The 117,730-nt window shown below is 41.8% G+C and overlaps 5 protein-coding genes across 5 annotated transcripts; 2 read left to right on the forward strand and 3 right to left on the reverse strand.

The window, feature by feature from the left end:
* Positions 1–9,578: 9,578 nt before the first annotated feature.
* LOC138615771 (beta-1,3-galactosyltransferase 5-like) lies at positions 9,579–12,694 on the reverse strand. The gene is made up of 2 exons (XM_069689580.1): positions 12,031–12,694; positions 9,579–11,159 (listed from the first exon to the last, which is right to left on the reverse strand). Exon 2 carries the CDS (start codon positions 11,152–11,154, stop codon positions 10,120–10,122), a length of 1,035 nt encoding a protein of 344 aa, XP_069545681.1. The 5' UTR covers positions 11,155–11,159; positions 12,031–12,694; the 3' UTR covers positions 9,579–10,119.
* A 1,976-nt stretch (positions 12,695–14,670) lies between these two features.
* On the reverse strand, positions 14,671–20,379 carry LOC138615772 (beta-1,3-galactosyltransferase 2-like). The gene is made up of 2 exons (XM_069689582.1): positions 20,110–20,379; positions 14,671–16,619 (listed from the first exon to the last, which is right to left on the reverse strand). The coding sequence occupies exons 1-2, from the start codon at positions 20,151–20,153 to the stop codon at positions 15,512–15,514; spliced, it is 1,152 nt and encodes a 383-aa protein (XP_069545683.1). The 5' UTR covers positions 20,154–20,379; the 3' UTR covers positions 14,671–15,511.
* Positions 20,380–31,912: 11,533 nt separating this feature from the next.
* Positions 31,913–62,676, reverse strand: LOC138615789 (zinc finger protein GLIS2-like). The gene is made up of 7 exons (XM_069689615.1): positions 62,226–62,676; positions 43,619–43,807; positions 42,000–42,193; positions 39,990–40,163; positions 37,737–37,870; positions 36,125–36,243; positions 31,913–34,106 (listed from the first exon to the last, which is right to left on the reverse strand). Exons 2-7 carry the CDS (start codon positions 43,782–43,784, stop codon positions 33,427–33,429), a joined length of 1,467 nt encoding a protein of 488 aa, XP_069545716.1. The 5' UTR covers positions 43,785–43,807; positions 62,226–62,676; the 3' UTR covers positions 31,913–33,426.
* Positions 62,677–72,815: 10,139 nt separating this feature from the next.
* Positions 72,816–86,218, forward strand: akap8l (A kinase (PRKA) anchor protein 8-like). The gene is made up of 13 exons (XM_069689605.1): positions 72,816–72,927; positions 73,821–73,859; positions 75,288–75,564; positions 78,232–78,832; positions 79,405–79,519; positions 79,618–79,667; positions 80,500–80,530; positions 80,646–80,751; positions 82,152–82,293; positions 82,681–82,786; positions 82,887–83,017; positions 83,585–83,680; positions 84,465–86,218. Exons 1-13 carry the CDS (start codon positions 72,903–72,905, stop codon positions 84,951–84,953), a joined length of 2,208 nt encoding a protein of 735 aa, XP_069545706.1. The 5' UTR covers positions 72,816–72,902; the 3' UTR covers positions 84,954–86,218.
* A 1,309-nt stretch (positions 86,219–87,527) lies between these two features.
* Positions 87,528–111,472, forward strand: LOC138615774 (bromodomain-containing protein 4-like). The gene is given in 23 exon segments (XM_069689589.1): positions 87,528–87,592; positions 90,518–90,622; positions 93,002–93,242; positions 93,340–93,432; positions 94,400–94,537; positions 94,622–94,754; positions 95,156–95,697; positions 95,779–96,150; positions 98,965–99,093; positions 100,256–100,477; positions 100,739–100,962; positions 101,052–101,152; positions 101,245–101,502; positions 102,028–102,126; positions 102,365–102,514; positions 102,517–102,756; positions 104,288–104,935; positions 106,589–106,689; positions 107,307–107,427; positions 107,791–107,921; positions 108,049–108,239; positions 109,131–109,380; positions 109,472–111,472. Coding segments are annotated over 21 exon segments (4,341 nt in total). The 5' UTR covers positions 87,528–87,592; positions 90,518–90,622; positions 93,002–93,113; the 3' UTR covers positions 109,541–111,472.
* Positions 111,473–117,730: the final 6,258 nt, after the last annotated feature.

Below are 117,730 nucleotides of genomic sequence, written 5' to 3' on the forward strand. Positions count from 1 at the left end.
CCTGGAATTTACATCTTAAGGACCATAATTAAAAGCACTGAAGTTACAAATAGGGAATGATCTTGGTTTCAGTTAGATGTTAATGTAATAATATGTTTGTCAAAACACTGTTAAGGTTTTTCAGTATAGTGTAAGTACTTTGAGTTACCTTTTTTTAAAGCATTCAAAGGACAAGACAGAAGTCTGCACAGTATTGTTTTAAGATTTTAAAGTATCTTTCTTGTTTTTGTTTTTACCTTAAATTATATAAAACAAGGTCCAAGTCGTATTGTCAATAAAGAGGCTCAATTAAAAAAAACCATTAAGATGTATCACTATTTGAGAGTGCTGCAGCTTTAAAGCTGGCACCCATTTCCATGACAGTGGTCATTACTGGAGAGCCTCTAGGGTCTCTATTCCTCTTTGTCTTTTCTCCGGGGAGGCCAGGTTTCACACTTAATTACAGATGAAACACATGTTGTGCAGGTGGTAGGAATTTAGTGCTTGTGGGCACTTTAGCAGGACATGCTTTCTGATGTGGAAGGTCTGAAGACTTCTTCCTTATTGCAGCACCCGGCTGCTGGTGTAACTTTATTCTAATCAAAACAGGAGTGCTGCTTTGAGAGGAGAAAGAGGCAGAGGGAGGGAGAATGTGAGGAAGAGGAGATAGAGAGAGGAGATAGAAATGGAGGCAAGAGTGATCTAAAAGTGACGGTCGAGAAAACAGAGGAAGAGAAGAAGGTAAAGAGGAAGACAGAGTGAGACTCAGTGATGGACAGTGAGAGGGTAGAAGGGAGGAGAACATACAACGGGGGAGGATGGGGGGGGCGGGGGGGGTACAGTCATGGGAACCCGTTTTTGGTCGCCTCTCCAGACTCTGCAGTTGTTAGTCTTGTCAGTGTTGTTGTTTTGTTTTCACATGGCCCTCAACCTCGCTGCTTCGGGCCACAAACAGATGTTAATGACGTTTCTCCCGGCCGTTACTACTCAGAGTAATCAGCTGGTAATGGACTGTGGTGGGACGGTTTGTGAGGACGGACGCCATTGTAGAAGAAACAAAACTGAAACACAAAAACATTCAGGAAAAATGATCCACAGATGATTCACTTTCAAACTGACCAACAGATTAAATAAATCAGTGTGTATTACAGCAAAGATTGAATAGTATGTCAATATTTACGTCTGAACACCAGTTCCAGTCCACCACCCATATAAAAGTCAGAGCTGAGAGTCTGTTTGGTAACAGGGGGAGTTCAGTTCCATTCATCCTGCTTATGGTCACAATCATCATACAAAACATAATATTCAACAGTTCTTAAATAGTCTCGTGCATTATAATAATAGATGGGTGAAATATTAAAGACAAGCCAGATACATCTGTCTCAGTGAGGTGTTGGGTTATCACCACGAGATACGACAGCTTCACTGCTCCTTAGCTTTGATTCCCTTAAAGGATGATTCCGGTTTATTTCAACCTGGCGTTTATTATTAATGGTTGTATTTTCAGTCTGACCTGATATTAAAGGGGAAAGTTACCGTGACCCGTAGTGCCACATTCATGGGAAATATGACAGGTTGAAATGAGCTGTGATTATCATTTTATTCTGCAAGTATGTGGAAGTTCACTGCTGTAGAGTGGAGGGCAGGAGCACTTTCTTAAAGATGGTCCTTTATTTGGTGTTTAGATGATGGAGGTGGAGAGCACAGTCTAATATGTCACTCCAGGTTTTCCCATAGGTGACATAAGATCTGTGACTGTGAAGTGATTATGATTTTCCTCTCTTTTTATCCAATTCTTCCCTTTTGTATAAAACCAAAATTGTTACCAAAAGAAAAAAAAATAACACAAGCAGGAAAAAACCGATATCGTTATTAACGATAAGAACTAATGAAAAGTGAATACAATAAATCTGGCTTGGAGTTAAAGAGCAGACATGAAGGTATCACTTGTCAGATCCAATGATGTATAGGTGACATGTCTGTTCTGACAGCACAGATTTTGGTTTATGTGAGAAATCAGTCTAATCCCAAATTGTTTCCGATGGTGGACGAGCACCCAGTATGGCCGCTCTGCTGCTATTGGTGTGTGAGTGTATGAATAGATGGAATAAATTGTAAAGCAGATTGCAGACTGCTAAAGTAAAAAGGCACATTATAAAGGCAGATCATTCATCATTTAGTCTTGTGTTAGGTGTTATGGCTGAGCAGCAGAGCCACCGGACATACTGAAGCTGCTGCACATAAGCTCAAGCTTTAAGGACCCCCTGAAAACGGCATGCATAAAGACACCAGGTGGAGACTGTTGACAGTAAAAACACATAAGAAAGTTAGAGAAATACTTTACTCTCCTTTTCCTTGATACCATTTTACAGCTCTGCTCACAATGTCCTGTTCATAACTGCCTGACAACAGACAAGGCAAATGTTTCCATGGTGAAAATACAGTCAGCTGTGAATCAACTGGAGGCACTAATGGTGGGAACGCACAAGCATAAATCCACCTTTATCTGCTCGTACTACCACTGCAACTAATGCTATTCCTAATAACTCTTCTGATGTAACTTTTTCTCTGTTGATGCTGTAAAGAATATCACAATTATTGTTTTTCCGGTGCATATTTACCCATTATTTTAGAAAGATATGCCTTTGGCAGTCTGCTCGAGTGATGCCCTGGAACAATCAAAGCCTCAGGTTCACAACATTTGAATGAATGAACACAACTGGAACAAATAAAACAGGTTTTGCGATTGAAGGGGGAGGTTGGGGAGGTGGAGGAGATGTAGGAGTATAGGAGCAATGTGGTGAGCACAGAGCATGCAATGAATGAATGAACCCTGCCTCCATTATGAAGTGTGGGACAGAAAGGGCCTCGTGACTCTAACTGACTCTGTGCATGCTGCGAAGCTCCAGCTACTAAAGTCACTACCATTATATTGCGAGTGCTAATTGTCAGTCATTGCAGTAGCTACTATCATTGTGAGGTTATCACTCCCGCAACATCTGCAGCGGAGCAGCCCGAACAGCTGTTTGCTGTTTGTAAAACGAGAGAATGCTGGAGAAAACATCAGGACGTCGGGCCATGTGTGCCGTTATGCAAGCTTGTTTGATTCGGTGTACATACAACATATACGTCCACTTGTGACATGTCTGTGTGTGTTTTTGTTTGTGTCTGCATGCGTTGCGTCAGGGGAGCGGGCCGCGGCGGGAGGCCTCCGGCAGCCGGTGGTTCTCACAGCCCACAGAGTGACTCTTTGACAGGGATCGTGAGAACCTGAGTGGCAGGGGTCCTCGTGGTGAGGAGGGATTTGGCAAAATGTAAAGAGCAGAAAAACAGCAGTGTTCATCAAAGTCGACAGCATGATGTAATGCGAGGGAGGTATTTGATCAGGCAGCTCAAATCTGAACACATTTTTATGACTCCTTCCTATCAGACTCACTGCCAGTTGGGCATCTTCAGTTTTTTTCAGGATTATTTCTCCGTACATAAAGTACAGTCTTCTCACTGCAGCAATGAAGATGTCAAATATCCACTTTGATTTGACGGCCCCAAAATTAGCTAATCAACAAAATGACAATAAATAATCAACAATAATTTTCCATCATTTAGATACATTACATTGTTTTGCCAGCAAAAATGTTCAACTTTTGCAGGAACTTTTCCGAAATGTGAGTTTGAGCTGCTGTTGTATCATTTTTCCAATATGAGCATCATTGAGTAGAGCTGTTGGTCTGATAAAACGAGCTGTTTGAGCTCTTGGTGTGCATTTATTATCTCATATTTTAGAGATGACATAATTCATTTGCAATCAAAGACAGCAACAAATTGATTGATAGTGATGCTAAACTTAGTCATAGTCAGCTAATCACTGCTGGACAGATTTACGTTCTCCTTGAGTTTTCTAAACAACATGTGAACCGTCTTGTTGCTCCGGGTCCCTCCTCTCTTCTTGACCCACGACTGGAACCAGCTGAATTTCTCTACGTTCCCACACCTGTCGTCTTTCTCTTCGCTGCTCTTGTTTGTATCTCTCTGGTCATCAAAAGACACTAACTCCTCACTGTCTCGTCCCCTCTGTCCTTCATCTCAAACTGGCAAGTCCCTCATGTCAGTCTGTGAGATTATTTATGGGCTGGTGAATGGAGAGAGATAGTACGAGACCCAGAGCTTGGCCTTTACCCTCCCACTGTCTGCTAGCACTAAATCACTACAAAGTCTGGCTTACTTTGTGTGTGTGTGTGTGTGTGTGTGTGTGTGTGTGTGTGTGTGTGTGTGTGTGTGTGTGTGTGTGTGTGTGTGTGTGTGTGTGTGTGTGTGTGTGTGTGTGTGTGTGTGTGTGTGTGTGTGTGTGTGTGTGTGTGTGTGTGTGTGTGTGTGTGTGTGTGTGTGTGTGTGTGTGTGTGTGCATTTGTGTGTGTGTGCTTGCGTTTGAGGGAGTGAACAAAGAACAAAGCATTGTGTATTTCTTATGTTTCGACTTCAGATGTGCTTTGCTGGTGTTATAGTACCTGCACAAGTAGCTACATCAAATGATAGATTGTAACCCAATTCAGACACTAAACTTGATAATATTTCATTATAAGAATGTATGTGAACTTAAGACCTGTGTCATCAAGTTTGCCGGCATTGCCCACTGATGGTTTGTCAGTGGTACACCTGTACCTGGTAGCTATCTTGATTCTAAACTTTGTGATTGAAACTACCTGAAATGTTTATACAAATAAATATATTACTTTTAGATCAGTAGAAATACTACTATGTTTTTTTTTGGGCCACTTAGAGGCATTGGAATAAACTGTAAACACAACATTACGTCAGCCGATAAAATTGTTGTAGTGATACGTGAACATTTACCAACTGTATTTATACATCCAGCGGACACGCAGCAACATTAGCATTCGTTAGGAGTTTTGTTTATGGCCTCCTGACAAATGATAAGGCCAGTATTCTCTCTACTGTTAACTCTGTTTTTAACCTGGTATCAAAAAGCCAAAGCATGTAATACACCCATCAGTCCACTAGGGGGTGCTGTGTCAGTGTTGTGTTTCACCTGAAAAGTTATGTGCCTTTAGGTTTAGATACCAAAAACCATCTGGTTACGTTTGGAGAACGATCATGATTTGAGTTAGAATACGGGATTTTACGTAAGTAGCGTTACATATGACGTATGTAAGTGACTTAATGTACGTTTAGGAAGTTAAATATGTCACTTTAAGTAAAAGAAACCCACTTTTACTTTTGATTTCTTCACAGATTCATTCACTGGTCGAGGTGTTTGTTCCATCTAATGCCCCCCAGTCTATTCCCCACTTGGACGTGTCACCCTTTGTACTTCATCACTTGACCTTTTCTTCAACTCTGGTCATACATGTTACTTTTCATGCCTAAGCGAAGCAGATCGTAACACTGACGCGGTCTCCCCTCGTGGACAAATGACTGTATTACATTTTTGTCAGGCTGCTGTTTTAAGACTCCATGCCATGATGGAGTTGAGAGTGAACAGTGAGCTACGTCAGCAGCAGATTCAGATTTTTATTCTGTCACATTTTTTTCACATTGTCATCTCACATCTTTATTTTGAAACTATCTCACATAACAGCTTTAAAGTTGTGTAGCCAAACAAATGTGCTTTACTTCGCTTGACCACTGCGACTGTTTTTGATCATGAAGTAGCGTGAAGCACTTTTAAGATTGTCAATCTGCATTTCACCAATGATGAAGATGCACTTGTTGTTAAGCTGTTCTCGTGTTTAATTCTCATAGAAACCTGCATCCTTTTGGGCCTCGACGCAATGGTGGTGTCCGCGCCTTCAGGGCACATATAGGGATGGATGTGTGTGTGTGTGTGTGTGTGTGTGTGTGTGTGTGTGTGTGTGTGTGTGTGTGTGTGTGTGTGTGTGTGTGTGTGTGTGTGTGTGTGTGTGTGTGTGTGTGTGTGTGTGTGTGTGTGTGTGTGTGGATAAACCAGGACCAGCTGAAGTTTACGACCCTGCAGTGCAGCCTGTTTGTTCAGGGTGACAGAGAGGACAGCCGGTCTGCAGGGGGCAGCGGAGGGGAGGGGTTACATTACAGCAGCACCTGGTCTGTGAACAAAACTGGAGAGTATTTGTATACGTGTTGCGCTTTAAATTGTTTGTGAGCTGGTGTGACAATTAACCTGTGTGTAACGCTGACTGGGGCAGAAGTTTAAATTAAAATGCACATCGGGGCCACGATTGTCATCTTTGAGTTTGACTTTCTACCAACCTAAACCTTTAAATCTGCTAAGAAATGTTTTCACTTTATGAAAAACCATACAAGTCTTTCTTTTAAGACAGGGAAAGGAACATAACATCCCCTCCTTTACTGGCTGCACAGACACAGACATGCGCGCACACACATACACGTATATTCCATACAATAAATAATACAGGAATCCATCAACTCCATCCTCTGTGACAGCATCAAAGGAAGGGAAGAAGATAAGCAATTTCCTCTGCTGGGTGTGTGTACAAATTGGAAAGTCTGGGTAGTCTCCGTGAGGGTTTGTGTTTATACCTGAAACAGCGAGACAATAAATGGGCCTGGTAACACACTTGCAGCAGACGCACACCCAAACAAAATGTCTAGTGGGTAGAGACAGGAAGTAGATGAAGAAATATATACGTCTGTAAAAAGAAAGAAAGAACGACCTGCTGGTTGAGCAAGGGGCAACTCTTTAGAAGTGTGGGCTCAACACAGTCCGAAGTGCTTCACTATAAAAGGGTACGAAAGCAACATGCTAAACTCCAGACTGTCCATGAAATACACACTGAACTGCATTAACGGCATTCATACAAGATATTTATTTACCAGGTTTAAAATGTTTCTTTTGTACAATAGATCGAGCCAACAGTGATTTTGCCACAAAGCCAACCACTGAGCTGGAATTTAGCCGTTAGATGAAACCAATAAATCATCTGTATGGTACCCAGGGCTTGAGTTTTCAGCCTTGTGATTTTGGCAGATCAAGGCCAGCAGGGCCTTGACAGAGAGAAAAGTTCAAGGAGTGGCAGTGGTGAAAGAAATATTCAGATCCTGTACTCCATTATAGGGGAAATTTCTGAGTGGAAGAGTGGTCCTGTTCTCCTGAGCGCCATGTTGCACCGTAATGTTTGTACAGTTGCTCAAAACTGACGAAACAGAAACTGACTTTAGAGAGGGTACTTTGCATTTTTTTTTTACTTTTGTGGCTACTGTAGATTCTCCGCATGCTTGGAAAGGAAGGGTGAAAGGGGAGGTGTTTAGGTTGTTGTAATCTGAAACCCCATCTTATGCCACTAAATCCTACACACTGCTCCTTTAAGTAAAAGTGAGCAGCAAAAGGTTGTGGAAGTAATGTAGTAAAAGTACCAGTTTGGTCCCTCTGACTGATATAGTCGACTGCTTCAAACCTGGCACAAACTTTCACTTTGACTCAAGGATAACTGATTTGAATTTAGTTGAAGGTCAAAGGTCACTGTGACCTCACAAAACACACTTGTGGCCACAATTAAAGAATTCATATGCTGGTTATCCCAAAATTTCCCACAAATTTCTAATAGAATAAAGTGAATGAGGGATGACTTTTTATATCCAGCAAAGGTCAAAGGTCAGCTTCAGTCTTCATGAAATATAAGAGTCTTGACAGACATGGGTGTAAACTGCAACTTGACTGGTTGGTGGGACATACAAACACAAGTGGGTAATTCTACTTCTTTTTGACATTTCATGCAGTGTGCACTCAGAGGTGTGGACTCACAGTCAGTCAAGAACCGTCACCTCAGTCATTCTGTATAACATTATTTCATGCTGGATTTTGCCAGTGTGGGCAAAAGGTGCTCATTTTTTTTTTTCCCCTCACAACCCTGTTTTCCTTTACTGCCTCTACTGAGCTGTGCTAAATCTGACTATGATGGTTGTAAAACTACTGAATAAGTACAGTTAATAGAAGAAAACATTTAGGATTTTTTTCAAAGCAAGTTTTCTCAGCTAAAATTGTAAAAACTGAAATACAGAGTAAATATGTTAAAGTATCTGTGCCAGTGTGATGAACATTATTCATACAACATGACTAAATGCTCTTCAAAAGTGTTTCACCATACTGCAAACAGAAAATTATTATTTCCTAATTTCGCTGAAATTAGTCGTTGCTGGTGGGAGCTGCATCAGCAGCTTGTAAATGTTCTCTATGTTAGCCTGCCCTCTTCTGGAAGCACGGCAAACTACAACTGTACAGAAACTTGATTTCAGCATAAAAGAGCTTAATTTTACAAATTAAAAGCACTTACTTGCGATCCCGGCCAATGAATTTATATCTTGATGCTGTCAATGATACTACAGTACTCTCCATAGAACATTTTGAAAATATATTTAGTTATATTACAGTCCATCACAGCTTACATTTACAATCATAATTACATAACCGGACTCAAAGTAAACCCAGTTCTAACTTTAAAACCGGGTGTCAACCTTCCAACAGTTCTTTAAAGTAGTTCTGCCGATCGTCTCAGCAGTGAGGCGGATAGCTTCAGAGGTCAGTCTTCCTCATTTCAGAGAAATGATGGCGGAGGTCAGAGAAGAATGGCCCAACTGGTTCAAGCTGACCGAAAGGCGACAGGAACTCAAATACAGACTGGTTACATCCAAGGTATTTTTTTTTTTTTTATTGTACTCTATTAATCCCCGAGGGGAAATTCTTTTGCTACAGCAGCATCCCGAGGGGGAGCTGCTGCAACAGGCTGCCACGACCGCGGCGCCAACTAACCTGAGGTGCATGTTTTTGGGTGATGGGAGGAAGCCGGAGAACCCGGAGAGAACCCACGCAAGCACAGGGAAAACATGCAAGCTCCGCACAGAAAGGCCCAGGACCGGATTCAAACCCGGAACCTTTTTGCTGTGAGGCGACAATGCTAACCACTGCACCACCGTGCCGCCCCTGCAGAAGATGCATCTCTGAATGGACAACACGTCAACCCTAAAAGCAGACGGGCTACAGCAGCAGAAGATTACACCAAGTGACACTCTAGTCAGCTAAGAAGAGGAAAGTAAGTCTGCGACGGGTTCGGGCCCAGGAAACTTTTACAATGGAAGATTGGAACAATGTCGCCTTGACTGATGAGTCTGGATTTCTGCTGTGACATTCGATGGTAAGGTCAGAGTTTGGCCTAAACAAGACAAAATCGTGGATCCATCCTGCCCTGTATCAACAACACAGGCTCCTGGTGGTGTAACAATATGGAGGATGCTTTCTTGGCACACTTGGGCCCCTTGGCACCATCATTTAAACACCTGATTCTACCTGAACATTGCTGCTGACGACGTCCGTTCCTCTACGTCCACAGTGCCCCCATCCTCTAATGGCTACTTTCAACAGGATAACATGTCATGTCCCAAAGTTCAGCTACTTCCACAGTCACCAGATCTCAATCCGATGGAGCACCTTTAGAATGTGGTTCAACAGGAAGTTGCCTCCAAATCTGCAGCAACTATCGTGTCAGTGTGGACCAAAATCTCAGAGGAATGTTTCCAGCACCTTGTTGAGTCTCTGCCACGAAGAATTAAAGCAGTTCTGAAGGAATAAGGGGGTTCAACCAGGGGGGAGAAATAGTGTACCTAATACAGTGGCCAGTGAGAATACATTCACATATTCCTTTATTCATTAAAGCAGTACAATAAACAGTCCAAACTTGTTTTACCTTGTTCTATTAAGTGTACAGTAAATCCGCTGGATTGTTTTACCCGTGATAAAAAGTGTAACAGTCTTTTGAAAACTTGTTTGTTATTCATTTTGACTTCCAAATATGTTTCGGACTCTCATGCAAAACTGACATTTGAACCTAAATATTCCAGCATGCAGAATACGATTATGTTCAACATGTGTTGGTGCAGACTAGCGGCCTTCAGAAGAGCAGGTGCATGCAGACTGGTGTTGACAGGAAGTGGTACAACTTCCTGCTCTTATTTTGACAACTTGTAACATTCTTTATCCAACCAGATGCTTACATTTTGCCGGCAAACAAATACAAAATATGTTCAAATTTACATTGTTTTCACTATTTGTCAGATTCAGTTTCGCTTCCACGATCCAAATATAAATAAAAGGTTCATCCCAACACCAAAAAGTCTGAATGCCGTCTTGGTAGTTCAGCACTGAGCTCCCTGTCTGATCGTCTCCCAGTAACTCGTCATCTGCGAGATGCCCGTTGTCATCACGGCGATCCCTTTTGAAAGGCTGCAGCTGCTCAGAGGATGTGCGGGGGTGACAATAAACATGGTTGTCTCAGGAGGATCAGTGGGAGAAATGCCCAGGCGTTTCAGACACATGCCCAGGTAGGCGTCTTCGATGTTGATGGGTTTGATCTGAGGCGAGACTCCCAAGATCTTCCCAGGGAGGTCCAGAGACATGACGTAGGCCATGCCCAGAGGATATGGAGGGTACTCTGGCTCAGCGATCACGTCTCTCGGCATGTAGAACTTGATAAAAGGGTTTCTTAGAACCGGGCTGTGCCACCAAACCAAACCGGTCATATAGTTTTGTTTTGCTGTGCTCGGATCCGCTAATAGTTTTACCAAATTCTGGACATGGAGCAAGACATCCGAGTCAATCTTCATGACAAAGGAAGCCTTGACACAGTGCTCTGCCAGCCACTCCAGCATGACCATGGTCTTGATGGTCAGATTGTGGTAGCTGTCCTGAAAGTTACTCTGAATCAGGTCGTGGTGCTGCTGATTCTCCCGTTTGAGCTTCTCCTGCTGCTGCTCAGCATCAGCTCCTCCAGGTAGTCCCACTATAAAGATGGTCTCTACCAGTTTACCCAGAACCAGTTTCTCATTTCCCCACGTCTTCCTGATGGCGTCCCGAGTTGCGGTGTCACTGGGTGCAATAGGAACCATCAGGATCAGGAAAGGAGTCGTGCTCTTACACGTTGGCGTGTCATCCATGATGAATTTGTAGTTTCGTGGGTAGGCCACATGGTACGGTCCAGGATCCTCCCAATGTGGTTCTGCTAATGGTGATAATGATGATGTTTGGGATTTTGGGTTAACTACAGCATCCCTTTCAACACCGAGGTAGATGTTGAAGACATCTACATCAACACCGAGGTAGATGAGTAAGACTGTCGCAGCTGCCAGGATGCAGATAAAGATGTGTTTCAGGTGTTTCCTCCTGGTGTCCATTAAAACTGCACAAAAAAGAAACTCATGTCATCTCATAATAGGAGAACATTCTCAGCCCATATAATTATTATAAAAACAGCAACTCACAATTCAACAAAAATTGTAGAAGCATTGTAACCAGGGGTGCAGCGCTATTTGTTGAAGTATCGGAGAGCGGCTGAGACGCACGCACAAGTCTACACGCAGGCGTGTGGTCGGTGGCTTAAGTTGTGGCTTGTTTCTAAGGATGTGGAACCAGTGTGGAGGAAAACTTACATACAAGGCTACAATAAAGTAGCCTAAAATCAAAAGTGTAATCCTGCTTCTTTAAACAGTTGTTCTGGACTACTCATCTGAAGTGTGATTGTCTGATTTCACTCACAGCAGGTTCCTGTAAATGTTTCACAATAAAAGCAGAGGAAGAAATAAAGGGGTTCTGTCTCGTGAAACTAAATAGGGCTTTTAATTTGATAAGATATACAGGAAGTACCGGGTTTGTATTTACGTGTAACGCCATCATGTTAAGAGGGCAGATGGCAGCGGATCAAAACAGGGCATTGAGTTGTGAATCAATCAACAAACCATAACTGTCAATATGATGTCTTTGACCATTCCATATGTTTTATTGGCACTTTTGCCTGATAGGGATGATTCGATTTGCAAGCACTTAAAAAAATGATATCAAATTCAACTGAATCAAGAGTACTGTAAACATTTCATTTCCTCATTTGGAGATCAAAAGGAGGCGGGACGTCATTCCAGCTCGTGCCAGCAGCAGACACCTATAGTTGTAGTAAAAGCTTCCCTGCTCCATATTGGCATTTCCATTGATTACTTGTACCGGTACAAACGTGTGTTAAACTGCGTACTGTGCATATATACATAAGCAATACATACCTGTAAATATGGATGACAGTGTAGCTTATGTTACTCCAGCCAGCAAAAATCATGCGAATAAACGTCTGAATCCAAAAACAAAAAATAACAAGACAAAAAAGACAGTGAACCGGCCACCAAAAGAAGAAAATTCGTTGTCATCAAAAAAAAAAAAAAGAAGATGAATCCGTGCCCACGGTGTTGTCGATTTTCAAATATCTAAAACATATTATCTCCATCATTTCTAGCAGCCGAGGTTACTCTGTCGTGAAACTTCCGTGTAAGTCCAATAGGAAAGTCTGTATCAACAGACGCGATCCGCTTGCAAGAACAGCTTCTTCCACAGTCTACGGAAGTTATTCAAGTGTTTGTTTCTTCGCATTCAACCTTGTGTTGTGAAAAAAAAAAAAAAAAAAAAGTCAAACTTGTGTGATCAAGTTTGGTCTCTTCGCCCCGGTGTTTGCTAAATGAAGAGCGATTCACGGAGCGTCGGTGGGACGGAGCTCTGACCTCCGCACGGGGAAACAGACACTCACCCACAATCGGCTTGTTCACGTCGATCTTTTAAAAACGTTTCTTTTCTCCGTTGTCTTTTCTCTCATATAGATCAACTTCCGGGAGACCAGTGAGCTTATTAACAACAAGTCCGATCCACAACGGACCCTGCAGGTATCCTGCTGAGACCGTCAGCTCACCTGAGACTAAGCGCCGCCCACGAGAACCACTTCCTTGTTGCCATGCCTGTCACAGCGTCACCCGAGCACAGGTACACAAACCTGCCCACACTTCCTTCATGAAACTCTCACGACCCCTAATACAGTCACATTTGATTGACAAATGAATCAATCAATTTAATAAGAGCCAAAACAAAACGAAAATTCTGAATTTCACGCAACAAATTGAAAGAAAGAGGAATAGCTATTAGTTGCAGTGCATCCACTCATATTGAATATTAAATCTGTTAAAGTAGCTTTTGTATACAGCTACCAAACATTTTAACTGCTGATCAATCAAAGTTAGACCCTTAACTACAGAGCTCAATTGTGCAAGAAATTTGTATAAATGGCTGTAAATGTAGACATCAGAGGAATTAAAAAATATTGTCTGCTGATGTACAAATCCTGCACTTCACTAAATAGAACTAATTTAAGTATTCAGGAATGCTCAATTTTGTTAATCCCTATTGTTTCAAAGAACGTTAGTCCTATTAAAAGTTTATTGTAATTTTGTATTCCTTCCTGTAGCAATTTCCCCTTTTTCCACATGTGTACTGCTCTGAGTGAAATACCTTTGTAATTAATAATTACTTTTCATTAATGTTTGTTTGCAGTTTGTAGTTTACACACTATTAATAATTTACCAATACATACAGGCATCTGCGATGATGTGAAAAAGTAAGTCCATCACGGAAAGTGTTGATTATTTTCTAAGTATTTGTCCTCTCTGCTATTGAAGTGTGTGGTATCATCATGCCAAGACCCAAAGACCTCACTAGGTCCTTCAGAATTATTTTTTTTTGAGAATGTCTGTGTGAGTTTTTAAAACAATTATTTAAAATTATTTGAAATAAATCATTCCATTGTAAGAAAAATGCCTTTACAAGAAGCATAGATTTCAGACGACTGCCAATTTGTCCAAGACTGACTGCCTCAGCTAATTCTGTCCTCGAGCAGACTATTTGGTGCCAACAGAAGTCTAAGAACCCCAAAATTTCATTATAGGATCTGCAGGTAACTCTTGCAGCTGTTTTTGTACAAGTGCGTGTGTCAGCAATCAGGAAAACAGGGTTGGAGGGACGGGGGGGTTCTGTAAAAAAAAGAATGTTAGAGCAAAACCACAGTTTGTCAATAAGCAAAGATCGGGCCTTTTAGATTAATACACTCTGGACCGACAAATCAAAGATAAAGTTGTGTTGCCTCAGTAACATTTGAAATGTTTGGCACCGACCAAAATCCTCTTTTCAGCAGAAGAACCTCAGCTGGAGACACTTTTTCTAGGTTATATCATAATCCTCGGTGGGTCATTGAAGGGAAGCACTTGTGTTTAGGATTTGTCTTCCTTTTGGACATTAATTGCATGGAAATAAGTAAAACAAGTCACTTCAAGTCCATCAAATGATCTCCAAAAGTCTCCTAAAATTGCAGTCAATTAAGTCATTTTTACCTCACAAAATGGTTTGCTCTACCGAGGATGATGTGAGGATTCAGTGGGCTGATTTAGTCATCAATGGAGTCTATTCTAAACTAAAGTCTTAAACACAATATTCCTTCTACTTGCTCAGCTGCAGTAGAGGGATAGTCAAACAACAAAGAAAGTGCAATTTACATTGTTCTGGTGTTCATTTCACAGCCAGTATTGAAAGGATAAATCATTTCTCCAACTAATAACACTTTTGAGTGTATATCGGGACATGACTATTGTAATAAGATAGACTGAAAAAAGGACCCAACATTCCTCATGGATAGAAAACTATGGGCTGTACAGACCTGGTCTGATATACTCACATTAATGACACCTCTCACAACCTTACCTAACCTCTTGCTATGACAACATTAGAAGATTTGGTACTGGAAAAAAAAACAATACACTATAAACGTATTAAATTCAAAGGAAATGAGGTAGAAAGTTTGATTCCATAAAGGCAAGGGTTTGTGACACGTATTTAGTAGCTTAGCTTCTTTAATTTAATTTGAAAAAATGTCATTCATCTGTAACATAAACAGGTGGCGCAGTGGTGCATTGTCGCTTCACAGCAAAAGGGTTTCGGGTTTGAATCCGGGCCTGGGCCTTTCTGTGTGGAGTTTGCATGTTCTCCGTGTGCCTGCGTGGGTTCTCTCCGGGTACTCTGACTTCTTCTCACCATCCAAAAACATGTACCTCAGGTTAATTGGTGGTTCTAGAAATTGCTTTTAGGTGTGAATGGTCTTTGTTTCTGTCTGTCTCTAGGTGTTGGCCCTGTGATCTATCCAGGTGAACCCTGCCTTTGCCCAAAGTGAGCTGTGATAGCCCATGACCCCTGTTCAGGATAAAGTGGGTCTAGATAATGAATCCAAAATGAGCTAATTATATTAGTTTTTGCACATTTCTGTTAGTGATCAATGGTTTCCCTGGTTACTTAACTTCCGAATTTCTCATTCATCCTCAAATAAAGACAAACAGCAGAAACCTTTTCCTACTTCATAATAGTGGCAAAGTCTTCCTGAGTTCGTTGCATTAACTTCAAGTAGTCTACACAATAAAGGTCACCTTTAATGCCACATATTCACAAAGGCTGCACAAGTCTACACTAACAAACAATACCTTTATTATTAGTTATAAGCAAGTCCAAATATGTTTTTCTTTTTTACTATATATACAGTGCAGTCATGGTTCAACATTTTAAAACTGCTAACCACAAATAAAATTTCCAGGGAGAAAAACCCACCAGTAGAACAGAAATCTAGAAATAAGGTAAACCCCACCATCCAAATGTTTTCTCAGTGCATTGATAGTACTCATTGTGCTAACAAGGCGGTCCGGGCTTTTTCAAGTCTGTCCAGTAATTCACCAACTCTTGTGAAGAACCAAGAATGTAGGTGATAATCTTAGAGTATTCACAGCGATTGTATCTCGTGTTATAGGCCTTGAACTGGGAGGAATCCGGTGGCGATGTCGGTGCGAGTCCCAGCTTTTTCATGCACATTCCAATGTAAGCGTCCTCTATGTTAAACGGTTTGATTGATTTTGAGATCTCCACAAATTTCACTGGGAGATCATTGGAAAAGACATACCCCATGCCCAGAGTGTAGGTCGGGTATTGAGGATCAGGGTACATCTCCTCAGGGACATACCACTTCGAGTCCTTTGAACGGATGACCGGCCGGTTCCACATCAGCATCCCCGTCAGGTAGTTCATCTTGGGGATGCCGGGCTTGCATAGCATGATCACCAGATTGTCGATATTCAGGAACATGTCTGAGTCCACCTTCATGGCGTAGGCTGCAGTAGGGCAGCGCGTGGCCAGCCAGTCCATGATCACCATGGTTTTGATGGTCAAGTTGAGGTATGTGTCCATGAAGTCACTCTGGATCAGGTCGTTGTACTTAAGATTCTCCTGTTTGAGCTTCTCGGCATCATCTCCTTGAGAGAGCCCGAGTACGAACAGAGTGAGCACCACCTTATCCTGGACCACACTGTTGCCGCCCCATGTCTGCCGGATCGCAGCCCGAGCTTCCACGTTGTGTGGTGCCACTGGAACCATGAGGACAAGGAAAGGGGTCCTGTCCTTGCACACCTGTGTGTTATCCATAATGAAGCGGTAGTTGCTTGGATGGGCTTGGTGGTACATAGTACCTGCAGGTCGTGCAGCAGGAGGCTCTGGGGTTTCAGGGATTTCATTTAGTATAAATCTGTGTCTTGGATGGACACGATATGGAGGCAGGTAAGAATTAGAGGTCCGGTTGAAAAGCCACTGGTAGTGCTTACGGAGTGGAAAACTCTCCTGCCATGACAGAGCGCTGTTGGACAGGGCGTAACACAAAACAAAGATCACCAGACAAAGCACGATCAAGAACTGGAACCAGGACTGAAACAAAGGCTTCTTCTGATGACTCGGGCTCTCGACAAGTTGTCTGGAAAGACAAAACAGACAGAATAAAAAAAAACTGGTGAGTAAACCCCCCCAAAATTAGACCTTTCTACATTATTTCTACTGAGATACACAGCCGTACCGTAGATATGTTAGGCTGTAATCAATATCACAATAACAAAAATGTTTTTTGGAATACAGACATTTATTATCATATGAAACATTTATGCTACATGACATTTACATTGATTAATTAAGTGCTCCACTGTCAAGTAATTGTGTAAAAAAAAAATGAGCAGAAAATTATTTGGACAACAGAAGTTTGGATCAAAAAAATTATACCATGTTGTCATGATACAGGCAGTGCTAAAAGTAGAGCCTGACCGACACTTGAATTCTTATGCGGATGTGGATAAATAGTTGACATCTTTAAAACCAAAGTTATTTCGGTGAATATATTTTTGATGAGGATCCCTTAAATTGTTTGTTTTTAGAATTGCAACCACAATATGCAGTTACCAGGATGTCACACAAGCGTGTCAGTTATCTCTGATAACATTGCACACATTGTGTAATGGTGACGCAGTTCCAACATTTGCTCAAATACAGTCCATCTTTAAAAGACAGTTGCACATGTTGCTCAAATTGAAAGTCTTATCTGAAATGTTAGTTTGCTGTTTCGGACTTAATACACTTAATTTCTTGCTCAAAGCAAAAATTACAGGTTTTTCCTCTTTGCTCAACAACCTCCAGGCCCATCTCTCTTTAAACATGTGATTTGGTTTGTGTGCAATCTGTATAAAAAGCTGTTCAACTTGAGGTTCTGTTGTCAGAAATCTCCCAACACGATACATTGCAAGGATTTTCTGCATGTGTGCATTTTACATTACATTTCATTTTAGCTGGCGCTTTTATCCAAAGCGACTTACAATAAGTGCATTTCAACCATGAGGGTACAAAACCCAGAACAACAGGAATCAAGAAAATACAATTTCTTCAAGAAAGCCAAACTACAAAGTATTTGTATTATATTGTTGTAAACTGATCATTTTTGAGACTTTGACTGTTGAACAGAGAAAGCAAGCAATTGCCAAACATTATCTTTGGGTTTGTGTCATTCACGTCACTAAAATCAGACATATTAAAGACTTAATCGAGAAAACAGACCTGGACTCTAAATGGCAGGGTTTTTTTTACTTCTTCATGCAATGATATGGTTGATATCTACCAAAACTGAGATTTTTACAGTTTGTTTTTAGATTGTATATCAAGGTAATGTTTCCTCTGCAGCACAGTACCGTAATTTCCGGACTATTGAGCGCAACTGAATATAAGCCGCACCCACTGAATTTTAAAAAAATAATTATTTTGAACATAAATAAGCCGCACATGTCTATAAGCCGCAGGTGCCTACCGGTACATTGAAACAAATGAACTTTACACAGGCCTTTAACGAAACACGGCTTGTAACAAAAATAAAAATGTCAGCGTGACGGATGATTCGCCTTTCCTGTTGACAGTCCGAGTGAGAGGCAGGTCAAAGGTCAGAGGAACCTCATCCATATTTATGATGTCGTGCGGGCCAATGGGATGCTCCGCTATCTTTGCATCAGTGAATTTGCGTAAGTTTGAAACTTTTTCCTCGTAGTCGGGAGGGAGCTGCTGACACAGACTCGCCCGTACCCTGATGGACAGGCCTTTATAAATCTGAGACACCACGACGGTCCACCTCTAAAATCCTCCAACTTCATTGCGGTGGCGATTGTTTTGGCTTTCAGTCGGATCTGCACGGTTGAAACACCTCGGCCGTCTGCTCTCTCTGTGTTGAGTCATCTCTATTTCCTTTTCCTACTGCCAGATCTAATCGCCTTCAACTTGAAAGCTGCATCATTTGCATTTCTTGGTGTCTTTGCCATGACGAGGGTGACAAAATGACGACCGTAATCAGAATGATGGGAAGTTTGAGCGCGCTGGATTTAATCTCAACAGTAAACTAAAAAGTTATATTGTTTCACCTTAACCCGTTCGGCAACTTCATTGGTCCAATGAAAGCTTCATGCCGCCAAAAAACTGAGCACCGTCACAGAATGTGTTTTTTTTGCTCAGTTTTTTGGCGGCATGAAGCTTGTGAAAACGGGAAAAATCCATAAATTCGCCGCGTCATTGTTTAAGCCGCAAGGTTCAAAGCGTGGGAAAAAAGTAGCGGCTTATACTCCGGAAATTACGGTACATTGCCAGCAGAAAACCAAAGTGGCAAGAGAAAGGATGTGAACCCTTTGGAATGAAGATTAATAATCATAAAAGGGGATCTGATCCTCTTCAAAGTCGCAGATACAATGTGGTAAAAATTCTTATCCTCTTTGTGTTTATTGAACAGTCATTGTACACTCCCAGTGCCGGTGGAAAAAATAAAACCTTGAGTGAAATAACTGGTTAAACCTGATGAGTGGAATGTTCTATTGTTCCTAAAGGTTTCAGTTCAGCTGCTCTTCAGATGTCCGGATCCTTCAATTCTGTTATTCTGAAGCAGATTTACTTCTGTCTTTAGGATCATTGGTGGAGCTAAAATAATAGGGCCCCACAAGGAGCCCTTTTAAAGTCATCAAATACGTTTGTACTTGTAATTTTTGAAAATTAGCATGACAACACAATAGCCCTCTGAGAAAATAGTTTTATTCTTGCATCTAAAACAACAGAGTGTCTGTAGGTCCATAAACACATCTGCTGAGGGTGTCAGACATGCAGATCATTTTAGAGGTCATTGATAAGGGTTTCAAAGAAAATTTGCAGCATTAATACGAAGTAGGTATTGTTATTATTATCACTTTAAGATGCTGGCAAAACAATTTTTGTAATCACTTTTGAACACGATGAATTTGTGTAGGCTAATCACTTGCACGGATGGAAATGATGCTTCAGGAGCAGCTGAACTTTAACAACGCAGACTGAATTATTATTAAACAGAATTCATCCTCAGTCCACGGAGCTACTCAGGCTGCCAGTTTCAGATGTACGTAGATTGACCCTCTTAAGTTTTATGAGGCTGCTTCATGCAATGCACTTATTGTAAGTCGCTTTGGATCAAAGCGTCAGCTAAAGGAAATGTAACATGTAACACGTAACGTACAGCAACGCAGCAACCGAAGCTGAAATATATTTAGATACAAATGGTTGTTTTGCGCTTCTGTGCGTAAAATACGCACCTGATGTTTCCCCTTCTGACCGAATCCCCGATGTTTATGGTTGGAAGATCGATTTTTAAAAAGGTGAATTAGTTGCTAACACAGCGACTGTATCATCTAACTTCTAGCGGATATTGATACAGCCTTGTTGCCTTGAGTTTGCTCAGCTGCGATCGCAAAAGTGATCCACATGGTTTCGTAAAGTTTCGGGTTTTTTTTGTCATAAACTCGTGCAGCCTATGCGGAAATAATATGAGAACTTCAGTTTTCACAATAAACAGTTTTGCTGGCGAGTAATTTGCAGCAGATTAAAGCTGTGTGGTCGTTTGAAGGGTGTTCGGTGAGTCTTACCTTTTCAAACCATTCCCACCTGCGCCCGTGTCTTTAACCCCCATGACGCGACCTCTCCTTCCTCGTTTCCTCAATTATTCTCTTAACTGTTTCGCTTCAGCAATGAAACCCGTAATTTGATCATTTAAATGACGGACCTATAACTAAATTAGAATAGCTCCCACGAATCATCTTCCCAACGAGAAAAAAAAACAATTGAAAACGCAAACGTTTTGGTCTAAAACGGATTAAGGAAGAGAGGACGAAAGCGTGACACCAACACAAGCACGCACACACACACACACACACACACACAGGCGGAAGGGGACTGTAGGTGGAGGGAGGGCAGAAGATCGTGTCACGGAGCCTCGCACCTTCATCGTTATGGGCGAAGCTCGTTAACCTGGTTTTGCACACACACGCACAGAGGGCGTGCATATTTGTACAGCTTCCATTGTGAAGGCATTCATTGACCTAACTTATTACCAAAAGATAGCAAGATAACATCGATATAAAATTGATTTTCCATCTGAATCATCATCATGGTTGAGATTGATTAACCAAGGGAAAATAAATGTTGAATCCACATTATAATACCAATTATAATAATGTAATGTTGATGCCGGGGACCTTGAAATGACATTGATTTAGAGTTGTTCTGGCTGTATTTATTTGGGGTTGAGCAGTTTAATAAGTTGGGTTACAGGTAAATTAGTGGTCATTTTAATATTTGGGATGGTTTACTGTGAGAATATCAAGAACGATGGAGCTAAATTAGCGTGAGTCACAGAGTTCGCTTTTGCACACGCAGTAAATAAAAAGAATAAAGCGGCTCCGCTCCAGACCGGCAGCAGAAACAGCAGTAATGAAAATGGATGAAATTAAACCAAATGAAATTAATAAATATGTAGGTTTTTTTTTTTTAAATGATATAAAGTCATCCATTGTCATTTATATATTAGCTAAAGCTATCTATATTGGGCATAGACATTGATTTTGTGATATTTATCCTGGCTGTACATAAAGCAGGATTTTTTTTTTTTTTTTTTTTTTTTGAAGTATTAATAGTAATTTACTATGGTTTAATATCAGTTGAAATACCATTGAAGTACTGTTGATCTTTAGTTATGATTTCATAACATCAACACTAACCCCAACCCAAAACCTATTCTAACCTTAACCCTCAAACAGCCCTTTGAAGGGTGTTTGAAAAAGTGAGGTCCAACTAAACATGTCCTCAGTTTGTCCAAATGTCCTCAATTTGTCAAAATGTCCTCACTCTGATCGTCTAAAACGGGCACTGTATAAGTACACGCACAAATATACACACACTAAAAGAGAGAGAGAGAGAGAGGGGGGCGTGATGGTGACAAAAGCCCAGAGGGAAGAAAAAAAAAAAGAAAGTCCTGGTTTGGAATATTCTGCAAATTAAAACCAGCTCATCCTTTGACCATGTAAAATGTTTAATCTGAAAATATATTGCATGTGGTCTTATGTATGAGTGTGTATGGGTGGGAGGAGGAAGATACTTTACCACAGTAATTAAACAGGGGAGGAGGCACATTCCTGTTAAAATTGAAGCTGCAAATATTCTGTCATAACATCTTGGATGTTTAGTGCAAAATTGTACATAAGCATGTATCGGCGTGGTGGTTTCACAACAAAACTGCACTTTATACTTTGAAATAATTCCACCTTTTGCCAGGACAATGATTCTTTCATCCAAATATATTTGCTAATACAATATGTTGTCCGACTGTGCAGGAAGTTGACTCCCTCTTATCTACCAAGCACAAGCTTGCCTTGGAAGATTATCAAGAATTGAAAGTCTATCTTTGGTTGTTCCTTTGTTATGAAGGGGAATTTTACCTTGGAGCCATGCCTCTGTTTGGCCACATTAGGTAATTATAACAAAACAATGAATGCCAAGTTTGTTTCAGTTTCTGCCTGCATGACTGTAAAGTCCCTGTCTATGCATCTATTTTCTATATTACATTGTCGAGTCACAGTGACACGGTCTGCTGTTACCTGCTGGAATGATCATTTCCTTTGGGAATTTGTCACATACTACAGGATTTGCACCAGTGATTACGCTTAAATTAGCAGTTGTAAATCGTGTTCATTCTGTCCCGGGAACAAACAGGTGCTCAAGCTGCACCGAGAGGATTTTTTTCACAGAAAAGTTAAACAATTTAGTAAATATATTTGCAACATGACTGAGGCTAAGAAGACTATAAACCAGTTAAATCTCTGTAAATATGAAGCCACAACCAGTAAGTTCAGCTCCCAACAAAGCTATCAAAATTTGCCCACTGCACTCTGTCAGGATGTCTTGACTAAGTAAATAGGAAGTTATGGTCCCCGCTCACTATTATACAGTATTGTCATTGTAGTCTCACGAGCATTATGGGATACTCTGTAGTTTACCAAGGCCTAGAAATGTATTCTCATTGTGTTGTTGACATGTTGATAAATATGCAAAGAATGTGAAAATGTAATGGCTTTGTGTTTTAATACTCACAAGAGTGAAGTGAAAACTTCAGTTAAATTACTGTAATTTTGGTCCAGACTAAAACACTTCAACAACTGGATGGATTACTATGAAATTTTGTACAAATTTTTATGGTGCCAAGAAGATGAATCACAAACACTTTGGCGATCCTCTGACTTTCCATGTAGTGTCATCACCAGATACAAATTTTAGTTTGTCCAATATGCCAAAATACCTGAAAAACTGGTGTCATTCGTATCTGTCTTCGCTGTACTTTATTTTTTAATGCTAATAAGCAAATGCAAAGGCAGCAGATGTGATGGCACTCTTGAGTGACATGTGATGGCATCTGCCTTCCTGGGAAAGCCCGACTACAACATGGGACCTGAACAGTTCATCAGGCGACACTCAACAGCTCAACTCCAGTTGCTCTCATGAGATCACTCGGTTTATTGAGACCCTTGATTTTCAATAAATCTACATTGCATCGGACTCCGAAGGCTGTGTTTGATTTGGAATACTACGAGCGGTGAATGGACCAGGTCAGTTAGGCCGCGGCGAAGACTTTCTACCACACTTCATTGCTAAATGGAAGTCCCCATGTGAACATGACGGGAACAGACTCGAGAAAAAAAATGCAGCATGTGACTGTGGAGAGTTTGATTTCCTCTATTATTGTGTTTAACAAGCTGATCACACATATCAAATATTTTCAATGTCATCTCTAGTTAAAACTCATCTTCTGAAAGTATAATAAGGTGCACAGACGTCCACCAAGACCAATTGTCCACTCCTCTATTGACATATCTGCTAGTCACTTTATATGTTTGCATCCAAAATATTAAAATGACGTCAGTTCCCTAAAATCTCTGGTGGAGTTTATTGCAGACAATTCACTTTTTGATGTGAGTAAGACTGTAGGTAGTTGCATGATATGTGACAAAGAAAAAGGTTTATTATTCTGATGTGTTTCTTATTACATTGTTGTGATGTTACTATTGTAAAAGTGTTGTTTTTTCCCCCCAATGAAACGACTATCCCCGAGAGCTCCATGACGAGTGCGTTCTGTATTAAGTTTGATCAAGTACATTTGAATCCTAGAGGATTACTGTTACCCGTGACAATGGACTGTCATAAGGAGTCATCATATTTCTAGACTTGATTGTAAGATGTTTGGCATTTAGTTGGCCAAATGCTAATTGAGTTTCTCAGTCCAGCTACATAGTGCCTTCATAGTAAAGGGGCGGAGTTTTCAGCTTCTGTCCAATCACAAACATCGACAAGTATACTGGCAGCAGAGACTTCGACAATAATAATCCAAAACGGCATATATGTTTACTTACAGGGAGCATTTACTGCATAGTGGATACTTCTTAAATATACCTTGTAATTCTCAAAATTCTGACCATCTTTTGAAGAACAACATTTCATTTTATTTTCTGTACCTGAGTATTTAATATTTAAAAAAAAAAAACAATACTTTTGATACTTAACAATAAATATCACCTAACAGGCTGTCAGACTTTTGCGCAAGTAATTCCTAATAGGTGGCTTCAACTCTTACCAAGATCCTAAGATGGCACCGCGCTAGTGGCAGCCTGTTGCGGCAGCTCCCCTCCCCGAGTGTGTTGTTATTAGTATTTTTTAAGCCTTTCTCCTCTTCGGAGTTGTTGTTTTTTTTTCTTTCTCTCGTGTGTTAAGTTAACGATCCGTAATGGACCGTAATTTTTCCACGTTTCTGGCTGGGGGCTCTGTTATTGTTTACTCTTGTGATCAGCTGATCGCGCTGAGTAGCCCTCTACTGCTGCTGCCCGGAGCGAGGCCTGAGATCCCCGTTGAACTTCGGAGAAGACGGCGGGGTTGCAGAGCTGGAGCCAAGCTGAAGGCGGAAAGGAGGAAATATAAACCATCGGTACCGGAGATCTTAATGGGGAACGTGAGGTCGTTGGCCAACAAGACGGACGAGCTCGGCGCGCTGGTAAAGACCCAGAGGGAGTACCGGGAGTGCAGCATCACGTGTTTCACCGAGACGTGGCTGCACTCACATCTCCCGGACCACAGCGCGGCCGTACCCGGCTTCAGGACTGTTCGGGCGGACAGAGACGTTGTTCGGAGCGGCAAGAAGAAAGGTGGAGGGATTGCAGTCTATGTGAACGAGAGGTGGTGCAATCCCGACCACGTGTGTGTGAAGGAACGTTTCTGTAGCCCGGACATTGAACTGCTAGCCGTGGGGATGCGCCCTTACTATTTACCGAGGAAGTTCACGTCCGCCATTGTTATCGCTGTGTACGTTCCTCCATCAGCTGACGTAGAGGCAGCAGTGGACACCATCTACTCCACAGTGGCTAAACTACAGACTAAGCATTCCAGTACAACTCAGAGTCCTGCCATCTGCAGAAAAGTTCTCTGATGACTCTGCAGTGGTAGGATGTATAAGGGACGGACGGGAGGATGAGTACAGGGCAGTAGTGGAGGACTTTGTGGAGTGGGCGGGAAGAAATCACCTGCTCCTGAACGTGGCCAAGACCAAAGAGATGGTGGTCGACTTCAGGAGGAAGGCGACGGCTCCACAACCGCTGAGAGTTCTGGGAGAGGAGATGGACATGGTTGAGGAGTACAAGTACCTGGTGTCTCCATGACAACAGACTGAACTGGAAGACCAACATCAACGCTGTCTACAAGAAGGGGATGAGTCGACTCTTTTTCTTGAGGAAACTTCGATCCTTCAATGTGTGCAGCGAGATGTTGGAGATGTTCTACCAGTCTGTTGTGGCCAGTGAACTGTACTTCGCTGGGGTCTGCTGGGGGAGCAGCATTGGAGCCGGTGACACCAACAAACTCAACAAGCTGGTTAAGAAGGCCGGCTCCATCATCGGCTACAAACTAGATAGTCTGGAAACGGTGGTGGAGAGGAGGACGCTGAACAAACTATTGTCCATATTGGATAATCCTGTCCACCCTCTCAACCACCTGCTGCAGGGACAGAGGAGCACTTTCTCTAAAAGACTCCTCCAGCTCCGCTGTCACAAGGACAGATACAGGAGATCATTCCTGCCCACTGCAATTAGACTGTACAATAACTCACCTCTGGCAAAATCCATCACACAACAATAACACTGTTGTCTGTGTTTCTTGGTTTGTTTGTATATAATATATATAGATATATATACTGTACTGTATATATATATATACATATATATATATGTTGACTGTGTTTCTTGGTTTGTTTGTATATAACATATATAGATATATACTGTACTGTATATATATATATATATATATATATATATATATATATATATATGTTGACTGTGTTTCTTGGTTTGTTTGTATATAATATATATAATGTACTGTATATGCTGTGCATTTTATATTTTATATTTTTTACTGCTATTTACTGCTATTTTATTGCTTTTCTATTATTCTATTCTATTATTTTATTCTATTATTTCTATTATTATCTTATTGCTTCTGGATGCTGCTGTAGCGAAAACATTTCCCCTCGGGATTAATAAAGTAAATACCTACCTACCTACCTACCTACCTACCAAAGACATTTTCTGGTAAGATATTTGTATTTCTACTGAAGTATGGTTTTAGATGCTTCATACACCAAAAAGGGACACTGGGCAAGAGACTGCAGGCAGCGGAGAGACGAGAGGGGCGGGGGAAGAGGAGGAGGAGGAGGAGGAAATGGTTTTGAATTCAGAATTCAGCATAGTCATGCTGAACCTGTCTGCTTCCGTAACCATGCCCGGATCAGGTCATGCAGAAACACACACACACACACACACACACACACACACACACACACACACACACACACACACACATTCACATGATTGGCAGACACGGACACAGACCCAACTAGAAACAAAAGATGAGGAGAACAGTGATGTGTTAGAGATCAGTACAGTTGAAATCCTATTCACAGAATAAGATAAACCCTTTGTGACTCTACTGATAGAAGATATTGAAGTAACCTTATTGTGCAATTTAGGAGCATATTTTTCACTTATTAGGAGTGATGAGGACCCAAGATTATAGAAATTGGCACGAGAACAGATCAGGGTAAGAGCAGCAAACGGAGAAGTATATGCAGAACCACTATGCACAGAGATACGAGTCATAGACCCAGCAACAGGGAGACGGGCGAGACATCAATTTGTCTTGTCGCGGGTCTGCCCAGTCAATTTACACATGACCGGCAGAGAAAGACAGCACTGAGACACTGTAGAGGAAGAAGATATGCAAAAAATATCCCTGAGTCACTGTGGTCAACAGGACCCGCTGATGTGGGCCTGATGAAAGGAGTAGCCCCAGTTAAATCACACCCAAGAGTACATACCGACCTGACCAACAACAATACCCCATTAAAAAAGAAGCAGCAGAAGGCATTGAACCTATAATAACGGCTCTGCTCAAATCAGGCGTAATATGAGAATGTCCAGATTCACCATGTAACATACCTTTATTTACAGTTAAAAAGGTAGCGCCATCTACAGGATGGAGGATAGTGCAAGATTTGCAGGTGGTAAAAGAAGTAGTTGTACCCAGAGCACCTAAAGTGCCCGGCCCACGTGTTGTTAAATGATAGAAGCCCAGAAAGTAAATATTTCTCAGTCATAGACCTGGAAAATGCATTTTTCTTGATACCACTGCAGAGAGAAGATCAGTTTTGGGTTGCATTTCAAAATGAAAAAAAAGGGAGACTGCGAGAGCCCCACACTATTCTCCCAGCCCATGGCAGGAAATCTGGCCAAATTTGAACCTCCAGGAGGCAGCCAGATTTTACTGTACGTGGACGACATTTTACTCTGTTCAGAAACACAACGTCAGTGCAAAATAGACACACTTGCATTACTCCACTTTTTAGCAGAACGAGGCCACAAAGTTGGCAAAAATAAGTTACAGTTGTGGAGAACGATTGTAAAATATTTGGGATACAATCTATCAGCAGAAGGGAACAACCTGTTTAGTCATCAGCTCCTGTCTGCCTCGCCCCATGTGCGTCTTTTGTTAAGTTTGATAAAAAAAAAAAAAAATGTTGTTAAATCCCTGGTGTGCTTTGTCTTTGCCAATGATGGCAAAAAATAAGATGTACTTACTGTATCTACCTGTTGCTCAAGGATGTTTCCATTGTCTCATTTCCGGCGTCTCTGTGTCTTTATCTTGTGACCTACAACCGAACTCAATACTAGCTAACCAGAAATATGAGAGAAGGTGGGAGTGACTGTCAACTGTTTGTAAAACTGTGTAAAAGCTGTCCTGCGGAGGAGTGACGTTGAGCAATGCTGGACACCCTTCTTTGAGTGTACATGTATTTGCTCCTTCTTGCAAGAATAAATGTCCGAAATGTTTGATTTTGAATCCAGCCTCTGAGTAATTTTTCTAACAGCCAAGAAACCGGGCCATGACACAAAATATACAAAAATAATATATCATCTTAGTGTATCTTTAAATATTGCTGTTGCTCAGCTGTTCATCCTTCCACGATGTACAATGGCCACAAGAAGTAAACCTCTTCAGCAGAAAGTGAAAAGAGCAGAAGAACAGGTAACAGGTGCAGCACTCTGTGACCGCTAACATAGGAAGTAAAGACATGGTGCGTAGCTGGCTGGTGCTTGTTTTTCAGTTTGATTAGAAATCTTGTTACTCAAGGAAACATTAAATAGGACGTCCTCACCTCACTTCCTTCTTTTCCAACGGTAATTAACTACTTTTTATTACACTGCTTAATTCATTAAGATCTATGGATAAAAAAAAAATCCTTCCTTACTTTCCCACGGTAATTACAGTTTATTACACGTCATAAATCATTCATCAAAGTACACCTCGGGGATTAATAAAGTAAATACCATACCATACCTTACCACACCTGCCAAGATCAAAGGGGGTACCTGATTGGAGAAAGTCATAAAAGGGGGCGGGGCTTAGGGGGTCATAAATCATTCAATCAAGTCATAAAACACTTTTTGACAGACAGTGGGGCATATATCTCTCTCCAGACTAAGGAGCGGGACTTTGATGTGATGAGACTCAAGAAGAATGTTCCTGATCGGACTGAAGAACAGAACTTTGACAGTCTCACCTAAAGCCATGAACTCACCCCTCCGCCAGAAGAAACCAAATATTTCAAACTTCAACGACACCATGCCACCTGCGTCACCTTTGAGTGAGCTGCTGACAGATGCCCTGTTGATAACTATAACCTTGTATTTCCCTGTTTCAGGATGAGGGACGCTGGGTGTGAGTAATCTATGCCAAAGAATCAGTTAAAGTGGCACAACAGTCACCAAAAGTAGGCTAATAGGTGTAAAGTTCACACCTCATCCTTAGTGGTCACTACAGGACAATTATGTTGCTTAACAAAGCAACACTTAAAAAAACAAAAAACAAAAACAATAATGACTGTAAATGGTGCACTATTCAGTAGCACTATTCACTATTCGCCAGGTCAGAGTAAGTTAAGGTGCTACAAGACACTGATCAACAGAGCCACCCCAATAACCTAGGGAGTTAAATATATCTATATATTCCGCCTAATATAGCAAGCTAATAAATCCATTAGACAGGTGCTTGTTTATGTATGAGAGATTTATGTACGTCACTATTTAATATGTCAGTATAGGCCACAAAGTGTGCGTTCTTTAATCGCTTCTCTAGCTCAGTAAAGCTGATTACAAATTGTTCAATTGGAATAGTTTGGTTTCTTGGATGGAGGATGATACTGATAATTGTAACTGTCCATTCTAGCTAATGAATACACGTAAATCCTCCCAATATGTAAACAATACCAAATTCACGACTAAACCATGAATGGAAACTATCACCCACTTGGACTTAATATCACGACCATTAACATCATAGGTGATGTACAAGTGCCAAAGCAGGGTTTGACTATAGCATCTAAAAAATTCTCCTTGAAACTAATTGCTCAAATTCTAAATTGTGGTTAACAGTTGTATTGTTCTTGTACAGTTTGCATCTCGTTATTCTGGTATTTTATTATAAACCTTAAAACCTCTATTTTGATTTGATGTTTGTTTTGATTTCTATTTTGATTTCGTGAACAGTCACATCTTATGAGTACAAAGTACAATGCTTTAGAGCTCCTATCAGTCAGGAAGTGGAGAAACAGAATAAAACACCGAGCACATGGCATACAACAACAAACAGAGGTTAAAACACACGGTCAGACAGGGATCCTGACATTAGTTAAAAGATTAATTGACTTAATCTCACCCACATTCACAGATTTTACTTTACATCATGACACAGGCAACCAAATCATTCTCTTTTAATTGGCTTCAAGGTCATGTAATAAATAGGTACAGCTTTTTTTTTCTTTTATGGGTGTGTGTCTGTCTGTACAAATAACTTACTCCATGGCTATATAATAATACATTTTTGGCATGTTGTGAGTTATTCATTTTGATTTGTATCAGTGAAGATCTATAAAAACAAAGATTTTAAGGACTTATCTCTTCAGCTTCCCTGATATGCTGCTGCTCTGCTGCTGCTGCCATCCCAACCCCCAAACTGAAGAAGGAAGCAGGAAGTGTTGCATATCAAATATTACAAAACCCTGAAGGGTAATTATATTCTCTGTGCAAAGATTCTGGGTGAGGACTTCGATCAGGTTTCTTCTACTGTTCATGTTAAACATGTTTTACTTTTATTAAACTCATGTTCACCTCCATTTAACTGACATATAGGATGGTGGTATTAATCTTCTCATTTAACTCTCATGAAAGTGAATTAGCAGAAACAAAACTCCAACTGACAGTGAAGCCAGTGAGAACAAGACAAAACAAATGAGTCAAATTACAGACGAGCACATAAAAATATGACGCCCAATTGCTACAAATGTTTCTTATGCCTATTGTGATTTTTCCAGACTTCTAAAGGCAATAAAATAGAACCAAAAGTGATGAAAACTTCCCCCACACACTGACACAACAACCCAACATCACGTTATAGTGTGTCACTGACCCCCGTCAGTGTTGCGTTCCTTTTCCCAGAAAGGTGTCTTAGGTTGAAGCCCCAAAAAAACAAGTGGTTAGGTTTAGGAAAATGTCAGGGTTAAATAGGAAACAGCTGTAATTTGGTTAGATTTAGGAACCAAAACTACTCGATTAGTGTGAGGAAAATCTCATGTTTTGGGTCATTTTACTGAAGTAATCTTACATGTAAGTTAAATACCTTACATTATGTAAATAATTTACTTACGTAACCTAATAGAAATCAATGTTGACTCGACACAGATCTCGCGGGTAAAAGTTTGTTTCGGCCAACCACCCCCAACCTGCTCCCTATGTAAGCTTTTTCACTCTTTGTCCTTTATCACAACCTTCGTCACGACCTGTTTCTTTGGCACTGGTCATTCATGCGTCTACTCTTCACATCTAGCAAAGCGTGACACGAACACAGTTTTTCCTCTGGCAGACTTCCTGGTGTCTAAAAATGCTTTAATGTGATACCAGGCTGAACAAAAAGGAACACACGCTGATATGAGAGATGGAACACACAGACTTACTTTCATGTGGTTGTGTTTATTGACATAGAGTCATTGTCATAGTCATCAACACTGGTGATGTCTGTGGAAAGTGTTGCAGTGGCCCTGATGTACAAATCACATCTGTTGTCAAGTTATTGCAAATTTCTAAAGTTTTTAAAAAAAAATGTAATGAAAAGTACATTTATACACTTTACATCTGCGTAAATAGTTTTCATACACTGTGTAATATATTTCAGTGGAAACACAAGGCACTTGGACACTTTTGAAATACTGATTAGGATAAATCAATGTGCAAACAAGAATACAAGATAAATCAACACAGATACTGGCCACACGTGGCCATTGTCAAACATTTCCCCCTCACAAATACTCGAGAGAGTGCTTTTTAACTATCAGTTCTTCTTATGTACCTTCTTGCGTCTTGACATTCATCTGAAGCAAATGTGTACTCATTATGGCCTAATACACACCTTTGTCTACCTTGTGCCTACTTGAAGGTTTTCATCAGCTATTGAAAAGGCAGGGCTGATCCTGTCTAGACCATTGTCTTGGAATGATTGTTAGCGCAAGGAAAAAGCAAAGATTTACTGCAAGCAAAAGGAGTTCGCCTCAAAACTACATTCAGTTGCGTCAACACAGTTTTTCTTTTCTTTCTTTGTGTGACTTGAAAAATCACATGGTCAAGCACACGGCTCTGTGTGGTGTTGTAAGGTCTCTCCCTCGGCTCAAACAGACCGAGCCACATGAGATCACTGTTTGACTTGTAAATCTGGGAGTTAACTGCCTTGTAAATTATCATGTGGAGGCCTCGATGGGGCTAATTATTTTGTTTGCTAAAGGCTTGGAAATTAAACTGGCCAGGGTTCATCTCAGGTGCATACACAGCACAGAGCAGTTGGTGCAATAGATTAAATCCACAGAAAAGAAATCAAAGGTTTTACTTCTAAGTTTCTTTAAAACCCATTCTGTCCAGCTGGCTGTGCAAAATCTTTTTCAAACACACACAATTATCTTTTCAAAGGTGAATATTTTGTAAACACTTGCATTCAAATATCCCAAAATGGTTTTGAACATCTGCCATCATTTTATGGGAGATAGTACCAAATTTTGAAATAATTTTCAACTCTGCATTGCACAAATAGAATTACTTTGACTGAAGGGAAAAATATAGATGGGAGGTACCAAAGGGAGATGCTAGCCAAGACTTCAAAGTGTGTTTTTATGTTTATTACATTAAATTACTGTGTATAGACTGTATTTACTAATGCTCCCCATAGTCCTGCTTGCCCTCCCTCTTTGTTAAAATGTGTGAAAAGTCCGGGGCGGTGGAAGCAGTCAGTGGGGGTTGTCGAGCTTAAACCTACTGGATGGTCAGTGCACCTGCTCTTTCTTCACGACCCGGTTTGGTAAATCGAATACAGGCGATTGTCTGCTGGAAAGTGTTTGTAAAGTGGGAGATGGACGACTCCAGGCATATTAAAGGGTCAGTTCAACCAAATCACACATATATCCCATCATGTGCGGTATCTAGTCACGCACACACGTGTTTTAGTCTCCCATTTGAGTGAAATTAAATGTGTTTAAAGCTTACAACACTGCAACAAGTCTAACCCCATTGTTGGAAAACCATGCAAAACAGTGCTTTGAGCTAAATGCATCAACATCAACATGCTAACATGCTCAAAATGACAATGATAACATGTGGAGGGTTAGCAAGCACAGAGCTTTACCTCGGTAACTATTTTAATCAAGCAATGTTAGCATTGGATACTCGTAGTGTGATTCGTCCTCTGGACCTGGAACACCTGTGCAACATTTCATGGCAATCCATTTTATAGTTGCTTAGATATTTCAATCTGGATTGACCAAACAGTACTGCGATCCTTAGCGTGGCTAGAAATCGTATTTGACAATCTCATTGTGATATAGTTCAGTTACAATGTCAGCAGATAAAATTGGATCTGCATTGCTAGATACCACTTGGGGTGTTGTTGTTTTTTTCCTTTGAGATATGGGTGACTTGACCTTTTACACTTTAAGACAGCTGAAACATGCATAGAGCAAAAACCCACGACTTAAAAACTTTGTTTAGGTCTTCACAAAGGCTTTGGTAGTCAGTCTGTCTTCAGCTGTTATTGCACTGGAATGACTGAATTGTTTTTTTATGGCTCTGAAGGTGGCTTCCCCTTCCTTGTTCCCTCACACACACGCACACACACACACACACAGACACACACAGACTCTCCCTACCATCATGCATGGACAGTGTGTCACACCTGGACGCTACTGCAGACACAGAAACACTGTGTTTTGCTGAGCGCACATTCTAGCTGACGACAGCCGGTTTGAGGAGGAGCGCCCTCGAGGGAACAATCACCCAGGACAAAGGGTCACTGCGTCTGGGCCCCACACCTGCAGACAGGTTCAGCACTTCCCCCTCCTCTCCTTCCTCCTCTTCCTCCTCGTCCTCTGGCTCCTTCCCTGCCACCCGCCCCAGACCTCCAAGAGCTCCCAGTCCCAACATCGATGCGGCTGATAGCCCGAAGTGTAACAGCGGGGAGTCTGAAAGGCAGAGTGGCCCCATGCCACCGCCTCCTGCTCCGCCTATGGAGAAGAGCGGAGCCCCGTGGTGGCCCAGGGCTCTGGCATGGCAGAAAGCAGAGAGCGGCAACGAGGTCCCGAGGCCCCCAAGGAGAGCTGCAGTAGCCCCGGGGATGATGACATGAGCCCCGCCTACAGTGGGCAGTTCAGTGGCACTGTGGTGCCCCGGGAGGCCCAGCCCCATCCCCAGCCTGCCCGAACTGCCTTGCTCCTGGGCAACAAAGTGCCCGTGAGCCTTGATGTGTTTGCGTAGTGAGCTGGGATCCGTATAACGCTTGAGGCAGCCTGCCATCTTGCAGTAGTAGGGCTTGTCAACGTAGTGGGTGCGAGTGTGCTTGAAGCGGTCGCTGGAGTTGGAGTAGCGTTTGCTGCAGCCTTCATATGGGCAGATGTAGGGCTTTTCTCCTGGAGGAAGAGAGAAACAGGTGTGAGGAAGAGACAGCAGCACAAAGAAAGGAACCACTGGTCTCTAATCCATCCTTCAGAGTGGCTGAGCAAATCTTAATGCAGACAAGGTTTCCACACCGTCAGGAGAAAAATAAATAGGAATAGAAAAAATAGAAAAGATAGGATTTTTAAGTGGTCAAAATGTGGGCTTTATTCCCTGTCGGTCAAGCTCCAAAAGAGTTAGATCCTCCTACACTTCCCATAATGCAACTTTTTGGAAGACCACCTGAATAAATTCCCTACTACTTTCCAACTCCATGCCACCAGTGTGTGATGCAGGCTTTATGGATGGAAATGTGAGAGAATCATTAGGAGGTTATTTTCTCAAAGTGTGTGTCTTCTGGACTGCCCTCATTTTCTAAAGACATTACACAAGAGTTTTCGCAGGCTGAGTGATCTACCAACAAATGGGGAAATTAGAGGTCTCCTTTTTACAAAAATAGATTGGCTTTCATAAATCAATCAAAAATTACAAAACATGACAGTTACTGTTAAACACAGACAGGAACAAATGGTTGCAGAAGAAACTGACTTTCAGATCAGTCAGTAAAATAATGGTCACTGTGGTTTGGCATGTCACAAGCAGCAGATAAGAGCTGCTTTCAAAAATTCAAAGAGGCAAAACAGCAGCTCACCACCTCATTCCTTCATGGCCGTGAGACCAGATCCCGTTTCGTGTTGCAACGCTGGCCTTAATGCGAAAAATACAACTTTTCTGGTATCAGTAACGAGCTGCTCGCCTTGATAGCAATATGATACACAAACTAAAAAGTAAAAGGTAAAGAAACATGTTTCTGAGAGAACATTTTCTGTTCCTCTTTTTTTTAATTAGAGGATTCACAGTAAGGAGAGCAGAACAATGCTTATCTGAAGACGCTCGGTTACCATAAAATATGAATGATTTGTCAGTTCGGAGAAACCTGCATTTTTTTCTGCCTGCTGTAACTTTTTTTTTTTTTCACTTTTTCTATTATATAGGAATACAGACACTCTCTGCTTCCTCTTCCCCACTTCTTGCATCCTGTATGTTTACTGTTAACACACCAATGTGCATAATATATGAACGAAAGACAGAAGACGTGATTTAAAACTTTGACATTTATGACACTAGTCATATAAATAGGTTGTAGGGATAGCAACAAATCTTAATAAAGATAACAATAAAAATAATGTAAATGGTAATGGTATGATATATCACTTTAAAATCGTCAAATCTATTGCCGTCAGTCTGTGGAAAATTGTAATACTTGGATGACCTTCTCCGTGAACTGGAAGTAACAAGTTTCACGTCATTTTTACCTTTTAAAGTCAACACAGCATCATTTAATTATTCAAGTCCAGACTACAGCTCAGTTTCAGACACTTACAGTTGCCACAGCAACACAAAGACAACTCTGACTGAATGATCATTTTACTCTACAGTTGGGTGTGTAAATAAGAAACAGTTTCTCATACTAAATAGTTAATGTTATGTCCACAACGTATGTCTATTGCACCCAAGTGGCCAAAAAAAACTAATAAATACCAAGCAACACTGGAATTTGTTTTAAAAATGTTTGCCTCGTAAGCTGCTATTTGCTCCAAAAAAAGGCCCATTCAAATACCTTAAAACTACTGAGCCAATAATTTGAGCAAACCAAAGTTAGTTAGTGTATTAACTGTGGACTATTTCAGGTTGCAGATTTCTAGTCAGTGTTCACAACAGCAAAATGCTGCGGAAAAAAATGAACTACAGTGCTCATGTTCACTGTAATGAAGGAACATGTCACTGTTCATTAATGCGGCTCAGTGGTGTGTTTTTAATAGTTTTTGACAAGACTAGAGGTCCGTGGCAGAGGATGAAGTTGTATCAGGCTTTAGATACACAGACAACACTCATTGTTGGTCTTAATATTATAAATGACTGACAATGAGACAAATATAGAATATCAGCACACTTTAAGCTGCCTTGGTGTACGTTTGAACCGTGAACTCACCTGTGTGCGAGCGAGTGTGTATCTTCAGGTTCTCCAGACGTGAGAAGCTCTTGTTACAGGTGGGGCAATGGTGCGGCTTCTCATTGGTGTGTGTGCGGATGTGAATCAGCATTTTATACCTATAAAACGTAACACATCAAAGATTCACAAATTAGCGCAGCCGCTGACATAAATGTGTGTCAACATAAAGGCTACCATCCACCTGTTCGCCTTCAAGTTGGAGCCTTACTTAACTCTTACCTAATTACTGCTGTGGTTTTATAATGTAATACAGTGAAAGTCTAGGCAGCAACAGACTCTGAGGTTACGGTTTCACTGGCTCCTGTGAATAGGTGGTCTTTTGTTAAACAAATGTTTTCCGTCAGTGGGACTTTCCCTTTGCAAATTTACTGATCTTCTATTGCATTTTGAACACTTGTAAAACACAAGATCATTTTTCAATGCTCGCAACTGATGCGGCAGCAAATCATGCAGCTATACTGCAGCTACACTCAAAATAGTGAGTGTTATTAAGTAGGCTATTTGAAACACAGCGTGTTATCCTTTGGCCATCAACACCATTAACTCTGCAAAGTGATCCTTTGGATAACACTTCCATTGACCACAACCTGAATAACAGAGAATCTTCACAGACATGAGATCAGAGCCACAGACGATGACATAAACTGAGCCTGTCCACGTTTTGGTGTCATTGACTGCTTGTCTTTTGTTTACGATGTTGTTTCTTGTATACGATTAGACAAAAACAATTTTGCACCCTGACGGACCATACAGTTCTTATTCTATTATAAAAGCTGTTTTTTTGGACCTCCATATTGTGTACACTTTATAGGATTTAAACTTAACCTAAAAAAATGGACAAACTCAGTGGTGCACCTGTACAAACAGTTACACTTTATAATATGGGTACAAATTAAGAAATATTTAATTACTGATTATAAGGATTTAATGTATGACTTAGGAATTAGTTATGAATTTCTGGTTCAAAGTGGCAAAGATTGAGAAGTCATCAGCAGCTCAGAGGACTGTTTCAAAGTTAAGACAGGAGACAGGAGCTGATGACTTCTCAATCTTTGCCACTGAAGCAAAGTGAGCTTCTTCCGTAGCAGAGACGTTCTCAGCGCTGATTGACCATTACTCATAAGATGTAACCAATCAGATAAAGTTGTGGGTGGGACATTGCTCACACACCACAGAGTGGTGACTGCAGACTGAGATGCTGCTTCAGAGCCAAAGCAGCGTTTTTTTTTGGTTTTTTTTAAAAATCGCCGATTGAATAAAAAAAAATATAGATAATCGGAAAAATGCTAAATATCGGCCAGGCCGATAATCGGTCGATCCCTACGCTGCAGGCTCAACTATGTTTTCATTACGCAACAATTTCCCAAGAAAAAGATGAATAGTTCATTCAAAGGCAGCCTGAGCCAGTCAGTACTTGACTTGTGTACACAAAAGAGTCACTTCACACCTGCTCCGCCCAACAGGACATCCGCATTTGACTGCCTCATTCTCAGGATGTCTTGACATTTCATTGTGTGTGTGTGTGTGTGTGTGTGTGTGTGTGTGTGTGTGTGTGTGTGTGTGTGTGTGTGTGTGTGTGTGTGTACACTACCTGGCGTTGAAGCCCCTCCCGTTCCGAGCGCAGCCCTCCCACTGGCAGCAGTACCCAGAATCCTTCTCAGGCTTGACGTGGAAGTCGTTGATATGATCCACCAAGTCCTGCAGGGAGTCGAACAGCAGGTGGCACTGGAGGACAGAGAGAGAGAGAGAGAGAGAGAGAGAGAGAGAGAGAGAGAGAGAGAGAGAGAGAGAGAGAGCGAAACCAGTGATGATGAGGACGTACCAGTGTTATCTGTGACATACTGGCCCATTGATAATAACATAAAGGCAGCTTCAATTGTTCTACTCTAAAAGTGAGCCGGCAGCAGTCCTACATCTAAAAGTTCCTCACAACCAACATAATAATAAATATGGTATAATGCTAGTTTGCGTCATTTGGATTACGTTATTAAATTTTGCTATCAAACGGTGAGCAGAGCAGGCCTGATCACAATAATGCTGTATCAATGACAAAATGAAAAGTGTCTAAATATATCATTCTGCGAAACACATTTAGATAATACAGTGGGGGGGGGGGGGTTTGCCCCCTTACTGATTTCTAATTTTTTTTGCATGTTTGTCACATTTAAATGTCTCAGATCATCAAACAAATTTAAATATTAGTCAAAGATAACACAAGTAAACACAAAATGCAGTTTTTAAATGAAGGTTTTTATTATTAAGGGAGAAAAAAAATCAAAACCCACATGGCCCTGGCAAAAATGAGACGAGCCTTAATGTTCTTTTTGCTCAGCGGTGGTTTTTGTCTTGGAACTCTGCCATGCAGCCATTTTTTCCCAGTCTCTTTCTTATGGTGGAGTCATGAACACTGACCTTAACTGAGGCAAGTGAGGCCTGCAGTTCTTTAGATGTTGTCGTGGGGTCTTTTGTGACCTCTTGGATGAGTCGTCGTTGCGCTCTCGGGGTAATTTTGGTCGGCCGGCCTCTCCTGGGAAGGTTCACCACTGCTCCATGTTTTCTCCATTTGTGGATCATGGTTCTCACTGTGGTTCTCTGGAGTCCCAAAGCTTTAGAAATGGCTTTAGAACCTTTTCCAGACTGATAGATCTCAATTACTTTCTTTCTAATTTGTTCCTGAATTTCTTTGGATCTCTGCATGATGTCTAGCTGTTGAGGATCTTTTGGTCTACTTCACTTTGTCAGGCAGGTCCTATTGAAGTGATTTCTTGATTGAGAACAGGTGTGGCAGTAATCAGGCCTGGGTGTGGCTGGAGAAATTGAACTCAGGTGATAAACCACAGTTAAGTTATGTTTTAAAAGGAGGGGGGCAAACACTTTTTCACACAGGACCATGTGGATTTGGATTTTTTTTTCTCCCTTAATAATAAAAACCTTCATTTAAAAACTGCATTTTGTGTTTACTTGTGTTATCTTTGACTAATATTTAAATTTGTTTGACGATCTGAAACATTTAAGGATGACAGACATGCAAAAAAATTGGAAATCAGGAAGGGGTCAAACACTTTTTCACACCACTGTACATAATGTATAAAAGCAACAGAAGAGTCACGTGTCCAGAGTCACTCTTAAATTTAAGACACAGATCTTAGTTACAACTTCAGGACCTCCCAAAAGTCTGTTTGTCCTCGAAGAAGTCTTCTTCGTTCCAAAGAGGATCAAATCCGTTTTACCCAAATCCATTCAAATCTAAGGAACCTTATTGCTTAGTGTCACTATATATGCAAAGTATTGAAACTTTTCTTACATAAGGTATGTCTTATATTCTTGAGACACGTTTGATCAATTACATTTTTAGTTCTTAAATATTTTTTTAGTCAACCGACAATTTAAAACCCAAAGATAATCAGTTTACAGTGATATAAACCAGAGGAAAACAATGTTTACATGTCATGCAGAAAAAAAAGCATTTTGTTGTTGTTGTTGTTTTAGCTTGATAAATGATAACAATTATTATTTAAGAGTGAATTCTAACAATTACTGCAGAACCTTTTTCATCCTCTTCATCCTCTTTCAGCCTTCAGCTGTGTTTATATATTTGGTTCTCAGCACTACTTAGTGGTCAGAGTGAGAATTGCAATCTTTTACATTGAACAATCTGATTTTCTGGTAGCAGAAATTTATTTTATGTTATCTGACTTGTGCTGCACAGAGACTTTTTATTGATCTTTTGTGACAAATTAATGTAAAGCAAACTTTATATAGCCTGCAGCAAAGTGCAACTTTTGCTGTGATTTCATTTTGTAGAATATTAAACGAAATATAGAATATTCATCATTAAATGTACCTTCATCCACCGGCAGGCCAGCTGACCATCCAGCGAGGGCTCTGGAGAAACTGGCTTCTCTCTATTCTGTCCAATGAACATGGAGGAGGGAAAGCTGTAGCCCCTCGATGGGCTTCTGATCGGGAGATAAAACGGATAAGCTCCGCCTTCCACACATCGATGATGAGCTGCGTCCTGAAAGAGAGGAGGATGGAGAGAACAGTCACAGTAAGACACACTAATACCACCATCATTTCACATTATTGTAGAGCAACTATGAGAAACAAAGTGGGGCAAACTGTTCATATCCCCCTCTGACCTTTGATTCTGAAGCAGCAATGTCGATATCTAAAACCTGAATAGTGAGGACAGAAGAGGATCTAATACTGAGAACCTTGTAGAATCTCAGCTTTGACTTGACTGAAAAGAAAACTGACTTGTAGGAGGAAATCAGATAGAAGCAAAGTATATACTAATATAGTTGTTACTCCACTGTCTGTACTCTCAAAATATTATTAATTTGTTGTGTGTACCTTGAGGTCTATCTGAACGATAAATCGGTTTAGTATTATAAAAATAGTTGAAATGCTACAGCTTGACTCAATACTACAGTCTTTGCTAAAAAATAATAATAACTTGATCGGTATTTATTGAGCCTTTGTTCAGCCTTACAACAGAAATGTGCACTGCTGAGCTGACTAAGTTGTCATCGACAGAAGTCTTACTAAACAGTTTCAAAGGCATCTTTGAAGAACCTAATGAGGACGATATGTGATGAATGCATCTCACAGTCCACTTTTTATGTTTAGGACTACTTGAAAAAAAGGTACTTTCTGAGTTAAACGATGAATCTGGGCCAAGAGGAGAGATTTGGTGCTCCGCACAAAAGAAGCTGTGTGTTTGATGTTTTACCATTCAAGCATGGCTAGAATTTGATTTAGTCACTGGATGTCTGTGTGCTGTGCGCAGACACTGCACCGACAAATTAGATTCACTCCCAGGATCCCAATTCAATTCAGGCCTGCTGAGGAAGAGCGGAGCACATTCAGCCGCAACAATTCCCTGGTTGGATTATTCCGAGAAGACTGCGGTCGTGCCTATTCACAAGATGAGCTGATTACATTAAGATAAACACCTACACAGGACAGTGTTCCCTGAAGTGCATTTTTATGAAACGGGAGAGTTGTGTTCTTACACATCCCATTTAACTTGAGGGCAACACACAAACCGGCAGTGTCTTTGTCATGGAAACAAAACGACTGGGTCAGGTTAGTGGAGCAGTGAAGCACAAATACAAAAGGAAATATAATAAGGGGCAGTGGTATGTTCCCAAACATTGATACACATTTGATTAACATTTGTTTTCTTGCAGAGACTTAGATGAGACGATACCACTTATATTTCTGTAGATAAATAGCAATCGCCAGCAGCTAGTTATCTTTTGTAACATTCATTTGTGAGCTTTAAAGGTGCTGGTGGGGGATTTTGTTAGCATTGGATAGAACCAGTCTGCTGCTCCCCCTGTTTCCAGTCTTTGCATCTTTGCATTGAGCTAAGATAACCAGCTGTTTGCAAAAGCTTGATTACTTACTGTAAAGATATGAGAGCGCTATCAAACATCTAACTGATTGTGAGAAAGTATATACGTTCGAAAAACATTTCTTTAACTTGGGATAGCACTATTTATGCCAGTGTTGCCCCATGCTGTGTTATAGGAGCTATTTTTCAGAAATGACAAAAATAAAAAGCTTGCAGGTGTGTTTTTATTATTTAATGGTGATCATTTTGGAAAGCATAAAAGAATATGAATCTGTCAAAATTATTTATCTAGAGCTGGACCAATTGGACTATAAAACAATGTTCCTGTGTAGCATTAGTTTTACCACAGTGTATGCCTAATTATAACCATTTCTCAAATGAAGAAATGTCAGCTGCGGTATCTGAACTGATGGTAAATAATGTACACATTATTGCACATTATGTCTCCGATTGAAAAAAGTGCAGGTGTCGATGTGAAACGCCTGGACTCACCCGAGAGAAGAGATGTGGCTGAGGGCTGCTGCTGCTGTGAGGGGACTCTAAAGGTGAGGAAGGAGAGGGGGAGGATGGGGAAGAGGGAGATGGGGAAAGGGAAGTGGCATGGCGGGAGGAAGGTGACAGGCTGAGGTCCATGGCTGGAGGAGTGAAGCAGGACCCGGGTCGTTCTCGAGAGGAAGCCTGGGAGTCTGGATGGGAGATTAGAGTTAAAGTTAAGGATGAGATGTCTGAAACTGCTGTTTTTAATTACGGGGTGCCTCAAGGGTCTACGCTAGGTCCCATCGTATTATCTATCTATATGTTACAATGGGGCTTCCATCGGTTGATCATTAATCCAATATATCTTAATTTATAGATTATCCAGCTCAACTGGCATTAATACAAAAAATTAAAAAAAATCCCTTGTATTCCCAGGCTTTTCTTATACCAATGTTCTCACATTTTGTTTGTTTTTGTTTTTATCATATTTTTTGTTTTAGTCCTGTCCAGTCCTGTTTGTTAAAGCGCTACATAAGTAACTGCAGATGTACATATTTACTTTAGATTCAATGTCTTGTTATTTATGGGAAATTGTAGTTCCTTTGGTTCACAGCTTGGTTAGCTTATAACTGACTTAAAGGTCCCATATTTTATAAATCTCCATTTCTTTTTTTGACAATAAAACAGGTCTGGGTGCTGTATAAATACTGTGAAAGTGTGAAAACACTCACTTCATCAAGAAATACACACAGCCCACATCCAGCAACTATGTAATTTGCATAGGACAAGTAGTATACAAGAGGTTAGGGCAAAAGGGCATTATCAAATATGACAATATACACAGAGTAGACCATGACATATACACATTAGACATTACTGAGCACTTAGGCTAAGTCAGGTCTGGGGTTAAACAGTCCTTCCTGTCTATGACTGTCACGGGAGGCCATTCTGTGGTTTTCTTTGAGGCCACATCATGTCAATGTCACGCTCCTCTTGTTAGGAGCACCGCTGACAAATCTGGGGACAATCTATGTCTGTTTGAGGACCGAAAAGAGCTACCATTCATTGGATTCATAATATTAAGTTACTGGGAATGTGAGAACAGAGAATCAACTTATTACATGACTGCATTACCAGGGTAATAGACCTAATCTCTGTAACATGGCATCATTAACGGCATGCCATGTGTTTGTATGAGTTGACCTTGTCTTTATGTCTGTAGCAAGCAAAAATCACACCAAAGCATGTTATACACCCTCCAGTCCACTAGAGGACACTGTGTCAGGGCCACATTTTGCCATGCCAAGGCATAAAAAGTGCACCCGTGGTCAAGGCACCAAAGATCACGTGGAACAGATCACGGTTCGGGTTAAAGTAGGTTCGTAAGTAAAGTTACGTGCGTTGAATACTTGATGTTATGTACATAACTTGCTTGTATTACGTGACTTGCTTTTGCATGGCATGAACACAGGTCATTCGCATGAAAGTCCTGAGTTATGCATGAGAACTTTTATGCCTCAAGCAATACATGGCACTAACATGGCACCCTCTATCGGACTCATGGGTGTATTACCAGGTTGTATGTTGCTGAGAATATTGTATGTTGCGCTTCAGTTTTTCTGACTAACTCCTACCTGGTGAAGAGGGAGGTGATGGAAAGGTTGTACATTGTAGCCGTGGTCTTGTGGTGCTGAGGGGGGCACAGATCGAGGAAGGACAGGCCCTCTTTCCAAGTATCACTGGACCGTCTGTTCGTCCTGAAGGAAGCTTCAGGTCCAGTGGCTCGTCTAATGACAGCATGGTGGCTGCTTACAGCTGCAAATCTGAAAGAAAAAACAAAAGCGGTTAACCAACCAATTCCAATGGCTTCCCATATCCATGTTATAAGCTCTATTTGATCTTTAATTATTTTTTTTTACACAAAATGCTTTCAGCTATTTTGACATGACAATAGCTTGGAGTGATTTTTTTTTTTTTTTGAAGGCACTGATTCTGACATTGAGCTGCTATGGAATACATTTTGTGTTAATATGATTTTTATAATCTCAAATCTTAATGGTATTTTTTACCATTTTTACTGTAAAGCATAAATATATGGAGATATGTGTAAAATGCCAATGCTAAGCTAATGGGTTAACTTACCATTGGCTTTTTTTCCATTGGTTAGCTTAGCATTAGCTTAGCTAACCAAAGTAAAAAAAAAAAATACTTTTGGTTTAGGTGTAACTTATTTATTAAAATATTAAACATGAGTAGCTTAAAAAATATAATTCATTAAATGTGGGTTTTTAAGGATTTTCTAAAGCACATGAACAAAATGACTCCAGTCTTGTGACACTCCTGTGGGTGTTAACCACTACAGGAAGTCCCTTCCTCCCCCTCACGGTGGGACGAAGTCCGTATTGAAAACAACCTCCTGAACGGTCTGGTACTCTGAGATGCTGACCAATCAGGAGATGGCATTACTTTTACACCACTCTACAACTGACATCAGTGCTAAGAGCAACAGGTAGATCTGAAATGATGGCAAAGCCGTGTGATAACAAGTGTGGTGACAGCTGACGGCATTTAAATCTTCACTCTAAAATATACTTCACACTTTATCAGTCAGCCAAACAATCATTTTAGTTGTTTACTATATTACGATCCGTTTAGCACAGCTCACAGCTACAGATGGATCCTCTCCAGATTTCAATAATTAATTATTCTAATTATTGCTTATAGACAAAGTGAGCCATATGAATCCAGTGCAATTGCTGTGGTAAACGCAGCATAAATCACATAAAGTGGGTGTTTAACATCAGCTGAAAGTATATGCAGCTTCACATTTCCTTGAACCAGGGGGAACAACCTTTTGAAATGATACTGCTCTCCAGACTATACATTCAATTATGTTGACAGTACAAATGTTACTTTTATAAACCAAATTTTGTAATAGTCCTCAATCCTAATCAACACTAACAGCAAGGCAGTAAATCACTTAATTTCAGACTCCCAACGTAAATTAGTACTGCATTCATTTAAAATAATGAAATACAATTACGCAAACAAAACCAAAAAATGAATGAAAGTAAACCACACTGTGCAGAGAAGCAAAGGCTACACTTAAATGTAGTGATAAGTAATGATGCATCAGTAATAACTAGCATCAAGAGCATTTCAATAAACCGCACATGTTAAGTAATTGGCCTGCTCCTTTCAAATTTGAGTTGTCTTCATCCATGTATTCAAAGACAATTAAGCCAATTTAAAAATAGCAGGGTTCAGTCCTGTGTTGTCTACTTTAGTAGTAGCTCAGCCCCTGAGGGGAAAACCTCAGAGAGGCATTATGATATGTGGGTTTGTTACTGTGATCCTCTACATTTCTGTGGTTGGTTTCTCAGGGGCTAAACAAGATTTTACAGTAGTTTTCCACCTCGGATGGCATGACACTGCGGGTGAGCCATGAGACAAAAAGCTATCACGGTCCATGACTCAATTCGTGGGTTCTTGTTAGAACGAATGACTCAGGACCCAGATATCTGCTTCAAAGAAAAAAGTCTCATTGGAGGAACCCAGAGGGGGAAAACTGTGCAGTGAAGTGGACCAAACGTGCAGGAAAATGCTTGACAGCTGTTGGGAAAGTTAAAACAGCACACTGACGTTGTTCGCACCTGAGAGATGCCTGGCACATCCACAGTCATCTGTTTGTTTTCAGAGTCTAATAAATACCCAGTTTATCATTTCACACCATCAAAAGCCAACATTATTACCCTAACATACAGTATGTGTCAACACAGCTAATATTTTCCACCAATTTGTCCGATCTGCCAATAAGACACTGTAGTACAGAAAGGTCAAATATATGTCTGGTCATAAAAGAACAGGATTGGAATTAGCTTGTTTACTGCAAAGCACTACCCCGTTACTTTATGTGTTTTGATTACTTTATGTTTCAATAGCAGTTCCTTAAAAATGTGATATATTTTATGCTTTGAGCCAACTTTCCTGTAATGTGAGGACACAGTGTACGCTTCTACTTTGGAGGAAAAGCTCTAAGACTAACACAGCACTTAGAGGAAAAAAGTTTGACACTTACTCATTTTGTAGAAGAGATTTTGTCATGAAATCTGCATCTAACTGTTGTTCACCACGAACTGGTTTCACCATATAACTCCCAGTAAATCACAATTTATCAGTTTTACATATCTGATTGTGTCTAGAGTGAAAAGAAGCAACATTAAAGTAAAATAGATTCTGCTTAGAGGGTCGTCACAGTGAAAATTTGTCAGTTTTAGATTTTTAAACAGAGCTGTTTCCTCCTGCTTCCAGTCTTTACACTAAGTTACATTAAGACTATTCCCTCCTGGCTCCAGCTCCAGTCTTAAAGGTCCCATATTGTATAAATTCAGTTTACCATTTCTTAATTTTTTTTTTTAACTTATAAATCAGATTCAGGGGCTGTATAAATACTGTAAAAGTGTAAAAATGTTCAGTCCATGAATAAACCCGCCCAATCTGTATTCAGAATCTGTGCCATTTTGACAAGCCGTTTGGACTTCCATACGTTTGTGATGTTTAAAAAGCTGATGTTTAATGTCCGCTCTCAGCAGGCCACTGTCCAACTATTTTCTCGTAAAATAACAAACTACAAACAAACAAACTACAGGATCGAGAAAATCTGTGGTTGGCTGGAAAAGTCGACCAATCAGAAGAGAGTCATTGATATGAAATGCACCTTAAAGGCACAGACACAGAACAACCTGATGTTGGTAGACCTCTGGAGAGAAGCTTAAGAGATGTTAAACTATATTGAGACAAAAATATATTTTTATGGAAATCAATACTGCAAAACAGAAAACAGAAACGTGTCAAATATGGGACCTTTAATGTACGCAGATGGCAGTGGGTTTGATTTTCTCATCTAACTCTCAGCAAGAAGCCAAATAAAAATATTTCCCTAAACTTCTCCAAATCTTTTAATTTAACCAAAGTTTGGAAAGAAATCTTTCTTGCATACTTTTCAGTCCCACTTGAGACCTTCTGCCCACGCCACAAAAACATTTGCAGGTATCTGTTTTTCTAGACAGTAGTTATGTATTTAGTTGGTCCACTGGAGAGTGGAACTCCTAAATGGCGCCAGACGTGGGTTGCAAGTAGTTTTGTGACACAACTGCAAAGCCTCTATTGGGTGTCTTGCTATATGGCTCTTTAATGATAGCTGGCAGTAAGAGCATTCCTAATTTACTCTGACTGGCTGGATTAAAACCGGCAACTTTCCAGCTACATGTACACCTCTTTAACTTCTAAACTGGCTGTCGCCGCAAATTCTTCCACAATCACTGACACAATCCCCCGACATAATATAAGGCAGAGGCTAAACCACAATGAAGTCAGTGTTTAGGTCCTCCTGCCTGCTTGCCAGCTACCTCACCACACTGGTTTCACATTCCACTGCAACCTCACTGACTTCTCTCTCTCTCACACACAAACACACACACACACACACACACACACACACACACACACACACACACACACACACACACACACACACACACACACACACACACACACACACACACACACACATGCTGCTATTTGGAGGTATTGTGATGGCACGCACATTCAGGACCATATGTATCCAGGCGATCACGCAGATGAGGGTCACACCAGTAGACATGCACAAGACTCATAACCACACAACACATGAGCCCCCAACCTCCAGCAGCTCCTCCTCCTTTTTCCCTCAATGACCTGCGATTGGGCAGCATGCCCAGACCCTCTTATGGATCCCCTACTGCCACATACTTTGACTATTCACAGACTTGCACTCAAACATTATGTACTTGTGTGCACACATCCATGCACACACATATAGTGCATATTATTCTAAACACATAATAGGTTTTGTTTTTTCACTAAGCGACAGTAACTTGCACGTTTACCACTCATTAACAGATTGCATTACTTTAACTGCCACAGCTAAATGCCAAACTCCAGCGCTTATACCTACAATAACTAACTCTAATCTTAACTTTAAAATCAAGTGTACAGTCCTTTAAAGTAGTAAAGACAAGGCAAAATGTCCTCACAAGTGAGAAACGTCCGTATTACAATGGTTGAAATCTGAAGCTAAGTCCTCACAAAGATGGTAACACAAACACACACATATTCTGAGAACAGCAGCTTTTTACTGCACTTACACAACAGTATCTGCATGTGCACACCTGGGTTTGCAAATAAACATCAGTTCACATTCACACACATGAGCTGCTGATGTCCCCAATCTTCTGAACACTGGAGCCCTTTAGTACACTGGAAACATGCAAACACACACCAAATCCCACTTGACAGTTTCTAATGCAGTAGAAATACATAAATGTTTTTACTCGATTATATGTGAGGCAGTACAGACACACATGCAGAGTGTTGATGTCCCCCTCAGGTGTAACATACACACACACACACACACACACACACACACACACACACACACACACACACACACACACACACACACACACACACACACACACACACACACACACACACACACACACACACACACACACACACACACACACACACACACACACACACACACACACACACACACACACACCTAAGAGTCGTTCCTCCTGTCACAGGAAACGTTTGCTTCCATGGTGCCCTGATCTGGCCTCTCCCTCCCCGTTATTTTCTTCTCCCTCCTCTCTCGCTCTCACTCCTTCCTGTGGTTTTCCTCTCCCAGTCCTCCAGCACAGCACAGGCTACCTCTCCTGTTCCCTGATCCTCCCACTCCCTTTTTCTTCTCTCCCATTTTTTAAATTTTTTTTTTTTTGACTCTCTGGTGCATTTCTGAGTTGCCTCCCTTCATTTTTCTTCAATTCCTTTTCTTGCTGTTGTAGCAGAAACACATACTTGTATCACACTTTATAGAAGGCATTCCTTCGTACTTCCTGTTTTATGTACACAATCTACAACACAACTTCCTTCTCATGTAGAGAATATTTTAAAATAAGAAAAAGGGTGAAATTCACAAGATAGAATCACAAGTTTCCCAAATCTTTTGCAGGATTGGAGAATAAAAGTTTGGATTTGGGGGTTGTGGGGTTGAAGAATTCTTCAATGTCAGTGTTTTATGTGCCAGCAGAGAAACAGAGAGGGAGCATGGACACAAGACGGCATATGACTCCAGTAATGATGTCAGCTCCTATTTTTTGGGGGTTATATCCTTTGATCTTTCAATCCCACATCCTTATAAGGTATTATGCAATGCCGCTGCAACAGAGAGGATGACAGGAGGCTTTGTTTTTGTGACTTGGAGGCACAAGCTCAGAGACTGACTGAAAAGGCTGAGGTAGTTTGTGAGAAGTGGCTGGAATTGGCTGAAACTGGACACCTGTTTGAAGAGTAGTGGACAAAAGACAAAAGACAAAGTGGTTTGCATCGTGGAGAAAGAGCGATTGTAAAAACAGAGAGAGAGGTTGGAAACAAAGAGGTAACAGCAGGGGGTTTGGCTTTCCACACACACTGTGGTGAGATGGAGACAAAAGGGAAAACTGTGTTCTTGGAGGCAAAAGTTTCATTAAAAAAGGAAGACAAACAGGAGTTCGTCTTTGCTTATTGAAGTCGAAGTGTTTTGTTTCAGCAGGACTAGTAGATCATCCAAAACACTAATGACCATGTCATATCTCAAACTCAAGTCACAAACACAAAACCACCACCACTGCAGTTAGGTGTTTTTTGCTGCCACTGTGGCAAAAAGCAAATTTACTGTCAGTCTTCACGAGTTGTGAATGTTTCAAATGATGTCAGCTCTGATTTAAAGCATGCTCTTTATGTCAGCTTTCAGGGGAACAAAACCTCCCTCAGGACGAGAAAAATGGCCAAGAGTGAGTAGGTGGTGAAAACGGCATGTAGAAAACAGAAACTGTGGGAGTCAGACAAGGGCTCCCACCCTTTCCTCTCCTCACACTTTTCCCATTATTTGTCTAAGTATTGCCCTCCCTCCCTCCCTCCCTCTCTTGCGTCTCAGCAGCGCTAAGTGATGCAACTCTGCAGAGCGAGTCTGCAATAGCCACCAGTCGAGCCTGCAGTGTCTCTCACACTGACACTGGCGTCTTCACCACTTAGGAGGGGAGTGGTGGTTGCTGTTTGGGGAGGACGGGGCGAGGGGAGTAACCTCTCAAGACAGGGATTATGTCGTTTTTCACTTGAAAAATGTTTGACTCTCTGTTCATCTCTAAACTCATCTTTGAATTGCACTGAGACTTAAATGGACCTTTTATAAGGGTTGTAACAGAATATGCTTCAAAAGTTCCAACAGCAAAGTTTCACGACAAGGAGTAAGTCCACGCAACAGATGTGGATATATATTTGAAGAAAAAGAACGTAACATTAGCTGAGCAGTAGCAACAGCGGCTTCTGTGGCCAAAATGTTTAATAGCAGGATTCTGGTGCACAAACTTCTGCGTGAGGACTGTGCATGTGTGAGCGGATGACCCCCATAGCGACAGCTCTCAAGGCCACAGCTACACCAACACTTGTGTTGTGGGCTTACGTATTTAACCAGTGCTCCTTTCTACTGCCAGTAATTTAGAAATGAGACACTGAAAGATGTGTGGAAGTAGAACCGACCAGTATCACGGCAAAGTGTGTAATAAACATGCGCTTCCAATATCACGTCTAGACGTAAGAAAAACACATATGTAAAGGTCAGGTAACGGATGTCTCGTGACTGATGTCACGCATCAGTAAGTACAAAGGCCACTGAAGTCCAGGTACAGAGATATGAGAGGTGGTATAAGTCCCGGATTTTCATCCAGGAGAACAGGGTTTGAGTCTGTGACTCGACAATCCTAGCCGTAACCACGTGGCTTTTCCATTAACAAGAACCAGTGCTCATGGTTTTGTTTTCCTAAGGCACGTGACAGTGATACACATCACGGGGCAAAAACGTGATACTGATATACTTCCCTCTTGTGAACGAGGATGTGTATTACATGCTTAACCATGATACTGGGTTATGTGGACGGACCGATGGCACCAAAGCCAAAGCAAAGGCAAAGACCCACTCCTCCCATGCCGGGCTTCAGCCCCCAATAACAAAAACACCAGAACCATTTAGTGTCACCTGCAGCTGGTGAGGTCACCAAGCTGCTGCTAGCAGAAAGTGCACTTTTCGTTGGAGATGACATGTCAGGGCTTTAAACTAAACATGACTTACATAAACATTACGGTGGTGATATCAGCAACTTCAGTAATGAATGGATAAGTAAGATATGAAAAGGTGAAACTTCACTCCAAACTATAATCCAAAACCTACTCAGGCATCAAGAGTTAGATCAGCTGAGGACCCTCACCAATCATCCGATCTCCTTATGAGTCTGACAGTCCAGAAGACATTTTCATAGGACTACATGAGAGTCATAGTTGATTATTGACAGAGTCTTCCCCACTCAACAATACATCCTGCTCCTCTGTTCTTATCTGTGCATCATATGTTATCCTCATTTTGTGTAATGAGAGTTTTTTGTGTTTGTTTACTTCAGGGCATCCGACTGATGTGGTTTACAGAAATTTCACAAGTCAGAAATTATTGACACTAAAGTAGCAGGAACTCGACTTTGTGGTTTTAGTAGTGTTGTAGACCTGATACTCTGTGAGATGTCATGAAAGGTGGTGCTGTAGTTCTTCAAGTGGGCTAAAGTAACTACTGCAAATATTGCTGTTTTTATTTCTATATGATGGCAAGTCAGTTATTCTATGTGTCTTAAACTCTTACACTATCTTACTATATTAACAATAAAGGGAGGCTTCTGTGGTTGGCTCTTCTGAATCTTTGATTTCTGTACTGTGAAACACTCCAAACAGCCGGAATGCATTGCAACAATGACCCAATCTTACACTCTCATTAAGACGCTGAACTATTTTCTAGCAGAACAAGCTCAGACACAATCGGGTTGTCGAACGACATGTTGGAGAATGTTGAAACTCAAACTCGAGGACATTAGGCAGTGAATTACATGTTTTTACTGCATAAAACTGCTAACGTCTGTCATTAACTGAACATATGGAGCTAAAAATTAACTTTAAAATGTTGGAGGCAGACAGGTAGGATCCAAGAAGGAAAATGCTCATGAGTTAATTTCTGAGACAAGCAGGAGACAAATATTTGGAGCTTTACAAATGGAAAGGAGATCAGTTGAGGAGGAAAGAGATACAGCCGGGCTGTAATAATGGATAAACCCACCTCATCACAGTTTATCCCTTTGTAGCTCAAAGATGAACTTAACCATGTATAGTAAACTCCCAGATGGTACTAGTTTGATGGACCATCTTATTGCCTGGCTAAAGTGGGAGCTGCTTCCTTTATGGAGGACATTGAAGTTTATCAGTTTTAGTCATTACAGAAACATGGGAGCACACAATTATTGACATACACTCACCGGCCTCTTTATTAGGTACACCTTGCTAGTATCGGGTTGGACCCCCTATTGCCTTCAGAACTGCCTTAATTTTTTGTGGCATAGATTCAACAAGGTGCTGGAAACATTCCTCAGAGATTTTGGTCCACATTGACATGATAGCGTCACACAGTTGCTGCAGATTTGTCGGCTGCACATCCATGATGTGAATTTCCTGTTCCACCACAACGGACTGTGGAGGCCGTTGGAGTCCAGTGAACTCATTGTCATGTTCAAGAAACCAGTTTGAGATGATTTGAGCTTTGTGACATGGTGCGTTATCCTGCTGGAAGTATCCATCAGAAGATGGTCCGCTGTGGTCATAAGGGGATGGACACGGTCAGCAACAATACTCAGGTAGGCTGTGGCATTTAAACGATGCTCAATTGGTATTAAGGGGCCCAAAGTGTGCCAAGAAAATATCCCCCACACCATCACACCTCCACCACCAGCCTGAAGCGTTCATACAAGGCAGGATGGATCCACGCTTTCAGGTTGTTTACGTCAAATTCTGACCCGATCATCTGAATGTCGCAGCAGAAATTGAGATTCATCAGACCAGGAAATGTTTTTCCAATCTTCTATTGTCCAATCTTGGTGAGCCCGTGTGAATCGTAGCCTCAGTTTGCTGTTGTTAGCTGACAGGAGGCACCCGGTGGTCTTCTGCTGCTGGAGCCCATCTGCTTCAAGGACCCACATGTTGTGCATTCAGAGATGGTCTTCTGCATACCTCGGTTGTAATGAGTGGTTATTTGAGTTACTGTTGCCTTTCTATCATCTCGAACCAGTCTGGCCGTTCTCCTCTGACATCTGGCATCAACAAGGCATTTTTGCCCAGAGAACTGCCGCTCACTGGATATTTTCTCTTTTTCAGACCGTTCTCTGTAAACCCTAGAGATGGTTGTGTGTGAAAATCCCAGTAGATCAGCAGTTTCTGAAATACCAGCCCGTCTGGCACCAACAACCATGCTACGTTCAAAGTCACTTAAATCACCTTTCTTCCCCGTTCTGATGCTCGGTTTGAACTTCAGCAGGTCATCGTGACCATGTCTACATGCCTAAATGCATTGAGTTGCTGCCATGTGATTGGCTGACTTATATTTACGTTAACGGGCAGTTGAACAGGTGCACCTAATAAAGTGGACGGTGAGTGTACATAAAAACAGCACTAAGCCAAATGTTTACATTAAAAATGAATCAAATTACAGCATGAAATATAAAATGCATCACTCATAGGGACAACCCCAATTATGAACAGCAGTCCCTCTCAGCACTATGAAGCCTTGTAGCTTTTACTGTACTGGTACACTCCAACTACTCTCATAGCATTGTTTCCAGACTCACTGAGCAGCTGTTTTTTTTAACCAAAAAGTTTGTGAAACCGACTCCACTCTGTTCGTTCCAGCATCAAATGGCAGCCAGACAAAGTGTGTGACAAACTGGTGAACATAAAGTGGAGTATTTAGCTTTGACAGAGCCGGATTTTTCCCTTTAGAAGTTATAGAGTGAAACAGCTAAAAGGAGAGAGGATACTGGACTTCAGGGGACAGTCAACCTCAAATGAATGCAACTTTAACTTTAACTGAAGTTTTCCTTCTATAGTTTAAATCAAAACTTTAACTTTATTGTAATAAATCTGCAACAGATAACTATGCAAATACAAGGCTCATTTAAATCCCAAGACGTCTGTAGCCTCATAACATCCCCCACATATAGAGAGATATGCACGCTCAGACCTCACTCTTTAACACTGATGCATGGTGTTGAGTTAATGTTTAACTTTGTTAATCCAAAGTAATGAGACAAATCATGCCTGTTCTCATCTGAATCTCATTAATAGAGGGGTGGAGTGTGGAGCATGATCTAGAGTCACAATAGCCATATTAATGGCAAAAACACCAGGTTGAAATAAACCAAAAGTATCCTTTTGAAAAAAAAATTAGACTTGTGTCTCAACCATAGACTGGATATAAAAGTAGACGTAGCTTCTGGGTTTGACAAGTGAGGGAAAAGCAGAAGTCCCATAAAGTGCAATACCACCAAGTGTCGCTAGGGGTTGGCTCCAAAAAAGCTCTGGCTGCAGTGAGCGAAGATGCCATAAATCTGTTTATGTCTGCTATTAAAATGTATATTCACCTTGAATCCTTGAATTTAGAGCATTTCAATCATATTGGATTTTTGTTTGTATCTTTCTGACTGTTATTTCCTGATTTTTTTTTTTTACTTCCTTCCATATGAGTAAACTCCTCAGTCTCCTTTCATTCATCATTTATTCTTCTCTCTGTCCCTTCTCTTCGCTCACTATCCCCACCCATAATCCCTTGCAATATCTCCACTACCATCCCACCGTTTGGCAGTGGGACAAGGTCAACACAGAAACCTCTTCACTTCTGCTCTCTGCTTTCCCTCCCTGTAATTCCTCACCATCAGCGGAGCAGCAGATCCACAGATCCCCCCTCCCAGGTCCTTTCACCCACCGCCGCCCTCTGAGGGGCGAGGGAAAGAGAAAGACTAAAGATGGAGAAGAGGATGAATAAGAAGAAGTCCAGGGATGTTGTAAAAGAACAGACATTCAGGGTTGTGCTGAAAATATTCGAACAGTGAGAACGAAAAAGGGAAGGAACGTCAGGAAATGAAAGACAGAAAGGAAGGAGGGGAGTTAGTGGAGAGAGACAGAAAGACTGAGGGAGAAAAGTGTTTTTAACCCTCGTTGTCAGGAGAGCCAGACGAGGCCAAGAGTGGTCTGCCTCCCAGAAATCAATCTCTCTTTTTCTATCACTTCTTTTCCCTCTCTTTCTTTTCGTTTTGTTTCTTTTTTTCTTTCTGTCTTTCTTTCTCAGCATCCCTCTCATTCCCTCAGCTCTGTCATCCAGACCTAAAACACACAAACACATGTGCCTCACATTCCTATGTGCAGAGCAGATTCACCCAATTTGTTTCCACTGTGTGTGTGTGTGTGTGTGTGTGTGTGTGTGTGTGTGTGTGTGTGTGTGTGTGTGTGTGTGTGTGTGTGTGTGTGTGTGTGTGTGTGTGTGTGTGTGTGTGTGTGTGTGTGTGTGTGTGTGTGTGTGTGTGCCAAGCCAGTAAATAATAACCAATCCCAGCTGTACTGTAGGCCGTTCCTCTCATTCTCGGTGGGGAAACAAAGAGGGAGGGAAAGGAAAAAGGCACCATCAAATAACAGAGTAATGAGCTGGAAAAAAGTCAGCCGAGAGTTAAGCAGGAAGAATTAATAATGTTTTAATGCTAACAGACATTATGAGCCCTGTAGAAGAGGCAGTCAGTAGGCTGTAGGAGTAACATGCCATTTGAAAATTATCCAATTTGTACACATTTCAATGGGGAGTTTCAGCGTCAAACCACCTTAAAACTTTTCCATCCTGCCTGCAAGCACTTTTTAGAGGCGGGGGAGCTGCTACACAGGTAAATAAATGCCACACTTTCCTTCCAAATTCCTTAAAACAATCAATCACGGGGTTGGCTTCCCCACACTGGGGAAAAATCCACCGATTTCATCCTGATTTTCTGGATTTGTGTGAAATAGCCTCCTGAATCTAACTGGGATTGAATCTAAAACTGAAACAGAGTAGTACCTTACTTACTAGTAGTTACCTTAATGGTAAAAAAAAAAGAAAAGCAAGATGAAAGCTGTGAGATTGGGAGAAAACATCAGAAAATATATAGGGAAAGATAAACAGACATGGAGGCAAAAGGCAAAGAAAGAAGGTGACTTCAATGTGTCATTTATTCAAGATTAAATATATTGAAATGGAGATATTTTGCCCTTCGAACCCAGACCTGGTTTAAAAACAGCAACCTTTTTAACCAAATCAGTTCATTTGAACAGTTGTGCAGTGATCAGCGGATTCCTTCACAGAAGTGAGGTAACTGTGTGGAATTCCCCTCTCCGTTTTGTAGTCTTTAGTTCAGTCTGGATTTTGAGCTTCCTGTTTTATTTTGTAGTTTGGTAGTCTGTTACTTTGTAGTCACTCATCCCCTGTGTCTTGATGAATTTGTCCCTTGCAGATTAGTTTCATCTGTCCCTCGTTGTCCTCCTCTCCCTTTAGTCTGTTCTTTCTGTCCGTCTTTGTCAGTTTGTTTCAGTCACCTGTCTGTCCCTGTGGTTTTGAAAACCAGTCATTTCTTTGCACTTCCTGTGTTCCTCATGCTTGTTAAGTCTTCGGCTGTGCACTCGCAGTTTGTGTTTTTTTTTAACAACACTGCGACATTCTACAAAACATTTGCCGATTTATAATTTGAAAACAACAACCATCAGATCACTGGTAATAAAAATATGAATTAGCTGCAGTGTACAGTCATGTGAAAAAGACATAATTTTGACATAATTAAACATTTGATCCTTTTTGTAACAGTATCGTTAAAAGTGATATACTTGAACAACACCACAAAGAGTTATTTCAGGCATTTATTTAAAAAAAAGAAGTAAAATTCTTCTGTGGAAAAAGTAAGTACAACTCAAGAGCTAGCTTTGCCCTCTTTAGCAGAAATAACTTCTTGTAGGTTTTACATGTCTGTTCACCAGTCTCTGACATTGGCTTTCTGGAGGTTTTGTCCAGTCCACTATCCAAATTCCTCCAACTTCAAATCTTGGCTTTGACTTGGTCATTCCCTAACCCTCCATTTCTTCTTTTTGAGCCACTCCTTAGAGGTTTTTAGGTTCATCAACCTGTTGAAAGGTTAATTACAGGTTCAACCTCTATTGTCAGATGCCCTCACATTATCTTCAAGCACTCTTTGACATGATGCAGAATTCATTGGCGAATTCATAACTGTTAGCTTTTGAAAATATTGTGAAAAGCCAACTATTTCCAAGTGATTTTTTTTCATATGACTGTACAGTAGTGGAGCTAAGAACTTGTTGAGACTGACACCACAGCAAAATTCACCATCATCAAAGTAGCCACAAGAGAAAAATAAGCAGTCTGTCCATTGTAGTCCACATCAATGGACCACTGGAACACAGGGGAAGCCTAATTTGTGATCCTACGCCCATCTGCCATGACACTTGATGGCCCTTTACAAATAAAATTCCCAACCAAGAGAAGATATCTTTCTTTCTTTATCCTTTTTCCCTTTCTTTCTCCCCTCCCAGCTCACTCCCTCTCTCTGCCAGGCCTTTTTCATCGAGGCCCGCATTTCCTTTGCCTCCTTCCTCAAACACAGCCCAAAAAGAAAGAGAGAGAGAGAGCGAATGGGAGGGAGGGGAGAGGAGAATATGAAGGGGAGAGAGGCAGAGACGAAGGGGGGTCACGAGTTGGGGTTTTCGGAATTTGGTCTATGTTTGGTTTGGAAGCGAAGGCCCCGGCGCTGGGCTCTCAGGAGGATAATGGAAAAGAGAGAGAGAAGAAAGGGAGGTTTATGGATGTGTGTGTACCCTCACAGGTGGTCGGCACATACTGATGGTGGGGAGGGGGCTTTTGTGTGTCAAAATGTGTGTGTGCATGTGTGTTTACTGGATTGTGTCGACATGTTGGCTAGAGCAATGCTATGTGCGTTCATTTGCGTGTTTATTTGCAGATGTTGGCGCGAATGCATCTGAGCTTTTAGCATGTAAGAATCAGAGAGAGAAGACACAGAGAGGAGGTGAATAAGACATTCCTTAGATGGAGGAGGAGGTGGAGGAGGAGGGGGGATGCAGGGAGCCAGTGGTTAGTTAGTGGTTTGAAACTAAGAGGAGAAAAATGAATGTCTGGTCCAGGGCTGGGCCCAAAAACTTTACCACAACCAGCCAACGAGCCGGAGAGGAGAGGAGAGGAGAGGAGAGGAGAGGAGAGGAGAGGAGAGGAGAGGAGAGGAGAGGAGAGGAGAGGAGAGGAGAGGAGAGGAGAGGAGAGGAGAGGAGAGGAGAGGGTTATAGAGGAGAACCAGGAAGGCATCCTCCTCCTCCTCCTCCTCCTCCCCTCCTCCCGTATGAGGCCTGGTAACTCCTGCATGTGCCGCAGGGGAGAACCAGGGGGAGTGGTGCTTTTATAGCTGGGCTGAACCCACTGAACCCATCATGTACAAACAGCAGGGAAAGTATGGAGACCGGAGGGCTGAGGCCAGCAGCCACACAGCAGGCATCAGTGGGAGGTTTCAGGTTGGGGACCACAGGGCGGCTGGAGGTACAAAGAGGAGGAGAGTGATGGAGGAGCAGAGAGGCATCGCAGGTCTCCCTCTAATCTCCCTTTTCAACTATACACATCACCAGATTTGGTTGGTTCTTTCCTCACTTCACTTATTTCATTTTTTCTCCTTGTTTACCCCTCTTCCACATCTCCTTGTTCTTTCCTTCCTTCTTTCTTTTCTTTCCTGGCTACCTCACTTTGTTTTGTTTTTTACTTCTTTCCTTCTTGTTATTTTTCATTCCATCTCCTTCTTCTTTCTTTCAACCTTTTTGCATTGCTTGCTTTTCCTGCGACATTTTCTGACTTTCTTCTTGCTGCCATTGTTTGATTCCTTTACTTTTTTTTTTTCCTTTTCTGTATTTCTTCCTTTCTTTCTGTAATCCCTTCTGTCATTCCCTCTTCTCTGGCATTGTTTACTTCCTTAATATATTTTTCTTGGCTTATTCCACTTTGTTTTCTTCACTTTTATTATTACTTCTTTCAAATCTTATTAAATAATTTCTTTGCTCATGCTGGTTACCATTCCTTTCTTCCTTCATTGTTTTTAACTGTATTGTCTTCATCTTGCTTTCTTTCCTTGGCTTTCTCCCCATTATTTAACTTTTTCCCCTCTTCATTTGTCCTTCCACTTTTCCTTCACTTTCCATCATCTTTGCTTCCCTTTCTTCCTTCTGTCATTCATTTTTCTTCCATTGTTTGCCTTCTTGTTTTTGCCTTTACTTACTCCACATTAAATGTATTTTTAAGTTCACTTTTCATCCCTTCTTTTGTCATCCTTTCCCTCTTTCAGTCATTTGTCTGACTAATATTTGATTACTTTGTACTTTGTGCATACATTTTAGTCATTTTATGTCTTCACTAAAGACTTTACGGTTCCTATTGTGTAATTTTCTATTTCCATTTCTTTTTTAAATTATAAAGCAGGTCTAGCTGCTAAGTAAATACTGTGATTCCATGAAGGAAGGCCCGTCTTCGGCTCCCGTGTTTTTTTAGACGAGCTGTTTGGACTTCTTTAAGTTTGCGATGTCACAAACTCACAATCATGTCATGTCTGCCATCAGCATAGGCCCACTGTCCAACCTTTAATGCTGATGAAAACACTGAGTGATCAAGACCAAAGAAGACCTGTTGTTGGCCTGGGCGTGCATTCCAATGTGACTTAAATACACAGACACAAAACAGTCAGTTATTGGTAGGGCAGCTTAAAAGATGTAAAGCTATACTGAGAAGGGTTTCGGTACCTAAAACCTTCTTGTGAATATCAAGACTGGGAATAAAACACCAAAAAAGTGCAAAACATGGGACCTTCAAAGTCCTAAAAAGAGCTTAGCCTGCATTGATTGCTGCCATGAACGCCTAGACCAACATGGCAATATCCATCATTCCTTTGGCTTGTCTTAAATATTGCAATCTTTGTCTCATTTTCTTCCTTCCCAACTTACTTTTGCCTTCTTCACTTTCTCTGTTTCTTTGGCTACCTCCCGTTTAAGGTCCTATGTTTTATTTGTAGAATTGATCAAAAGAAGATATTCGTAACCAGGCTGTTTTGTGTCTTTAATTTGGAAGGCTGTGCAACGACAAGTTTGCTTCTTGACATCCAACAACAGCTCAGAGTTGCCTCGAAACTTTCTCTGGTCTTAAAAATGTGGTGTTTTCTTCCACATAAAAGTGTGGATGTTGGGCCGATAGATGCAATGATTGACGGTTGTGAGATCACGATGTTAAATCCAAATTATGTAACATTGATCTTTAATGATTTTACCCATTTCTTTTGTTGAAATTTTTTTTATTCCTTCCAAATTCTATTCGTATTTCTCTTTCCTGTATGAATCCCAATACTGACACACACACACACACACACACACACACACACACACACACACACACACACACACACACACACACACACACACACACACACACACACACACACACACACACACACACACACACACACACACACACACACACACACACACACACACAGGGCCCTATATGTATGAACAGCATTCCCACCCTTGTAGCAGACAGTGTGGGTTGAAGGAGTCAATAAGACCGATGCACCCAACAACAGGAAAGGAGTTTGCTTGGCTCACAGCCTTTATAAAATCCATCCATGAGCGTCTGGCCAGCCTTTCGAGAATAGCATGATGCAACGAGCCTGCAACCTGCACATCGCTGCCGTCACATGAAAACCCCACATTCTCAAAACACCCTTCGCCCTGACCACCATGTTGCATCTTAGAAAGCGTAGCAAGGAGTTTCAGTGGGGATGACGCGCCCATAGGTCACTCCTAAAATGCATCCTGCTTTCTGGGACCGTGGAGAGATTAAGTGAAAGCATGAGAATCAGTGTAGCTGAAGTTTGGACATTTTAGGGAGGATGATAAGTCTTGATTGGTGTTAAGGGGGTGGAGGACTTGTGGGATTTAATGACTTATACTGCGAGGGAAGTAAAGCTCTTGTCTCCACCCTGCCCCACTAGGTAGTTTGTACAATGGTGGTGTATGCAGGAGTTTGTGTGTGCCTATATGTGTCATTTATAGGGTTTAAACTTGTCCATTGGGTTTAACACTGAGTTAAGGCATACCAGTTGGTAGATTGGTAGCTTTGAAGACCATAAATCAGGGGTTTCCAACCTTTATTTCCTCTATTTCCTATTTTGGATCAATACAAAGCTGACATACTGTCCATTAATGCCACTGACACAATAATGTATAGACAATAAAATAGGTCACTTGTCAATGACAATTTGGATGCTTTGCTGATATGGCCCCCACGCAGATAGAATGAATGAAGAATGAAGACACACTCGCAGGAGGCAACTAAAAGCATTTGAAGGTAAAACAAACTTTGGCCTTTGAAGCAAACCTGCCAAACTCAAACATGTTGTTCACCCATCGACCTCCTAAATAAGATTTCTCCATGCAAATCATTAGTAATCTTCAACCAAAATTCTTGTCTGGGCGCACTCTTGCAGTTCGTTTGAGGCTCATCGAACCCTTACGAATGTCATGCTATTTCCTAAACTCTCACTATAATCACAGGTCATTTTGAGCCGTGCAAACAAATGAATAATGCTGACATTTTCCTCATGAACGCTACTTGTATTTATATTAAAAAAAATTGCATGGCACATGTGCTGGTTAATGGTTAACTGTAAACGATTCCCTATGGAGTGTGTCCAGACACATACTGTATATGCATTACCAGTCTAAAGCTCAATATGAGGATGAATGTAAGTACCATATGACAAATATGATGATTATCATTAAATCAGTTCATTATTTATGGTAAAGAGAGCTAAAAAAAAAAATATGTTGTTTGTTTACTGATAACATTTCTAACTCCTGACAAACTGGTTAATGATAACAATAATAGAATGCACTATTCTTCATTGCACTCTCCAATGAGTCATTACCACCAACAGATGTTAACGTCATGTTTATACTCAGACTGCAGCTTTTTGTAATATTATACCGTATATTAGGCTACGTTGTATATAAAACAATACTTTTATGGATTTGATACACATGTAGCCTACTTCATGCATCCGAGACTATTCATATAGGATACGATCTATGAAAGATCAAATTAATAGGATAGGCCCCCATAAAAAATATCTACTGGCAAGGCAGCGGTGGAGTTTTGTTAGGATTTACCTTAAACCAGCTTGTGGACCGTGAGACAGCCTCCTCTGCTCCCTGTAGTCTGCCTGGAGATGCTTTCTGGAGATAGTTTCAAACTGAGCGTACGATTCACCAAAATCAAGCGAGTTTGTCCGGTGTTTCCTGCACCATCTTCAACGGAGTTATCAGCTGACACCGGCTGGTTGCCAAGTTTAAAAAAAACAAAAACGGAATCTTTGTTTTGAAAGCAAATCCCCCCCACAGGGGATCGTTCAGGAAGAAAAGTGTTTGTTAGTCAGTTTTCAAATGTACAATTGAAAACCTTGTCCTGTAAATAGTTTTTTTTTCTATTAAAATTGCTCTAATGTAAAGAAATTGATGTCGAGGAAGAGAAACTAAATGTCACTCAAATGCGAAGCTGTATCACTGCGGTGTGAATGTCAAATCAGCTGCAAAAAGGTAAAAGCTCTCCAGGAGGCGCATCGCTCAGTTGCGACGCTGGTCAACTGAGCTTCCAGCGGCGGAGAGGAGGGAAGAGGCTGGTTGGGTGGGAGAGAGAGAGAGAGAGAGAGAGAGGGGTGGAGAGACAGGGACAGAGAGGTGGAGACATTTATTGACAGTGGAAGAGAGAGAGAAAATTGCCAGAGCTCAGATCCAGCGTCCTCCTCCAGCTGTTGACTCTGAGGAGACAACACTTTTTTATTGCATCTATCCCTCTTCCACGTCTATTCTGCAATCATTTATTTTAAATAGCCTATATTGTACGTTGACTGTTCACATAATCAGAAGGCGACATTAAAGCTATCCTCAGTGTGTTTTTTTGGGGTAATCCGTCCCTATTCTACCTGAATGAATGCACAGACACAAAGTATGATTACCTCAAGAGTGGATATCTCAATTGTATTTTAATATTTAATATTTCAACCAGAAAAAAGTGTGTATGAGCCTCCTATCTTTGTCCCTGCCGTAGTGTAAAGTGCTCATTGTCCCCTTCTAGTGGTTGGGAACCAGCAACTTGGAGCCCATTCAGTAGTGATGAGGCAGAGAGTTGTCCATCCATCCAACCATTATCTACCACATAGGGGCAAAGGTGGGGCCCACCATGGACTGGTTGCTAGTTCATAGGGCCAGCACTGAAAGACGACCAGAAGACAGGCAACCATTTACGCTTAAATTCACACCTACAGGCAATTCAAAATCAATTAATCAACAGACATGTCTTTGGATGAGTCTGGAATCTGTGTAGTGCTAACCTTACACAGGTGCAAACACTCAAAATATTTGATGACTTATGCAGATTACTTTTTGTCCTTCAGTCTAAAATTATCAAAAAACCTTTGAGCATTGCTTTCGGATTGATGCCCTTACAAGTTTTAATGACATCCTGCTCCAGTTCTTATGGAGGTTGAATTACAGTAATTGTAAGTCCAAGAGAGTCACACTGATCTTTTGGGTTGATTTACCAAAGCAGAATTAAGAAATCCATGATAACAGAGTAAAGCCTGACTTGATCTAGTTTAGTTGGTGCATCATCTATTTCACAATTGCCAAAGTTGGCTGTCAGTGTAGTTTCGATCAGGTTAGTTGCACAGAATAAATTTCCATGGTAGATGCCACTTCTTTTGTAAGAGCAAATCAAAGAATTCAGCCCGGATAAATGGAAAATTCCAGCTTATACCCTTCAGTATACCTCTGAGCAAGACAAAAGTGAAAACAAAAAAACAAGTGGTGTTAAATCAAGTCTTCATACAGGAGACTTTTGTGCTGTACTGTCAAACCACAGAGACACTCTCCCTGGTTGCTATGAATTTTAATTTGAAGGGAAAATTCAGGAAAACCTCAGTGTAATCCATCCAATAATTGTACTATGAACAAACCAGACTGCCACCTCTAGAACCGATGCATTAAAACCATCACTTTCACATGACTGAGTCATACTACCCAGTTCTGTCAATTTGTTGTACAACATTGAGCTGATAATCACCTGTAGATCATGAAAATCAAAAGCCAGCTACACTGAAATAAATGAAGTGTATTGTGTTGTATTGTAAGCTTACATGGTCAATAACCTGGAACTATTCTGGTGCAGTCAACACTTATTCAGTTTGTGTTCGTTGTCTCCCTCTTGTGGTTATAAGTGAAGGACATGAATGTCATTATAAAAACATTTTTGTTATGTGACTTTTATAAGTTATATATGACTGTAAAAACACTGTAAATGAAGTGTCAAATCCTTTGCAAATTCTATCCTTTTGAAACTGATTTGAGCAGGGAACTAATTTTGGTTCGTGTCCAGTCATTTTGGTTAATGGGAATTTGTGCAAAATTTAAGTCGGTTACTAAGTCACTAAAAAGAAGAAACTAGCAATAAACTAGTGGCGTTAACTCTTACTGTTCCCTTTAATAGTGAGGTTTTCAAAAACAAGACAATGGGGGTCACATCTTAGGGGCTTGATGTTAACGCCTGTTGCAATATAGCCTATCTTTTCTGAGAATATATTTTTACTGAAATTAACAATCTCTTTTAAAGCTATGTTTGACAGTAAAACAAGTCTTTGACTTTACATCTGAAGTTCTGTAAAAACAGAATCATAACACTAAAACCTTGAGAACTGTGATAACTTCCCAAAATACACTTGTTAAAGTGTCCTATAATGTGTTAATGCACTTCAGTGTGCCTTTTGGCAGCCATTATTTGTGGTGTTGTACATTATCGTGACAAACATAATCTTTTACCATCTTTCTGTTTTGAACATTGTCATGGTCTGAACATCTGAACTCATCAGAATATGGCCTTTGACCAAAGCTGCAAAATCTGGTTCTGACCACAGCGATGCAACCCTATCTCCCTAGAAATTAATAGAATACATATACAATGAATATGCAACAGAAATTACCTTTGGAGGAATGTCCAGATTATTATTTTTTTTAATAATGTAATAGGCCATGTAGTCGTTATATATGTCATCTACCAAATATATTGATCATAATATGCTTCCACTGATATATTTAACTTTACAGTATTCAGCTTTTTGATGACTAGGTTCAGTCACTTGGTTAAGGCTGGGTCAAGTTCTGCTTTATTTCGTACTGTATAAAGTCTTCCTACCACCTCCTTTATTTAGTATTAAATACAGTTCTAATAGGAGACTGAGTTAAGTGATGTTTGTAAGAGTGATGCAGCTCTAACATGATGGCTGATAAATTAACTTATGTAGCAACTGCAAGCAGTTACAAGGATGTGAAGCATGTCTATGTTTGACAGTTGGGGCCGTAGCGCTTGAGTTAAAGAGTCTTTTCTTGTAAATTTAGTCAGAACACAATGAATGCAAATACTTAGACATTTCAAAAAGAAAAGGTTTTGTCTGTCTTGCAATGTTTAAAAATTATTTTCTTTTAGAGCATTGGCTCTCAGCATAGTCATCATCATTTCTTATGTTTTTCCTAATTTATATTGCAGTCTGTACTCATCATTTTAACTTTAAGATTTCATGTGACTGATAAGTGAGGTTGCATGCAGCAGCTGCTTCCTCTCTTTCTTCTGCATCACAAACTGACCACTAACCGGTATCACATTGCTGTGCTCTAACATATCTTGTATTATCATGTCAGTGTAATCATTTTGCAATATGTCAAAATTTAAAAAAAAAAAAAAAACTGTGGTGAAGAATAAAAAGATAAAAGGAATAACTGCCTTCAGATGGAATCAAAATTGTGAAAGACGTGCAGTTAAACTAATCATATATCAGAGATACTTGACATAAACGAGGACGGAGGAAACGATTCGATGTCAGCGCTTCATGTGTTTCAACCACCATCGTCACACTGATCAATATTTCACTCTTTCAAAGACCAACCAGGCTTTTGGAAAACATTGCTGTCAGTTTTGAGTGGTGAGTGATATTTGATATTTGTTCTATAAATGGTCTTCCTGTAGCTGCTTTGAAAACACAGCTATAAATACTTCTGTTTCATTCGTTTTCTTATCAAGAGACTGAAGGACTCCTGCAGCCATGCTGCTGTCAGAAGCCAAATTGGTCATTATGGTTTTCACCCTTTTCATCTCCGGTAAATATGTATTGCTTATTATAGATGTGGTGTGCAATTACTAACTGTAATCTGGAAAAAAAAAAAACACAGACAAAAGTAAATAATATTTTACATACATGTAAAAGTAATTTCTTGCAATATATTGATTACAATTTGAAAGAACTGAGCACATTCTATAGAAATCGGCCTAAAGCAGAAAAACTAAATGAAAGAAAACGTTGCATATCCACTTAAAAATGTCTTTAACCTACTATGATTATTTAACTTCCAATATTTAAAAGACATGAATCTGCTTCTGTTGAAGGTGTTTGGGAAAAAGAAAGCAGCGTCTCTGTCTTGAGAGGTTCATCAGTGGATCTGCCTTGCTCGGCTGAGCATCCCACTTCAAACATGACCTGGTACACTGTCAACAAAAACGACTCTTCCTTTGACCTGAAAGAGCTCCCTGCAAATGGAAGTAAAATAAGATCCAACATGGATTCCACTCTAACAATCAAAAATGTGAGCGAGAGTCATGAAAAGTTTTACTGCTGCAGAGAAACGACTGACGACCCCAAACTCTGCTGGCACAACAGAATGGAGCTCCATGTTGCAGGTAGAGCAGCTGACAGATGTTTATTACTTTAAAATAATATAATAATGCTAGTAATAATAGTAATAATAATATGAAAAAAAATACTTTATTTGTAAAGCACCTTTTTGACAAGAAATGCTGCACAAAGTGCTTTTCAGCAAGAAAATTGCATGCAGGGTTTCATATAAAAACACATGAAAAGGAACATTGGAACATGGTAAAATGTAATTTAAAAAATTAAATGCATACAAACATGTGAAATTAAACACAAGACAACACAGTAATGAAATAAATTAGAGTTCACATAGAAAAAAGCAAAGCACATTTTAAAGGTGCAGTAGTGTAAAAGAGGGCTCCGGATGCAGCAAAAGTAATGAGATAGCGTATGTTTTCAGTTTTATTTTGGAAGTATTTACTGGGCTTAGCTGACATCTACAGATAGTGTGTTCACAGCTTTGGACTATAAATGACAAAAGCTGCATCCCTGATTTACTTTCAACTGTAGCTGGGAACCTCCAATAAGCCAGCAGCAGATGATCGTAATGCTCTAAAACTGATTGATATCAATTTAGGAATTTCTTATCTTGTTCACCATCATCACAGACCTGCAAGTAAAAGTGTTTCCCACCACCGAGGGACTAACAGTAACACTGATGTGCAGCACCAGCTGTCCTCTGACTGAAAAGCCTGCAGGCTTCATCTGGTACAAGAACAGAGAGTTTCTCTATGAGGACTGGTCTCCCTGGTACCAAGAGCTGGTCAGCGGTGAGGAGGCAGTCAGATACTCCTGTGCTATCAAAGGCTACGAGGAGCTCAGAGCCCCTGAAGTCTCCGTGGGTGAGTTGACATCACAAAAACGGCTAATTTAAAAAAACAAAAAAACATGTAACTGAAACAGACAAAAAAAACCTACCATTATTAAGTTCAATAATCCCAATGTTGGATCTCGTTTTTGTTCGTGCAGATTCTGTCACTCTGACCTGCTTTTATGTGACGTATGCTCAAGGAAGGATTTGCTCTTCTCAGCTGAAATCAATGGATGGGCCCTGCTCCATCACGTATCCCATAGGTGACGTATACACACAAACTCACCAGTCTCCCCCAAATATATCACAAGGCCTGATGGAACGTGTATTTATTGTCTTCCTACAGACATACATGTGGAACAGACTGATTTGAGTTACTTTAGTGCACTGAAGTGTACCACCAGCTGCCCTGAGGCTGACCCTCATCATGCCTATAGATGGCACTGGAACAGAAACATATACGGTGATTGTGAGAGTCAAGACTTTTCAATCAAAAGCTATGAAGAAATCTTCTCCTGTGCTGTCAAAACCAATGAATACCTGCACTCTGATGAAATCTGTAAGTATGAACCGACTTGTATCCTGTTTTAAATTAACCCTTTAAGCCCAAGAGGCCCTGAATTGGAGGCTAGAGAGAAGACTTAGCAAAACAATTATATAAAATATGGACATATATACTGATATTTACACATCTGAACAAATCTCACAAGTGTTCCCTTTATTATTAAAAATGTTTTTTTTTTTATAATTATTTTTTTTTATTGTGGTTGCAGAGATATACTCTTTTTATTATGGGTATGCAATTTTCAAGCAGAGACCTAAAAAATAGGTGTGTTTTTAAACACACTTTTTTTTATCTGCATACCTACAGGGCAATAAGAAACATTTGAATAATGGATGGAGGGTGGACAACAGAAAACTGTATGTTAGTCCAGCCTGTTGTGCCATATTATCCTTACCTCACATAAAACAGCAACTGGGGTTTGAACCTGCCAGCCAGTATAGACACTTGTAATGTTCTCTGACAATACAAAGGCCTGCATTATGGCGGGTATTTGCACCCTTGTTGTGACAGCTGACAGCAGAGGTGAAAGAGTGTGGGGATGACATGCCGCAAAAATATTGTAACTAACAACTCACATATCCCTTGGCTCATTTGTTCTGAGCCCTATACTGAAGGCTAAAAGTTAAGACAGACTAACACATATTTTTCCAAGTGAAATGAGCTGTTACTAAATGTTTTTCATTCGGATTTCAGGTGTTGGTCAAAGAAACTGCATGGATTTAAATTATGTCAAAAGGAGAATCTGTGCCTTGGAAGGTTCTTCTGTAAACGTTTCAAGTAAATACTCAAATGCTAGGCTCAATGTTATTCAATGGTACAAAAGTGGTGTGGTGGAGGACGGCGATGAGGCTGAGGTTCAGATCGCAGGCCGTGTGGAGTATCATGAAGACAAGAAAAACTACCGCACGCTGATTATTAACGACCTGGAGAAGAATGACTCAGCAAAATACACATTACATCTTGGGTTGTATTATCCAAAACAAAAGTGGTCTCATACACCTGGAGTGATGTTAGTTGTCACAGGTAATAGTTCAGTATCATATTTGTGAATAGTGATTATGTTGGTCCTTCATATTTCACAAGATAACATTTGCAATAGTACACACAAATTATCCAAAGGTGGCAACCTTCCATAAATGTCGGGGTTTCTTGTACTGCTCGTGAAAATAGTGCCTAAGACGAAATACTTTCCAAAAAGCCTTTAACCCTACAGTTTTCATGAAAAGATGTCACAGTTCTTAGTTTTCCAAAGTTTATGACATTTTATACTCAGCCCAAATGAAGTATTTAAACCTTAAAAACTGTATGGATGTACAGTTGCTTCTTGTTTTGCTGATAACAGATTGGTGTGTGACATGTTGTAAGACGTCATATTTTATAGATACTAGTACACAACACAATACATGCTGTAAATTCTAACCAAATTAATTTTACGTTTGCTGAATAGGAGCCCCACATTCTGCTTGTTTCTATTGTGTTATCAAATACTGAAATTATGTCAGGCATATTTGATAATTGCAAATCAAACTCTTTTTAATTCTGCTGTCCAATCTCCATCTTGCAGGTCTGAAAGTGATCATAACTCCTTCCGCAGAGGTGACAGAGGGTCAGAGAGTCACACTGACCTGCAGCACCAGCTGTCCTCTCACTAACAACACAAACTACATTTGGTACTTCAACAGTCGACCTATGAGCCTGCCAGAACACCAAAGCAAACATCTGGTTCTCGACCCGGTCGGTGTTCAGCACACAGGAAACTACTCGTGTGCAGTCAAAATGCACCAAAACATGAACTCACCTGAAGAGGCGCTGTCTGTCAAAGGTGAGCCGTGAAGTCAGCACTTTTACATTTGAAACAAAAGCAAATGTCTCATGCTGTTTATAATAACCAGTGAAATGAACTGCATGATTCACTTTCTTAATCTGACTTCAATGAAATGTACTGCAACTGGGTTACACTGCAAAAACAAAGCTTTCAAAGACCATCCCAGGTTGCTGATTTCAAGGATACTTCGCCAGTGTTCAAAGTACCTGAAAGCCACAATCAAGTAAAAGTACAGATATCTTACAATGGCTCGCTTAAAAGCCTCAAGGTATCTGATATTTACTGTACTTCAGTTGTAAAATATTAAACATCCTCAAGTATTAAGTTAAGTAATTATAAACGTTGACTCGCATCAGAAAAGTAAGCGATTAGAATATAAGTGTAATATAAGTGTAAATTTACCATTAATGTTATTCAGTTATCATGATATTTTCAGTGAAAATTGATAGAAACCCAGGATTTTCAGAGCACTCGCTTGCACTTGCTAACAAGTGATTTACGAATAGCTCGCAAGGATCGCCGATTCACCAGACCTGTTTCCAACCACTGCATCATCAGGCTGTCAAATCTCTTCCAATTTGTATGAATAAAACAAAGTAAAGATATCTAGGGGAAAAGTATTGGAGTAAAAGTATATATTTCATTCAGAAAATGTAGTGGAGTAAAAGTGAAAGTTAATTTACGTAAAGTACAGATACCCCCAAAAAATACTTAACAAAGTATTTTGTTACATTACACCCCTGTATGTTCTGTAATTTGTTAAAAAAAAAAAAAAAACATGTAGACTCAGTTAAAGCAGGGTAGAAACATCATCCCTGAATATTGTGGAGATTGTGATTTAACAGGACAAAAAATATATATACAAATCATACTTTTATTAATATGAAATATGTTGGACTTCTCCCATCAATCTCTTTACAGCTTCAGATAAATCTGTATTAATAGTGAATGCAGTAAAACTGAGTGTTTTACTGCTGTTCCCATCTGCTCTGTTTCTACTCTACCACAAGATACGGTATGTGCTTTCAATTCCTGTATTGGATGTTCTCTTGTTGATTTATGGAGTTTGTTTTTAACATTCATTTTCATGATTTGATCAATTAAAAAAAGCAAAAAGAAGAAAACTGTGACTGCCACCGCTAAGCCAAGTCAAGCACAAGGTGAACAGGTGAGTACAAAACCTCAAACTGTGAGGTTGCTGCTCGTGTGTGTTCCCCCTGTCACCTGTACTCTCTTCCCTGCAGATGAGCCCGCTGTACGAGAGCATCCCACTCGTGGCCATGAATCCTGCAGCAAATATTGAACCAGCAGCGGAATTACACCGGGTCTTCCCGCTGCCTTGAACATGTATACTATTTGTAAGGTGCTTTGTAGAGTGCAGATACGATCTTTGTCTTTTTCATCCAAGTTCAAGCAAGATGTAAGCTAAGCTGTGCAAACCTGTGTTCATGAACTTGGACATCATAAAAGGTTACAAACCTTTGTGATAATGTCTTTCCACTTCAGCAGCCACTGATAGCTGGATGTGACATCTTATCTGTAATTGATTCAAACATCCGTTTGTGAAGGCTGTATATCATGCTGGTTCAAGTTTGTCAGATGCTCTTGAGATTTCTTGTGAGACAAGAAGCAAATTGTCACATCTTACTGCCCCTGTTGTAAAACAAGTATACTCAGTTTTGCATCATCAACGTTTTAATGTTGTATTTTAAATGTTTCATTGGCATATTTTATTGGTAATTATTATTCTGCTTTGCTGTATCTTGATCTTGCCTAACTATGAGGTCTCGCATTGACTATTTTCAATGTGAATATTTTATAACACGTACCAGCCTCTGTAGCCTACTTGACCCACGTAGGTTACCATATGTTTTTGTTGCTGTATGCCTTTTTAACATCATTTTTATTGTGTGGATACATTAAAATGTATTAATTAATTACAACAAACTGAATTTTTTTTTTTTTTTAAAAGCTTTTCCCAAAACATTGTCAGTGAACCCTCAGGGCAGATTTCTGCTATTGAACATGAACATGTTTTACTTTTCCAGTTCCCAACTGTTTTCTTCATATTCTTGCTTTAACCATCTCGCTCCAAAATGCCGGAACCGACCGACCTATCAAACAAAGGACCTCGAGTAGGCAAAGAACCAATCAGAAGCGGCGCTGGGAGAGACGACTGCTCCTTTTCAACCGGACTGGACTCGAGCCACTCACCGTGCCCGAGGACGCTGAAGTTGGCTTCTAATTCGTAAGCATCCCTCACAGCGGGGTGTATCCGGGGCCACCGGGGGACCGGGGGGACCGGGGCCAACCCAAACCTGCACCTGAACACCGGGAACGAAATGTGAGGGGCTCCTCTGCAGGAAACATCCGCCACCACAACTTTCGTTTTGCGTGCTTACGAATTCAAATAAAGCTTCAATGAAAACGTTTTAATTGAATGGTCGAGTGACGTCGTGAGGGTGTCTATAAAGTCAAACAATGTTGATCACGTTTTAACTACTGAGGAGGGTGAATGTTGAAAGGAAGAACAGTTTCCAGGATGTAATTGAACCCACAGAACAAAACAAACAAATAAAACGTATTTTTTTTTTTTACTAAAGTTAGAATATTTTTTAGCTGCGTGGATGTTTTAGAGAAGCTGTTCAGTTATAGAGTTATTTTTTATAAACATTTGCACAGTCTTTTATTATAATAATAATAATAATAATAATAATAAAAAGGTTCCTGATAGGCTGTTGATATAATTAGTATTTTCGAGGACTACTTGATATGAACCGAGCTGCCGGTCGGAACCTAACTTCGGCGCCGCATCCTCCTGAAGACGTTTCCTCTCGGGAGACACCGCTGCTGCTCCGTCGTGTTGTCTGGACGGCGCGCATTCAGTATCATGGACGGCAGAAGCTACGGCTCCGGTAAGTACGCACATCGGTTATTTGTCTTCTTCAATACAGATATGATTTATTTATTTTGTTTTGTTCTGGTAAACACAGTTTAGAGAAACACAGCGACCGTGTGTTAGCTGTGAGCTAAGCTAATACGGATTTTGTAGGGGGTTTTTTTTATTTATTTTTTTTACGCATGGCACCGACACCGACCATCCGGCTGGAGCTGGAAACAAAGACGCGTAAAAGCCTGGCCACGGGGGTTTAGGGTTTACACTGCCCCCGGCCGCGCCGGTAACATCATGTCGAGTGGGCTCATTTCCGAGAAAACGAGAAAGTACCTGGCGGTGTCCCGAGGCCCCGTCAGCCAACACGGACGAAACGCGTGCGGGCGAGCCGCTCCGCCAGCAGGCGGGTCGAGTTGCTAACGTGCTAACCGGGCTCCGTGACCCTTTGTCGGGTTGTTGTAAGACGCGTTGAAGCTTCGCTGAAGTTAGTTGGATAATCTTTTAAAATGGAGTCAGTCAGTGTGTGTGTGTGTGTGTGTGTGGGGTGGTGGGGGTGGTGGTGGTGGTGGGGGGAGGGGGGGGAGCAGACATTTAGGCTAGTTAATAAAATGGCCGCCTCATCCCAAAATGCTTCCTAAGTATAAGTTGGTTTGTTGTTATCGTTCAATACAGTGTTCAGATCTGGAACATGTGTTGATGGACTGTTTGCATTCAGCTTGTAAAAGAAAAAGAAAGAAAGCCAGCAGACTGATTCTAATAAAGCATGAGGTAAAAAGTGCTGGCAGACATCTTTCACCTCCTCATCTGAGTGGTTGTAATGGTCGCTGATTGCTGTGGGTGTTTACATATCAGTGCCTTGTCCCCTTATATTTTGCATTATCTCTTCTTTTTTTTTTCTTTTCTTTCTTTCTCCAGGTTACTCCAGTTGGGGAGGTGGAAGCTCGGGCAGCAGAGGTGAGAAAATGAGTGAATACACCCTTGCGCTGCATAAAAGGACAATGGGACACTTATTAAACCTGAACTAGGTGATATTGTCAAATTCACGTGTCAACCATGTCTTTCAAAAAAAAATTGCAAATGGGGAAAAGAGGAAATAGTTTTAAGGTCTGGACGCATCTGGCATTTACATGCGTCCTGGGTGATCCGATCACAAGGTCAGCTAAGAGGTGCACCCAAGATGCATTGAGATCCGATCTGCTCGGACCACATGAGGGGGGGTCAAGAATGTGGTCATGTGACATGACCACAATGAAGTGCCACGCTCTGGTCTTCGTATCGGTGTCTCCTCCACTCAAACAGATCTATTACCTCAGGATCTCTGCCTGCTCTTGTAAAAAAAAATTGTCACTACTAAAAACTATCCTGTGTGATTGTGCTGAGCACAGCTGCACTGAGCAGAAAGATGGAGAGGTTTACTTGCACAGCTGGCAGTTATGAAGCTGCTCTTTACTAATTAAAAACACAACCTGCTACGTGACGATTGTTTCACCAAAGCTGCCTCTGTGTTTAGTTTGCTTCATATTTAGTTAATCTCGTCTGTGATTCCTGACACACATCACACTCAGAGCTGTGGAAGAGCCACGGTTCATTTATCCACCGCAGCACAGAGCTTGACCCTCTCAAACCCGCTGCACTGTACCACGTCCTCTGAGCCTGAACTGATCGGGTTGTGCCTGATGATTCAGGTTGTGAATTACAAACTTGAGTGTTTAGAAATTTACAAATGTGTAATGCTTCATTAAATTTGGAATAAAAATGAGTACAGTGATCAAGGATGTCTTATTTTGTTAAATGTGTGTTGCTGTAACTCGTGTCCTGCATTTCTGTGCATGTTTATGTGACACACATGTTCATTTGTATATGGAGCAGGCAACTGGGATCCGATTTCAAGTGGTCACTTGTGATGCATGTGGAGATGTATGATGAAGCCAGGTGTGAACAGCTGTAATTATTTGAGCTGTCCACTGCTGATTGGATGACCCATGACGCATAATGCAGCCTCTTCCATGGAGGAGGGGAAAAAACAAAACTTTGAGATGATCAGCAGACAAGTTGATGCGTTCACTGATCAATTCACTCAGCACACATTCACAGAATCAATGAGTAGATTAATACAAACATAACAAAGAAGTCAGCTTCTTAATTTGACCAACTAAGAAGTCCATTTGTATTTTTTCAAGAAATTACATAAACAAAAGGCAGTTTTCATTTTTACAATAGGTATTATTTTTAATTATTTACAAGGCATTTATTTATCATCATCTAAAATGTAATTTTTTTTATCAGTTGGATTTTGATTATATAATTTGAGGATTCACCACCCATGTGTTATTATAGTAAGGGACATGATAGACATGATTGTTTTGTTCCTTACTTTACTAGGTTCTGGTGGCTTTGACCTGTATGGGGGAGGTTATAAGGACTCCATGTCTGGACTTGGGGGTTACGGAGGAGGAGGGGGCGGCAGTGGCGGCGGTGGAGGAGGAGGAGGAGGAGGAGGAGGCGGCCACCACCACCACCACATGAAGAGAGGGCTCTCTGGAGCATCTCTTCTGGCATCCACAGGCAACCATGCAGATGCTGTCATTGCCAAGATTAACCAGCGCCTGGACATGCTCACTCAGTTGGAGGGGGGCTTGAAAGGGAACCGGGGTGACAGGTAATACCTTTTTCCTATTTCTTCTCCACACCAACTTCATCAGTCAGACACCACTACTGCACATCCATGCCAGGGATTGCATTACATTTCTCAGTCGGGTCTTTCATCTTTTAAAAGCAAAATAATGTAGCAGATGTTGTTAAATGGCATCTGGTTGGTTGAGAGCATTGTCTCATGTTTGGAAAAGAAGCAACCCGGTAATTATGTATTGCGTTAAGATTGATCTGAAAAGGATCTTCTGTAAATATATACACTGCTCAAAAAAATAAAGGGAACACTTCAACAACACAATGTAACTCCAAGTCAATCACACTTCTGGGAAATCAACGTGTCCAGTTAGGAAGCAACACTGATTGTGAATCAATTTCACCTGCTGTTGTGCAAATGGAACAGACAACAGATGGAAATGAGGCAATTATCAAGACAACCTCTATAAAGGAACGGTTCTGCAGGTGGTGACCACAGACCATTTCTCTGTCTTCATCCTTTCTGGCTGATTTTTGGTCACTTTTGCATTTTGCCAGTGCCCTCACCACTAGAGGTAGCATGAGGTGTCTACAACCCACAGAAGTTGCTCAGGTAGTGCAGCTCATCCAGGATGGCACATCAATGTACGCTGTGGCAAGAAGGTTTGCTGTGTCTGTCAGCACAGTGTCAAGAGCACAGAGGAGATACCAGGAGACGGGCCGGGACACCAGGAGACGTGGAGGGGGACGTAGGAGGACAACAACCCAGCAGCAGGACCGCTATCTGCTCCTTCGTGCAAGGAGGAACAGGAGGAGCACTGCATTTATTTGGAGGGCCGCACAGCCCTCCATGTGCTAGCCAGAGGTACCCTGACTGCCATTAGGTACCGGGATGAGATCCTCAGACCCATTGGAAGACCATATGCTGGTGCAGTGGGCCCTGGGTTCCTTCTGATGCATGACAATGCTCGGCCTCATGTGGCTGGAGTGTGTCAGCAGTTCCTGCACGATGAAGGCATCGATGCTACGGACCGGCCCGCCCGTTCCCCAGACCTGAATCCAATCCAGCACATCTGGGACATCGTGTCTCGTTCCATCCACCGACGCCACGTCCACCACAGACTGTCCAGGAGTGGACTGATGCTTTGATCCAGGTCTGGGAGGAGATCCCTCAGGAGAACATCCGTGGTCTCATCAGGAGCATGCCCAGGCGTTGTAGGGAGTGATACAGACACGTGGAGGCCACACACACTACTGACCCTCATTTTGACTTGTTTTGAGGAATCTCCACAGAAGTTGGATCAGCCTGTGATCTGATTTTTCCACTTTTATTTTGAGTATGATTCTGAATCCAGACCTCCATGGGATAATGGATTTTGATTTCCATTGATCATTCTTATGTTATTTTGTTCTCAACACATCCCGCTATGTCATGAATAAATATTTTCAACTGGAATATTTCATTCATTGAGATCTAGGATGTGTTGTTTAAGTGTTCCCTTTATTTTTTTTTGAGCAGTGTATTTAAAAAGATCCTTAGACCTTCTAACGCCATCAAAAGTCAAATCGGTCTTACACAGCTATGTACTGTATTTGCTGAACATTAAACAAAGACCATGTTAACGTGGATTGAGGCGGGGCCGGAGGGGGTTACTGTTTGAGAACGGTGAGTTGTTTTAGCCTGCTCAGACATTTGCTGACAGATAATGCCCAGTAGGCCAAATAAGACCTCCTCAGACACTGGGCAAAAGTTTAGCCCTTTCTGATTCCCTCCTTTTTGTGAGAATCTGTATTCCTCAATTCCTGTTTGAGATGAAAACGGCGCGAGTTGCTCACAGGCTGCTTTTGAATGCCTCAGCGTTCGTGGAAGCTTTGTTTGCCATGTTGCAGTTTGTGTGAGTGATGGGAAGAAAATGTTGCCGTGATCCGTTAACACCCAAGACATTGTGAAAGTGCATGCTCTCCTGCTGGAGGTGCAATTACAGAACAACCTTTCCATTTGTAACAGACTGACATCTTTGCACATGAAGCCAGTCCATCTTTACATAGCACTCTTTGAACATTGCTTTGTGTTTCTGTGTTCACACACTTTGTTTCTCTCATCCTCCATGTGACCTAACCCTGTGCTCTGGCTTTAGGTTACACAAGAGAGATGATCAGGTGCTGGCCTGATGTTATTTTGCCAAACTGAGATGATTATAGAAAGATATTTTCTGTACTTTAAAAACACCCTTACCCCTTGAAAAAACACCCAGTTTATACATCAGCCCCTTTCTTAAGTCTTCACTATGAATGAGCCACTTCCCAGGATATTTCACTTCTTCTCCCGTCTCAGGACGTCACTGGTCTGATGGACCATGTTCATGTCTCTTCAAAGTTTCCAGCCTATCCTTTAACAAGGAATAGGGATTAAAAGAAACTGCATTTCCCTCATCTGCAGGAGTCTCTGTAAACTTAAGGCTAAGAGAAAAGAACATTACTATATAATAAAAGACCACAAGCAGAGTGATACGTTGTTTTGGATCATCAACTCTTGATCTAAAATGGTGAACGAAATGAAACTGGGAGTGACCAGAAAACATGGAGAAAGCAAGACCATGGAGGAGAAGGATTAGCAGGTGGAGAAATCCAAACCTGGCTGCCCTCCCTACCTCCCGTGCTCTGTGCTCTTCTCTATCAACCCTCTCCCTCCCTCCTGCAGGTTTGACCAGTACGAGTCATTCGACTCGCGCAGCTCCGCTCTCACCTCCTCCCGAGATCTCTACAGATCTGGCGGCAGTAGCTATGGTTTTGGCGATGGCCGTGGGGACAACATGCTGTTGGGTCAGCGAGGAGGCTCGGGCTTCGGAGGGGGAATGGGGCTAGGGGGAGTAGGAGGCTTTGACAGCCCCTCCTCTTCCTATGGAGTCGCTAAAATGCGACAGAATATGAGGGAAACCTTCACCAGTGGCCAGGGAGGAGGTTCTGGAGGTGGAGGATGGGCTGGAGCAGGCCGACGTTCCCCCAGAAGGGGTGGAAGTGCCGGAGGTCGAGGAACTGGAGGAGGGTTTGGAAGCCGCAGGTCTGACCCCACTCCATTAGGCGGAGGTTTGCGGGGAGGTGGTAGTGGTGGCCAGTCCCACCGCGGCCACTCTCCAGGAGGTGGTAGAGGCAAGCTCCCATCCCTCCTGTCCAACCGCATGTACCCTGAGAGTGGGGGCTTCCAGGGTTCCACTCAAGGGCCTCACGACTTTCCAGGGAGGCATTTTGGAGGGGGCCCACGGGCTGGCCGCCAGCGAGGCCGCAAGAGACCCCTCAACAAAGTAAGTACCTCCAGCCAAATAAGACCTCCTCAGACACTGGGCAAAAGTTTAGCCCTTTCTGATTCCCTCCTTTTTGTATCCTCAACCAACTGGCCAGTTAGCCTAAAGTGCTAGTACCTGCTATTTGCCATGTAAAGCAGTTTGTCACAAATAATCCCCAACACACATTTGATATATCACTTGCCCTTCCAACTCCACCAAGCCTTCGATTAATGTGGTCAGAAATATCTCATGGAACTGCTCTTTTTCTACAGCAAAGACAAGTGATACTTCTTTCTGTCCAGTTCTTTGTCTTGTTTAGCTGTGGGGGTGTTGATTTCGCTTTGTGCATTATTTACGTTTTCTTCTTTTCCTTTGCCCCAGTTCTGGATAGTCTGAAAATAAGGCTAACACTATTAATGTGGAATATCTGCAAGGCTGCTAATTGGCTTTGCAAAGCATTAAACTTAGAGTCATAAGATGTTCTGATTACGAGTTCTGGTTGTATTGTCCTTGTTCATTTATTTATTTGTTTTGTCACAAAATGAAATTTAGAAAATATGTTAGTGCAAATAGATGTTTGTTTCCTGTAGCAGGTGAAGCCGCAGCGAGAGGTTCAGAAGAAGAGAAAGCAGACTCTCTCTGCCACTGATGAGCCGGAGTCAAAGATGAACAAGACGGAGTCTGCTGGCTCAGAGGCTACGCAAGGTACTTTCTACGATAAGTGAGCGGTATCCTCAAAATACTCGGCAAACAACATTTCTGTGTCTGTCTCGGTCTAATGTTTGTGTTCTTTGTTTTCATAGAGCAACCAGAGAAAAATGGCGACGACAGTAAACCAAACCCCAGCACCGCGGTGAGTAGATCAAACTTTGAGATGAATTCTGCGTCTTTATCAGCATATAGTTAAACACGCCCTTATTTTAGAGCCCAACTGACGTATCAGTTGGCTGTTTTTATCGGCAGATGTTTATCTGTCACGGCAAGTATATGTCTTGATATTTTATTTCAAAACATAATGCTGAAAAAGATGCTTGGGGTAAAATAGAAACTGTTCTAATTGGCTTTTTGTTATTTATTAATTAATTAATTTATCTTATCAGTTTTACATTCTCAGTGAATTTCATTGTTTTAATGCAAAGTGTCTCGTTAAACTGAAATATCCTGCCTCCATTACAGATCTTTGTCGCAAGTTATTGAAAACAACATTTTTGTATATCACTATCTGAATTTTTTTTTACTTTCTAATATTGGTATCGGCCACAAAAATCAAGTATCAGTCAAGCCACACTTATTTTAATTAATTAATTTAGCACTATAAAAGCACTTGTCACGATGATAGTACAATAGTAATGAGGACGAGGTAATGTTGAAGCACTGACAAAGATGGCCAAAATAAAAACATTGTTCTGTTGTTTCTTTTTTAAAGGGACCATCTGTAATTCTTTGTTCCTGATTTGAGTGGAATTGCAGCTGAGGTTAATGAGAGATTATGAACTTGATTCTATGTTTAGCTGAATTAAAAAGGTAGAGACTAGAGGCGAGACTACTTCTTAAATGATGAAGACAGACAATAAGAATTCCAACATCAACTATTTGTTTGGGAAGACTTAACTTTATTCCTAAAATGAAAGCTGTTTCAAGTTCTGTCTGTCTTTTTATGAATAATGGGGAACTTTTCCTTACAGGAAACAAAACCTTCTGAAGATGGTGAAAAAGGTCAGCTGAACTTCACAGTGGTTCCTCACTGGTTGTGTCTTTTCCTGCGGTTTTGTAAATCATCACCTCCTTCAGTGGAAAGTTTCCTAACTTCTACTCTTGTCCTCCGGATTAGCCTCAACCAAACAAGATGAGAAGAAAAGTCCGCAGGGCAAACAGACTCCGGCCCAGGCTCAGGACAAGTACCCCAAAAATAGGAAGAGGAGGGGATTCCTGGAAAGGTGAGACGACAAATCCGTTAATTTAATACCTCATCCAGCTTCCTCTCTTGTTTCTGTTGTCATCGTGGAGTGATCGGAGCACAGGGGGCCAGCTTTAAGTCGTTTTGTTTCCACCGGGCATTAGCATGCTTCTCGACTGGCCACTCGTGATCGGAACTCACTTCCCCGTTCTGTATGCAAATGACATTCCTGAAGAAGATCTACAATTAAAAAGCAAAAGAACAGCAAAGGCTATTTTCCACTGTTTCCGTGTCGGACGCGTTCCTTCTCTCCGATCGTCGTCATTAAAGTCGACGCTTCATATCCCACCGGCTGCACTGCTCCGCTGAAGGTAGGCAGGGCAGGAAATGTCTCAAGAAAACAAAATAAAATTCTGGGAAAATAAAAATAGAAAACCCATGTGCAAACTGCCAGTCATAAAAACAACTTCACTACATCACCATCTACCGCCGCGGTCTTTCAATTTGGACAAGAAATGCATTCTCCTCCTGCTACAGACGCGGTACGTGAAATAGTTCCACATGAAATGATCGAAACCGTTTCACAACGTTCACCCACGATGGAAGCACAGAAATCATAGAAACATCACCAAATCAGGAAGTAAGATAAGACAGGCAGACAAGATGCCAGAGGACGGAACAAAATCGCACACGCGACGTGACGGACGAGTCTTCAGTGGAACAGAAACGGGAGAAGAGAAGTTTAGGCAACAGGCTTTTTAACACAATGAGACATCTTTTCTTCCTGAGCCTCATTTTAAAGCTGCGTTTCAGCAATTTATGATGTGTTTCACGTTTGTAAATGTCTGAACACAGTTCAGTGAGTTTGTAGAACTTAAATGTGATTGGTTCAGATGATTTAATTGTTCCAGCACGTCTCCGCTGCTGTGGATCGATGCAGGGAGCCATGGCTCGTCCACAGCCGTGTGTCGGAAATTACACAAGATGTTATGTTAAACCCAGACGAGGCTTTGGTGAAACAAGCGTCACGTCGCAGCAGTTTTCAGTAAATCTGCTTTTCCGTACGGTTAAGCGGCGCTCGGCAGAATCACGCAGATTAAATACAAATAAAAGCAAAAGTCTTCCGGTGAAAGATTGAATGGATGAAAATGAACATCCAAAACCAACAAACCTGCTGTAACATGACGGTAGCACATGCGTGCACCTGGTCAGATATGAACACTGAACCGTGGTACCAGCTGTATTTATTTTGTAATCCTTACTCAGAGGATGTCAGCTGAGTCGGCGCTCTTCCAATGTGGCCCGATCAGATCAGATCTCAGTGTTCACACCTGTACTTTAGCTGGCCACTTGTAACCCCATCACGCCAGGTTGACTCGGAAAGCATTGATAATTCCAGGTTGAACCAGGGTCCAAGACTCAACTTCTTCTTTGTTCCAGGGTGATGTTTGCATGTTCTGTTTGCAAGTTCCGTTCGTTCTACAAGGAGGAAATGGAAACTCATCTCGAGAGTCGCTTCCACAAGGACCACTTCAAGTTCCTTTCCAGCCAGTTGTCCAAGCCCACCACAGACTTCTTGCAGGTGATTTGAGATTTGTCATACTTCACATTATCAAGTCTCATTCACAGACACTCACTCTCAAGTAGATTTATACAATGATTTCATATCCTTCATTAGTTCAAGAGCAGAGAATCGTACAATCTGCCAATTATAAGCTTTAGGGCACTTTGTGTTAAAGTGTTTTGGGTTCAGTATGAAGAAATGTGCTCATTGTAAAGGCGCCAAAATAAAACAGTGTGGTTGAATACGTATTACAAATGTGACAGTTTCAAGTTGAATGTGATTTGCTAGTTAGAGCCAACAATTCCAAGCTTCAAGCTGCAAACCTAGTTTCCATGTTTGCACAACATGACTCTTGTGAGGAATGTATGAGACGTGAACTTGAATCAAAGGTTTTTGTGTTTGTAGGAATACTTGCAGAACAAGTTCAAGAAGACTGACCAGAGAGTCAGCCAGTTGGAAAACCACAGTGCTGCAATCTGCCAGGTGTACAAAGAGCAGGACCTTACCAGGGGTAAGTAGCAGCAAGCAGCAGCAGCTCTGTGAACGTGCATGCGTGGTGTGGAGATATTAGTGATTGCTCACTGCAGATGTTTTTTTCCGAATCTGTCTAGATCTGGGCATAGAACACTTTATGAGGAAGGTGGAAGCCGCTCACTGTGCAGCATGCGACCTTTTCATTCCCATGCAGCCGCACCTGATACAGAAACACATCAAGTCTCCTGACCACAACTACAACCGCAAGGTACGACACATCGTCCACAGACGGACTCACTACATGTAAGGTTGTTCAGCTGATGTGGAGAAAATAGGAACCCTTTGAAGACCTCACAAAAAGATACAAGTCCTTGTTAGATTTTGTTTTGTTAGGACATTTTTGATAATGCCACGTACAAACTCGTATTGTTTGTTGCAACAATACATGCCTGAAAGGTATTTCGTACAAAATATTCACGCTTTAAGCTGCAGTATCTGTTCAAATATGAGCAGGCAGATATGTTCCTCAAATTATTGAGCCCTGTATTAAGAAGTGGCTCATGGGTTGTTGCTCTTTCTTTTCAAAATGAAGACATACAAAAGTGTGTAATTCAGGCTGCAGGGAGGACAAACACCACTGAATTCAGGTTAAAGAGCACTTTTTGCTCCGTCTGCTGGTCTTTTAGCAGCGAATTTACAACTTGAGAACAGGTGAGACGGATTGACCGGTCCGGCGTAAATACGATCACAAACTCAAGACCAGTGTTGGTGGTGGTGTTTGCTGTTTGGAGCCTTTACACTCTGTCCTACATGTGACCTGTTTCTCTGACTCCAGGGTATGATGGAGCAATCCAAGCGGGCCAGTCTGTCTGTCGCTCGGAGCATCCTCAACCACAAACTCATCGGCAAGAAGCTCGAGAGCTACCTCAAGGTACGTACTGTGACACGTGTGAATGAATATGTGCTAAATTGAATGGTGCTCTTTTGAATCGTTTGCTTTTCAAATGGGAATAGGAGTCCGGATTTGTAGTCGCAGTGTTATTACATGTTTTCCGCCGCAGTTCAGGTGTAACCAGTATACATCCTCCCTTTGTTTCACGGTGCCACACTTTTACTCGGCTTTAATTCTAAATCACGTCATGTTGTCACACAAACTAAGATTAAGATGATAAAATGGTAAAATGTTCAGACTACTAGAAGACTTTTCTTCTTGTTAAAGTGGAGATGTGCTGTTTAGAAGGGGGCGCTGCCTGTCATGAATTTAAATGCAAAGAGGATCATTGCACAGCAGTGAGATTTAAGTACGGCACATACCATGTTTGCAAAGATCAAACCAGGCTCATGCTTTTATCGTCTGTACTATGTGAATATTGAATTATCTTGCTGCAAGTTAAAGATGAGCTTTTGTACAAACCTCGATGCTCTTGAGATCAGATCCTTGAGTGATGATGGCACAGCAGGTTCCAGATGATTTTTATGGTGTATTCACAATATTCCGGCTGAATATTTGCTAAACTGATTTGTAATCGATTGAAATTTCAACTGTACCTTGTTAGAGAACATCGCAGGTGTGAAATCAGCAATTTGTTTTGTTGTCTGGTGAAGAAAGCATCCGACACAAGCGTACATCAAGATTCAGATCGCAGATATGAATCTTCACTGATTGTGAATGCAGCGTCTCAGAGACAAATGTACTTTCATTCTTTTCTGTTCAGGGCGAAAACCCGTTCACTGGTATCCAGGACGACCAGGATCCAGAGGACTCCATGGCGATGGACGTGTCAGAGCTGGAGTTCACCAGCGAGACAGCCGACAACCAGACAGAGGTAGCACCAATCAATGAGGAGGAGGCGGCGACGGAGGGAGAGACGGGCAACGAGGTGGTGGATGGGGGGGGAGCAGCAGCAGCAGCAGCAGATGATGAGGAGGATGATGATGATGCAGCAGCAGATGATGCAGCTGCAGCAGCAGCAGATGATGCAGCAGCAGCAGATGCAGAAGCAGAGGAGGAAAAGGAGGAGGAGGAGGAGCAGCAGGGGAATCAGGACGAAGAGGAAGGATATGAAGTTGGAGATGAGGAGAACGAGGGATACGTCATGCATGATGAGATTGGCGAAGAGGGATTACAGGATGACCTGGAAGAGGAGGAAGGAGTAGAGGCAGCAGAGGTCAAGGAGGAAGACGACAACAAAAACCCTGAATGACTTGCACCCTGTGTGTGACTTGTCGACTTGAACATCTGCCCGGACCAGACCCCCACGGTCCCTTTCAAGCCAGTTTAATTGCCAGGTGGATTAAGAACTATACATACCTGCTCCCAACGTGTTTTGCTGTTTAATGACTCTGAGCTGATGTCAGTTTATTTTTTAGTTCAAGGAATATTTCCACATTTTGGGCACCACCTGTTATTCACTTTCTTGTCAAGATTCAAAATGCCCTGTACTTTTTTTTTGTTGTTGTTTTCTTTTCTTTAATATCAGCAACAAAATGTTCACGACCCCTACCAGCTGAGAACCACTGCCCTAACTTCTTAAGGTGGCTCATATGTAACTGGACACCTTTACCATCATTCACTACAAGTAAATAAACCCCACTTCTGTCTCCGCCGCTCGCCTGCAGGTCGAGCCGGTAGCTCGATGATGTGGAAAGCCACAATGGACGGGATTGGATAATTAGGTCTGTGACGTATGAAACGTGGCTTTAGGAATTCATGTTTTAGTGGCTGTCGCTGGTTCATTAAAGTTACAAAACAGAAATTGTCAACCATAGCATTAACTGCCTCTTTTGCCCTCTTGGTTTCTTAGTATTATCAAAAACAACACATGGACGTGTTAACAAGGTGTAAAACCTGGATTTTCATAGGAGTGATCTTAAAAAAAAATCTTTCCAGTTACTAACTTCCATCTAATATGGTCCTGCATCGAGTCTTCAGAGACGTCGGTAGACTCCTTTTTGGACTTGAGAGACAGCTGGGCTCGTGGTTTCCCCTTTTCCTGTCTTAATGCTAAGCCGATCACCTTCTTACTCTCGCTTTATACTTACTGCAAACACAAGCTGTATTGAGCTTTTAATTTAAAACTGGGTGAGAAAGCAAATAAGTGTATTTCTGAATGTCGGTCTATTCCTTATATTTTTCTCGTGCCTTTTGTTAATTTTGTTCTTATCATGGTTTAAGCCGTTTTAGAATTGGTTAAGTATTGTATTGTTGAGAGATGCTATGTACTTTTTTTTTCTTCTTCAGAGTTTATGTAAAATTCTGTCTTATTTCCAATATTGATGAAGGTGATGTGAAGCTTTTCCAAACTGAGTAAAATCTAAAACCGAGTGGACTTTTTATTCTACAGACGTGGTGTCTGAGAACATGCCTGTACGATAAGCGTGGGGTATTCTGAATATCATATTCACAATGGATATCAATCATTTTACAGTTTTGTTTCGCTCTGAGTATGAAATAAACTTCTTGAATAAATCACTGTTTGCTGTTTTGTATTGACAATTTATTATGTTAAGTTTTGTTGTTTTCAAGATGAAATTGTGGTTAGAAAAGTTTAAACGGCAATGCGATTTATTGACTTGTTGTTCAGTGTGGATCAACAAACACAAGCAAAAATTTCAGCACAAGATAATAAATGTGGACACAATCTCAGTGTTACACATTATGAACTCTTGGTACCAGTCCATTCACAACATTTTAGCTTGCAGTTCAAGGTACTGGTTTGTATGTACATAATGGATGAGGGCTTTTGGGTTGGTGACTTGCTTTTCCCTGAAACCTAAAATTGTGAAAATTGATGTTAATTTTAGCAGCTAGTAATTTAACAAAAATCTGTTCTTTGTATTGCACAGCAATTTTTTTTTTTTTTTTTTTTTTTTGCAGCTCAATCCAACCAGTTCACTCCTGTTTGGATGACTCAGCTAACGTCCCTCAAATGTTTTACCAGCCTCCTTGGATTTAGTTTCAGCACCATCCCTTACCACAAGGTGGCAGACTAATTTTCTTAATTTATGACAGCTGTCACATACACCAGGATTTCCCACATTGATGGGATTTATTTTCACGTCACCATCTGCAGGAAGTTTTCTCACCAACAATCTGTGGTAGAAAGGCTGCCCGTTTCCTCACAACACCTTATTACCAGTCAGGCTCCAAAAAGAAAAAAATGCATATATTCAAATCATTTATATATTTTGCAGCACTTCCTAAACCTTTCTGTGCGTGATAATATGTTTAGACATTTCTTATCTGAGTATTTAATGACTGACTTTGCTGACATAAATAAATAACTATGTAGGTTCTTAGGTCATTAAAGAGAAAAAAAACATGTATATTATTATACATTTATTTCCTTATATATATACACCGATGTCTTTTCTGTCCCTCTCATAAAATGTTAGCAGTAACCGAAATAGCTGAAAACTGTAAGACTGAGATTATTTAGCTTTTAATATGTTAATTAAGTCATCTGCTGGTATATTATTATTATTTATGCACCATTTGGTTCTCAAGTTTGTAGGAACATTATTCAATATATTTAAGTGAGAGAAAGGAAATGACAGCTAGATACAAGTCATGTACACTTGATAAACCGAAATGAAACTATTCTAAATGAATGTCAATTTGTTTTACGCAATAGCTGAAGGACAACATTTGTATGACGGTTGAAATCATTACACGGTATTGCATGATGTGTCCCCGGGGAGGGGGAGGAGCTCGAGATGACACTCCGCCTGACGCACGCTCGGCCGGCCCCCGTGCGTCTGACGTCATCGACGTCGAACGGGACTGTTTGTTCTGGATTTGGGGCGAGGAAGGTCTGCGAGCGCTGACAACCGACCGAAGAAGGTAAAAAACAGCATTTAATGCCTTCACGTGGACGGCATTGGTATACCAAACGAGAGCACACGACCTCGGGGTTTCGGTGGAGGCTTTAAAACGGGCATCGGCGGCGTATTTCCCGCGCTGTCAGTGAGCGCTTCGGCGAGCGGAGCGTGAGCTGTCTTCGCAGGCCTCGCACCGGTTCGGGCACACGGGAGAGAAGATTTTGTGCCGTGAAAGTGCGCGCTGTTTGGCGTTACCGTGCGTATTCTGCGTTGAATCCGTCTTCTCTCCACACTTGCGTTGAGGTCATTTTTGCGGCAACGGACACTCCGCGCTGTCAGTGTTGCACGTCAGCTTTGCAGGTCGGTATCGTGCTAGCGGAGTTAGCTGCTAGGCTGTTTGTTTGTAGCCCCGCAGGCCGTATTCGTGACATAAGTTACGTCCTCTCGGCGGCGCAGTTTTACGCGCGATGGCGCAGACGCTCACGCGAACCGCGACGCGCGTCATTTCGAGAACATCGGTCCCGTCCGAGTCGTATTCCGAAACGCCGTTTACGTGCGGAGCTGTCACTTAAGATCACAGCGGACATGGCGACGTACTGACAGGGGAAGGAGGAAGGTTAGCGAGGAGGAGAGCCGGAGAGCCAAAGTTGGTTGTCGGTAAAAACCGTGTTTACGTTTGTGCTGCGTAACGTCATTCATGACATCACCGGTGGCAAAATGTCTGATATTGTTTGTTGAATAATTAAGTTGGCTTTCTTTCTGTTTGCATTTATTCTGCCTGGATTGTTTCCTCTTTTATCCAAACCAGCTGCGGTGTTATTACTGTGGTCTTCATGCGTTATGTCTCGAGAATAATCGGGTGTTTTGAATCGTTTGCTCGGGACGTGATTGGATTTTTTTATTTGGATTTTTTTAGCATCAACTTCAATCTTGCCGGTCAGTTAGAATTGATACTAATGATGAGGAAGTTTTAAAAGAGCATACAATCACTATTTTTGGACACAGTGGGTGTTGTAGGATGCAACTAACGATGATATCAGAATTATTTCCTTGATTAATTGAGTAGCTGCTTGGTCATTTAAAATGAGATATGTTTCCAGACGGGCCAAGGTTGCAGCTTAAAATGTCTTGTTTTGTCCCGATCAACCGTCCACAACATTCAGTTTGTTATCACGAAGGACTAAAGGAACAAGAACATATTAAAATTTGATAAGGTGGAATTTTAGCTTCTTTTTTTTTTCTTCATTAATCCCTCAAAATGATTCATCGATTATCAAAACAGTTGGCGATCAAATTTCTCTGGATCAACTCACTGATTAATCCACTAATTGTTGCAGCTCATGTTTCCAAGCTGTCCACTAAAGATATGTACTTAAGATTGTTAGGATTTGTCTGCAGTATTTTTGTTGCAATAATCGAATTATCTTGTCTCACTGTATTTGTTTTGTTTCCATTTAGAAATGTGAGCGTTAACATGTCAGTCCAAAAACTTACCAAAAAAACTGCAATATGAAACTGTAGCAGTATGTGCATTTGAATGATATTATTTGCCAGCATTTTATTTATTTATTTAGCACATGCAAGCTTGTATTCATTAACAAATTGAAATTGAGCAGTTATCAGGGAATGTAAGTGTGAGCTCACAACTGACTAAAGATAAGCTGTTGTGATTTAGACAGATTGCGTCACCTGAGAAATAAAAAAAAAAAAAAAAAGGACCTTTGAGCCGAATGGTGTACACTAACTATCAAGGCATCCGAGACCTGTCAGAGTTCAATGTATTCAACTGTAACGGTCCTGGCTTGGTTTAAAGTCAGTGAAATATTCTGTAAATCCACAGATAACCTGTTGCACATAAGACCTACAAAGCAGAACATTATTTAGGTGCACATGAAGAAAAGTGCAACATGGAAAAGAAAAGAAAACATAGAAAGACTGTGAATCATGTTCTTGCTACAAACTGCTCCATGTGTCGGACATTTCCTGGGCAATACAGACAATAACATACCAATTCGGTGTACATAAGTGGTCCGCAATGCGTGCATGATGTAGAAATGTTCAGCACAATCAAAAGATGCGTTAATTGTTTGCTCTACAAAGGTGTAGAAAGTTCAGACAGACTGATATGAAATCTTTATTCATCCCTATTCTGCATCTGTTATATAAACACAACTGATGACGTCTTTCAAAAGGCTGACAAGTGTGTTACATTCACTGAAGATGCTGCCAAATGCTATTATGGCAAAAGTAGTATTTGAGAATGTTTAGAACAAACATCAATGTTCCCTGACTTAGTATTATAAAGTTGTTAATTACTCTCTGATTTCTCACTCTGGCCTGGTGATAAGGAGCAAGAGATTTATAGTATATCAACTTTCCCAAGTGTCTCTTATCCAAAGAGCACGCGGTTGTTGAGTTTGGCCTTACAGTTTGTAGCTGTCAGTGGTTAAATGTGGGGATGTTTTTCAGGTGGAAACCTAAATAAAAACAAGGACTTAAGAGGTTAGGAAGTCAAAACTGGGTCAAGAGGCTATCATGGGCTCAAAATTGTGTGTAGTGGTATGTGTAAATCTGCAAAGTAATCTGCACAGTTCTTGTTTAAAAAAAAAAGGGTCATTTTATGTGGGGAAAAAAAAAAAAAAAGTAAATATTTCTCAATGGAGTCGAATTTAATCAATTAATATTTTTTTTTGAAAGAATGCAGCACTGTGCCATGACTGTTGTATGGAAAAGAAACTTGCTCTATGCCCGTGTCATGGGCTCTGATCACAGCTGCTTACAACATAGCATCACCAAACCTTTACCAAGTAATGTATCATATTGTTATTAGGAAACAACCCACATTTGATATGTTGACCTCGATGTGTAATGAGATGTCACTCATGTTTCTGTATCTCTCACAGGTGTGACCCTCTGTGTGTGTGTTGTGGTTTCCTTGCCCCCACAGCGTGTCACAGACGAATATCCCGTGTTACCTCAGGAAACTGCCGCCTCGCCACCTGAGATATGATCACGCAATTGGATTAGACCACAGCGGCACGGCAACAAACATGTAAGTCCCGAGAAAATAATTGGTCCGATTAAAATTGATGGAAGCAGATGCCAGAGTCTGATGATGAGCTTTTCTGCAAGTTAAAGAAAACCTTTTCCCCGTGGATGAAACGTAAAGAGAGGTCCAAACTAACTTTTGGTCAGTTCATCATTTCTATTATCGAGGCCTTGTTTATCATTTCCTAATGATAGAAATGTTGAACTGTAGAAAAAGTTTGTCATTATGCACTCGCATCTGCTTACACCAAAGTAAATGGTTTCTGCCGATGTCTTGGAAAATACAAGAGTTCATCTGAATAGTTCAAAGACGGATTGTTCAGGTTATGACGCAAAATGCCTGTTTTTTTTTTTGTTAAATATTTTAGACCGTTCAATATCTGATGTTTGACTAAACATTTCTTGACCCTTTCTACTAAAACAGACACAATAACTGTGGCTTGTGAAATTATAATATAATTATATTATTGAATCACTATTTAATAGATCAGCCTTATGTATATATATATAAAAAAAAAAACATCATAGAAGCTTTTTTTTTTTCTTTACTGTAATGCAGTGATAAGGATTTATATGCAGTATTGTGACCTGCACGGTTTCTCACGAGCTGTGCAACATGAGTCAACAACATTACGCTTTATTGTCATTGTGATTCTTTAGACTTTACCTGGGAGGGCTGCTCAGGTATCTTAACGGTCGCCCACGTCCGGCGATTCAGAGATTACTCTTGTCGGCTTTCATTGCACATTTATTGCACTTACAGTAACCTAACAGGTGGACTTTTGTAATGTACAGTGACAGTATCTTGACTTCAGCTGCCTCTCCTCTGCTCCACTCCATGTGCGTGTAGCAGGGGATGAGCCCCTTCACGAAACACACAGAGAGCGGAGCAGAGAAGCAAGCACAAGCCTCAGTGACCGCACAAACGCAGCAGAGACTCACTGAGCTGATACAAAACGGGTGCACGTAAATGAGGTAAATTACATGAATAAAACATTTCTGTCGTGACCACAACAGCGAGGCCGCCCCTAAAAATGCAAATGTCTGTCCCTCCCCTCTCCCTCCCTCACCCCTCCATGTGAGTGAGGGATCAATGTTACAACATTGGTTCGCTGAATGCTGTGCGAGTCTCTCGCGAAGTCACTATTGGTTGGCCGAACGCTCCCGACTTTCTGTATCCATTTCAAATTAAAAGCTCTTACTTCATATTAGAAGCAATCTTAACATTTCACACATAGTGTGTGTGTGTGTGTGTGTGTGTGTGTGTGTGTGTGTGTGTGTGTGTGTGTGTGTGTGTGTGAGAGAGAGAGTGGGTGGGTGGGGTGGGGTGGGGTGGGGGAGTATCCCTATGTAAGGGAATATGTGGCTTTCTCTTAAATTAGAACACCTCATTTCCCTCTTCTCAAACTATTTTGGCCGTTCACGCCTTGCTTGTACTGCAGTAGCTGAGCGGGGACTCTGTTCGTGCTTCTCTTGCTTCCATTTATCAAGATCCAGCATTTGAGGCTTTTAGGGAACACGGTAAACCGAAGTGTTTGCTAGTAGTCTGCATGTGCAGCGTTAAGGGAACATCTGTAAATCGAAGAAAATAACCTGCTTCTCTAACCTGCATGAGTCTTTTCATGCTCATTGATCACATGATGCTGCATCACCCAACAACACAAGTAAATTGCCAATATGTGGGAAACTGTGGTTCTTTGTTGTGTCTGTGCTTTTAGAAACAGTATTGTAGGTCTAATCTGAAACGTGTTTACATTGTCCAATTTATTTTGAACAGCAAGGTTACAAGTGAGCAGTGTACCACTATTGACTTATTGCTCAAGATCAACTACTGTTGAGTAGTTGATCTTGAGCAATAAGTCAATATTTACTCTTAAGAGATTGACAGCTAACAGTTGCATGGTTGGTGTGGTACGCATGCATTTGTTTGTGTACGTAAAAAGAGACGTTGTGTCCGCAGCACCTGATACCTGTTTTAGGGCAAACTGCAACAAGGGAGCGAATGTTGAGTACGTAAAGACAAAATCAGCTGCAGTGTTTGTCACAGCTGTCAGAGCAGTTCAAGTGTCAGAGATGAGCGGTTGTGTGTTTTTCGTCGGGAGGGGGGGGGGGGGGGTCGAGGGAGTCGACCTTTTGCTAAATTGTCTCCGTCTCTCACACAGAGGCCTTTGAAGTTCAGAGCAAAATGTAGACACCGACAGCGAGACAGAGGACGTAGAAAACGAATGGATATTGAGTGGTGATTGTGGTTTGGTTTCATATTTGCGTTGTCGCGATGAAGCTAAATATGTATTCAGAGAAAGCCGAGTCAAAGTGGTCATCTGTAACAAGCGCAGTAATGGTAATGGCAGCGGAGTTGATCTCTGGTTGATCCTACTTTCAGAGAGTTGCGTCAGGAGTGTGATGGCCTGAGGGGGGTCGCCCCGGTCCCACCTGCCCCCGCCAGGTCCAATCTGCCCAAACTGTCTGCTCGGCCACTGCAACCCACCACTGCGATGGGAGACGGACTAGAGGCGGGCAACAGCCAGAACCCTCCCTCCGCCCCACCACCTCTCGCCTTCAACGCCCCGGCCCCGGAAACATGGAACCCCTCCAGAGCCAAACGACAGACCAACCAGCTACAGGTAGCAACGTTTCTGTGTCTGTTCATACCTGGAAAATGTGTATAAACACACTTCAGTTTGAATGACTTTTTTTTTTGTATAATGTCGCTCTTTTCAGTACCTGCTTAAAGTGGTGTTGAAGACATTATGGAAACACCAATTTGCATGGCCCTTCCAAGCTCCTGTAGATGCTATCAAGCTCAATTTGCCTGTGAGTCACATTTTTGGTTTTTGTGTGTTTTCATGTACCTGTAATCAAAGTCTAAAGTCCAGAGCAGCCAAACAGAAGCCAAATTAATTTCATATGCGAAGTGTCACCTAGTGTGATGGCCTGAGGGGGGTCGCCCCGGTCCCACCTGCCCCCGCCAGGTCCAATCTGCCCAAACTGTCTGCTCGGCCACTTACTGTTACTCGGCCACACGTCCCGCAATAAAATATAACACTGTCCTTTCTGCCGAGTGCGTCTTTCAGGCTCAGCTACTCAACGGGCACATTGTGACTCGACTTCCATGCTTGATTGAAAAATTCTTCTTCCGTGTTCTTCTGGTTGTCACAGTCAACAAGGAGAAACGTAGTAGTACCTTTGATCTAAACATGTTTCTTTGTTGTCCCAGGCTTTGGCTTTTCAGAGGAATAATGCTAAAGTTAAATATGCTACTTTTTTTGATTACTTTTTTTTATTATTATTGTGGATCAGTTCGATTGGTCAATTGCTACCTATAAAACATCAGACAATTCTGGAAATAAAACTAATATGTTAGGGTTAACCACAGTGTGCGATAGGAAAATTAGCTCACCCTCACCTTTACTGGAAACCACCTAATATTTGGCATTTTTACTTGAAAAATTACTTGAATGATCGATGAATTCTCAAACTCGTTTTTCGTTAAGTTCTGTGTATTGATTGACCCATAAATAGACTTTGATCAATTGATCCCCAGAGGAACTACACAGAGCAGCACTTCTGATTTACTTTCTATATTCTATAGTATGCTTTGCAATCCCATCAACATAGCAGGCTGCAGTGCCTTAAATCTATGCTACAGGTTTATGTGAATTGTCCCCGCACTGGGGGGGTAATAGCTTTTAGACTGAGGAAAGAGGATGTGAGGTTTTTGCCTTTTTTCAGATGGACATACAAATCTAACGCTCTTTATCTGCTCTCCTTCTTCATCAAGGACTACTATAAGATCATAAAGACTCCTATGGACATGGGATCGATAAGAAGACGCCTGGAGACCAACTACTACTGGAACGCCCAGGAGTGTATCCAAGACTTCAACACAATGTTCACAAACTGCTACATCTACAACAAGGTCCGCCACAGTCGAAGTTCTAGTCACTAGACACTGTCCTGCTCAACTATTTTATTACACCCATTTGTTTGTTTGTGTGTTTAGCCCGGGGATGATATCGTCCTCATGGCGGAGGCCTTGGAAAAGCTCTTTCTCCAGAAGATTACAGAGATGCCGGAGGAGGAGACGGAGATCAGTGTGGTTTCCAAGGGACGCCGAGGGGGCAGGAGGGAGTCAGGTATGATTTTTATCATGCTACGTAGGTAGTGGTGTTATGACATTATGAAAGAAGTTATTACTGTGTTTGTGTGTTCTTGTTTTACTCTGGTGACGTTGACGAGGAGTTGTTGAGTGTGGATTGCATTGACAAGCTAATGGTACTAATCTAACCAGCCCAGCTTGTATGTGCTGTTCTAATGTTGTCTTTACCGACTCCGCCCGTTTGATCAGCCACACCGAGCAAGAAACATTTGTTGTTCAATCAAGTTTTGTGTTAATTCATGCGTAATACCCATTAGGAAAGGTTCTACTGTGGTAAAGAACACGTCTGACGGGTTTAAAGTAGTCTTAGAAAGAGTGCTTGGGTTTTTTGTTGTTGATATCATTATTGTGTTCACACTGTGTTTTCAATTCTTTCAGCTCTCATCACAAAGTCAGATTCAGGCCAAGACTCCTCGTCACCCTCCACCACCCCTCACACACGCGGCTTTTCATCCCCATCCACCACACCACAGACACGTGCTGTTCCCACCCCTCAAGGTCCTCCGGCCCTGCCCTTGTCCCTGCCCTTGTCCCTGCCCTTGTCCCTGCCCCTGCCCTTGTCCCTGCCCTTGTCCCTGCCCTTGTCCCTGCCCTTGGCCCAGCCTCTGGCCCAGCCTCTAGCCCAGCCTCTAGCCCAGCCTCTAGCCCAGCCCCTGACTCAGCCTCTAGCCCAGCCCCTGACTCAGCAGCCTCTGACTCAGCCTCTGACTCAGCAGCCTCTGACTCAGCCCCTGACTCTGACTCAGCCCCCACGTGTGCCTCCCAAACCCACTAACCATGCACCCCACCTGGGACCCCCGTTCCCCCTCTCAACTCCAGACGTCCTGTCCCAAGGCATGACTTCTGTTCCTCCTCCATCCGTGACACACCCGGGCCTCCATCCTGCCCCCATGCTGCAGGGCTCCCCTGCACTCATTAAGGTAAGGAGAAGGCAACATTCATTCATAATCAACTTAAACAGATTTTTAATTTCTCACCTCTAATCGCTGATGTGCCAACAGCAAAAGAAGAGCCAGAAGAGGAAAGCCGACACCACGACACCCACAGCCAACGACCAGCTCAGCGAATCATCACCCGTCTCCGCTGAGACTCGGCCGCGCCGAGAGAGCAGTCGCCCAATGAAGCAGCCCAAAAGAGACGCGTCGCAGCCGGACTCTCAGCATCACCTGGGCGGAGGTGTGGAGACGGGAGGGACATCGACACCGAAGCGTCAGGAGCAGCTGCGTTCCTGCGCGCGCCTCGTCAGAGAGATGCTGTCGAAGAAGCACGTGTCATACGCCTGGCCTTTTTACAAACCTGTTGATGTCAAAGCTCTCGGCCTCCACGACTACCACGACATCATCAAGCATCCCATGGATCTCAGCAGCATCAAGGTGATTTTGTGTTTCTATAGTGGGGACGGCCTGTAAGATACCTTGGTTTTGGTGCAGATGCCAAAATGATGTTTTTACAACATCGCATGATTTACTTTGCCTAAATCCTTTTTTTCCATTTGAGAATGATCGGCCATACAAGTACTCGACCTCAGGTAGAGTTTCATATGATCACAAGGGATTAAATCAGGTCAGGGTACCCACACTTCCTGGAAAACCAGATTATTATTTTTTTTACCCATATTTTAGCTCCTGGAAAGTGGGAGAAACAGTAAAATGCCCTGAAGTTGTAGTTTTAATAACAGAGATCTCACAACTGTGAAGACAGCAGGCATGACAAAGCAGGATAACGTAACTATTGAAACATCAGACAAACAAGACATGGAGGTGAACTGCACCTTCTTATGCTGACATTAGTTAGCTGGTAACGAGTTGTACTTTTAAACACTTTAATAATTCAATTTTCCGTCTTTTGTAAGATTGTTGTTTTCGCAGCCATAACATTAGCTGACTTGACAAAAACATACTGATGGCTAGCTGTCTAACATTGATGTTGCATGTTTGTTTGGGATGATATGCCAGCCGGCTTGTTTTGCTTGCACATGTATGAGGTTTGTGATATGAACAACGTGTGTGTTGAAGTTTATTGAATGTGTGTACATCTGTGTGTTTTGCATATACGAGTTTGAGCATCCTTTCCTCATTTTTAGGAAGATATAATCTTCATATGTTGTGGTGCAAGTCTTTAATACATAATATGTGAAAATGAAGAGGATTTAGAGTGTGGCCTTTTTTAAGGGGAACGTTGAGGGACATTTTCAGTTTTTTGATCCACTTATTGTTGTAAAAGAGTGTTAAGACATTTCAGTTTAAGCTTTAATCCTTTGTGAAATTTTGTAAAACGTTTTCCTTGAAAGCATAAAAGAAAATGCCTCCTTACAGCAACAGACCAGGTGTAAGTCAAAGCAAAAATGGAATAAAGGTTTCCAAATCTGAACGTTGTGTTTAGACCGTCTTTAAGCTCTATCTCGTCATGACGTCCAGATTTAACGAGTCTGCACAAAGACCTGGTCTGCTGCAGTGTGGAGGGTTAAAAGGCACTGAAATGTCCCTTTGTTGTGTTCTCACAAATTGAACAAAGATTTCACAAATCTGATACTGTTCTTTAAACAGTAAGTGGCATCTGCTTGTTTAATCAAGTTCCAGGTTTGATAAGTGTAAATGTTGTTTTTGAAGATCAACCAGTTCTCATCAATCTCACAAATAAAATTGTAGTTTCACAAGTCTGAAAGTGAATTTGAAAAAGACTTGCATTTGGATATCTTAACACTCTTCACAACAGTAAGTGCATCAAATAGAAAGATTCTGCTTTAAATTACTAGAATTTGTATTTAAAAGTTTGTATTTTTTGCACTTATGAAATAGTCAATGGGTTTCCAAGAAAAAACAGAATTCCGTTCAGCCTTACAGTCACCATTGCTTATTGTCTACTGGTTGCAGAGATTAACACATGCAGTAGTGTTCAGGTGGTTAAAGGAGCAGTGTGTAGGATTTAGTGGCATCTCGTTGAGGTTGCAGATTGTAACGACTCACCCTCCCCTTCCACAAGTGGAAGAGAATGTACGATGGCCGCAACACTTGCAAAAAAAAAGATGAAACGCCCTCTCTCCAGTCAGTGTTTGGTTTGTCCGTTTTAGGCTACATTAGAAACATGGCGGCGCAACACGGCGGCATCCAATGAAGGGACCTGCTCTCTGTGAAGATATGAAGGGCTCATTCTAAAGTAGATTCTTAATTTCAGGTGATTTTACACCCAGGAATTGTGAATATTATATTCCAGGGTTTTCCCTTCCATTATAACACTTAGGTGCAGCACGGATGTGTTTTTTCTCGGCACCTAAACCGCTCTAGCTACATTATTAGCTTTGTTTTTACCCAATTTTTTCTTCTTTTTATTTTTTTTAAAGCCCCTCCAGTGCCTTTTTAAGAAAAATATTGTAACGATAGCAGTCTAAAATTACATGAAAATACATAGTTTATAGTGAAATAGCTGCCTCTCAGCAACTCCCACCGCTCCCACAGCATCTAAGCCCTCCAGAAACCAGGTAAAAACCCTGAATTCCATTGCTGCCCACAGATCCCCCTAAATCCAGCACACTGGTCCTCTAGGACACTAAAGGATGCTTCCAGGTCAGTGTTCAGTGTGAGCACCCGATAGCTTGGTACTCTGGCGCGCAGTTTTAAAAGGTACATGGCAGGCAGGTTGTTCAGCATCTTGGAGAAGTCGCCGTGTCTCCTGTCTCCTCGTGTCATCTCAGACTGACTCCAACATGTTGAGGTCAGGGCTCTGTGGGGCTCACAACATCTGCTGCAGCCAGGACTCCTCATCCTTCTTGTCAGTAAAGATAGTTCTTTATGACTCTGGCAGGATGTTTGGACTCATTGTCTTCCAGCAGAATGAATTTGGAAGCAATCAGATGCCTCCCTGATGGTATTTGAGGGATAAGAATCTAAATATCTACCGTACCGAAGGCAACTTCCACATACGGGAGCTTGTTAGTGTACGAGCTCCTTATTCCAATCTGGTCATAGCAGCGTTATGTCACAGAAAATGTCCTGGGAAGATATTACTTGAAAAATGTGGGATTCCTGCAGGTGACATGAGATGAAATAACAAGTTTATATATCGCTTTTCAGCTCGTCAGCTTGCATTCCTCAGCATTACAAATGCACTAAATTTAGAGAATATATTCTTAAACCTTACTGACTGCGTTTTGATCACTGCTGTGCATTTGTTTATTTTGTGTCCTTCAGAAAAAGCTGGACAACAGACAGTACAGAGACGCTCAAGAGTTTGCAGCAGACGTCAGGTTGATGTTCTCCAACTGTTACAAGTACAATCCTCCAGACCATGATGTGGTCGGCATGGCGCGCAAATTACAGGTAAATCACGCATATCGTCAAGTACACCATAATAAACATCATATACACTGTGTGACTTAAAGTATGTGGACAACACTGCAAACCGGAGTGACAGCAGGTCCAGAAATCTTGTGAAAACTCTTCCCAGAAACGTGGAGGCTGTTCGAACAGTATGTAACTGTTCAGGGTTTTAGAATGAAATCCTCAACAATCTCATGCGTGTCATGTTTTGTCCACATACATTTGACCATATACATGATCAGAAAGTTCTGACGCTGTTGTTGTTGCACATGAAAGGAGCGCAGCACAGTAATATGCACGGGGGGGGGGGGGGCAATAACCTCAGCAAGTGGAGTTAAGTCGCTTGACCAACTTCAGCACTTGTGTTACATGCGAACATTTGTGATTTCACCGTGGACCCTAAACCTTGAGCGGAGAGCGCACATCCAAAACCTTTGTCAGATTTCAGCGGCCACAATCGTCGCCAATACAGAGAGCACAACTCCGCAAATGTCGAAGGACACCTAACGTGGGTGCACTCCTGAACTGACGCTCTTTTGAAATGTGAAGGCCACTCAAAACACCTCGCCCAGAGCAGTGATGCTTCTTTGTTGTAGGTTTTCTGAAGCATTTCCAGAAGTATCTGTTGCCGATTTTTGAGTTTCACACAAAATGTGATATGCACTCGATGCTGAAATTGCAAATGAACACAAAAACACGTGTAACACAGGTGCTGATGTTTGTTAAGTGGTGTTGGTGTTGTTCACCCGTGGACGTTGTAGCTTCCACTTGCTTCACGCACGCCGCTGTGCTGCGTTCGCACACGGCATGAACAGCTGGTCCGCACCTCGTAGCGTATAGTTCTGTATAGTAACATCTAAGGTGCTTTGCGGTGTCTGTTAACATGGCTGACTACTAGAAAGTTTTAAGTCCACCAATACCAAAGTTCAAGACAAATGTAGTCACAGTGCACTGTTTCAGCAAGGTCTTCTCAACCTGCAATTTACTGCCATTTTTCAGATAATTATATAAAAACAGATTTGAAAGGACTTGTATAACCATAACTCTGGTTATGGTTCAGGCCTTTCTCACTTCAACTATTATTATGTACCGGACATGCTAAGCTTATCTTCGTAGATAATACCACTCATACATGGGTTAATTGTTTTGTGTTTTCTAACAGGACGTGTTCGAGATGCGTTTCGCCAAAATGCCCGATGAGCCAGAGGAGCCCGCCCCTGTTCCCACCCCATCGTCGGCCCTCCACCCTGCCCCCTCCACTCGACAAGCCCCGCCTCCTTCTGCTGTCTCGGAAGACGACAGCTCTAGTTCCTCCGAATCGGAGTCGTCAGGAGGAGACTCAGAGCACGAAAGGCAACAACGATTGGCTGAGTTACAGGAACAGGTTAGAGGAAGGAAAATGAAGGGGGAGGGAGGCTTATGAGGCACAACAGGTGGGTGGGCCATGCAGAACAGCTTTACCGAACATGGGTGAATGCTGGAACACAGAGAAGCAAATGCACAGGTTCAGTAGGTCTCTTCTCCTCTTAACACCGCAACTGTGTGTGTGTGTGTGTGTGTGTGTGTGTGTGTGTGTGTGTGTGTGTGTGTGTGTGTGTGTGTGTGTGTGTGTGTGTGTGTGTGTGTGTGTGTTTGTGTCCTGTAGCTTAAAGCTGTCCACGAGCAGCTGGCGGCGCTCTCCACACCGCAGACCTGCAAGCCCAAGAAGAAAGAGCGAGAGAAGAAGGAGAAGAAGAAAGAAAAGCACAAGAAGAAGATGGGAGCGGAGGAACCTGTGGAGCCGCCGCCCCTTTTGATGCTTCAGACTTCCAAGAAAAACAAGGGCAGCAAGGAGCCTATCACTGCAAAGAAGGACAGGAAAAAGCCCAGGTAGGTCTAACAGAAGTAACAAGCATACGAGATGTTACTGTAGCTGCATCAACTGGAGTTAATCCAATGATTTTTCTTTTCCACCACAGTAAGAAAGAAGGAATCAAAAACAGCCGCCCGGCTGCCCCCCCTCAGCCTGGGCCGACCTCTCTGGTCCCCTCAGCCGCTCTTGAAGCAGAGGATGACATAGGCACGTATACAACACCACAGATTTGTCTGTGTGATAGATCGCCCTCAGCTAAAGGCCCAGTGTTGTTCTGCTGTCATGCTTTCCCCCTACAGATGTATTCGGGGGCGTGTCCACTGACAGATGCAAGCCAATGTCATACGAGGAGAAGCGCCAGCTGAGCCTGGACATCAACAAGTTGCCCGGCGACAAACTGGGCCGAGTCGTGCTAATAATTCAAACGCGTGAGCCTTCGCTGAAGAACTCCAACCCGGACGAGATCGAGATCGACTTTGAGACGCTGAAGCCCTCCACGCTGAGGGAGCTGGAGAAATACGTCTCCAGCTGCCTCAGGAAGAAGAAGAAACCATCAGGTAGGCTGTTTGGATGTTTTTCTAAAGGATGGTCATGGAAGTTTTGAAACTCTAAATATTCTCTTATGAGCAGAATGTGTTCAGTTGAGCTGTCAGTCATCAAACAGCTTGTTAGAAAAGATGTCAAGAAAAAAATCACGACTGATCAACACACATGCACACAGGGTGATTATTATTATTCATTATTGCTGGAGTTCAGTTCACTGGAGTACAAAGCTCAGGTGTACTTACTTTAGTTTTGTCTTGCAGAGCTGAATATTAAGCCATTAAATTCAGCAATAACAACAATCTACAGAATATTGCTATCTAATGTGATTACAAAATCATTGTAATATTTGTGAATCTATTCAGCATCACTAGAATCAGGGTTCGATAGCATTTGATTAAATCTGAACCCAGTTTTGAATCTGCTTGTTGGATCTGAATCACATCTCCTCTCACACCGTTTAACGTAGTTGGTTATTATTGAAGTATTATTGTTAAGATTGGATTCACCTTCTGAATGTTGCGGCTGTTTTTCTGCAGTAGAGAAGCCTCTGGAAATGACAAATGTCATAAAGATGAAGACGGGATCCTCATCTTCAGGCAGCAGCGACTCCTCTGACAGTGAAGACTCTGAGAATGGTAACACACACACACACACACACACACACACACACACACACACACACACACACACACACACACACACACACACACACACACACACACACACACACACACACACACACACACACACACACACACACACACACACACACACACACCAACCACTGTGTGCCAGCGCATTGTGTCTGGAGAAGTAGTGGCTGAGAGTCTACGACACATTACATTTCCTCATTTCCTTTGTCTCCGTCCACAGGGCTGGTTCCCAAGCAACAGAAGAAGACCTCGACTAACAAGGACGCCAAGAGACCGCACCAACAGTCCCTCAACATTGGAGTGGGCCCAGTGGTTCCTCAGCCTCAGACTCAGCCCCAGGCGGTCCAGCCCAAACCACCATTTGTCCCCCCTCCCCCGTCCCCGTGTCTGTCCCCACTCTGGACTCCTCTCAGCTGTTGAGCTCAGGATTCGATCCTCTGGCCCACTTCATGAACCCTCACCTGACGCAGCCGAACACGGAGGCCAATGCAACCATTACTACTGCTGGTGCCCCCGTCGCTTCCGGCCTCCTCAACGCAAACGCACCCGCCGGCCAGACGCCCACTGAGACGCACCCGTTCCTAAACCAACATCCCATCATACCTTCCCCAGGTACGTTTTCTACTGCAGCGCTGTGCATGTTGTTGCTTTTAATGGCTGCAACTAATGATGTTTTCATTACTGATTTCTACTAATACTAAAATATCAGAAAATAGGGACAAATGCCCAGATTTTCCTTCTCATACTGCTTGTTTTGTCTGGTCAACAATCCACATGTATTCAGTCACAGAAAACACATTTGATTTTTTTTTTTTTTTTTTTTAAACAATATCCTCAAATGAGAAGTTGGAATAAACAAAAGGCATTTTTCTCTCGACATTAACACTAACAGTAACAAGTATTGTCATCAGTTAAGTTTCTGTCAAAGCGCAGCGCAGTGATGTCCACAGAGCAGGACGAAGCAATAACTTTTGTGACTCAGTATAACAAGTTACATCGCTTGCTCCACATCAGCACCTGCGATATCTGCTTTTTAGTGACACGTGTGTATTTGTAACTTGTGCGTGTTCAGCGCACTGAGTGGGCACGTTGTCGTGTTGAAGAAGCCGAGTGTCATTGTGCCACAGTTTGAGGTTATTAGCGCCAAATGTTTTCCCTCAGACGCGCAGTGTAACTCGGTGGTGACAGTCTGAACCTGGGGGGCAAATGCACGGTGCGCAACTCCACGAACGACGAAGAAAACCCACCTGCTTGTGTTTCTGACCTGACGTGCCTCCTCCGGCCTTGGTCCGTGAGGGATGCTTTGGCTCAGTCGGTAGAGTGGGTTGCACACTAATCGGAAGGTTGATGGTTCGATCCCCGGCTCCTCCTGTCCACATGCCTAAGTGTCCTTGAGGAAGACACTGAACCCTAAAATTGCTCCCGATGGTGTACCATCGGTGTGTTGTAAGTCACCTTGGATAAAAGCATTAGCTAAATGTGATGTTCTGACACTCTTGAAATATGATTCTAACTCAAAGCGCCTCGCCCGGCTCAATGTTTCATAGTCGTAGGCTTTCTGAAGTATTTCAAGAGTCTCTGTTGCCAACTTCCCGAGTTTGACACAAATTTTGATGTGCTCTCTGCTCACCTTCATCATTAATTTGCAAACGCACTCGTACCAGAAGTCCCAAAAACACGTGTATTACAGGTGCTGATGTGGATCAAGTTATGTAACTTGGAATACTTATTCACAAAAGTTATTCTTTTCCTCTGCTCCACGCACATTGCTGTGCTGCACTCCGTCTCTGAACTTTTCGATTGCACCTCGTACAACTATAACTGTTTTACTCTGAAAAAAAAGAGTTTATTTTTCTGTACACAAAGAGCATTTTTAAATTACATTTCATTACATTTAGCTGACGCTTTTATCCAAAGCGACTTACAACACACCGATGGTACACGATCGGGAGCAACTTAGCGTTCAGTGTCTTGCTCAAGGACACTTAGGCACGTGGACAGGAGGAGCCGGGGATCGAACCACCAACCTTCCGAGTGCAACCCACTCTACCGACTGAGCCGCAGCCTCCCTAAATCTTAAATGTGTGTTTCCAGATTTGTTGTCTTACGTTTCTGATCGTTCTCGTCTCTTCCCTGTCTGCAGCACTCCACAATGCTCTTCCCCAGCAACCGTCAAGACCTAGCAACCGTGCAGCGCCGCTTCCGCCCAAGCCCCCGCAGCCCCCCCCGTCCTCGCTCCCCTCCCTGCCTCCATCCCCCTCACCCCAGCTTCGGCCCTCACTTCCCCTCCCCCTCCCCCTCCCTCTGCCCCTCCCCCTCCCCCTCCCCATCCCCATCCCCATCCCCCAGCCCGTTCCCCGCCCTCGCGTCCCGTCGCCGACATCGCACGGCATCCTGGGTACCCTCTCGGCGCAGCCACCTCAAGCCCTCCTGGAGGACGACGAAGAACCGACACCCACCAGCTCCCAAACCCCCCCGCTCAGTCAGGTGCACACGCTCCTGCAGTCGCTCCAGGCCAGACCCACCACGCAGACGCTGCACACGCACTCTCCTGTGCAGGTCGCCTCGCAGCTGGTGTCGTCACTGCACGCACAGGTCATGACGACAGCCCCCCCCGCCCCGCCGCAGAGACACAGCTCAGGCCACGCGCACATGCAGCAGTCATTCCCACATACGCACACGTTGACGTCACACCAACAGAAAGGGGTGGTGCTGCAGCAGAAGGTACAACAGCTGCAGCAACATCAACAACAGCCGTCGCCACGAATCAAAGCAGAGCCTTTCCCAACAGGTAAGATATCGTATTTATTAACAGGACATTCGCACATAATAAGCGAGGCGAGCTGTTGGGTGTCTGTGAGATCAGGCTTCGTAGCACAGCGTCACGCACCGAGCTCGCCAGACTGAAAAAAACACCCAGCAGCTCTCTCGGGAAAGTTAGAACGCCTTAACTTTATGCAAATATCCTCTGATGCAATACACGCAACAGCCCGGCAAGAGTGCCGTCAGCGCAACAGTGATGCCAAATAACTTTGAATTGGCTAACCATATGATCATGACCCTGATAGGAAAGCATAATGCAAATAATATGACCCAGGGAACAAAGCGACACAGGAAAAACTCCAGAGATTTCCGAGAACCAGTCCACTGTGCTCCCAAAGATACCCACCCTCTGCTTAAGCCTTTCAAAGGTGCTCTGATCTACAGTATCAAATCCAGCACGAACACCAAAGCAGAGCACTAACCCACATCAGAAGCCATCATGATGTCATCGGAGACTCTGAAAGGAGCTTTCATAGTGGAACGCTTATCCTTCTGAAGGAGACCAATCATCTACAATGTGTGCAGTCGAGACAGCGTTGAGCTGTAGCTGAGGTAGTACAGATGTAGGCCTGTAGTGTTTGGGAAGGAATGAATCAAGGTTAGTTTTTATCAGAAAAAGATGAAGAGCGGCATGTTTGAAATGAGCTGGGACAGGACTTAATGGTTTACTGGAGAACATTCGATTAGCAAAATAAAAAGCCCCTGCGTTCTAAACCATGTTGTTATATTCAGTTCTAGGTCTGACTATAAGTCTACAGGTCTTTGTAATAGTTTAAAAACACACAGGTACAGCCGTTGTGTACTCAAAGAACAAACTGCAAAGAGAAATGCTCTGCTACGCCTACGTAGTAGTGCATAGCAGAGCAGACTGCTGTCAAGGTGGAGCAGAGTGTGTAAATTGTACCGCAGATCTATGAGGTCAGATCCCGCCAACTCCTTTTTTCTGCCCTGTGGTTAACTGAGGGTTTTAAAAGAGAAAAGAAAAACATGTATTTGTCTCACAAATTCTCCTCTTATTTGAAGTTTAAAAAAAAAAAAAAAAAGTACCTGTTTTTAATAAATGGGAGCCATTGGGTGCAGGATTTAGTGAAGTTAGCACTATTGTAAAGTCCAACTGGATCTTAAAAACCAAACAGCCAAAACCCACCTTATATGAAAAGTATTGTAACCGGACTAATTCAGACCAATCCAGGTCTGTGTCAGTGACCCACAGCAGTTAAGGTATGTAGCCTCTGCTTTGGCAGCCTGCCCGCGTAGATAACATCATTCAGTTTTGGCTAATGTATCTTAAGTCTGACATTAGAGCACATTTATTTCACTCTTTTCAAATGAATTGTTGTGTGAGTTGCGTGTGCTGCAGTGTGTGCACAGGAGGCTACAGGAGCTAGCGTCTACTGATAGCATGTGAGGCGTTTTATGGAACATCATCTGTAGCTACAGAAAACAACCTGTTACACTCTCCTCCAGACTGCATGGCAACTAAAGATGTTTATCCTAATGTGTGATGTCATTTTATTTTTCTTAGAAAGGATTTTTGGTGTCGAAAAAGAGTACCAGTACAAAGTCCAAGGTGCACCCAGCCTTCGGCACCTTGCAATCTCTTTCTCCTTTGTGTTTTCAGGCTGCCTGCGTGAGAGCACCTCTCCTCTGATGATGCATTCTCCTCAGATGCCTCAGTTCCATTCAATGGGACAGCAGTCACCCCCACAGACCAAGAAGCATGTAAGCAACAATGTGTGTGTGTGTGTGTGTGTGTGTGTGTGTGTGTGTGTGTGTGTGTGTGTGTGTGTGTGTGTGTGTGTGTGTGTGTGTGTGTGTGTGTGTGTGTGTGTGTGTGTGTGTGTGTGTGTGTGTGTGTGTGTGTCTTTGTGTGTGTGTGTGTGTGTGTATGTCTGTGTGTGTGTCTGTGTGTGTCTGTTTGTGTCTTTGTGTGTGTGTGTGTGTGTGTGTGTGTGTGTGTGTGTGTCTGTGTGTGTGTGTGTGTGTGTGTGTGTGTGTGTGTGTGTGTGTGTGTGTGTGTGTGTGTGTGTGTGTGTGTGTCTGTGTGTGTGTTTGTCTGTCTTTGTCTGTGTGTGTGTGTGTGTCTGTGTGTGTGTCTGTCTGTCTTTGTCTGTGTGTGTGTGTGTGTGTGTGTGTGTGTGTGTGTGTGTGTGTGTGTGTGTGTGTGTGTGTGTGTGTGTGTGTGTGTGTGTGTGTGTGTGTGTGTGTGTGTGTGTGTGTCTGTGTGTGTGTGTGTGTGGTCAGTGTGTGTTAAAGCTAATGAGCTTCCATGATCAAACAACAACAACAACATAATCTGACAAAGTGTCCTGCTGATGTACCTGTTTGTCTTCCTGCAGGAGCAGAGGTCCAACCTGGGGGGGGTCAAAGAGGAGAAGCCTTGCCAGTCCCCAGCACTGCCCCCCTCACCCTTCAGCCCTGCCGTTCGTCAAGACACACACAAACCCGACAACAAACACAGTGAGTACAAGAGTTTGTTGTGTCTCGTTTACAGTGCATCATTTTCATAAAGAAGGGAACAGTTAATGAGAAGTAGTGAAAGTAGATCGGCCTAATTTTGGTGAGCAAAGCTGAGCAAGGTGTGGGAACATGTCAGACGGCTGAACAGTGGATTCTCTCTTTCTGAGCTGTCGGGAATCAACAGCAGAATGAGAGGAAGATTATCTGCAGTCACAGACATCTCAGCTGTTGTGTAGAATTCAGAACGTTTTTGTTTGTGCTCTTCCAAACTCGTCTACAGCCACTTTAGAGAAGGATTATTGTTTATTAAACAGTTATCTGAGGTGTGCGTGCATAATACATCTCCACCCACGTCTCCCTCAGGATTAGATCTGAAGCCATTGGATGGTTCTCGCCCCATTCCCCGTCTCCCAGACTCCCCAGCGCCACCCTGCCCCCAGCAGGACAAAATCAAGCAAGAACCCAAAACTCCCATTGCTCCCAAGAAGACACAGGTGTGTATAAGTAGGAGACCAGAAAATAATATCCTCAAAAAGGCATAAAACTGGATTTTGGATTATCTGCTTTCTGGCCTTCATTTAATCAATTGTTGAATCTTTGTGATGTATTGTGCTCCCCCAGGATGTGAAGTTAAAGAACATGGGTTCTTGGGCCAGCCTGGCTCAGAGGTCCCAGTCCACACCGGCCTCCTCGGTGCGCTCCTCCAGCGACAGCTTCGAACAGTTCAAACGGGCCGCCAGGGAGAAGGAGGAGAGGGAGCGGCAGCTGAAAGCACAGGCAGAGCAGGCCAGGAGAGAGCAAGGGAAACTACGGTGAGCGACGTGACGATGGGATGTTTGTAACAGCAGAAGTCAACAGCTACTATCTTAGAAGGAAATTATTGACAGAACTATTTCTTTTACATATTTTACAGTCCGAATCTCTTTATTTTACAATTTCTTCTCAATTCAATTCCTGCTGCTAAAAGTCTCTCAATAAAAACAAAAACAAAAACAAGGGTTCGTTGATGTGAAGCAGCGTGGGATCATGGGAGTTGTTGTCTTCGTGGTAAAACGAGCACCATTATTTGGCGATAATCAATCTTTAGCACTCCTGTTCTCCTTCAGTGACCACAGTACGTGTCATAAATGGAGTTTACCAGCTGTGTTGAAGGTCTCAGTGAATTAGAAGCGCAGCTCCGCAACGCGCTGGACCGAGAAGCTGGTGTGAGCTGATCCGTCGTAGCAACTACATCCAGGAGGAGCGTGTTTCCACAGAAGTTAGAACAAGTACAGTCAGGACGCAGGAGATGACTCCACTAAAAGGCAACATGATGAAACAGGCTGTCACTTTGATTGAAATTACAGACGTCTCTGTTTTTTTATTTGGTGTAACGCAAGTAGAGTACTCAAAGGATGTGTACTTGTTTTTGGGTACTTTATTGGAGAAAAGTTGCCGATTATACCTTTAATTTCAGAACAAAATCAACTCGATGTCTTGAATGTTACTTGACAAAAAAGTTTAAATTAGGATTGACTGAGCTTTTGTTGGAATAGAAACGAACGCGTCTTACCGTCTAATGTGTGTACGATCATGTGAAATATCTTGTTCCACGTTGGGATTGAATGTTTTTCTTGGCTGTGTGTTGTGATCACTGAACACAGAGTTGGTTCTCTCCTGAGCAGCTGGAGTTTTATTCATTTCATTATTATTGGACTATCCAGTAGTAGCCGTGACGACGACGACACGATGGAGCAAAGTCGTCGAGCGCAAGAAGACGCCCGCCGTCGCCAGGAGCAACAGCCGCCGCTCGCTCCAACACCTCCTGCTTCTACTCCGCCCACTCACTCCCCACAGGCCCCACCCCCGCCCCCACAAGCCCCGCCCCCACCCAGCTCAGCTGCACAGAACGCTCTCGACCAGCAGAGGGAGATGGCGCGCCGCCGCGAGCAGGAGAGGCGCCGGAGAGAGGCGGTATGAGCTGACCTGTAAAGGAGAACCGATGATTTGAGATTTTTAGGAACAACCTCTAATGCTTCTTGTCGTTCTCTCATCTCTCCTGCAGATGGCCGACACCATTGACATCAATTTCCAGAGCGACCTGATGGCAATTTTTGAAGAGAATCTGTTCTGAGAGGGGAAAAAAAAAAGTGTTTGAGAGAAGGACCTATAGACACACATAAGCATATTTACAAAATGCATATAAGCAACAGTGCTTTGGTACACATTGTCGCTGCTCACACACAGATGCACACACCCACATACACAGACCTAATAGTAACTGTCCCTTTCTCTCAGTAGTTGAAACAGCTGGCTTGTGTCATGTGAATGAGAGAGGGGGTGGGGGGGGGGGGCAGAAGTGAAATAGAAATAGAAATAAGCAGCCCCGTCTTCTCCAACCTCAGATACATTTTGGTGTCTGACTTGGCGTTTATGGTTGTTATTTCTTGATCTCCAGAGACAGCAGGTGGAATACAGACTAATAATCGTCTCCCTCGAGGAAACAATGAAAAGGAGGAGACACAACTTTGACGTTAAAAACAAATCATGGTGAAGAGCAGATTTAATTTAAAGAATTATGTGAAAATATAGAAAACCTTGATCTCTGATGTGTGATAGGAGGTGGGAGGGGGGGTTAAAAGAAACAGGTGAACAAATAACTAACGGACAGATCACTTTGCTTTTATTATTTTCCTCTCTCCTGATCTCCTCTTTGTTATTTGGTTTTTAAGTTGGATTTTAACGGGGAGGGCGGGTTGGGGTGGTCCAGTTTGTCAGGTTCAGCCGTCGTCTGAGATTCTTTCGTTTTCTCAGAGTGGGAACGAAACGTCCTGGCCACATTCACACACTTTTCTAAAACCTCCTTCCTCCTTTCACTTCCTTCTACTTGTCACTCTTCAGTCATGAATGGAAGCGGTGGAGGCGGCAGCAGTCGAGGGCAGCGAGGAGGGAACGATGGCATTTTAAATGTTTCAGAGTGTGTCCTTTGCCTTAGCGCTCTGGCCTGTAAACTAACGATCACACCCTACAAATTATACATATTATATATAAATAGATACATGAATATATATTATATACGACGAAAAGTCAACGAAAAAGAACATGAGAGGGATTTGGATCGTGGGGAGCAAAGCTCGTCTCTGTGTTCATCTCTGAGCTCTGGTTTTGATTTTGTAGAATTTACTGTAAAGAAGAAAAAAAAAAAACTTTTTTATGATTCTATTGAGAGGATTGTTTCGTCTGTCTTATTCTCTCTCACACCTTTTTCTGTTTTGTTTTATTTTTTTCTCAACTCTATGCCAAAACCAATCTATTGAGTGCTGAAAGTTCATTCACATTTTTACATGTAAGATGCATCTTCTTTTCACTTTATATTAAAGGCTATGTTTTTATTGCTATTTAATTTCCCTTCATCCCCTTTTAAAATCCGAAGTTATGCAGCAGTTCGCTCTGTAATAGTTTGAAGCGGTTTCAAAATCATGTCATGTGACTACTTTACTAGGCCCCATCACTCTATAGCTATTCGATAAAACTGCACTTAACTGTTCATTTACTTACATCTTTTATTTTTTCCATTATTTCTTTTCATCATGTACATGTTTTTAGTCTCTCAGCCGTCTCATCTACCACTATCTTCTTCACAGCTTCTGCAGTCTGTATGATAGGTTCTCGTTTATGATTCTTTCTTTTAGTTTGAATTTTTGAAATGTTTTCATCGTCCACGGTAACAGTTTTGGGATGTCGTGTGCCATTGTGTTTTTCTGGAAGCGGGAGCTCCTCCCGCTTCCTGTAGGTTGGCCCAGAGATCCTTGAGTGTTTTCGGTTCTATAATCACCTCTTTTTTTCCACGTTTCATTCATTTCTTTTCCCTTTTCATATTTGATTGTTTTGAGTTTCTTCTCTTTCCTTTTCCCTTTGCTATTTTTCTTTGATTAATTTTACCCAGAACAATGTGTTGGTATGTTGGTGAGTGAGGCATTGAGGTCAATAGATTCATCTTGTTCAGATTATGGAGGACAACATCTTTTTTTTAAGAAAAGTATTAAAATAATATTTAAAAAACTTACTTTGCTGCTTATGCTTTATTTTGTCCCCACATGGTGCATCCGTGGATGTCCTTCAAACATGAATTATCCCGTCAGCCATGCGGGGGCGCTATAGAGAAAGAAGCGCTGCAGTGTGATCAGTCACTCTCGGGTACTTGACATACACTTCATGACCATAAGTATTTGGACACTTCATGACCATAAGTATGCGGACACTGCAGGCTGCGTTTTATGATTTCGGCTGAGCTATTTTGTACCAAATTAAGGCCAATGCTGAGGCTCTGTGATGGGCTTCAAGCTTCGTCGAAGAATCTCTCCAGTTTCAGCACAACACCACATATATACAAGACCTCAACTGGCCTGCTCACGGGGAGCTGCGTCTCACCACCAACCTCACTCTAACTCTTGTGGCTAAATGGGGTCAAATCATCGCAGCCTCTCTGCTACAACAGCAGAGTGGTTCCTATAGTTCAGTCAAGAGAGGTTCGTTGTTACGAGTCTTACTAGTACAAGATTAATTTTTTTTTTAAGGCTGTTATAAATACTAAAGATTTTTTTTTTTTTTTAATACTATAATCTATCATCAGGTAAAAGCTTTATTTGATTTGCACTTTTTAAAGTCACAGTCCTTTACAGAATTAAAATAAGGTGATGCTGTAAGACTAAATAAGTTGCAATATGCAGAGCAATGAGTACAATATAAAGTGATTAAACTGGTGAGGTGATGAAAACAATCCCAAAAGTCAGACAAAATCAGGACGTTTTAGGGTTTTATGCTTTGATAAAGGTGTGTGTGTTATTTTAACACAGACGGCAATCATCACTGAAATTTGGATTATTAAACACAACTATACTGTAGATATATATATATATTAGAATGTTGTTAATAAACCAGATAAAAGAAACTTGAGCTGGGAAATGTGGGAAATATAATTAAATTAAATTAAAAAAATAATTTATATATCCCTCAACAAGCAATATACATTAAAAAAAACTATAAATATAATACAGGTATGATAGTGTAATTGAATACAATAATTACACAAGCTACAGTATTCTCAAGTCAAACGGTTTCTCCATTTTATTTAAAACATTTTTTTTCTATTTATTTCATGTACAAGGAATCTACCGCATATTTCTAACGGCATCAGCCTGCAGTTTTTTTTTACTCAACGTTCTTTTTATAGCACCTTTCATATGTGTAGGCAGCAAAAAGTTCTTCACATTTGAGAAACACACAAAAGAAGCAAACAAACAAACAGAACAATAGGTTTGAAAATAATAAGAAAGCAGATAAAAGACAATGCAGGACTTAAAATTACAACAATAAAACAATACCTTTAAAATAAACACAATTCAGTGAAATATAATAAATAACAGCGATAAAAACAATAATTAAAACATAAAAAAACAAGATGCTAAACATTACAAATTGAACGCCATATTAAAGAGATAGGTCTTTAGTTTCCCTTCAAAGATACGGAGAGAGTTTGCCATTCTCACGTCCGGAGGCTGTGAGTTCCAGTTTAAGGCCATAAAAAGACACCTGTGGGGTCGTTCAGACTAGACGCCTTTTTAAGATTGTGTAAAGGATCGATAGAAATAAAGTTTGAGGGGAGTTCTGTTTTAATGTGGGCATAAATTGTCAGAATAAAATTTCCAAACATTGAGATACATGGTTCTATTGTTTTCATGTGTTAAAGGACCGTGTTGTGTAATTTGGGCCTGGCAGGATGTGCTTTTATGGCAGAGCAACAGAGTATGTTGTGGTTGAGACTAGTTTAAACCGGCCTCAGTTTGGAAAGAAGCTACAGAAACTCTCAAACATCACTGGTGTGCATTTGAAGACGAGCCTCGACTCTCCAGTATCACACATCTGAAGCCTTGGCACACAAACAGATAATATTACTGTACACAGTGTTATTTAAACTGTATCCTAAACTGTGTCTCCTGCGGGACCTTGAGAAGCTTTGCACACTGATAATCCTGCAGCCGTGCGGCTCTGTTCTGCTCAACATTTCTTTATCTCACTCGGCGAACAGAGCTCTCCCAGTCCTCTCCATTTTTGACTTTCAAATCAGTGCCTTTGTGGTTTTGCATAGAATTCAATGGTTCAAATTGAATCCAGGGCGAGACAGAAACTGCATTTCCTAATCCCCCACTTGAGAAAGAGTTCAGTGAAACTAAATCTGGTTAAAGTGCCGAGCTGGCCCCTGAATTTATCAGGTGAGAGGATGCGAAGGGGCCGACATAACGATAAGGGATGATGGTGATGTGCTGCAATCACCTCTTCCTCCTCCAGATAAAAAAAAAAATGACTTCAAAATACTGGATAAAACACAAACTGGGAACGTGTGATGAGTAAAGACTGAAAGTTTGTTGTGAGACAGGGGCAAAGGGAATCCTGGAGTTTTAGTGTGTAAATGAACAAAGAAGTGAAAGATGTGCAGAAGGTGAATGAATAACAGAAAAGGAACAGGAAACGTTCGTTTCTGCATGTGGCTTCAGAAAGGAGAGCTCTGATCCAGGCTGTGTGTGGTCACGGGGAAGTCATGTGATCCTCTTACAGAAGCAGAGAAGCACAGCTCTTTGCATTCTTGACTTTCTCTGTTCAAGTCCAGTTTGTTTTAGGTACATTTACTCACTTCTGTGTTTAGGCACAATTTTATATCTCAGTTCGTTTAGTTGGAGAGAAAAACACATTTACTCCAAGACATTCATAAGGCATCTGTGCTACTTCACCGCACTGTTTTCCAACAATTTTAGTTTGTGGCCCTCCAAAGAAACGCAGTATGTACTTGCAACCATTTCTCACTGGTTATATTTGTTCACTGGTTGTGACCAGGCGAACCAAAAAGTTATTCTTGTCTTGTTTGGCTATTTTTAGTTTCTCGCAGAGGTTAAAATGCCTATTAATGAAAAGGAAGTTTGAAAAAAATTTACTTTTATGTCGCAGAGTTGGGATTTTTGTCTGCGTTCTCTGCTGTTAACCTTGTAACTACTCAGGTTTAGTTTTGTCACCCTATGTGAGGTGTCACGATACCCATTTTTGTAGCCACTTCCTCACAGGATAACATTACAATGCTAAACATAGCAGAGAAACAGCGAAACGGAAAAGACATATTTACACATTCACACCAGCTGCCACACAGCTTCAGTGTAATCTGTTGAATTGTGAAATACACAACTGGTGTTACCTTGTTCAAGGATACTTAAGCAGCAGTAGTTAGGGGGGAGCAGGTGCTGTTTAACCAGACAGTCTAGAATTTGAGCAAGCAGCTGATTACGGTTCTCTAACCTTCCGCCCACTGCTGCCTGTATCTTTAACCAACTGAACTTAACCCTCGTGTTGTCCTTGGGTCAAAATGACCCGCAGCTGTGTTCAACCAAGTTCTATTTTATTTCTATATTTTCATATTTTTTTGGGATCATTGGTGACAAGGATGCTATGAGGGTTTCTTTAGGCCAAAAAAAAAATCCCCAAAAATATAAAAATATACAAATAAAATTGAACTTGGTTGAACACAGCTGCGGGTCATTTTGACCCGAGGACAACAGGAGGGTTAACCAGTATGTCTATAGTCAGTATTGATAATTTAGGTCTTTGGTTCTCAACCCTTTTGCATTGTGGCACCATAAACCAAAGTGTTTGCTTCCAGCTTCTCAGCACAAGTTAGATCTTGAGATCTAAAGATTTAGCTCCATTTTTGTTCTCCACCAACTCCCTATCAAAATATCCAAATCATAAGCTTGTAATTTTGAATGTGGGACAGTTGAACACAATCAATTTTCATTAAGGTTAAGTTTATATTAGCATTATGTGTACTCCGGCAAATAGAAGCATACACTCTCAACAACTCAGCTTAGTTGTGTCTTTTACCCAAACAGGCTCCATGTATTCACAGTGTCACAGTTTGCATGTTTGGGAACAGAGATGTCATCCCTTAAGAAGGGAACACATGTGAGGAGTGGAGGGGAGCTCCAAACCTACAGTATCCCACCCCAGCAGCTTTTGATGTACATGTTTGGCCTCCTCCTCCTCAGTCTTCCCGTTGATGACGTTAAGAGGTGGAGGTTGGAAATGGATGATGAGGGCAATTATTGGAACATCAAGGCTCTCTCAAAATTGATGCCACATGACAATAAGCAACTCCATATGTGATTTATGGACACACAAACTTACACAGTCACAATTCAGAATTGTACGCATTGCACAAGACTCCACAAATTCTGAAGAAAACAGACAATTAGACACATTTGCTGACACATTCTGCTGCTGACACGCAACCTGCTCTCACGCTCTGTTTTATGTTGCACATGGTTCTTTGTGGGAGGTGCTCTGGCTGTCATTTGGTTGTTGACTGGGCCTTTTCTCTCTGTCTCTGCTGTTTCACCACAAACTGGTGAAAGAGTTCACTCGCCCCTCAATTAATCATTCTGAAGCACTTCTGCTTTTGCTCTGTTGTTATCTTGGTTCCACATAACCTTTCATTTTCTTCCTTTTCCTCCATCCTGTTCTAAGGTAGTATTTCCTTTTGTTTCTATTAACATTTTTATTAATGAGAACTCTTTTTTGTTGTTGTTGTTTTTTATTGCAACTTGATGCCAACCAGTCTTAAACATTGTGGTCATTAATTTTTTACAAACGACACCAATTAAAAGCAAACATGATACCATGGAGGTGGGACATTGTTGTCAGGGCAATAAAGCAGACGAAGCAGAAGTTGGCGAGCAAAAAAAGACAACAACACAGCAAAAAGCAATTATCTGTTGATCAAATTGAAGAAAGATATGAATTTTCTAAGGTGTAAAGACATCATGAATGCCCAATGTCTTAAGACCTTTAAAAATTGTAACAATCTGAGATGGAAAGTTTGTCTATATAGTGTCTATCCCCACATGTGACATTGAGGATCAGGGCAAGTAGGCTTTCCTGGGGTCAAAAGTCAAACAGTTGATATATACACTGATATAAAGTTGGAATTTAAAATTTGGCCATCAATCACGTGTTGCAAGGATTTTTCAGATTTGCAGGAAAATGGCAGTCAAAGTGAACCAAGACAGTTAAGTTGTTAATTGTAATATTTATATAAAAATTAGACCTACCAATCAACAATGTTCATGATTGTAACAACCTTAATATTAGTTATTTGACAGATCATCAGTACGTGGATATACAGGCCTATATACCATTTGATTTTTTTTTTTTACTGCAAGCTCCTTCCTTAAGCTGTTTTAATTTCTTTAAAGGTTTGCACTGTGAAGGCGGTTTGCTAATGACACTATTTGTGCATCAAATTTTACAAAAGTTGAAACAGAAGTGTCAAAATTGCATCAGATTTACTGCATGTCTTTGGACCAATCTACTAATTACATATTTCAGTGAAAATAATTAATTTCCCTGTGAGATTTCTCAGGGTTTTTTTTTTATGGTGGTGTGACCTTAATATCATCAGTTTAAAGCCAAAGATCCAATTTGCCACGGTAATCACTTTTTCCATGTTGGCATATCCATGTAACACAAACGATGCTCTCTTGACACTGTTTAAAGGAAAACTGCCGTGATTCACGGTGCAATAACATCAAATGTCAAACGTTAAATTTAATATTACACCGCGCTGTCCTGCTGGTAACCCTGGCCTGCTCGTATTATGCCCTAATATGAGAGATTTGTTTGGTCATGTACAGCGTCAAAGAGGTGTGGCGGGCACAGAGGGCAATCAGCATCATTGTCACCATGACTACCGCCTCCTGGCAGCTGTCTGTGACGCTGAGAATGGAGAGCCCCAACGTAACACAGTGGAAACTCCACTAGAACACACACGTCGACTCCATTCTGCAACACGCCAGCGGTCTACTAAGGAAAGCAGGTCGGACATGTTAAGCAAACATGGCTGTCACATTTCACATCTCACGCGCAAACCTCCACACAGTGAGTCATCCGTGTACACAGGAAAGAGTATCCACTTTTTCCTCACCCTGCCTTCTCACTGGAGCTCTATCTCTGTGTGCTGTCCGCTCTTCCTGTTATTTCCTCCTTATCTTCCCACCCCTTTTCTCTGCTCATTTTCATTGTGAGACAGTAGTTCGCACTTTCGATAGGCCTCTGAAGTTCCATAAAGCTTATTGCATTGATCTCAAGTGAAAACAGCTCGTGCCAAGCTGCAAGTTCATCACCTGTAGTCCAAGAAAAACAAGATAACCAGGCTGGATTTCTGACATGTGTCCTGTCAGATGGATTGGATGCCTGTCTGGATGTTGCCCTCTCACTTGGACGG

Source organism: Brachyistius frenatus, unplaced genomic scaffold, assembly GCF_029030835.1.
Source record: "Brachyistius frenatus isolate BFR_SWC_R1_liver_20210118 unplaced genomic scaffold, ASM2903083v1 Contig_7, whole genome shotgun sequence".
Classification (NCBI taxonomy): Eukaryota; Metazoa; Chordata; class Actinopteri; family Embiotocidae; genus Brachyistius; species Brachyistius frenatus.

Excerpts from the sequence above, each read along its gene's own strand:
- LOC138615771 (XM_069689580.1), bottom strand. The coding sequence starts at position 11,154 with ATGGACACCAGGAGGAAACACCTGAAACACATCTTTATCTGCATCCTG.
- LOC138615789 (XM_069689615.1), bottom strand. The coding sequence starts at position 43,784 with ATGCTGTCATTAGACGAGCCACTGGACCTGAAGCTTCCTTCAGGACGA. Across the intron at positions 36,244-37,736 it reads GGGAGGGGCTTCAACGCCAG|GTATAAAATGCTGATTCACA; the intron begins GTAGTGTACACA and ends TACGTTTTATAG. Across the intron at positions 34,107-36,124 it reads ACACACTCGCTCGCACACAG|GAGAAAAGCCCTACATCTGC; the intron begins GTGAGTTCACGG and ends CTCTTCCTCCAG.
- LOC138615772 (XM_069689582.1), bottom strand. The coding sequence starts at position 20,153 with ATGGGGGTTAAAGACACGGGCGCAGGTGGGAATGGTTTGAAAAG. Across the intron at positions 16,620-20,109 it reads GGTGGGAATGGTTTGAAAAG|ACAACTTGTCGAGAGCCCGA; the intron begins GTAAGACTCACC and ends TTGTCTTTCCAG.
- akap8l (XM_069689605.1), top strand. The coding sequence starts at position 72,903 with ATGGACGGCAGAAGCTACGGCTCCG. Across the intron at positions 80,531-80,645 it reads TTCTGAAGATGGTGAAAAAG|CCTCAACCAAACAAGATGAG; the intron begins GTCAGCTGAACT and ends CCTCCGGATTAG. Across the intron at positions 82,787-82,886 it reads AGAGCAGGACCTTACCAGGG|ATCTGGGCATAGAACACTTT; the intron begins GTAAGTAGCAGC and ends GAATCTGTCTAG.